The 140,493-nt window shown below is 41.1% G+C and overlaps 13 protein-coding genes across 19 annotated transcripts in view; 7 read left to right on the top strand and 6 right to left on the bottom strand.

Moving 5' to 3' along the window:
* Positions 1 to 11,839: 11,839 nt before the first annotated feature.
* On the top strand, positions 11,840 to 20,229 carry LOC139286962 (circadian-associated transcriptional repressor). Its single transcript, XM_070907914.1, has 6 exons — positions 11,840 to 11,984; positions 14,288 to 14,747; positions 15,111 to 15,186; positions 15,846 to 15,924; positions 17,653 to 17,779; positions 18,611 to 20,229. Exons 2-6 carry the CDS (start codon positions 14,328 to 14,330, stop codon positions 19,001 to 19,003), a joined length of 1,095 nt encoding a protein of 364 aa, XP_070764015.1. The 5' UTR covers positions 11,840 to 11,984; positions 14,288 to 14,327; the 3' UTR covers positions 19,004 to 20,229.
* Positions 20,230 to 28,075: 7,846 nt separating this feature from the next.
* On the bottom strand, positions 28,076 to 42,573 carry dapk2b (death-associated protein kinase 2b). Of its 2 annotated transcripts, XM_070906864.1 has the most exons (12): positions 42,475 to 42,573; positions 41,720 to 41,865; positions 35,317 to 35,538; positions 34,447 to 34,585; positions 33,301 to 33,430; positions 33,148 to 33,196; positions 33,029 to 33,055; positions 32,775 to 32,927; positions 32,239 to 32,284; positions 29,566 to 29,655; positions 29,379 to 29,459; positions 28,076 to 29,040 (listed from the first exon to the last, which is right to left on the bottom strand). In XM_070906864.1, the coding sequence occupies exons 2-12, from the start codon at positions 41,794 to 41,796 to the stop codon at positions 28,963 to 28,965; spliced, it is 1,092 nt and encodes a 363-aa protein (XP_070762965.1). In that variant the 5' UTR covers positions 41,797 to 41,865; positions 42,475 to 42,573; the 3' UTR covers positions 28,076 to 28,962. The 2 variants fall into 2 exon arrangements, with proteins under 2 accessions (XP_070762965.1, XP_070762964.1); XM_070906863.1 differs by lacking the exons at positions 28,076 to 29,040; positions 29,379 to 29,459; positions 29,566 to 29,655 and adding an exon at positions 30,859 to 31,495.
* Positions 42,574 to 45,352: 2,779 nt separating this feature from the next.
* On the bottom strand, positions 45,353 to 57,993 carry tbc1d2b (TBC1 domain family, member 2B). The gene is made up of 13 exons (XM_070907432.1): positions 57,652 to 57,993; positions 56,740 to 56,890; positions 54,692 to 54,866; positions 52,507 to 52,664; positions 51,941 to 52,194; positions 49,734 to 50,159; positions 49,491 to 49,601; positions 49,084 to 49,280; positions 47,926 to 48,420; positions 47,715 to 47,832; positions 47,255 to 47,440; positions 46,182 to 46,303; positions 45,353 to 45,548 (listed from the first exon to the last, which is right to left on the bottom strand). Exons 1-13 carry the CDS (start codon positions 57,991 to 57,993, stop codon positions 45,353 to 45,355), a joined length of 2,931 nt encoding a protein of 976 aa, XP_070763533.1.
* A 3,113-nt stretch (positions 57,994 to 61,106) lies between these two features.
* Positions 61,107 to 64,685, top strand: LOC139287138 (SH2 domain-containing protein 7-like). Its single transcript, XM_070908127.1, has 8 exons — positions 61,107 to 61,161; positions 61,254 to 61,396; positions 61,820 to 61,986; positions 62,527 to 62,616; positions 63,188 to 63,353; positions 63,434 to 63,589; positions 63,693 to 64,361; positions 64,466 to 64,685. Exons 1-8 carry the CDS (start codon positions 61,107 to 61,109, stop codon positions 64,511 to 64,513), a joined length of 1,494 nt encoding a protein of 497 aa, XP_070764228.1. The 3' UTR covers positions 64,514 to 64,685.
* Positions 64,686 to 68,089: 3,404 nt separating this feature from the next.
* On the bottom strand, positions 68,090 to 74,755 carry cib2 (calcium and integrin binding family member 2). 2 transcript variants are annotated; one of them, XM_070907536.1, is made up of 6 exons: positions 74,699 to 74,755; positions 73,154 to 73,188; positions 70,430 to 70,541; positions 69,013 to 69,160; positions 68,709 to 68,904; positions 68,090 to 68,219 (listed from the first exon to the last, which is right to left on the bottom strand). In XM_070907536.1, the coding sequence occupies exons 1-6, from the start codon at positions 74,747 to 74,749 to the stop codon at positions 68,198 to 68,200; spliced, it is 564 nt and encodes a 187-aa protein (XP_070763637.1). In that variant the 5' UTR covers positions 74,750 to 74,755; the 3' UTR covers positions 68,090 to 68,197. The 2 variants fall into 2 exon arrangements, with proteins under 2 accessions (XP_070763637.1, XP_070763638.1); XM_070907537.1 differs by lacking the exons at positions 70,430 to 70,541; positions 73,154 to 73,188 and having other exon boundaries at positions 74,699 to 74,749.
* A 1,506-nt stretch (positions 74,756 to 76,261) lies between these two features.
* lrrc61 (leucine rich repeat containing 61) lies at positions 76,262 to 79,545 on the top strand. Its single transcript, XM_070907535.1, has 9 exons — positions 76,262 to 76,366; positions 77,384 to 77,479; positions 77,561 to 77,707; positions 77,836 to 77,896; positions 78,100 to 78,185; positions 78,272 to 78,337; positions 78,436 to 78,504; positions 78,722 to 78,847; positions 78,984 to 79,545. The coding sequence occupies exons 1-9, from the start codon at positions 76,339 to 76,341 to the stop codon at positions 79,088 to 79,090; spliced, it is 786 nt and encodes a 261-aa protein (XP_070763636.1). The 5' UTR covers positions 76,262 to 76,338; the 3' UTR covers positions 79,091 to 79,545.
* Positions 79,546 to 80,640: 1,095 nt separating this feature from the next.
* idh3a (isocitrate dehydrogenase (NAD(+)) 3 catalytic subunit alpha) lies at positions 80,641 to 85,534 on the top strand. 2 transcript variants are annotated; one of them, XM_070907327.1, is made up of 12 exons: positions 80,701 to 80,727; positions 81,113 to 81,178; positions 81,854 to 81,916; positions 82,041 to 82,124; positions 82,330 to 82,444; positions 82,617 to 82,804; positions 83,091 to 83,224; positions 83,318 to 83,420; positions 83,561 to 83,625; positions 84,491 to 84,575; positions 84,726 to 84,878; positions 84,970 to 85,534. In XM_070907327.1, the coding sequence occupies exons 1-12, from the start codon at positions 80,701 to 80,703 to the stop codon at positions 85,051 to 85,053; spliced, it is 1,167 nt and encodes a 388-aa protein (XP_070763428.1). In that variant the 3' UTR covers positions 85,054 to 85,534. The 2 variants fall into 2 exon arrangements, with proteins under 2 accessions (XP_070763429.1, XP_070763428.1); XM_070907328.1 differs by lacking the exon at positions 81,113 to 81,178 and having other exon boundaries at positions 80,641 to 80,727.
* A 499-nt stretch (positions 85,535 to 86,033) lies between these two features.
* On the bottom strand, positions 86,034 to 90,621 carry acsbg1 (acyl-CoA synthetase bubblegum family member 1). Its single transcript, XM_070907492.1, has 14 exons — positions 90,575 to 90,621; positions 89,802 to 89,857; positions 89,422 to 89,690; positions 89,215 to 89,303; positions 88,895 to 89,015; positions 88,734 to 88,814; positions 88,494 to 88,643; positions 88,177 to 88,353; positions 87,757 to 87,938; positions 87,376 to 87,609; positions 87,036 to 87,253; positions 86,745 to 86,884; positions 86,237 to 86,483; positions 86,034 to 86,107 (listed from the first exon to the last, which is right to left on the bottom strand). The coding sequence occupies exons 1-14, from the start codon at positions 90,619 to 90,621 to the stop codon at positions 86,034 to 86,036; spliced, it is 2,085 nt and encodes a 694-aa protein (XP_070763593.1).
* A 2,054-nt stretch (positions 90,622 to 92,675) lies between these two features.
* On the top strand, positions 92,676 to 95,381 carry dnaja (DnaJ heat shock protein family (Hsp40) member A). 4 transcript variants are annotated; one of them, XM_070906652.1, is made up of 7 exons: positions 92,676 to 92,809; positions 93,364 to 93,538; positions 93,654 to 93,758; positions 93,852 to 94,079; positions 94,174 to 94,404; positions 94,513 to 94,613; positions 94,723 to 95,381. In XM_070906652.1, the coding sequence occupies exons 1-7, from the start codon at positions 92,678 to 92,680 to the stop codon at positions 94,936 to 94,938; spliced, it is 1,188 nt and encodes a 395-aa protein (XP_070762753.1). In that variant the 5' UTR covers positions 92,676 to 92,677; the 3' UTR covers positions 94,939 to 95,381. The 4 variants fall into 4 exon arrangements, with proteins under 4 accessions (XP_070762753.1, XP_070762752.1, XP_070762754.1 ...); XM_070906651.1 differs by having other exon boundaries at positions 93,316 to 93,538; XM_070906653.1 differs by lacking the exon at positions 94,174 to 94,404.
* An 18-nt stretch (positions 95,382 to 95,399) lies between these two features.
* On the bottom strand, positions 95,400 to 96,964 carry rps27l (ribosomal protein S27 like). The gene is made up of 4 exons (XM_070906650.1): positions 96,884 to 96,964; positions 96,098 to 96,206; positions 95,755 to 95,865; positions 95,400 to 95,626 (listed from the first exon to the last, which is right to left on the bottom strand). The coding sequence occupies exons 1-4, from the start codon at positions 96,887 to 96,889 to the stop codon at positions 95,598 to 95,600; spliced, it is 255 nt and encodes an 84-aa protein (XP_070762751.1). The 5' UTR covers positions 96,890 to 96,964; the 3' UTR covers positions 95,400 to 95,597.
* Positions 96,965 to 97,733: 769 nt separating this feature from the next.
* Positions 97,734 to 100,342, top strand: LOC139286167 (ras-related protein Rab-8B-like). The gene is made up of 8 exons (XM_070906876.1): positions 97,734 to 97,857; positions 98,436 to 98,496; positions 98,584 to 98,644; positions 98,745 to 98,822; positions 98,979 to 99,068; positions 99,184 to 99,249; positions 99,329 to 99,379; positions 100,250 to 100,342. Exons 1-8 carry the CDS (start codon positions 97,734 to 97,736, stop codon positions 100,340 to 100,342), a joined length of 624 nt encoding a protein of 207 aa, XP_070762977.1.
* A 1,327-nt stretch (positions 100,343 to 101,669) lies between these two features.
* Positions 101,670 to 120,170, bottom strand: trpm1b (transient receptor potential cation channel, subfamily M, member 1b). Its single transcript, XM_070907004.1, has 27 exons — positions 120,099 to 120,170; positions 113,218 to 113,294; positions 112,253 to 112,448; positions 111,900 to 112,113; positions 111,464 to 111,588; positions 111,201 to 111,372; positions 110,688 to 110,862; positions 110,461 to 110,584; positions 108,762 to 108,834; positions 108,568 to 108,668; positions 107,638 to 107,814; positions 107,416 to 107,550; positions 107,248 to 107,298; positions 107,003 to 107,143; positions 106,878 to 106,907; positions 106,490 to 106,782; positions 106,053 to 106,281; positions 105,763 to 105,894; positions 105,537 to 105,668; positions 105,304 to 105,432; positions 104,951 to 105,202; positions 104,642 to 104,816; positions 103,950 to 103,970; positions 103,712 to 103,856; positions 103,409 to 103,614; positions 103,151 to 103,283; positions 101,670 to 103,053 (listed from the first exon to the last, which is right to left on the bottom strand). Exons 1-27 carry the CDS (start codon positions 120,168 to 120,170, stop codon positions 101,670 to 101,672), a joined length of 5,094 nt encoding a protein of 1,697 aa, XP_070763105.1.
* An 18,520-nt stretch (positions 120,171 to 138,690) lies between these two features.
* klf13 (Kruppel like factor 13) overlaps positions 138,691 to 140,493 on the top strand; it is a 13,804-nt gene continuing 12,001 nt past the window's right edge. Inside the window, exon 1 of the mRNA XM_070907733.1 lies at positions 138,691 to 139,383. Coding sequence (XP_070763834.1) covers positions 138,906 to 139,383 — 478 coding nt within the window. The 5' untranslated portion in view covers positions 138,691 to 138,905. The remainder of the gene's footprint in view (positions 139,384 to 140,493) is intronic.

The following is a 140,493-nucleotide window of genomic DNA, read 5'->3' as shown; positions in this document are numbered from 1 at the left end:
TGAGATAAGTCACAGCAGAAGGAGGAAGTGTCAGTCAGAGCTCCTGTTTTCATAAGAGAAGAAAAGAAAAGCTCCACCGAGGCCAAGGACAATGAGAGGTCACTGTGAGTTAAGCACCAGCAAGTGCACAGTCACATTACTTCAAGTGTTTCCGTATCAGGTGCAAGCGAGGAGTTGTTACATTTTCCTGCATTCCCCTTTGAGGCGTTGAAGCTCTTTGCTCCTAAATTGGTTGTAAACCTCCATTTTGACATAAATGTGCAAATGAGGTGCCTTTAAAATGAGATTACGCCATTTCAGGTTCAGTTATTAGTCTTTGTTAAGTGGAAACAGGGGGGTTTTTTGAATCCAGATTTCCATTCAGAAATACACACTAATCCAGTAATTGGTTGCTCTTAAAAACATTTGGGACACAAATACCAAACACACTAACGCACGTGGCTCCACACATTCATTTACTTGCACGTTCACACACAAATGTACAGAAACCCATTGACCTACTGAAAGCTCATCCCCCGCTCTCTGTTTCTCTTTGCTAAGAAATACCAGCTCCTCGGCTCCTCGGCTCAGCCATCTGTGACACCCTGAACCTACTGACCTCATGGAAAAGCAGACCATAAATTAGCCTAAAACATTTGGCCGAAACCTGTTTTCCTAAGGATCAGTTGTCACACTCAATGTGCTGATCTATGTTTTGTGGCTATTTCCCCTTCGTTCACAACCTTTTGGTACGTCCCATTACGTAAAATCTTAATGTTAGTTTCCATTACATCATATACCCTCCTTACATGATTATATGGTTTCCTCTGCCTGCTCCTAATATTTTTGAACATTATTTAAATATGCGTCATGCTGTTGTTGCTGCTTTGCTTCCTGTATTGTATTAATATATATATATGGCTATTTCATGGTCTTGCTATTTACAAAGGGGAAATACAATCACGATTGCAGACCCAGATATTTATCTCAGAAGAAGTCGAGAAGCTGTATCTGGAAAAAAAACCCTAACCCACAGTCTCACTACATGGTCACGTTTTATTGACGAAATGAAAATACCACGGAGAGGATGGGCTTAACTCGGGGTGTACTCCAGCCAACAGTATGAAATCACCAGAAGAAGTAGATTCACATGTACAAATCACATACAAGAAAAATGTAGTGCTTTATGGGAACAGAAAACATGTCATTCAAAAGTCCTGGGGCATACAGCAAAGGAAGATTTAGTGCTGAATAAATGGTTGTAATGTTGAGTGTCCTTGACTCACTTAGTTTGTGGTTATACATAATTAGCTGTGTGACCATTAAACTGTTTAACCAGGATCCCGCTGAGCTGAGCTCCAACCAGTGCTGCGTGAATTCAGACCTCCTTGGAAAGTTAATGGGCCATGGGGGAGGTTTGAGCTAAAATTAGGTAACAGAGTTTCATCCTGACTATGAGATTTGTCAAAGTCCACAGAACCCCCCTCCTCCACCCCCGCTGTCACCACTACTCTTTAGGCTGTTGGCAGATTCATTTGCGCTTGACCTAGTTAATGTCTCTGGAGAGATGGAGGAGTAAACACACACAACTGCTCCTCTCCAGAAAACCTGGAATTTTCCACACTTTCCACACCCAGTTCACAGACCAGGCCAGTGTCCACAGAGGAGAACTGGGAGAACATTTTTGGCTACTACAGGGGAAAATCACCAGCCTTTACAGCTTGATAACACTTTGACATTATAACCAGGCCAGACCTTATGGTGAAGTCACCACCTTTATCTAACTAAAAGCCTAGCTTCAAAATATTCTGTAAGGTGTTGTTTCAGTGATTTGTTTTTGATTTAGTCAAATCTTACATGTTTGTCTTAAGTGGTCTCCTGTACAATATTTACTGTGTGTACATATTCTGTTTAATCTGTTATGTATAAGATTAAGATTACTCATCAGAGATGACAGAGAGATGTTTCTCTCTTTGGTCCTGCCTTTAATGCACATGGGAACATGTAGGCTAAAATAAATGGGTTGTAAGCCAGTCAACATTGGAACAAGGAGGGCACACCCAAACACAAATACACCACAACTTGTGTTGTTTGAGTTGGCAAATTATTTTTCAGTTCACAATGGCCAATGTAATAAGGCGCAAAACACCAACAAAATAATTTGATCTCTGAAATAAGCATTAGCACCCTCTTGGTTTCCATTTATCTCAAATATTATTTATGTTTCTTTTGTTTTAGTACCTTCCTTTATCTTCTTTATAACTACAGTAAGTGTCCTGTTAGCATGTGACTGGTGTAGGCAGGTGTGTTATTGAATGTAATATCTAACATCTGCTCAAATATTTACATTATAATTAAAACCAGTGTGACAGGATTATGGTGAGCCCCATGATTAAGTAAAGACTATTTAGTTGTTCCATCCATTCATCATTCCATGCTTCCATTTGATGTGCAGATGGAGTCATGGGAGACTGATGTTTTGATGTTCTTATTTTAGAAATGAATCAGAAGATTGAATTTGGTGTAATTAGTTTGGATCTCCCTCCACACGATTGAAAATCGAAAAAAAAACAGAGACCATCTTACAATGAGATCACACCAGCCGCGACGCCCGCCAATATGTTGATGTTCTGACCCATGAGTACTGTAGTAGTCATTACTACATTATTACATGAGTTGTGATGCTATCGCGTTGACAACATCTGTCCACAGACATATAAACACCTGGCAAAGTACTCAAAGTACTTCTGTGGTAGTTCCCGCCACAGTAGGCGTCTCCAGGACCACATTTTGCCATGATGACAAACACTCTCACTGGTAATAAAGTTAAAGAGCACAGCAGACACTTTGACATCTCATGACAGGAAACGCACAGATAATAATTAATACAATGAATCACGGCTGCATTCCATTAAGGTGTGGCTGTTCCAGGGTCCTTTTGTTGTGCATGCTGTCATGGCTTACTATGACACTTAATGGAGCCTGTTATTATGCTGTAGCAGGAAATGTCACATTAGGAAAATCACGGTGTTACTTTAATATTAACGATCGCTCCGTCCTAGTGTGTCCCAATAAGTCGTGACAGTGTGAAAGTGAGGCAGCATGAACAATACAAGACACTAATACATTACACCTGTGCTTTTCATACTGTCAAAATGTCTTCTGTGAAAAATCCAGGGTCCTGAGCTGTGTCTAAAATCACTCCCTCATTCACTACTCCACATACAGTATAACAGACAGTAGCTCATTGTATAATGATTGATACATGCCATGGACACTACTTCGTTTGTTCCATTGTGGTCATTTTTGAGGGCACTATATAATAAAGTATAGCACAAATTTGGATTTTGGACACTTGAATAAAATAATGGGCAGTAAATATAATGCTCTATATTATAAATTTGGTGTAATTTCAGACTTCAGTCCTGGTGCTGTACATATACTGGCTCACTGTCATGGCTTACAGGGACAGTTGAATGGAACAGCGCCACCATTAATGATATCAGTTACACCTTTACCTGCTGTGAGAGGTCAAAAGGTCTAGGCTGCGTCTAAAACTGTACACTTCCATTATTTACCACTCACTGGACAATTCTATGTAGAAGACTATGTAGTGTGTCAGACTGCAAAATAAAAACATTTTTAAAAACACAGACACGTTGCACTGTAGGATTATCTGAGCCCAGTCTATGGGGTTTAATAATTCTGTCTATCAGACAACTAAGTGGACTTCAGCATTTAGTGAATAGAAATGACTTTGGACACATCCCTAATGTATACTCACACCATGAAGGCATTATGAGAAAACACCTAATTTGCAATACAATGAAACATTCAAATTAATATTAATGTGTTTGCCTGAAGACCTGTAGTTGTATGAAATGTCAGCAATAAATTAAAGGGAGCTGCTCCAGTGTGCGGCAGCTCCTCGCATTGCAATCAATGTTTTGTATAGCCTATCCCACTGAGGTTTATTGCATGACTCATGACAAGTTTAGTCTCTTAAAACACCTAATATCTCAGGTCACAAGACCATTATGACATAAATATGGGGTCACAGGCCTGAAAACGTAATCTAATCAGAAGAAATTGCTGTCTGAATCATCCCGCCCTTTCTTTTTCTTGACTGTGACTGCTTCCTGAAGCACTCACTGTATTGACAGAAAGAAAAAAAAACCTGTGGCACACTGTAGCTCAACGTCATATTCATTCTCTTCATCAGTGTCATGGTGTCTTTATTTAGCAACACAAGTTATAAAGTTTGCTTGTACATAATGTACCCAAAAATGCCAATTGCAAGAAAGGCTGTGAATCATGCTGGATTTTTCAAACACATGTGAAACACTTAGAGGCCATAGTCATCTAGGATATAGTCATCATGCTGAAGATCACATGGAGGAAGGATGTGGCTGTTTGCACATGTGTGTACTTGTGGGCAAGATGGGATGACATGAGAAAGAGATGGGGGGGGGGGGGGGTTGGCAAAAAGGCTGAGGTGACTGACTGGAAGATAACTGAAGGAATTAGGAAAGGGAGTGTAAAAATGTGAGAAAGGGCAGTGAGGGGGCAGGAACAGGATTAGTGCTCTGTATGTAGAGTGATGGAAGGTATGTGTGTGTGTGTGTATGAGAGAGAGAGAGAAAGTTGGGGGCAGGGGAAGTGAGAGAGAGAGAGTGTCACGTGTATGCCAGAAAAAGCACAGAGTTGCACCGGGGCGATCTCTGGACACAGCAGCAGCAAGTCAGACCCTCGGTCCCTCAGGTCCTTCATGCTCCTTGTACTTTCTGTAGCAGCCACACTGACACCTGTCCTCCCCCTTGCCTTATCTAACCCCCCCCACACACACACACACACACCCCACCAGGCTTTTCTCTCGCTCTTCAGCTCTCTCATGAGAATCCCCCACCTCACGCAAACCACTAACTCAAATCAGAACCATTTTGTTGCAATAATTCAGTCTTATTCCCATTCCACCGGTGAACATTTTCCCATGAAGGTAGAGGATTGTTGAATGTCTTCATCTCTGTGTGCATGCTCTTATGCAGGCTTGACTGTAAATGTATGTTGTTGACATTTGAAAGGCATTACATGTGCAGTCCCTCATTTCAGCTCATGCATAGGAGCAGGTCCAGTTGGTGTCCTATGGCTAAGTATAGGGTGCAATCATCACTTAAAGTGCCATCTTGGTTTTTCTGTTTCAAAGGATGTGATGGAGGAGAAGCTAACTCCTCTCTGTGGCCCCTGTTGAATCTCAGCACCGCTCTTCAGCAGAAGACTGGAGAGATGCCAGGTACTTTTTTCCCTTTAAAAAGGTTGGGATGACATCCAAACAAAAGAGCTGTAGTCCTAATGTGGGCCTCACAACGTTATGCAAGTGTATGACTGCAGCAGCAGCAGCAGCAGCATAATAAGAGATAAAAAAAAAAAAAAAACATGAAGCCCACGTTGAAGCTTTTCTGTTCCTATTGGTAAGGAAAGCAGAAACCTCACACCTGGGGCAGGGCCAAGGACACGTGTTAGCCACAAACAACCCCCGCTATTAAAGATCTGTTCTGGATGGAAATTTCTGAGGATTGACTCTTTAACCGCACTGTAAAGTAACTCTGAATGGGTGACTAATGCATGTGTGCTACAGCAGCGAGGTGAAACTGCACTCTGACATTCTGCCTCCTGGATGAGGGCACCGTGCTCCCCGTCAGCTCACACAGCAACCCTGACAAACATCATCAGTGACGTTCAACATAACTCTGAACACTATTGGCTCCGCTAGTGATGGAGCTGTACTGGTGATGTACAGATGTACAGGTGAAAATGTCATGATCAGATGCTCCAATACATTTTTATTCTGCAAAATTACCTGTTGGAAGTGGAATATACTTTATTCATGCACATATTTTGAATATACACACACTGTGTTTTTATGTTTGAGTCGTGTACCCTATTTTTGATTTGTGATGCCTCTAACTGTTTTTGCATTTATTGTGCTATGTCTCCTGTAATGTTTTTATCTTTTTGTAAAGAGCCTTGGAAGCTAGGTTTTGAAAGGTGCTAGACTTACTTTACTTACACGCCTTCCTGTTTAATAAGATAATGCTTATGCGTCATTTCAAATGTAATAAAAGTCTTTTTTTGGCTGTACAACACACAACAAGCTGATTTTAACACATTCTTCAATTTGCCTTGTTTTAGAGCTGCCATGACATTTGCAAACATTTGCTTCTCAAATGTGAGAATTTGCTGCTTTTCCTTGTCTTCATAATGTAGAAAATGGATTTTGGGGGGATTTGGACTATTAATTGGACAAAACAAGACATTTAATGACTTCACCTTGGACTCATGATGGCCACATTTTCTACTACTACTAGCAAGTCCAGAGCTTGTTTACATTGCACAACTCCTGTGTGTCTGTGTGAGTGTTTGTCATGCTTATTGCTAAAAACTGATGAGTTTCTCTTAAACAGAAGACCAGGACCCAAGGGATGACAAAAAATAAAAAATCAACATTTTGAATATTTAAAAAAATCAGCCTAGCTTCTTTTTTCACTTATTTTCAGAACTATTGTGCTAAAACTGCCTGAAAATGGAAAATTACACAACCGAGCACAAGCAGGCATTGCATCAAGTGACGTAAGATAGACAGAATGAATTACACTTTTCATGATAAGACATACAAAAGATAACTCAGATGACCCTGTGCGTGTGAGGTTTACAGTAGTCCTAATATAATGGCTTTTATCATTTAAACATCTCTTCAGACCTCTGGAAGTACACGCCTGGGATGCTGTAAGAGCAGGCCTGTGATGAAGTTTCAGGTCAAAACTCTGCTCTGAACGCGCTATGATCATCAGCTCCTCTCCAAGTGAGGTTGGACGGTTGCCTACTAAGAAATCATCAGCCCATATCGCATCACTTCTAGATAGGATCTCACACTAAAACGCCCACATAATGATCCCATAAAAGTGCTAGCAGAGGGAGCGTGGGTAGTTCTACATTGGACATAGATTTGGCGGCTAGCCTGTTGTCAGCAATCTCCACAGCTCTCCACAGGGAGTTTCAAGTAAAGACTTGATCAACCTCTCAAGAAGTGTCTGTATCATGTCTGCATGTAATGACTACCCAATTATCTTCTTATTTCACACCACATGATCACAACTCTCATAACACTAAGTGTGAGCGGAGCAGTCCATGCTTGTGTGAGGTTCACTTTTTTTTGGACTCCTGCATGTGTGTTTTTTTTTAATCTCAGAAATCCCCTTATGTAACCCTAACCTTCACATTAAGATTGTATTACACTGCTACTAGCTCAAAATGTTACATCATCTGAAATCAATATGAACTCATTTGCAGACGGCAAAGATAAGCTGCAATAACAATGAATCACAAGAGAGTGCAGTCTATCTTAAAAGGCCTGTTTGAAGTGGAAACCAATACTGAAAAGCCAGTTTCTGCGAAATGTGTATTGGCACAAAGTCTAGCCTAGTGAAGGAATTATTCAATGTGCTGCGAAGGCAATGCTTGTGGTGAGCTCACAGTACTCTGCATCATGCGTAGCCCTCCTCATCTGTGCGTGGAGAGCGCAGGCTGGAGCACTTACATAACCCAGTTAAAATATACCCCAGTCACATGTAACGTTCAGCCCTGCAGATAGATATCCCACTGTCGCTTGAGCTGCTCTGGCAGCCGTTCAGACATTAGAGAGAGTATAAACTCTCTCACACACACACACAGCCACAAAGGATTTGACAGTGATTCGCTGCCAGACATTCTCAACTGCCTGCATGTGAACTGTGTGTGGAAAATGGTCAGGGAGCTTTCTCTCTGAGTGAAGCGCATGTGACTGAGTGGAGTTGGACCGGGGAGAAGCCACAAAGGGAGAGGGAGGGTACATGACGGGGTGCCGGAAGTCCAACCCTTTAAAGTCACAAAAATGCAGCCAGTATCACTTCTCCTCTGACTACATAACCTCTAACACCAACTCTAAATGCTATTGGCTGAGCCTTGCCACACACAACACACACATACACACACACTGCTGCAGCGTGCCCACACTACGTGCAGTCACATTTCTGGTGTGTGGGTGGGGTTAACTCCGCGGAACGAGCATTTACTGTAACAGGATGACATATCTGGAGGAGTGAGCTGCACCAGTGAGAAGTGGAAGGCACGTTTTCTAACCAAGATTAACAAGAGTTACAGAGTCCAGACTCGGTGAAGCTTTGCCCTAAATTATGCAAGAAACACTTGTTTAGATTGTAAGATTTGAATCCATGATGATTCCAGGTTTTCTGTGGAGATCATTATGAAACATTTGGAGTGTCTTGTGTGCTGAAAACGTTGAGGCTGAGATCCAAGCTACAAAGTTTCAACTAGATTGATGAGTGCAATAAGGTTTAAATCCTTTGCAGAGGCAGACATGCTCAATTTATTTCAAAAGACGAGAGGTGACTAGAAGCAGCTGGTCCAAGGCCTTAAACTTTAAAGGAAAATTATATTACAAACCTATAAATCACTGCAAGGACTGAAATTTCTGTACCAACATCAATTGCGTCCAGCCAGCGCATGTGTCCTTCAGGTCTGATCCACGCTGTCATGGCTCGCATGTTTGTGTTTACGTTTACGTTCCCCCCAGCAGCTTTACGTGTCGTTAGCACAGTTATGAACATTCCAGTCGGTCCTCTCGTCCCTCCGAGCTCAAACCAAACCTTGTGTCTGGGTCTGTGGTGAGCAGTTATAATGTGAACAATGCTGTGGAAAGCCTGCTGATTGGTGTCCCAAATTTAGAGACAAGCTGCACGGTGTAAAGCCTGCACACACAGACACACACGTCACTATAGGTCCAGATTTGGGTACAGCACAGCATATGGCCCAAAGCCAGGGTACACCGAGCTGAGTCATATACGCAGCTCATTGCAGGGGACAGCTGCTAGTAAGACAAGACACACACAAACATGTTCACCCTGCCAGCAGCACCCAAACACTCTCATATATACACCCGTATCCACTTGCAGCATACTTGCAGGTAAGGACACGTTCTCTCACTTTACAGCATGCATGTGAAACGAGGGTCAACTGAGGCTATCAGCGAGCGCTCCACACTCCAGTGAATGTTTTCAATAGCTTGCTGTTGCATTAGACACGTCACCCTGTCTGAAAATGAGAAACAGATTTTGCAATGTTTCACACTGTAAATTGTTCACACATGCATGAAACCCTCAACAGGCTACACTCCAAACGTTCTCAGTCCATAGGGTGAGGTATATCTCACACACACACACACTGCTAAAAGTTAGTCTTAGGGCAGATGTTCAGTGTATGCCCCGTAATAAAGTGGGCGTGAGGCCTTGATTTGGCTTTTTTTTTTTTTTTTTATGAATGAGAGCGGGAGACATCCAGTCTCTGTGGGATACAGAATCAGCCAGCCTCTCTGACAAATTGAAAATCACAGTGCCAGTTTGTGTTGTGTGACTCATCTCGGATCCTGACAGGAGAATGTGCAGATGAAAGAGTTCCCTTTGTGAGGAGATTGCAAAATTGCTGCTGTTGTTCTTGATGTGGATGACAAATTGCAGCGCAACTGAATGGAGCCGGATTATTGTTAATACATAAAAGTTCCCGGAGATTTACTGAGACATTCAGGACAATCTGCGACAAAACACTCTCGACAAAAGACGTTTGAGTAGCTGTGCTAATCTGTGACTTATATAAATACAGACACTGTTTTCTCTTTACCATTTATACTGTGTCTGTACAGTCTGAAGTGCTCCATGCATGTGTGTGGAATATCTCTTTGATCCCCCCCCAAAAAAAATGTAGATGTCTGTTTCCTGTGCTTTGAAGTGGATGTGATGTGCTCTCCACAGTGACATGGAAGCCTTGAAGACAAAAAAAGGAAATGAGAGTTTGCTGGGAATCTGTAGGAAGCTCTCGGTCGTCACAAAGTCTGGGGTTGCCGGAGGATCTGGGCCTGGGGAGGAGAAACGACAGGAGACTGTTTATGGGATGTTTAAAAGATTGCGGCGGCTTACAGGACAATTAAAATTCAACATGAGTGGCTCGCCTGTGCCAGTCACCTCGACCGGCTTTATGGGTGCTCTGGTGTCTGTGGAGTGCATTCTTCACAGCAGGATGTGATTAAAGGCACAACAGCAAAGAGTAAACCCACCGTCAGGACCCCAGGCTGCTGCTGCTGCTGGTGGTGGTGGTGGTGCTGGTGCCCTTGTCCTGCCTGCTCCTCACTTTGACAGCAGCACATAAAACAAAAGTAGCCACATATGATCACTCCTCTATGATCACTTGGCCACAAAATGCTCTTAGAGTCTAATTACCATGATACAGGCCCATTATAGAAAGCACAGAAAACAGTTCAAGAAGTCCTTCTGCATTTTATGTCAGACAGATTTGCGCCCAGTTGTTAGAGCAGTCTGGGCAGCAACTCTGACTCTGTAAACATCTCACATTGCTTCTTCGCATGTGACCTGTTCACTCTGCAGATAGAAGGGAAAATTTGGTTTGTCCTCACTGTCAATTGAGGGAGAGGAGGAGAGGAGGCTGTTTTTTTTTTTAGTGGGTGTCTCCCAAACGCACGTGATCACGTTTGCAGCGAGAGGGTTCGTGACTCACTGGCTCCAGGCTCAGGATCCTCGTCTGGCCTCTGACAGAGTGCTCCCTAATCCCACCCCTCTCTCTCCCAGGCAGTCATACAGAGGTCCTGTGAGTCATGCCTTTAACCGTCAGCGTGTCCGAAACAAACAAACAAACAAACAAAAAAAGGTGCAGATTGAACACACTCTGCATGTTCAGTTACAGACAGTTTTGCTTGTAAAATGATTGTTAGGGTTTAAAGGCTGGAGCTTTTAAATGAAATCATGACTCATTAATTTATCACTCACAATTTGGAGACTTCTCATGACTCATATACATGCAAATTGAGAGGTACAATACAAGTGGAAAGTGGGTACATTTGCTCATACAATTTGGAGATACTTACACTTTACTTGAGTATTTCCATTGTATGCTTCTTCATACTTCAGCTCCCCTACATTTCAGAGGGAAATATTGTACTAAAGTTACTTTTTACATTCAAAACATATGATCAGTTTTTACACATTTTGTTGTTTGTTGGGTATTATTTGTGTGGTATTAATCCTTTTACTTAACCTCCTAAGACCCAAGTTCTATCTTAATTTCTCTTTGCTATCTTGGCTTATTGGGACCTGATAAGTATAAAAACTAAGCATCATCTGTTGACATGATGTAGTTCCACATACGGGGACAATTTTTGAATTTCCATATAAGCAGAATTAAGTATTATGGTATAACCCAAAATGTGATGTCCACGCATGTGGATGCCAGGTCTTAGGAGGTTAATACATGACCTAAGTACTTATTACACCACTTATTCTAAATTTAGGAGAGTGACTGTCTAGACCCGATCGCCAGACAATCCGCGGGTTCAAATATAGTCTGCTGAAGTGTCCTTGAGCAAACTCTTACATGAACTGTCGAGAGTTGTTGCTTAAATCTGCTGACGGCGCCTTTACCGGGCTGCTGGGCTCACTGACATGCCACAAGTCAGGCATCATCGCCCGGGTGATATAATGAGGAAGAATGCCTGTAGAATGACCAAAACCAGCCCTGGATTGACTTCTTCGCCCCAGCTGCTGAACTGAAACCGATCCGCGTGTCCACGTGTTTGTGTCATCTCCATGTCATTTGCATATGTAAACCGAGCTCGCCTATCGCTCCGCGGCTGCACGGACGGAGGAAGCCGATTTGTCAGTCGCAGGCGTTTGAGGAGCAAATGGGAGAGCCGGTCCCCGCTAATCCCGCCCCGCCAGACACGTTGCCTTGGGAGAAGCAACACGGGCCGATCGCTGGCTGCACGGTCTCCCTACTCACACACACGCCGCACGTCCAGCACGCATCAGCTGCTCTCTGCCCGACGCTCCTGCTGGATTTACCGCCGAACAACTGGAGAGTTTAACCAGCCGCTCCATCCTGGGAAGGTACGTTACCCTCCTCGCTGATCCACATCTCATCTTTATCATGAGAAATAAGATAATGTCTGTGTGTGTGTGTGTGTGTGTGTGTGTGTGTGTGGAGGTGAAGGTGGCTTTATTTATAAAAAAAAAATCATCCAGAGGAATTTGACGCAGACGTGATGATTATGGCAAATAAGGAAACAGTTATTTGTGTTGAAGGATTCATGTGACAGATAAAGACGTGACAGTGATAATCAGCGCGTTTGGGGTTTTATATAATCTCACGGTGCATGCTGCCAAATTTACTATGACTGATGAGGAAGTCTATTGTGTCTGTTACCCAACTGAATTCAAACCTGCTTTCAGGCGGATAGATCGGATCACCCACTTTGTGATTTTTATTATTTTCTTTATTATTATGTCTGATCTCCGGACGAGGGACTTTATTCTCATATAACTCATGTTTATCACATTTCTTTTGTGTGTGTATGTGTGGGGTGGTGGGCATCTCTATTCATGTGCCCCACCTACACAGGTAGATGGAGACATGGAGATCAAGAAGGCTATCTGAGTGTGTTTTATCAGAGAAATGTGTGTAACTAGAAGCTGTTATCAGCACTACAGGCAGCAGCAATTTGAATTTCTGCCTGAAAGACTGAAAGACTGCAGGCCTGTGTGGTGCATTCAAAGGCCCGGGAGTGTGGAATGTTATTTTATGACAGAATTAAATCAAAATAATGCCACTCACTTTGTACCATATATGATATATAAGATATAAGATATATGTGATATGTAATATGCCACAAAGTTGAACAACTTTGCACTTTGAGTTCTATTAGATAAAATGTTCTTTCCTTTAGATTTATTTATACATATACTACAATTAGAATGATGATTGGAAATAGGTTTTAATTTAATTTACAGTACAGTATGTATAGATATATTGTAGGGAGTTTACATTTAGTTTTACACATTTGACCTCTCTGTGTTTATGCTTGTGTGGATAGAATATTAAAACAGTAGAAGGTAAATATTAGTTTCATCTCATTTTTGATGCCGAACATCTTGAATTTGATACTGTATAATTCCAAGCTGTCAATATTTGGATATAAATTGCACTCAGCCTTTTATTAAAGCTGTTCCCCCTGTTGTGTGGTTGCCCGGCCACTGCGCAAACATTTTCGCTGCACATCGTTTTGTTTTCAGTAAAACTGGTCAACTGCGGTCTTTGCTACCCTGGAGCCATATTATAACCTGCAATATATATATATATATATATATATATATATATATTTTTTTTTTTTTTGGGGGGGGGGTTCTTCCATGTTTGTGCACGTAAAAGCAGTAAACCTCTGCTCCACCCTCCCCTGTAACAATAAGATCAGAAGGTGGTCATCCTGAGACAAAGGACGAGGGAGCAATTAACTCTCCGACCCTCAAATTTCACAGGAGACAAGAGACATGCCAGGCGTCAACCAGTCAAAACTCCCAAAATAAGCCTCTCACTTCCTTCATCTACTAACCACTGAGGAAACAATGTTAGAGAGATGTAAAGATCCCTGGAGCAGTTAAGCATCCGGGAAGAGCAATTGGTCAGAGGAGTTTTTATTCACGAGGAATTCTTTGTGTTGTGAACAAACAGTGCCGGTCTCTCATTTTGTCCCTACAAATAATACTTGTGTTGCTGGGACTGGGTCTGCAGTGTGAGGCACTGGCCGTCATGGTGGCAGACCCCTGCCCCCTTTTGAATAAACAAGCCAACAATGTTTATGAATGATTGCGGTGGTAGCAGCTGGCAGGCCGGCTGATGGAGCCTGAATGGGGGAAACTTACTCAAAGCTGGCGATTGTAAAATGTCGAAATTAGTTCTTGAGTGACGTCATGACGTGGAGATTTATAATGGCAATAATTGTGAGAGACAAAAGTCCCAGACCGCTTGAGGGCCTCAAAGGATCATTGTAGACACTGGGATGTTTGGTGTTTGCTTTTGATGGTGGCTAGCCTGTGTTTACTGGCTCAGGTGTTGCATCTGCAAAACAAACAGGTCATTGTGGTCTCAACAACTGTGGTCTCACTGCCACCATCTGCTCAGAGCGCTCTCCTGTGTCTCTGCCTTTATTCATGCCTGCTTGGTTGGAGGTGCAGGGTGTTTTTTTATCCAGACTAACCTACAGTGTTTGTCCAAGGACATTTCAATATGGTATTTTGGCTGCTGTTGCATATATTTAAGCTGTTATATGGCTCAGTTTCTCATCGTCATCACTGTGCTGCCTGCTGCTTCTTTCTCTTTTGTTGAATTATAGTAACCATGACTTTCTGTCTGCCAGGTCAGTGATGGTCAGTGCTAGTTAGAGCCTGCAGCCGAGGATGTCTGCTACAGATTCGGACAACTCCATTGACTGGCTGGCGAGTGACAATGAGGACAATGAGAGCGAACAGGAGTCTGACTGTACCAGAAAGCACAGCCAGACAGAGGGTCCTGCGTCCCCCATCACCCCGCCACACCTGGGCCCTTCTGACAGCAGCTGCCGCCGGAGCAGCGAGGTGAAGGAGGGCGTCAGTAACTGGAGCGAGGTCAGGGAGGCCTCCGGTCGGGGATCTCCCCCCGGCTGCACGGAGACATGGGACAGCGCCATTGGACTGTGTAGAACACAACAAGGAGAAAAAACGAATGGCAAAAACACTCAGCAAGCACTGAAGAGACCTCACACCTCCACAGAGGAGAAGTGCAAGGAACGGCAGCTCTTTTCCAGTGTGTCAGAGAAAAACCGAATATTCAGCAGTAAGGTGAGTCCCTATGTGACTGATGTCTGTTACCCACAGGAGGTGGTTGACAATGTCAGCAAAACTAGAGCGTGCCTTATCACCTGGATCGGCTCCCCTGCTGGTTTCACAGAGTGCCTAATGCATGACGTTTCCTAGTAAAGATGACTCTCCCCTATAACTCTATAAGCAGAATTAGTCACAAGTCAAACTCAGTCAAGCAACACAACAGTAAGGGGAGTTAAGGGGTTATCTAAATCAAGCAACTTTTATATTAACAATGAACGGCAGTTTGTGGAAACCAGTTTGATATCAGCTTTCCAAAAAGGTTTTTAAACACATCTTGACAGCGATAACACCTACAAACAAATCTATTTTCCCTTTCAGTGCATGGAGCTACAATGCTACATTCATCCACTGTCATCTATCTTGAATGGCCTTCGTTCAGGGAGATACAGAGAACGTAAGTCGGCCATTTAATGTCTTTTCTGTGTTTGTGTCTTGAGTCTTTCTTGTGTCTCTGAGAAAAAACAGACTGGATAGACAGCGTGCCACTCTTTATGGAATATGTGTCCCTGAGATTTGAGAGCGAGATGTCTGAAACATGTATTGTTGTAGGACTATCAAGTAACCACAAGTATTTCCTGTGTGTGTGTGTGTCTTTTGTAATGGAGCTCATTTGGGGTAAAGGTTCACATATCAACTCGCCGTTTTAAACTGTCCCTTTAAGAGTGAAAAAAAAACCCCACATTTAAATGTTATTTTTTACCAGTTGAGAAAAAGCGATGTCACACTTCAGACTTCCTTGTAAATTAGCTGCTTGGCAGAGGCGAGTGAGAACATACTGTAGCACAGTTTCCAGTAAAGCAGCTGCTGTTTGTGAGTCGTCTGATAGGCATTATAGGGGTCTCTGGAAGGCAGCGCCATGTTCAGACAGGCTCTGAAAACTGCTTAATTTGTTGTCAAACCCAAACCTTGTGTGACCCGACACTTCCTGGCCACAGAGAGGCAAAAAGTCTGTTCCCTCACACACACATTTCACACAACCCATATGCTGCACAGACTCAGCCCTGCTGTCAACACAGTTCCTGTGGCTCACGGTACAACTTTCTTCTTTTCCAGGACTCAGCAGTTTCCAGGAGAGTGTGGCCATGGACAGGATTCAGAGGATCATGGGTGTCCTGCAGAACCCCTGCATGGGGTAAGTGTCCTCAGCGTGACCCACATACTGTTTCATGCGAAACAATCAGCTCTATCGCCTTGTAATATTCAGATTATCTTCTGTGTGTGTTTTTGTGGCTTGAGACGTGTGTGTGTGTGTGTGTGTGTGCTTTGTCCAGTCTGTGTTGTGTCTGTGCAAATATTTACTGAAATAGAAAATCTCTGTTGCGTCAGAGCTTCTTCCAGTCATCAGATCAGCATCACAACTACAATACATTCAACCACAACATACGTTTACAATAGCTGGAAATGGTGTTGGCTGTCTGTGGGTCAAAGTGGTCTCCAACATGTCTGTGACACATGGCTCACAGCAGGTTGCCCTGCGAGGAGCTGCTACCCCCACACATTCAGGATAGATTTACTGCAGGGATGACTGGCTCTCACTATAGCTGGGCATCTTGTTAAAAATGTATCAGGCTCCACTGTGAGAGCAGCACACTTGTGTCTGCTTGATTAGCTCTCCACTGGCCAGGCAGTATAATGAAGTGTGGTATCACCCCTTTAAAGGAGAAAGTCCTAGTCCTTGTAATACAATCATTAAATGTTTCTATGGTTTACATTTGTTTTATCATCATATAGCAAATGGCTATTTATAATTTTCTGATATACATTTATTTGACAATATATCTCTCTCTGAATTTATTCATCCAGTCTATAAAATGAGTAGTTAAAAGTGCCCATCACAATGTGAGATCTTCAAATTGCTTGGTCAAAAACCTAATGGAATTTAATTTACAATGATATGAAAGCAGATCACATTTGAGAAGCTGGAACCAGAAATGATCAATATCAAAATTGCTGTCAAGCTATTCTCCGTTGACTGAGCACTTCATGTACCATTTTCTTCTGAATTTAAAGCAGCATACTGGTACCTGGTACTGGTATGTGAAGCAAAGCCTCTCTTGTCTTTGCATCAAGGTAAACTGGTATTAAACAAAGTGCTGCTGAGTTTGGCACAGACTAATTGGAGCCCTCACCCGCCAGCTGCTGCCTTCATACGGGAGACAAAGAGTGGGTGTGGCAGCCTCCCTGCAGACAGCTAAACTAAACCCCTCCCTCCCTCCGTCGCTCCCTCCATCGCTCCCTCCCTCCGTCGCTCCCTGTGCCTGCTCTGTGTTGCCAGCTGGCAGCCCCTGCAGCAACACAATGGTAGATAGGATCAAAGTGACTTTTTTAGCAGTCACTGTTGCGGATAATCTTTCACATGAATTTAACATGCTCTGAATGGAGTATAGCAGGAAGGTCCTGATCATATGACACGGGCTAATCCCTACCTACCATCTGGTTTTGACGGGTGGGAGTTAATGGGACGCTGCCCACCTCCAACGAGAACTGCGTCACCGCGACTAGTTTATGTTCACAATGACGCTGTTGGAGACCGTTGTGGCTTTGGTGTTTATATTTAGAGGCGAGCAGAACTGTTATACATCGGGGCCACGTGTGAGCTCAAAACATGTGAGAAATGTATTTAAGTCAATTTTCCCCCCACACATGGAGCACAGGCTTTGCTGAGCGAGTGTAAGTGTTCACTCGCTGTTCACGATTGCATATTTCCTGTGTGAGCATGATAAAGAGATAAGATTTCAGAGAAGAGGTTGGCAAGATTTTTGGTAGATTACTCACATTCATGCATGATGGCTGGAGTAAATATGTCTCTCTCTCTCCCTCTGTTTCTTTCTCTCCACCTCTCCTTCTTTCCCTTTTCCAGGGAAAAATATATTAATATCATTCTCAAAATGGAGGAAATGCTGAAGAGCTGGTTCCCTAATGTAAAACTCCAAGACCAACACGCTGTCACCCGGACAGAGGAAGCCGTTCCTACCAAGAAACCGAAGGTAAAGTTGTAAAAAGAAAAGCTGAACTGTTGTGTAAGAACTCTTCAGTTAGACAAGACCTGCTGCCAAGAACATATGGTGACGACGCAGTGAAAGAGGGACCAAAATATCTATTATTATTTAATCACAGGTCTGGGACAGGGAAGGGAGGATTAAAGGCTATTTTTGCTGAGGTATTACTGCAGTCTCAGGTTCGCTAAGAACAATGACAGAGGAGAAAAGGTAATTTTGGAGGAGTGTCTATAAGGGATAAGAAAGGTCAGAGTACTCTGGAACATTCCTTTGCATTTAATTGGTGAGAATTTATTTCTGCTAATCCTGACACACCCTCCCATAAACAGGAATAAGCTGTTTAAGAAGCTGTTTTGCACTTCATAACTTGTCATACTGTTAGTTAAAGCTGCTATAATCAATATTTTCATTATAACAATAGATTAAATTAATATTGATAATGTGAAACTGGTCGCTCATGGTGACAAATCCACAGAGAAGTATCACCCAATTCTGTTGTTCTTAGCTCTACAGGGCATTTTAGGTCGTTTCAGCTCATTGTTTTGGTTCTACGGTCCGCAAATTAATGGTTTTGGCTCTCATCAGTCTTGTTTTCAATGATAAAGCTCTGGTTAACCGAGTGTGCACTACCTGCCTAGCACCAAACAGCAGACTGATTAACTTAGTAACTAGCTAATGAACATAGTGGAACAGTCAGATACTACCACTAGGGGGCGTGAAATTTGGAAATATTCAAACCCTTCTCATAGTGGCTTTAAACGAGTAACAAGTTACTACTAAATAAATGAAATTAAACTGTGTTTCCTTCTTTCCCAACAGCTATCTCCAATGACCACCACTGCAGCCGTGAGCCCCGTCACCATCAGTGATCTCCCAGCCGGCACCAAAGCCCTGAGAGTCACCGACCTCACTCCTCCTGGAGCCTACTCCGCCAGTAACCTGAAGTGGCTCCATACGTCACCCATCTGCTCCCCCACAGCAGAGCAGGCCCAGGCTGGCCCCAGGCACCTGCTGTGTCCTAGAGACAGAGACCTAACGCAGGACAACGCTGTGTCCTCCAGCACAGACAGCCACACTAAGACAGACTCGGTGCCCAGAGGCCCTCCGCCGGGCAAAATCAACGCGCCCTGTCTAGAGAGGCTCCTTAAGTCGACAGAAAGCATCATCACCCGCAAGGGGACGGGGGGTTTGATGGACAGCAGCTGGTCCTAGTCCACAGAGAGGACTCCATGTCCAGCTGTAAGCGCCGCACAGCCCAGCCTAGCCTTGCCCACCCTGCCGGGAGCCAGTCAGCTCGCTTAGCCCATTCCAGCCTTCAGGGGAGACGGGAGCCTTCAAAAGGGACGTCACAGATTCCTCTTTAATGTGGAAGGAGTGTCGACGAACATGTGGTACTCTCTGTATGGGAATGTGCCCTCTCTGACATGAGACAAGTGTCTGCTTTAGTTCCCTTTTGTTGACTTTGTTTTATGTTTGCACTCTTGAATAGCGTGTGTGAGAGTGAGAAGGATAGATATTTCACATGCCGAGATCACCGGAGCGAGTGATTTCACAACTCAATTGTTCCCACTGGCTTATAGATGCAATAATACAGTTTGAGTATCTGTGAAACCGCCATTATGCCTGAAAGGGAAAGAACTGCAGGAGTAGTTTGTGCTGGAAGGGAGTATTGTCAGATATCCAGACATGTCAGTGGTCTACATATTGTTGTGCTGAAAATGTGGGTGAAATGTGATGTTACCCCCCGCCCCCCCCATGACTCCACTCTTAAGTTTATTGATGTGACTGTTACTCATTTGTATACTTTATAAATAAGTCTTTTGGTACAACTGTTCTACCTCAGTGGGCACCACATCACAGTTAGTGAGTAGGAATGTGAACGCTACGCTCAAACGTCTGGACACCTCACCAGATCTGCAGTGAGCCAAACGGCCTCTGACAGCGAGGCCCGCAGTACGAATCGTTCTGCTTGTACAAACAGAGGATGCTCTCTCCTTGGGGATGCTCTCGTGGCCTGACTGGTGCCATTGTAAAGAATGTCAACTGCAGCTTTTCCTTTTTTGAGTCTCCCAGTAGAAGGCAAACAGTGCCTGTAACATCAAGCTGTGCCTGTAAGCCGGTTTGATAAAGAGAGAGAACCGTTCAGAATACCTGCTCCTCTGTGGGATGTACAAATCAGGAATTCTCACTCTCCTGCCATTTTCCTGTATCGAGTAAATTATTCAGATCTTGCCAACTACTTTCTGTGGTGGAGTAGAACAATTCTTTTATTTTGCCACAGAACTGGACAGTATGTTAGACCAGCAGAGAGGGACATGGTATTTCTCTGTGTAGATCTTACAGAAAGGTTGTCGATTTACCCTGAAAAGTGGCCTTTATAGTGTGAAATTTTATACTTTCAAAATAAATGTGGTTATATTTGTTTGATGCAAAATGGCTACTGATTGTTTTATTGTGTTTTCTTTTAATACAGACTGGTAGAAGTTACCTTAAATGCAGAGAATCAGCAATTGTCTGAGTTTTTTATGCTTTAAAATTACCCCAAAATAAGCTTTAATGTTAGATTTGACACTGAAGTTGTTGATTATATTATATATCTCTTTTTTCTAATGTTCTTCAGCTCTCCCTTTATGTTGAGTAAAATATTCAGTACCACTTTGCAGTAACACAAAAAGTTTTAAAGGGTAACACACAGCAGAAAGGAATCTGTGAAATAGCCCTTTGTGAGTCTCAACCGAGCTCAATTAAGCATCAAGATCCCCAAAGAAAGGTTGCTATCTGATTTATATCACAGTCAGACCAATTATAGGGTGAGTCGTCCGGGAACACTCAAAGGGAGCTCACTTCCTGAAGGAATAATAAGATTTATTGTTTGTAAGGCAGGATGTAATTTTCAGTACCTCAGTTCTGCTGTACAGATGAAGTGAAATCTCTGCTTTCATAGAAGTGCAGTGAAATGTACCAGCTCAGTATCACTTCACATTTCTCAGAAAGCGTCGCTGGCGTGGGGAGGGAAGGTGTTGTGTTTTTTTCCATATATACACTGATCTGTTTTCACATGTCAGTAGACAAGCCAGACAGCAGAGTTAAAACTATGTGAGCTGCCTGTACAACACAGACAATGACATCTCATGGAATGATAATGATAGAGGTAATGATAGATATATGAGCATTGATTTCAGTATTAAAACTGCATTGGCAGTAGTCACTATTTCTGCCAACGAGCACTCAAAAACGACTGGTGTCACCAAATGTAAAACTGAACACTGCCATCTATAGGTGAAAAAGTAAACATCATGAGTTCATCATTGTTGCTCTGCAAACAGAATCTCTATAGGTTTATCCTTCATGGAAAAAATGACATTACACATAAGCACTGTGGTTAACACAGCGTATCATGAGAGAAGTTTTCCTTATTCTCATTTGGAAAATACACATTCATGAAAACTGCAATTTAATGCTGCTTTGGAGTCACTATTATTTGTTAAAGGCAACCTTGTTGAATTTGAACGTTTTCATGAAACCACTTTGATACCCCAACTCTGGATTCAGTTTCAGCCAGCTTATGCCAGACCCATTTTATCCTCTTCTGTCAGTTTCAGTAAGAACACAGTGTATTCACCGAGAGTAAAAACAGAAGTTTGTGGGAGCACTGTGGCCTGGAAAACAATCTGTCAGGAAGTTAAGGAGATTAAAAATGGTAGAGGTCCACCATTTGTCTTTCTCTGAATTACACAGTATAGTCACATGTCTCTTTTTCCAGATTAAAGGGGGTGATTGGCAGGAGGTAGAGGGGTCGATTACCCAGACTGCATTGTTTCAGCGTTGCCGCCCCAGATTCCATCTCCCAGGGCGAGGCTAATGGTCTGGACTCACGTGCACAGACAACCCGACAGCACCCATGTCCAAAGACAGCTGGCACAGATCTGCCTCGCACTCGCCCCGAAAAGGGGAAGTTGTTATGAATGTAAGGAAGAGCTGCGTCAACAAAAAGGCACCTTTCTCATAGCGCTCTTTTAGGGAGTTGGAGCAAATCACATTGTGCAGTTATAAGGCTGCCAACATGTGATGTGCTGGGAAATTGCATGGAGAAAAGAATGGCAAGCAATACAAATGTAATAAAAAAAGGAGATTAAGATACATTATTTGGGGTGCATTACAAAAGAAAAATGTGAGGCCGTGAAGGACAACAAGGCCATGCTCTGAAAATATGAAAAATAATGTTTTTTGGATACCTCTTGTGTGTTTTTATAAAAATGAATTGTGAAAGGTATCCAAATAAATAATGTCCTGCATTACTATCAGTTTGTGGATCTAAAGAAGGCAAAGAAGGTGCACAGAAGAAACAGCACATGCCAGAATACATACGTGATGATGAATCTGATGTTCATTTGCTCAATTATGTGTTCAGCTGTATAAGTGGTACCAGAATTACCTGACAACATTAAAGACCAATATTACCATGGACAAGAGATCATATTGCTTTCCATTTTAAAGGTTCACAGAGGTTGTGCTTTACAAAATTGATTGATGTCCGGGGCTATGTGTGGGCAAAACTACAAAGACTAATCATTACTGGAGGAGCAGAGATGGGAGCCTTTTGTTGGAAGCATTCAAAGGCGAGTGGGAGAGAAAGAAAAAAAAAGGGAGGAGGGAGGAGGACAGGTCCATGGTTCCAGTTGCAAAAAGCCGGAAGGAATAATAAATAGGGCTTCATTCTCTCCAGCTACCCTTTCATTGTAAATTGGCCTTGATTTGAGCTCCAGCTGAGAGTGAAATGACAAGGCGATGTGGTGTTGAATCAGAGCCAAGGTGGCTGTGCTTCACTCTGCTGCAGTTATTTATATGTACTGAAAGAGGCAGATGTGCTGCCACCTGCCAACAGCAAACTACCCAATAAGTTAATGAATGATAAAAGAAATACTGTAGAAATAGCATGAAGTCAGAAAAAAAACTCTTCATGTTATAAGAAGGTCTAATCATATCACTACCTGTAGTGAATAAAGGGCAGATAATTGCAGCATCTCCGCTGCAAACTTAAAACAAATCTTCAAGATGTGAAATTAAAATTACCAACTATGTCCTTCTGTAATGCAACAGTTAGACGCAGTTTGTGTTAATGCTCACCACAGCTGTAGTCTTTAATCCTGCGATTTTAAAAGGCAGTCACGACTACAGTCATCACAATATTACATAATTATACGCTGTGACCAAAACTGATTGGCCATCACAAAATTGTAACCTGCTAGCATGTCAGACCCAGACAGGGATTCATTACCCTGTCATTAACTCCCAAGTCTCACATGTCAGATGCTCAAGTGAGCATCGAGGCCTCAACCTTAATGGTCACTCGATATTTTTGGACATAAAATCAAGGCCAATTGATTCACTTGGAAAATCAAAGCCGTTACATTTGCTCCTTTGCTGAGGAGTCCTTCAAAGTAAAAAAAGAAAAGAAAGAAAAATACTGCTTTCCTTGATAACTTACAGGTTGTTCGAGCAGCGGGAGTTGTGAGGAAGAACAATGTGTTTCAGAACATTCTGCAACTTCACACGAGGCTGCCACACATTTGAATCTGAACCCCGCAAAGCAAGGCATAGACTCATTATGTTATTATAAACTGTACCGCTGATTCATTCACACCCTACAGAGATAATGGTCTCATCTGTCAGAGGACTGAGCACCTTTAATTAAGAGACCCGTGAACCCAAAATATCCCCTGCTCAATTATCAGAAGAGCAGGTTATACAAATGATGAAACAGCCACCGCAATCCAGAGCTGCTTCTCACTGGTCGATCAAAACTCTGAGCGTTTTGCATAAACACAAGTTGAGGTCGGGTCAGTCGTTATCTCAGTTTTGGTTCATCACAGGAACAAGGAAACATTTATTGGACATCGTACAAAACAAATGTATTTCTATAGCTTATTAATTATCATTTAGAGTTTAATTCCACAGTATATTGATGTGGATAAACCAATGCTGTATATCTTCCTGATACTGCAGAGGGAATATTCTGGTCTCCGGAGCCAAACGACCACCGAGTGCATTGATCACTGATACAGACGGCTGTGGCCTCTGCAATTCAATGTAGTGCAATTGATTCTGCAGTCTCCAATAGGTTATCGTCAGCTCTTTTAAGTGGAAGAGCAATATTAAAAGAGCACCGTTGGCATTCTGCGTGGGTTTCTCCTGCAGCATTGATTTTGATGATTTCTTCAGATACCAGGTTTTTGATATTTCAAACAGCAAAAGCCAAATGGTGAATGGTGCTTGCACAGGAAAGTGACATGAATGACATGTGAAAGGTTTAAACGTAAAGGCTAAATCATAGCTTATCAGCTGTTGAGGAGACAATTTTAAATGGGTGACAAATGCTTCACAGAGCAAAAATGATGAGGGTCTTTCTTGAGATAATAAACAGATATTACACATTTAATCCAAGTGATTAAATGTATTCAACTTTATGTTGACTTTCAAAATAAATGATTAAACTCAGAGCACTTGCTCACTGTGTTCTCACAATGTGGTCAGCTGTCACTTATCTAACATCTTGCACAAGCTCCATTTTTCACAGGTTCATTTGTATGCAGTTTTTCAAGATGTGGACCGTGAGTGCCTCAGAGACCAATTATGTGAGTGAGGCATCATCAGGCCCTCACAACGAAACCATTCACATATTGCAAGCTAATTACCTGTACTTACTCTTGTAGCAGAGGAGCACAACTGATTCTTGTGGGCTTTTGATCTCCCTGGAAGACACAAACTATGTTGTAAAAACCACAAACAGGGAGCATTTAAGCACAGTGCATTTGGGAATTCTCGCATCCCTTCAGGTGTACATATATACTCCATAAAGACCTTAATGTCTTATACCACCTTCAACGCCTTCAACAACCACTTCAAACAATCAGCCGATTCTTTCCTGACAAGAATAGGCCTGTAAAAATGTTTCTGATCTAGGATAGTCATTGTGAACTATGTATGAAAATGGATCATGCAGTACACCCCTATTCATATTAATTAAGAATAATAAAATATTTCAAAATATAGGCCTGAGGTTATAACTGTCTGCCACATAAATCGGTGGCCCATTTTGAAGCTTTGTCAGATTTGCAGTTGCTCTTATAGCTGCAAAAGGTAACTCTGATGAAAAGGTCAACCAGTCAAATGACAGGCTTTGCCTTAAAGTCATCCTCAGTATCCTAATGAGCAACACCCATAAAATCCCTTGGGTCTAATCACTCAGGTACTCTACTGGGAAGCAGATTGCTAAGGATGAGATCACCAACAAAGACATGCCACTCAGTGACATATCAAGAACACAGAGCCTAAATATGGCCACCCTTCATTAAGTCTCATTTCCAAGAATAGGGGGCAGACTGTGCTCTTGTAGGTATGAATAATGGAAGCAGCCTCCTAGAGCTCATTTCCAGGGAGCGATCATCATGCTCAAGTATGGCCTAATGATCACACAGATAAAGTGAGAGGCTGGCATTCATGATTAATGCCCTCAGGTCTGTCTCCAGAGTTACACAGCCTCCGCTGTCAGGTCTTCTGGCGGCTCTGTTCACTGAGCACACGGCACCAGATGCTCACAGAAAATAAGATGCACTATGAATCACTGGACTCAGAGGATGTGTTGTTGGCATTTGCCACAGTTAGCTGCGAAATCACACATTTAACTCTGAATACAATAACTTCACAAAACCAACAGGCAATTCATATAATGTTCTTGTGGCATACGGTTGATTGTTGATTGTCCAATCAGAACAAAATGTGTTATTAAAGAGTTCAAGTTGCGGATTGAATCTATATTCTAAGGAGAAATTCATACTTACAACTAATATTTTATTTTTCAGATGGGTAAACAAGACATGTATATATATATATATATATATATATATATATATATATATTATAAGGCATATGAAGGCATACAATTTATCACTTGCTATGCTGATATTAGTGTCATTTTTGTTTGTTTCTTTTGTCTGCATGCTTTGTTAATGATATTTATTTGTATTTTGTTAATGTTATCTTTGTAAGCCTTGATCATGACCAAGACAAACTTGTTGAATGATCATTATGTACTTTTTGCTTACCTTTACTTTAGATTATTTAGCATTATTTTCTACAAATCATTAATTTTACTTCTACTACTGATCCTACTGCACGTGCTTTTGTTATGACCACTAGGTGGCACCATTGTGAAATAAAAAGAAAATACCAGTGGAAAGATAAATCTCTGACCAAAGTTGAATTCTTCAACAATAAGGTCTCTTGCCAGTGCAATGATTTCAACGTCTCAACAGGGTGGGAAGAAACATATTAGAATTAACTTTCAGCAGAGGCACAACTCTGCCATAAAATAATTAATGTTTACGTATTTTAAAAGTCAACATAAGGATTATGAGTGTGCTTGCATTAGGCTGCCTTTTAGCGTCAAATGCCTAAGATATGATTCTAAGAGTCACAAGAGTCATAGTGCCTCACACCTCAGAGTCAAGACCCATTTCAAAGACATCTATATCTCTTTGATGAAGTGGTTTTGTGTTACAGCACACAATTTCTGACAGCACGCCTTATTTGTCTGCGTGAACGGCCCATCCATCAGATCATCCCGCCGTAACTCCGCTGGAATCCCATGATCCCATAACCCTGTCGCTGGTCGACCACAGAATTGATCCCAACATACCAGCTGTAACTCTGTTACGTGAGATGCTTCAGACCTAACTGTAACGGCTGACTGGAGGGCATTTCACTCTCTAGCAATGACAAAGCTACAAAGGACTCCGCTCATATGTCAGTGAGACATGGCTGAAATATTTACAGTCACCAGCCTGGAGATAGACTCCATCAGGCTGGATACATATGAGTGACCCGAGCGTGCTCCAAATGTTTTCTCTTATCTCATCTTATGCCAGTAACTCACAGGTTGTCATTAATTAGAAACATACTGCTGATGAATTGAAGAGTCACTGTATGTGCTCTAATAAGGGCTTGTGATGTGTAAAGTCAACAGTGTGATGCTATATACACAGCTATGTATAAAGCTCAGCTCAGCGGCAAGTTTAACACTGTTTTACTTCAGTTGTAAAGGCTGAAGGAAACAAAACGTTCTAGTATTTATTGAAAGAAGTTTAATTTCATTATATAGAAGAGGGGAACTAGCTCAAAAGACTTTCCCAATATAGCATAGTACTGTGGATAGCGTGTATTACATGTATCCTGCTGTCTGTGTGTATTTATCTAAAGGTAAAGATGAAATCACAAAAAAATTCAAAGTTAACTGACTCCACACAAAGGTCAGTTTACCCATCATGAGGAGGAGTACTACTCAGGCTGTGAAAACAGTTGTCTGTTGCTCCGGAGGAGATTTGTTATTTCCACTTATTTTGATGTCTTTAGATTGTTTATACCCCCTGTCTCTTTATTGTGTATTCCATTTTGTCAATTAAGTGAAAAGTAAAAAAAGAAAGTCTGAAAAATTATGTAAACAGGGTTGTCTCTGATTTTCAACAGAAAGCCTGATTTGATATGCAATACTGTGTATAAAGTTGCTTGTGTTCTTATGCTGAACATTAAGCAATTCTTTAATGGGATACAGAAGAACAAACAGGCTTACAGATTTCAGACTGACCCACTTGTTGATTATGACGCCTTTCTTACCATCTGTGTGGAACTGGCCTACATTGTGTCACTGCCAAAAATGTATTTAGTTCAGGTCAAATTATCCCCCCAATCTCTTTCAGCCCAACTGTGCTCAAACAACATCGCTGTTGTGAGACTAAATAATTGACCAGTGGCTGGATGAAAAAATCAGTAGAAGTGCGCATCCCAATTAGTGCTTGTTGATGTTCGGAGAATTAATAATGTGCTTATTGTCAAGGGCTTTTATAGCCTTATTTTGGTTTGACAGTGACATTAGCTTGAGGCATCACATTGTTAAAAAGCCCAGTTGTATAGACATTTAGCACATCCCACAAGACAACCATGAATGTGTCTTTGGATCTGGATGCTGATCCACTTTTCAAAGTCCTAGACCAACATATGGTCACAATCACACCTTTGCATTGAGGTCACAGTTAAAGAGGCCATTTTATAACATGACTGCCCGAAAACAAAATGGAAAGAGTTTAATGGCGTCGAATCATGGGATGTTCTAATGTTTATATTGTCATTGAGTAATTGATTTTTGACTTTATAGAAACTCCCAAAGAAAACAATCATGTTCATGAATTTATTAAACAAAATTTCAATTTACAGTACATACAAGTGAAACGAAACAGTGCATTTAAAACAGTGAATGCTCCTTTTAATGAGCTAAGATGCAAGCAGAACTGAAATTAAGACATTTGGCTGACATTTATATATATTTACACCATAAATACATTAATATATATCAGGTTCTAACAATTGCTTTAAAAACTTTGAAACTGTGAAATTTCTTTATCTTTATGTATGCATACGATGAAATGCAATTATTGTCCCATTGGACATCAGTAATTCAAAATATCCTATGTTAAATAAGGTAAACAGACAGCTCTGTATGGCGTGCAGGTTTCAGGTAAGTTATTCTGATTTTAAAGGAAGAGGCTGATGGTAACCTGCATGTTTGTATGTTGAGCAGAACAACATGTATAACATTTGGATATGAAAATCTGCTAAGATCTCGTCATCCTGCAGTGCTAAATCTGTTTATCTGTCAATGCTTTGGACAGTCTTGTAAATCTCCACCTGCAGCCTGCACAATAAAAAGAAAAGAATGGAACTCTCTTTCAACACTCGGATGTTAAACAACAGCTGGGAGACTTTTAAGACTGCAGTTATATGAGGAAGCTGCCTACATTCTTGTTTGTGTGTGTGTATGTGTGTGTGTGTTGTGTATATCTCAGTTCCTGCCAACAATAATCCAGTTATATCTTCTTATGCCAGAAAACGGTAGCTCGAATTCAGAAATGGTCTGCTGGTTTTTGTGTTTTTTGTTTGAAGACAAACAAAGTTGCCTTGACTAATGAAAATGCTGCATTTACAGCAGCCACTCAAACAGATACTGTAGCTGATCCTTTATGACAAGCAACAGCTGCAAAGCATGCGTCAAAGAGGTGCAAAGTCACTGTTTTGCAACAGTAACATCGTTGACCGACACTTGGTGCTGGTTGTTGCTCTCAGGAAGTGCTGCTTCTCTTTCTGGTCCTCGGTCTCCTCTTCAGGATTTCTTCTTCTTGGTCACTTTCACAATCCCTCTGAAATATTCAAAATGTTTGAGTTAAGAAACAGCTGTGAAATAGTTTGTGTGGAGGCAGGTGATGACGTTTTGAGGGTCCAGGGTCAAGAATTACTAGCTGCACCCCAAAATACCAGCTTAAACACTGTGACCTAAAGTGGGCTTTAGAGGTGCTGGTAGGCAGGTTTTGTTACCTTCTGCCATAGCTTCATATTTACTGTAAAGATGTGAGATTTGTATCAATCTTCTCAACTAACTCTCTGCAAGGAAAAGCAAATGTGCAAAATTCCCAGAATATCGAACTGTAGCTTTAAGTCCAGGCTGAGCCATTGCTGTTAGCCTTACAACACTTCTTACCCCGTCCTGCTCAGGCAGCTTGTGGCCTTTCTTCATGATCCGCGTTAAGTGGTTGCACAGAGCCACAATCCTGAATGAGAGCTGATGAGCAGATACAAGCAAAGAGAATGAGTCCCAAAATCAATCAAGAGCAACATTTTTCCTAAAACCCAGATTGCTGTAAGGAAACCATCTAACTGTACTTTACCTTCCACCTGCGTCTGGCATACTGTCTCCTAAAGTTCTCCAAGTTGACCACCGACAACCTCTTCACCATGGCCTGTCTGGGATTCAGAGGCTGCAGAGACACAATGAGGGATGAAATAACAGAGGACATGTCTTTCATGCTAAAGTCAAATGTTCAAAAACATTATGCTAAAGTACTGGTCTAATACTATAATCTGAGGTACAACAGGGAATATGATGAAATCTCATCACAAATCACAAGAATTTGTAAATGGGAAACATAATAAATGATGAACCTTTATTTCAGTGTTTAGACATCAGTGAAAAATGTCAGTGTGCACGTCAAAGGTGTGTATATCTGCTGAGATGCTAAAACCACTGATAAAGAGGTGACACATTTTTAAACACATGATCTTATCATAGATGTTGTTTTTCCTGTCGGCTCATAGAACATCTCCAAGAAAGAAATACAAAAGGTTATTTTCAAAATAAATAAATAAATTCAACCTTTGGTAAAAGTGCATATTTGAATCTGAATGAAATATAATCATTTATCATTACACATGTAACTTTTCAAATGGATAACCACTGTAGAACAAAACATTAATATACAGTCTAAAAAATAGAGTGGAATGAAAAAATCAATCAATCAAAAGACGTGAACTTCTTATACATTCCATTGAAAAGAATTGCTCCTGTGTCTTCTTCTGGCCACAACACAGTAAAAACATTCATAATCAATATTTATCTTCATCATTACTTGTCAAAATAAAAAGCTACCAAACCCTTAATCAAACAAGAGCAGTGCATAAATAAATCTAGTTTAATCTCCTGTTAATATCACTTTATAGAATGTCAGACGCTGCCCCCGTTAAACCACAACTTGCCATTTGGCTTTTGTTCGGCTTAGACAACCAAGATGCAATGTGTTAAACAGGAAGCTTGAGGTGCTGGTAGGCAGATTTTCTTTTACATTTGCATAGGGTCAGGCTAACTATTTCCCTTGTTTGCAGTCTTTGTGCTAAGCTAAGCTAACTGACTCCTGCCTGTGGCTCCATATTTAGCATACAGAAATAAAAGTGGTATCCATCTTCTCAGCTCTCAGCAAGAATAGAATAAGCGCATTTCTCCAAATTATTATTCCTACTATTACTTTGACTGAAAAGTTCACACAAGAAAAGAACAATGGAAATAAAGAAAAGGTAAAGACTACACAGCTATACATTCAAAGGTGTGTGTTGAATTCAAACAGCCTCATATTCAAAAACATGTTAAGCTTTTTAAGGTCAATAAAAAAGTATCTTCATTCGTGCATGTTAGCCAGACTCTGTGAGTGGCTGTCTGGCCTCAGGGCACAGTTCACTCCTGCAGGACTGATGCAGCAGCTCCTTCAGCGCCTGCTTCACGTCCGTATTCACACTGCCGCTGTGGATGCTGCCATTGGCTCCTTCCGGATGCAGAGAGCTCATCACCTCCTGCAACCACTGCAGCTCAGAGTTCAGCTCCTGCCTCAGAGCGTCCAGCTGACTCTGCCTCTGGCTGTACTTCCCACTGATGCTCTCCAGACTGGCGTCTATAGCCTTCACGTCCTCCTGCAGCAGCCTCCTCGTGGCCTCCACTTTACGGAACTCGTAGCGGACCTGAGACAGATGCTTCCTCGCGGTCTCGCTCTCCTCCTTGTACCAGGCCTCCTTGTCATTGTAGATGGAGATCAGCGCTTCTATATCACCCTGCAGAGCGTGATGGGCTCCTGCCACCTCTGACAGCCCCGTCTCCATCAGACTGACGTCCTCCACCACATGGGCAAAACGCTCAAAGTTGGCATATGTGTTGTTCTGGGGCACGCTGGAGTGGGACTGGATGGTGTACTCCTTTAGACGCTTCGTCTTCAGCTGCTCCGCTTTCTTCTCAGCCTCAGGGGCAGCGCTATCCTCGTCCATGTGGTCCCAGGACTTCAGACAGAAGGATGGAGGGGGGGACACTGAGTGAGAGGCTGTCTCATTGTTGCATCTTGAAAACACACATGGTGGTGAATGTTCCAGCAGACGTGGCACTGTAGGATTAGTGTGTGACCCTACAGCGAAAGCCATGGCAAGTAAGAGCGCCCAAAGAAACAGCGGACATTCCTGTTGAGTGTGTTACGTTTCCTGGCTTCATGCTTGTATCCAAACGGGACGAAGACTCCACAGCAAAACACCATTTGCATGCACCTCAGCAGCTAATGTTGGAGTAGGCTTCTTCAACATTACAGGTTGTTAAATGTCCATGCCATTAAAAGCACAATTAGTGAGATCTCGCTTCAGTTCGATCAATTGAATTTCAGACTGCAAAACACAGCTGTGCAAGATGTGTGGAGATATGTATGTTGATAGGTGAAGGGTGAGAAATATATCCCCAGAAGGGGGGTGTGGTGCAGTGATGTAAAACAATATACAGTCACTGTGATGAAATATGTTTTCAACGAGCCAGAACATATACAAAAAGTTAGTGGGTGTGAACTTTTTGCACCTGAAGTCAAACATTTTTCTGGCTCACTTGAAGATGGATTTTTCCTCTCTTATAAGAAACAAACCAGTTACAAGTACGATACCTTTGACATTAACTGTTAAATGTTGCTTCACACGTGGCAGGAGGTGAGGTGCTGATTATTGAGAATACAAAAACATGCTATGACACGCATAAATCAAGTGCATACCTTAATCCAGTGATGGTTGAGGGCGTCTTGTATGGTCATCCGTTTTCTAAACGAATGAGAGAAGGAAAATGCAGCTGCGTAAATACACCCGAACAACTCCATCACACACAGAGCGTGGTGAGCAGTCACGCTTTAGGATGTGAATCTCTCAGGAATACGTTCAGACCGGGACAAACTTTCACAGGAATATTCAGTTTCCTGGAGGTGCATTAAAATGGAAAACACATGTTAAGCAACAAGAACAAGATCACATGGTACAAAGAAAGACAAGTGTTACACAGTGCTTTGTGATAATTAGTGTCTAGTATAAATAATGTTTATTTAGCTTATTTTATTTAGTGTATTACACTGTGTACCGAAAACAAATGTGCCTAAATCCCTGCTCTAGATTTCTGTGGACTGGCTGGCCATTCTTTCTCATTTTGGATCAGGTCTGCACATTTAATGCGCTTAGGATTTATTGCTCTAATGCTGGGCTTTGTATTGAAAGTGTCAGACTTGACCTTTGGCCCTCAGCTGTTTGTCAGTTCTTTTACCTCGTGTCCTTCTCCAGGAGCTGTTGGATGAAGCTCTTGGCCAGCTCGCTTGTATTGCTGAAGAGCTCTTCGTCAAAATCGTAGTTCATCGCCGAGATGTTTCCCAGCGTTTCCTGCTTCGTGTCACCGAGGAAAGGTGACGCGCCGCTCAAACTGAAACAACAGCACAAACATTCACACACTCACTTAGACCTTGTTAATCTCTTTAGGTACATTAAGATTCCCGCTCATAATCACGAATCATCCCAACTTACAGTATATATGTGATGACTCCGATGCTCCTGTGAAAAACAGCACAAGGTTAATCCAATGTTATGCACTGCAGCATGTTGTATGGAAGGCAGCAGAGTCAGAGGTAATTAAAGGCTCTTACCACATGTCTGCCTCCAATCCCAGTGGCTCATAGTTGACTATCTCTGGAGCTGAAAATAGACAGCACACACTCCTGCATCACAAACAGGCCAAACACCAAGCCTCCTCTTGAAACGTCCAACACTGCAAACATATCTCATATAAAAACACTTACCAACAAATTCAGGGGTTCCAAAAATGTTTTTGAAATCTGCCCCAGCCTCTATTTTGTGTGCCAGTCCAAAGTCTATGAGTTTGATGCGGGGGAGAGGAACATTCCTGTCCAGCAGCATTATATTTTCAGGCTAAAGTGCAAAAAGAACAAAACAGAGAGGCACTTTTGTCAGGTGATTTCCACTAATACCAAGATTGGGCAATACATAAACAACACTGAGTAAACAAGTTACCTGGTTAAAGCCGTCTTTTTCGTGAGCATTAAAGAAAAAACATTGCAACGGTTACAGTCAGACTTGTTAGTGTGAAATATTAAAGGAAAAGTTCAACACCTTGGAAATTTTGCTTATTCACTTTCTTGGCAAGAGTTAGATGAGAAGGTTGATACCACTACGCTAAATATGAAGCTCCTGCTTGCAGGTGGCTAATTAGTAGCTTAGCACAAAGACTGAAAACAGGAAACAGCTAGCCTAGCTCTGTCCAAATGTAACACTCATTTAACAACATTTTTGTACAGATTAAAAGTGTTCATTCACAAGTTTTAGTCGCGCTGCTCTTTTCCTTTAAAGCTATTAAGTTACATTAGTTCAGACTTTACTGTGTTGCTCTGGATTCCTGTAAATCAATATAAAGGTCACAAGCGAGTAACATCCAGTCAGCACAGATAGACAGTCACATTTTCCTTGACTGACTATTAACTTTCTGATTTCACAGAAAATGTTAAGCACAAATGAGTGCACAGATCTGTCATTCATGTGAACTGAAGGCCTCAGGCAGGTTTGAATGGAGCCCTTCACTGAGTCTTCTTTTTCCTTAATTCCTTAAGAGTGCAGCTGCAGAAAAACAGGACAGTGACTATCAGAGAGCAGCGTGGGGGGGCACTGCTCTCTGAAAGTGAAGTGATAACCTTGTGGTGTCTGTATCTGAGAGTCTGGATCTCAGCCACTGAAAACAGGAAGGATGTGTGATTCAGAATAGCGAGACACGAACATTAGACACCTGTTATATATATATATATATGACGTTAAGGCCTGCTCGACCTCACATGCACGTACAGTTCAGTAGCTGTGGAGGTAAAGAATTTCATCTTCATCAAGAGGCGAATATAGATTTACAGGTCAGGACACACAGATGGAGCATGTTGTACCTTCAGATCAAAATGCGTGATCCTCTTGGAGTGGAGGTACTGGACTCCATCTAGGATCTGTTTGATAAACTGAGTAGCCTCCTCTTCACTGAGAGACTCCTTCTGAGCCAAGAAATCGAACAGCTCTCCTCCAGACACCCTGTAACACACACACACACACACACACATACTCAGAGACTCATCCTGTGGGCTCAGATAATCTGGACTCTCTAGGGCTCTCTTGAATGTTATCTAAAGTGAGTTGTCAGGATTTGGATGCACTGGTTCAGGATGCCTTAGATATGTTTGTTTGTGGCAACAATTTGGTTCTGCTTTGAGACAGCCTGCCCTACTTATGAATCACTGTACAGCAGTTCTCAACCTTTTCATAATACAAGTCTTGAAACGTTGCTGGCAGACGTTCTTTTACATTCATACAAAGAAAACATAATAGACTGAATGACACACAGTGTGTAACCCTGCATCTAACAGGAACTGTTCTGTCAGTCGGTTCACCCCTGCTTTGATTGGACTGAGCTTTCATTTAGTCCTAATTGTCCCCTCCATGTTCCCAAGCACTCGCTGCTGGACCCGGACAGGGTCCTCTGAGGCCCCTTTTCAACACATGCCTTATTGACTCTGTGAGAGATGTTTTCAGCAAACACAGGTTCAACAAACAATCTATGTACACAGAAACAAACTCACAGATCAGAACATGGACACTAAAAAAAAAAAAGGACTGCACTGACATTATGGCTTGAAATGCAAAAAGAGACTCTGTGGAGATGTTTGGATGCTTTAAAGGTGTAACACTGGTGTAATTTGGCAAGCATGAACAAACTCTATTTATATATTCAACTGTGCAGATATTATTAAATTAAAGTGACTCACAGTTCAAGGATAAGCACCACATCTGTGCGGTTCTCGTATACATCATGTAGCGATACAATGTTGGCGTGCTGGAGCTGCTGCAGGATGTCCACTTCCCTCTCGATCTCCTCTCTTCTCACACCACGTCTGCTGGCCCGACTCTGGCGCTTCTTGATGAACTTGGCTGCATACTCAGTGCCTGTACTCTTCTCTATACAGCGTTTGACAATTGCAAACTGCCCACTGCAGACACAAAAGAAGAAAAAAAGACCCTGACATTACTTAATATTACTGTCTCTTTAATGTGACAAATGATTAAAGTCTTATCACAATGACAGATTTTATCATTATTTGTGTTAAGTTTTGTCGTCTCTCTCATGAGGTGAGTGTACTTTAATTTTTCAAGATAAGAGAACAATTCTTAATGAAATTCTTAACAATTAACAACAGGATGTAGCTACGGGTGAAGACAGGCGTCAAGGAGGAAGGCGAGTGTCAAAACCAGCTGAAATATTGAGGTATAGTCCATCACTTCCTGCTTCCCGGCCAGACAGAGAACAATCAGACAGGCCGGCAGTGTGGACAGAGCTGCTGTCCTCCCACTCCAGCAGCCTTCCTGCCAAATTTCTAGCCATCCTCTAGAGATCAGAGAGCAAAAAAATCCCCAAAACTCTGAATATTTCACAACAGAGGTGTGGGCTTAGAGTGGATCTCAGTGGATTATTGTTTCACTTTTCACTGTGGTCTTGTATTGCATTCTACAGCCTGTGGACATGTGGTTATGGCATCTAGTTTAAGAGTTTAAATCCTGACCCAATATGGGCATTACATCTTAAACAATAGGGGTGACTCCAACAGTAAACTTTTTCCTTTATTGTCACTCCTCCCTAACATATCTAGGAGTGATTTCACTCATAATTGACCCACTGACAGACTGGATGAGAAGTGCGAAAACATTCTCCAGCACTGTCTCCCAGTTAAATATATGTGGTGAGTCTCCATGGCTTTATTATCAGACCAGCACTTGTAATCTCAAACCTGACTAAGCCTGCTGCCTTACACGCTTCCTGCTGCTGTGGGATGACCTGCCCACTCCATGCAGTCTGAAAACAAGCCTCTCTGTCACTGATCCCTCTGTAAGACATGAGGGCGAGGGTGGTGGCAGAGCTGGCAAAGACTTTCTGAGTGGGGAAGATGACCTTTATCTTTGACAAGACAGAAGATGAAGACAGAAGTATGCATAAAGGATAGAGACTAGGATGATTAGTTAAGTCTGTGGACCCAGGAATTGATTTTATACCTCTGCAAAGTTCTTGAATGCAACATAAACGCGTTGTATTTTTAGACATTGTGAAAGAAGACACAGAGACAGGAAACAGATAATAACTGGCAGGCATTTCATATGTTTTGGATGTAACTGTCCACACAGAGATTCCAGGGTGGCTGTGAGAGGCTGTCCAGCCCGTGTCCACTATCATCACGGTGTCTAGTGGGCTAAGAATAGCCCGGCCCACAGGCTCAATCTCCACCTGCCACCTCTCTGCTGCTCCATGGGGAGAGGTAAACAGCCTGCTGAGCCGGAGGAGTGGAAAGGAGGAGTGCTGGTGCTGGGAGGAGCTGCTGGATAAAAGCTGTCCAAAAACATATGGATACACACTGTGCTCCTGCCACACTCATTTCACACAGCAGTTTTACACTTGTACTTTCAAAGAGAGCTTAGCGAGAGAGATAGGTCATCACAGCTCCAGCTCATCACAAAACAAACTAATGGGCTAAATACAATAGTAATCACCTATGTGATTTAAAGCAACCCTACAGACTCTTTAACATTTCCTTGACTGCTGGTGTGGGACTGTTGAGCCAGTTTGCTCTTTTTGAGGCACACCCTGTCCCTGTGTTTGCAGAGTTCTACAATCACATCTGGCTGCAGTTCCACTGAAGACATTTAGACTTCTTTCAAAACGCAAAAACAACAGTTACTGAGGTGTATTATCACCACTCAAGTCCAGACACTGGAGGGAAAAAATGTTTGGCACAACCAGTATTATGCTGTCAAGTACAGGAACACTGCAAACTATGGCCTCAGATATGTAAATCAACATTTAGGCTAGATTATAAGCTTCCCAAACACACATATATAGTAGTATTAGTTGCAGGGCACCTGTATTGGATTGCATTAGATTGTACAGGTGTTTCTATTAAAAAGGAACATTTTTGAACAATTGATTTTATGCCTCAGAGCGCTACTCAACCACAAAGCTCCAGGAAGTTATTATTAAGTTAATTTACTTCACATCAGGGCAACAAAACAGACAAGATCAGATTTCAATGTGAGCATGTCCCAACCGAGAATGCAGAAGAGGAGGGAGGGGGGTATATGTCGTAACAATGGTCTTCAAAGAGTGACACATACATGCCGCACAAGAAAAATAAAAACAGGGCAGGTGGGACAGACGCAGAGAAGCAACGTGGAATCTCAAATGCTCCCTCTATCTGTTCTATTCACAGGACATTTCCACCCCTGAGACATCCCTGAAAGGCTGACCCTGTTAGAGATGACTACGATAATGTGTGAGCTCAAAAGGAGGGTATAAGTCACTCAATGAATTCCACTTGCAAAAACAGACATAAAGTACCCTGAGGGGGGGGACTGTCATACGACAGCAGCAGCAACAGTGTCCTTTATTTGCTTGCTAAGCAAGACTGAACAGAATAACCCCTTGTGGCGATTGTTGTAGTGAGAAAGTGCACAACACAAATGTCAGTGCAAGGGCTTTTTAACTTTAGTGTTGTTAGGAAGTGTGGAGAAACAGCGGAGAGAGCAGTGATGCTGGGAGTGGTATTCCACAACGGGCCAGGCGTGCCGGCTGTCTTAGCTGTAAGCCGGCCAGTGGGGCTGAAAGTACCATCTCTCCGCAGAGTTTCCACTTCCAACAGCTGAAGGTCATTATCCACAGCTAAGGTTGGAGGAATGCTCGGACAAGTGGCGCCGGCCCAATATTTAAACACATTTCTCAACCTAACAACCTCTGGGGCGGCGTGACAAAGACAGCCAGATTCATAATTGACCAAGCCCTGTCCCTCACCACCCCTATCATCTGTATAATGTGAAGGAGAAGCAGCTCAACCCTCTCAAATCCGACTGATCCCTGCAGGAAATATAATTTATGTTGTATCTAGAGTAACAAATGCTTGAAAGCCCAAACACGCAATTTGTCAGCCATTTGATCTGCTATTATTATGGAATATCTCAACGTTTATGCCCATGAAGTTTTCAGGATATTCTAGATTCCCACTTGTTTTGAAGTGGTCCAACGTCAACCTCTGTCAAACGGGAACTCCTGGAATGTACAAGAGGTCAGTATGGAGTTCCCTCAGGCTGCACAGAATAAACACATTTTTCACCCACTCCACAGCAGGAATGTCTGTCCCTCAGAGCTGACTACACGCATTCTTGCCCTGCTCCTTGTACACGTATGGCTACTGCCCGTGCTATAGATACATCATGTACAGTAAATCCCTTTGGAGAGATTCTAGCACTTAACTGCGTTCATCAGCAGCACCTGTCTGCCTCGCGACTGTCAGCTCTTTTCACTTCAACACATCCAGTCTGTGAAGGCTGCGGACTTAAGTGTGCGTCGCCGCCCTCCCTGCAGTCTCTCCAAAGACAGCAAACTTCTGCAAACTGAAAACGTTTCTCTAATTCATTTCCTTCTGCACAAGTGTGCCGAGTATTTCTAGTAATGACAAATATCGCAGTGCCCAGAGACAAATTGGGAAACACTTTGCTTATCAGGTGTGGTGTGATGTGACCTTTTCAGTGTTCCTGCATTCAGTTGGAACTAGACATTTAATTTAATAACTGCCATGCTAACAGCTCTGTGAGGCTGTACTTAGGAACAGTGGTACCTTCAGCTAAATGCTAACTTTAGCGTCCTAACGTGCTCACAATGACAATGCTAACATGCCGATGTTTAGCAGGTATAATGTTTGCCATGTTCACCATCTTAGTTTAGCGTGTGAGCATGCAAACATTTGCTAATTAACACTAAACACAAAGTACAGTTAAGGCTGATGGGAATGTTGTTATTTTTGAAGGTACTTGGTTGTAAATTACAAATAAATAATAATAATAAATCATTTGATGGTGGAGATAGATTAAAAATGAAGAGATCACCGAAATTATTATAATTCATCCTCTGGGGATCATGAATGTCTGTACAAAATGTCATTGCAGTCCATCCAATATTTGTTGAGACTCTCGAGTCATGCTGCTAGCGAGGCTAAAAACAATGCAGACCCACAACTTTCTACACAAGCTATGGATGATTCATATCCACGATGATGTAAGTGCCGTATTTACAGATGGAAGTTTACAGGAAGTTTTGTTTTTGTTGAGGCATGTAAAGACAATGGCACTTCCTTTCCAACAGTGCATCCTGTGAAGTTTTGTCATTGCTTAAGGATGACTAACAAAGATGATGTTTTTTCTTTCACTAAGTGTTTCATGGCCACCGCAGAATCAGCATCTTGTAAAGACAGTAAAGGTATAAAGGTTCTTGGGTCATGTTGTGACCAAACATGGACAAGAATGAGTCTGTTGTTGACATGTAGAATCCACCATCTGCACAGAAGTCCTTCCTTTCTCTGCCTTGCCGTGACGGTCACTTGTGAAACAGCTCACCACAGTCTCACCAGTCTCGTGGGAGGGCAGCTGTGGCCTCACACTGTGACACTTCCCACTGTATGTCATCATCAGTGTCATCACTCAGAGGGTAAGACAGGTACAGTTGTCAGTAAATGCCTCACATCTCATGCCAAGGGTTGTTTTACAGATAGGTTTACCAAAAACTCTCCACCAACAGTGGAAAGAAACACTGAGTACAACCGCGTGGGACCCTGTGACATTAAAGTCTGTCAATAGGGGGACAGTATGATGAATTGACTTTCCTTTAGTGAATGGCTCAACAGTTCCATAGAGCACAGAACATCTTAAATACTTCACACAGATCAGTTGTTGGCCCCCTCTCATCAAATTTCCCCACCCTCTCGAGAGGACGATTGAGTAACAGAGGGCTGAACCCATGAGGCTCTCACAAACTGTGGGCGGGGAGGGCTGCATCCTCCAAAACTCGCCACAGAGGTGTCCCAACAAGACAGAAGAATTACACGCAAAAAATCAAGCTGTTGAATTGGTGATAAAATTCTCAGACACCTTGTGTGACTGAAAGCGCCTTTCATGTTTTCAGTTGCAGACATCTGCAGCTTTTAACCACAACAGCTTAATGTTTCTCATGATAGTGGTGCTGACAACATATGAAGGTCAACTCACTCTTCAAGCAACGTGTTTTCAGCTCAACCGCAGCTCAGTGATATTGTCAGTCTTTAAACAATGCATTTCCTTTCAATTACCAGTATCACTCTCCAAGAGGACACTCTGTAGACACTTAAGACTTTTTATAAAAATGCGTATAACTTGTAACTAATGGCTTTATTAATGTTAGGAAATCATTCACTAATACTTCATACATAAGTTGAAAGCCACTGTGGTGAGACATTAATAATGGTTCTTTTTCCCAGAAAGTGAAATTAATTAATAAGTTGTTCTTATTAATGGCATAAAATTGCTCTATAAAGAATTAGTGCATGATTTATTAACCATTAATACATTAGCTACAACTTATAAATGGTGCCTTATTTGAAAATGGCAACAGTAATCGTTCAAGTGAATTGTCTGTTTAAATATATGAATGCTGGACACAAAAGCCTTCCCACAGGCGTATAAATGCAGCTGGAACACACGTTTCAACAGCAGGCCTTGGTTTGTCCTGTCAGGGTGTGTCAAAGAAGCTGCTGAACGAGTGAATGACCAGCAAATACTGGGACACAGTGTATATTTTGACTAGTAGTGAAAGGTTAGAGGTCAGACCCTTTCCTTTCACACCCTCTCTATCTGTTAGCAAGTGGTGCACATGCCCAAGCTGTCCTTCCGCGCATAATGGATTTGTAGCTTCCTCAATCCATATTGCACCATGCCAACTTCCTTTACTTTATTTCCCCATGTGGCACGGTTTCCTTGATTAACACTCCTCCTCAACACTCAACTTCTCAACACATTGATGATCCACCACCCAGAGTCGAATCAAACGTCAAACAGAGCTTGTTTTCTTAGAGTGCGTTTACTTTTGAAACCTTATCTCTTGCTGTAAGCTTCAACCTCCTTAAACACAGCGACACTCCCCATTTCAAGCTTAAACAGGCCAGCTGTTTGCATACCTACGTATACACGAGGACCAGTGCGTCAAGGGGCATGTTGGGGAGAGCTGAATCACACTCTGACTCACACAAAGACTCATGTATCTTCTATGAGCTGCAATTAAACATCTTGTACTGCTTAATTAAGAAGTTTTGAAAAAATACTCACCTTCCTAGTTCTTCTCCAATTTCATAGAAATCAGCCACATTCTGTTGCTTGAATACCGCCATTCCAGGTGTCTTCATTGATGTAGTTTATCTCCTTGTTATGCACCACCAAAGCCCGTCTTCTTCCCTTTCTCCACAAGTTCAACCCTGCTGATACAAAGACGTGTACCTGTTGATTTCTGACTGGAGCAATGAAAATGTTTAATGCATGTTTCAGCTTGCTGTAAAGCATTCCATCTCACCTTTGTACCTACTTTCACCGGCCTGTTGAGGAAGCCTAAACACTATAACTTCACCAGCAAATGGAATAAATAAGTACACTTAGTCCGTCTTTCTCTTGTTTAAATACAGGTTATTGGCTTTCAAATTTAATAAGTACAACTCCTACAACTGTGCCAAGCTGGGCAGTATAACAGTGTTTAGTTTGTGTGATTATAACAGGATTACAAATGAAAAGAAAAGAGCATTTTGGGTAATTAGGTCAGGTTATCTGTGAAATGCGTTCCTGTTGTGAAACATTTTGTCTGGTAAAAAAAAAAATAGGCTGACATTGGCAGCAACATATGCTTTGTAACCATTATGAATTAGAATTAAAAAAAAGGATAGTAATTAATTGTACACTATAAAAGTGAACATTTATGTACATACATGAAATGTGAAGACAGAATGCTGTTCACAAACTGAAATACCACAAACCTATCTGGTAAGTTTCATGTCACTCTTGAAGTGGCTCCACAAACTGACAACACGTCTTACCTTCTGTCAAACGCAGAGCTGGTGATAAACTTGCATCAGTTCCTACAGCTGGTCTGGTCTCCTCATGGCTGCAGATACAAAACTGCTCCTTTAGCGTCTCTGTTGTTTTCTGTAACTTCTGGCAGCACCATCAGGCTTTTGTGTCTGCAGAAGTCCCTCCCCCTGATGGCTCTATTATGAAACTGCAGCGTGAAAGAGGCAGGCTATCAATAAAGATGACCGGCATGTCTGCTGTCTATTCTGAACAAGGAATTTAAGGAATTGAGGATTACTACAGCCAGCTGTTTATTTTCTGCTTCTGCTTCTTATAAAACACCTGCAGACGAGACAGAACACACTCAGTCAGCCATTGTTTATTGAATGTGTCTTTTAACTGGTATTACAAAAACATACAGTGGCGTGTACTTAATTCTGTAACATAAAAGCTTTGCACTTTTCATCATTAACTAATACAGATTATCGTAGAGATTTACATACAAAAAGTGAAGTGCCCAATAATATTCTGAAGTCATCTTGTCACTTCACTTGTGCAATACATTGCTGGGAAAAGCAAAAGAAAGAGAAAAAGACAGAAAGAAACTCAGAAAGAAAGAAAGAAAGAAAGGAAAGATGATAACATTAAATGTAGCTTATTCTATGTGAAAATGTAACTGACAGAAAACGTAAAAAATGTACGCAAACTAGCCCCAGAACAGATGTTGTGTATTGAAATACGAGCAAACACTGAAACCTACTGTATGAGCCCTTTGACAAAATGAGTGGACCAAAGAAACTTTTTTTTTACCTTAAACCAATAATTGAAAATTTGGAGAGACCTGCTCTCATGATGAAAAGCTAATTACATTTCTACTTCCACGGGTCTTTTTTTCATTCACATTTCCATCATCACAACAACCACAATTCAGGTTGTCCAACAAAAATAGTTAGGATGCCACGGCTGACACTCCTGCAGCAGAGAAAAGGTAGTCTATTCTGTAAACAGCTCAAAGTAAAGAAAATTAAAAGTTATGACAAACTGTAAACAATATATAAGCACACAAGAGAAGGGGCTCAGTGAGAAAAACTCTCCTGTAGATTCCCACTTAAACAACAGTTTTACACTTATTCACCAAAACTAAACTGGGTTTCTTTGTGTGTGGAATATCAATATATTTATACTGGTCCATTAAACTTTAGAAACTGTAAAACAGGTGCAATAGAGAATGTGGTCACAATGAGTAAAAAGAGTAAACCGTCATCTGTAAGTACCTGGATGTGGAAGATAGAAAGACGTCGCTACGCACGTCTAGCAACCTCCTGAAATACTTCCCTCATAGATCACAAATAATATTTCCATTTTCGCTCAACAATCATGCCGACAGACTGACTTCACAGCCATTTAATCCAAAGCTGAAATACAGTATAATAAACTTTTAAAATCACGCTGCATGGAGGGTACCTCTGAACTTGTGTAAACACTGGGCAGATAAATGTTACACTGCCACACTGAGGACAACGAATGCAAATACATCAGCATTTTCAGACGGAGCTCAGAAAAGTAATCCCAGCATTATCCACATACTGTATATCTGGCAAACACAGGTTTTGGTCGGGGGTAACTGAAACACCCAACCATCCCAACTACTGTTTGGGAAAAAAATCAAAATTACTAAAATAAAACAAAACATTACACTTAAGAGCAGTGCTCCCAGGCAGGGCTATTTCTAGGCTAATATCTTAATACACAGACTTCGGGAATAGTTATGATAAAATCAGTCAGATAATGAGGGCATTTGTTGGGATCCACTGACATGTTTTGAAGTCAACGCCAATTTCAAATAGTCTCCTTACCAATGGCCTTGTTTTTAGTTTAAGTACAAATGTAGGTGCAAAACAGTTTGAGCTTCTCAAACAGGTCTTTGGAAAAATGTAAGTGGTACTTAAGTATAGAGATAATTACAACAAGAGTAATACTCGTAGAAGAAGATTTGCCAAATATGGACAGATAAACTGGAATGACCAATAAAAAGACAACACTGGCTGGTATGATGGCTCAGTTGGAGTCTCTAATTATTTGATCTGAATCCTGAGATTTAAAAAGAAATACGAGCATAGTCTTCCTCCAAATGTTCCACATGCTGTTCATGCAAGCGGTAATACATGGGAAGATTTTGTTTTTGATCGTGGGTTTGGTGGTAAATCATTTGTATTCATTTTGAACCACAAACACCCCTAAAGGCTGGAATGATATGTACAATTTTGGAATGAAGTAATGATCAGAAGGCTCTCAGACTCAAAGTTTAAGTTTCAGCAGAGTTTGAATTTCAGCATAAGTGATTCAAGTGCATCACGAGACACAGGGATCAAACACAAAAGATGTGCTGTTGAGTGGCAATGTGGAAAATACATATATAAAAAAAGATTTAGATAAACAATTTAAAGACATTTCTGAAGGGAACTGGGGGCAGAGAAAGCAAAATCAAACAATCGGAATCCGGATATAAAAGTAAAATACAATCATTCCTTCAAAAGGCATAAAATCGCCAACTATTAAAAGATCACAGCCATGTGTTTAAAAATACTGATTTGGACTGCAAGAGTGTAGCTTGGCATTGAAGGCTGAAGGGTCGTGGACAATGCGTGCTGTTTTGGCTGTCACATAAAAACACAAGCATACAACAAATAAGACGTTTACAAAAAGAAAATGGCAGGAATACTGATAGAAAGCCCATTCGGCCTGTAATGTGTTGTCTTTTCATGCGATTTCACTGAAAATATATAGCAATGGTCCGCCTCTGGAGACCAACTCCCTTTTTTCAACTTCTACACGTCACTGGTGTGAGGAGATGATCTCTTTGTCTTCATACTTAAGCCACAAGGCCAGGAAACAAGCTTAAGGTCAGTTATCCTCCTCGTCATCGCTGACGAAGCTCCGTCTATCCTGACTCGTCTCCCTCTCCCTGAGGAAGGTCTGTCTGATGGCCTCCAGCTCTGTCAGCTCAAGACGGACTTTCTCCAGGTGGAAGGAGCGGCGGTTCTGGATTTGCCGCATGGGGAACGGGTTCATGTCCCCAAAAGCGATGTTCATCAGCTTCCTGGATAAAAAGAAGCGGAAAAGGACACAGTTCTTATAGTAAGATTAAGATTAAGATAGACTTTATTTATCCCAAAGCGGGGAAATTTACAAGTCACAGCAGCAAAGACAGAAAGGTGCAGAAACACACAGCAGACAAGCACTGTGTCAATAAAAGCCAGAAGTATTTTTTTTTTAAACAATATACATATATATATATACACATATAATATACATATTAAATACAGATATAAAAAATATGGGGAACAAAATAAATATATACCCTATAGTATCAGTCTGGAATGGCTTTCTATTGTTCTGCATGCTTCTTGCTGTGCAGATGTACTGAATTTGACTTCCTGTTGTCCCTGTTGTGTATATTTGTTTGAAGTTACTATGTGTATTCTTTATGAATGCCTTCCAGAGTCATTGATCAGTGAATGAACTGGCCTACTGATATATGAATGGTCATTACTGATCAGCTTTAATGCTTTAATGTCTACAGATGCAAAACGCATAGTATGTTTGTTTGTTTGTTTGTTTGTATACAGCAGTCACACAGACACCATCAGCTATTCCAAGGTTAATTATTGCTCACAAATGTCACGCTTCAACACTTCACAGCAAATACGAAAACAAGTTGCAGTTACTGTACCTGGAATCCAGGATTGTGCGCGTGAAGTATCTAAGATATTTGAAGATGGTCGTGGAATCCTGCAACTTCAAAAACTCTTCCTCTTTGTGTTTGAAGAGAGCGAGGGCGAAGCGAAATATGATCTGCGGAGGAAAATGATCAAAGCCGTGAAATCTGCCCTGTGACTTTCCCTTTGTGACCATTTACCATAACACATCATCCTGAAGGCCGACTGGAGGCAGTATTTATATTACTTTTAGAGGAATGTGTGAAAAATTTCCTCTGAAAACACAGTTCAGTATAACCCCTACTATCTTGTTATGAGCCAAAAGTTACAGAGTTAAAAGCTGATGCCACCAGCCACAGAACTAGAGAACTAAACTAATTGTATGTGAAAGTAGTCGCTCATAGTTCTGTTGTGTCCACAGCTTGTTTCCACTGCCCCCAAGTGGCTAAAAATCAGTTATTGCAGGTTTAATGCTGCATTTTGTTTTTGGTAACTTGGGAGACAGAGCTAAAAATATAGTGCTGATATATTATCACTTAACAGTAGTTTTGGCTAACATGTTGGCTATTACACATCCAGCAGACACGTAGCCACATTAGCATTCATTTGGAGTCATCTTTGTGTCCAACTGGCAAATGTAAGTCCAATACTAACACTACTTTTTGGTTGTGTTTTGGTCTCCTGAAAAAAATCTCTTAGGTCTTTAGCTTGCTGGGTGTTTGACTTTCTTCAATAGACTTTGTATGTCTGCCATTTGGTGCTGTGCAGGTAGCATATGATGACTTTATCAGAGATTTTTTTTCTGAAAACAGCTGCCCACTGCTGCTGGAAATGAGTTTTATGAAAATGTCATGTGGGTTAGGCTGGAGACACAGTGGGTTCATGTGTCAAACCAAAAAACTAGCGCTTGTGGGGGCTTGTCAACAGAAAACTAATCAAACATACATTTGCAGAGGAAGGCAAATTAAACTCAGCCACTGAATGGCTACATTACAGTTTTCAAAAGGTCTCCTTATCTCATTTTCTAGTCTCTGCGAGCATGTCCAGACGTCATTCTGTGTGAGATTAGAGGATCACCGCCTCTTACCTTTGGACCTTCGTACAGGAAGGCATCCCAGATCTTGAATAGGATGTCGCTCACCACACTGTCCACAAACACAACCAGGAACCAGTTGAAAGTGATGAGGGAGAAGTCCACCTTGTACTGCTCAAAGTGGGCATGAAGCCGAGGTAGCTTCTCACTCATCAGGTCCTTGAACACACGCTGGTCAACCTGCACCGACACAACCAACGTATATTTATATTATATTATTATATTGCTAACAGAGATCTTTCGTTTTTACAGCAGGAGAGAATGTGGGATCAAATCCAGGAGAGAAAAAGAAAGCAAATAGTGCTGATTACTGTGCTGCATTCCTTCTATGATCAGTCATGAGCAGCAGCCTCAGTCACATGAAACACCACAGAAACCTGTAAGCTCTGGTAAGGAACCAGTATCTTGTCGCTGTGTCTTCCAGTGCTGGAATATAACCTTTGAGCTTGTTTACCTGTGAGCCAAGAAGAGTCTTGGTGTAATAGTCTCTTGGCATGAAGACCTCCACAATGGCTATAAGGCTCCAGAAGGCATCCTCTTGGTCCAGATAGAGCAAGGCAATAGCTGCCAGCCTGAAAAAAACCACACGCAATGAAAATGAATGGTTACCAGGCATAAAAAGGAGTGAAAAGGGAAAAGGAGAGAAACCAGAATCCCTCCTGTACCTGTTTAGTCCCTGGCAGTAGCCGATATCTGGATTCCTCCAGGAGAAAGCCACCAGGACGTTCCTGAGTTTCTGGATGCCGCCTGCACTCGGGGAGGAATAGTGCTTGTTGTTGGGCAAAGTACGCAGTAAGTCCAGCTCGATCTGCTTCGAGGCCGGGTTGGGCTTCTCCCGGGCCACATTTAGTAAGGTCTCATAATAGTCGGGCGCCAATTGGTCCCGAAACTTCTTGACATGGAAGGAGACACACCAGCGCCACACCTTGGACCGGTGCTCATGGGGCACACCGCTGCGAATCAGGGCTTTGAGCTCAGGGGCGCGCACCAAGTCTCTGTTCATGGTGCTGGCCAGATAGTTCTCCCACTTCACCCCGACGGACACCTCCTGATCTGTCATGGATAGGGACTTCAGCTCCAGAGCTCTCACCTTCGCGACCAGCTTCTCCTCCTCTTCCTCCTCCTCAGGGACCGTCTTGAAGCCAAACACGTCATACTCACTAAATTAAATCAATCAAGGAAGAGAGAAAATTGAGAAAAAATTATCAATCAGCGACGTTCAAATCATTCCAAAAGTTATTAACATTTTTCGGGGTTCCAACATTTGCTCAGACTGCCTGCAGTTCTACGTGACTTTGATTGACTGAATTTCTAACGACACATTTCAGTGAGCCCCAAAGGACAGGCCTGAGCTTGCAGAAGTCAGAGCAACAGCAACCGAAATACAAATTAGCATAGCTAGTTTTTCCAGTCAAGACAAATCGAGAGCAGTTGTTAATCAAAGTAAAATAGGTCTGGTAACTACGTTGCATTTGGGTCTATTAAGGCTGTTGAGGCAACACCAGTATCTCTTTCTCTCCTGCAATGGATTTTCCCTCAATTTCTTGTAGAATTTTGTTAAAAAAAGGCATCGTCTATAAAGAACTACAGGCCTACGATACTACTGATACTGACACTTCTATTTAACTACACTGTAGCTGTGGTTGAAACTTCTCATTGGTACAGGATGTGATATTGTCTATATTTGGCTATTTAACATTGCTAAACTGGTATAAATGTTAAAAAGATGAGTAATTGTTTAAAGTTGCTTTTACAAGATACTTTTCAATATGAGCAAAACTTAAAAACATCTATTCATAAAGGCTTTTTGACATAGTCCATACCTGACAGTATTTGGTTTAAAGATGGGGTGTTCTTGCTGGTCAGGGCTCTCTGCCTGCAGTGCGTCCTCTAATAATCTGGAAATGACTTCGCGGGCTGGGCTCTGCTCTGAAGACGAACACACCGGGGTTTTCACTTCTTGAAGCAGCACCAGATACTTACTCTCCACCTGACACAACTTGGCCTCCAGGGCCGTATACTGCAGCAAAGATAACAGAGAAACATAAACATTATCAGCAGAACTGACAACAGCTAGATCATAGTTTGTTATTCATTGTTCCTACTTGGCATTTTTAGGTTTAGGGGGCACCAGCTAAGGTCAATACTGGACTTCCCCTCAAAGCTACTCAGACTTCCTGTTTCTATTAACAGAGTAATGCACCATTAACCGACAAACACAAGATAGTACCTTTGCTTCTAAAGCCTTTTCTCTACTCTCTGAATTTCTGCGTAATACTGTCAGCTCCAGGATCTCTTTGTTCAGGAACTTGTTCTGGGATTTGTAGCCTTGAAGACTGTCCTGAAATTACAGAAACATGTTTTCAGTTAATCAGAGTACGAATTCAATCAGAAGAAACGCTTCCAGTTTTCACATGTGCAGCTTTATCATCTCCATCAACTACATATGTGGTTTAAGTGTTTCCCTCTGCACCTTGAGGATGTCCAGCTCCTGATCTTTGTTGTGGGGTGGTGAGCCGGCATCATTTGGATTGCCGCTCTGCTCGGAGCTCTGCTGTGATAGCTTGATGATGACTTCATCCTTGGCCTGGATGGTCTCCATCAGCATCCCCAGCTGGTCGTTCATCTCCCCCACCTTTATTTTCAGGCCCTTCAGCTCTTGTTGCAGACTGTCCTTCTCCAAGGCGAGACGCTCCATGTGGCCACACAGGGACTGGATCTGTCCCTCTCTTTCCTGAAGCAGGTTCTCCAGCTGGGCGATCTCCTCCTGGGTTACTGCTGAACCCGGAGTCTGGTCTGAAGCCGCAGCAGATGGATCTGAGGCTGCGTCTGGAAGGCGCACCGGCTGCCTATCACACTGGGAGGTTCTCAGAGTCTGCTGCAGAAGTCTCACCAGCTCCTGGTTCAGAAAAGAGGAAGTTTTGGTCAACACATGGTCTTTCAGGTTCAGTATCATGCCTTAAAATGTAGTCGCCGGGTTCACAGAAAACAGTGACATACATTTCATAATTTCTTACACCTAACACCGCTGGGTGCAGAAGCATAACAAGCTTAGAGTAAAGTAAATAATGAAGTGTAAGATTCTTTTTATGTTAAGTTGTATAATATGATTTTATTTTCTATAACTAATAACAATAGTCTCGTTTTAGAATACACTTTTATCATTTTATTAGTTATTTTACATCAAATCCAACTATAAAACTACTTACACAAGGAAATAAATCTCAAATTTTATGACAATATTATATATGTTGTATGTTATATTTGCCCTTCTAACAAACACCTCTGACTGAGTACACTAGTCAGGGTTTCCCTCAGTGTTTTACAGCAGAGTTGGGCGACCTAACATCGTAACAATTTTTTATGAAATGTTCACATTTTAAAATTATACTTCATAGAAAAAAACATCATCAGGCAACATTTCACACTGCAAAAACCATTGTATTTAGTGTGTTTAGGCCGTTCTGTAGAAACTACACTGCATGCATCAGGATCTGGGCGGCTTCCCCCCTTGGCTAAATCATTTCCTGGTAGAAACTTTGCCAGTTCACACTGTTTGAGAGAGGCCACAGTCATATTGACCTAAGCAGCAACGTGTAACACAACCACCACTGTGCCCAGATAACCAATTTCATGTGATTACAGAGCATGAAATTCAATAACAAACGTTTACCGTTCTATCTTGCATTGAGAAAATGTGCAAATACGTGGCTCACCCATTTGCACTGATGTGGGACATGTGCACTCACACAAACACACCCACATGCACATAATACACAGATGCAGACACGGTAACTATGCCATACAATCAAACATACTGTTTTCATTGGCAACTATTTTCTAAGAAAAGGTAGATCATGCTGAACACTGTCCACAATAAAAAAATATCTTCCTTTGAAATTTGGATAAACTTTAACCCTTTAATATATATATGTGATAATGTGACTTACAAATTCAGTCTAGGCCAAACATTACCTGGAGGACATAAATCAATAATATTAACAATACAATGTCAGCTTCAGTCCACTTGACTAGAACAGTGCCAGGAATGACAGAATATTTCCAACAACAATTACAGCCAGCTGACTCAGTTACTCAGAGTTACTCAGTTTGAGCTGGAAGTAAGCCACTTGACAGGGGAAGCACACACACATACATTATACATCCATCAGACCAATCGGCTGGTCTCAAAACACTAAAACAAGAACAGAGAGAACGGCACAGCTGTGATTGTTGTTAGGAGAACTGCTGTTTCCTTGTTTCTTACTTAAGCATGACTAATCATTGGCTGTCTTCCTGTATTAGTGAGAGCGTCAGAATTACACCAAACCGCTCAGGCAGACGCCACAACCTCAGGCTTGTGCTGAATTAACTAAAATGACATGATAGTAAAAGCACTCCACTCAGCTTGACATTTCCCCTAATGTGGATAATTCACACATTATGAAGGCAATCCTGGTGAAAACCATCAAGTCTTTGCTACATTTACTTTGAGACATTACACTTACTGTAAACAAGACCACTGGTAAGATGACTAACAGACTGGATGGACAGGAGAGCTTTACATCACCAAACAGGGAAAAAATGATCTCTCTGGAAACAACTCTCCCCCAGAATGTTTTCATGTGATCCATATAGGTGCTATCACATTGGGTGAAATACTGAGTGAGATAACTGTACCTTCTGACTGGCCAGCTCTTCTCTGAGTTTGGTCTGTTCCTGCTGCATGCGGTTTAGCTCCTCTTGTTGGCTCTGGAGGCGAAGCTGCAGCTCCAAAGGTTTGCTGCCGTTATACTCCACTGGGGAGCTCTCGGCGCTGCGCATCTCAGTGTTGCGCCCAAACCCCCCAGAGCGCATCATGTCTCGAAGCAAGGGCCTTTTAGGCCGGGATGAGTTGCGCACAAAGTCGAACGTAAACGCTGATCCAAAGGAATCTGAGAGAGAAGAAAATTGCATTACTCTTTGCGGTTTTCATTTTCATTGGCTTGTGATCCCCACCTACAGTTTTAGATTGTACGTGTAGGTAACAGACATGAGCAAAACAATAAGTGATAAAAGTGAATCGGGGGCTGGAGCAGGCCGAAACGGTTTGGAAAAAAAGCATTCTTTGTCCATTTGTCATAGTATTGAGCAAATGAGTTCAGCAATTATAGACAAACAAAACAGTCTTCTCTGCAGAATGTAAGCTGAGTATGAGTATTAAACCCTGGCCAGAGGGGGAATAAGGCAGCAGGGAGTGGACGTACGTCTGTGTGTGTCTGGATGGTGTTTCTGTTCAGGGAAGTCCTTGGGTGGAGCATCCACCAGCTCCCACTCCTCCGCGCTGCTGCTGCTGCCGCCGGTGTAAAACACACTGCGTCTGCTCTCACCTCCTCTGCCCGGCCGCAGATAAGACATGGAGTTCCTGACAGAACAGAAACCAGACAAGAGGGTGAGGAAGACCAAGACTGTGGCGCTTCAGTGTTATGCTGGACATTAAGTGACTGCTACTATATAAGAGCTTTTCAAATCAACAGAGATCAAGGACAAACTGCAGGGAAGCCTGATGCTCTGCTACTTTGTAAATAACATTAGCACAAACAGCCTTTGTTGAGGTTTTTCCCCAACAGGCCATGGGCAACAGAACAACAGCAGTATAAAGGTAAAAAGCAATACACAATATAGCTCTACAATATAACAGGTTACCTTCGATGGGAGAGCATAATTTAAAAAATAAAGTGTCTACGTAAAATAATAATAAGTAATAATATAAATTGAAGGTAAGAAATTATCAGGGCATTCTTGAATCTAAAATTAGCAGGCTCATGTCTAACCATAAGCCTGTACAGACTCGTGCTTTTTATACTCACTGCAAACACATGACTTTTTGTGTGCAGCAGAACGACGTTTCCCCTCGCCTGCACTGGAGGTGTTTCAGTCACGTCTTTCAGTCGTTCACCAAACGTCCATCAGACAGAACAGGCACGCTTAAATCTTAATCAGTGAATCCGTCTACAGCAGCCCCATGAAGGATTCACTCACGCTTCATGAGCATAACTGCGAACCAAAGCATCTTTTCACATCACATTTCTGGTGTGAAGATTCTTGAGCTTCAGCTTCTTCTGCTTCTGATCATGAGTTATAACTGCAGTAACCAACTTACAGATTTACACGGCACAAAACAGCTAGTTACAGATAAGATGTTCTACCGGCCCCTATTTCAGTTAGTATGAATCATTTTGCAATTGTTTGGAGCGAAAAACATCAGCAAACAATGTCGTGGCAATCAGAAAACCTGATGCGGTTTAGAGTCGTGAGATGATGGCAATGAAATACCTGAACACAATATCGGTCTTAATCTTTCGTTCCCAAGAATTCTTTAATGCTTGCAAGCAGGAGTCACAGCATACGTACATAGGAGAGACTGCCAGACAAACTGTTACACCACATATATATATATATATATATATATATATATATATATATATATATATATATATATATACATATACATATATATATATATATATATATATATATATATATATATATATACACTACATCACAAACAAGTCACGAGCTTCACTGCCTCCTGTCATCACCGCACTATCTCGCTTATCAAAGGGGGCAAAAGGCTCTGCTTTGTTGGCTCTATAGTTTGTGATACCTTAAACACACAGTACTCGTCTTTAACACATATCTACACAGACAATACACATGATTACTCTCCCCCCAAATCCAGACTTTACCCCGTCATGAAGTTGTCTTACAGGGTCATGCTATACACACACACACACACACGCGAAAAGTGTAGTACTTTTCCAGTCTTTTCCCTTACATGGTTATACATACGTTTCTCAACGATCACTCTTCTATACATTTCCTCTTACAGTACATGAACATTTTAACACCTCAATTTCCATAACAACAACTAGTTGCTGTGTGTGTTTTTTAACTGGATACACCCGTTGCATTTTAAAATATGAGAAGCTAAATCATCATAAAAAAGGGTAAAACAGACTGCTATGGAGACATGCCGACATGCAGCATCGCAGCTCAAATGCTCAAAGATTCCTATGCACCTTTATAAGTGAACTCTCTTTCCATCTCGAACACAAAGCAAATTCCAAAACATGTCAAATTTTTTAGCATTTCAGTACGTTGCTTCATTTGAATACATGCGTTGTACGGCCCAGAAGAGGAACTGCTGCATACTATGCAACGAGTGAAATATGGATGTTACCATTTCCTCTGCGTCAGTCAACCTGAGGAAGAACTGACGAGGTATTTTCTTTCCTCAATTCTGCTCTAATGGGGCACAAAGCAGACTAACTAGTTGTGCCTGTTTAGCAGGGACTCAAAACAAAGACTTGGAAAGATGCCGTTTCTTTTTAAAAACCGTGGGTATGATATCATCCTACTAGGCTGCAGAAAGCTTTCGTTCAGCCTCACCTGAGTTCTGTACCAATGGTTCTGAGAGAGAAGTTGAGGGAGTTTGTGGAAGCAGCCGAAGGCCCTCTGGCTGACTGGATGCCCACCATTCCCCCGCCATCTGTCTCTGTCTCCATGGCAAAGTCGCTGCGGACCTTCTCCATGCTGTCACTTAGCTTCTCAAAGACACTCGCATCTGAAATAAAACACATTAGAATAACACAATAATAATAATAATAATATCGCATTGCTCATATCACCACTATTGTTTCACAGCTATATGAACTGTTTGTTGAGGAAATGAGATTGTAATGACCCTGAATGGATTGCAGAGTAAAGTGAAGCAATATTTTGAGTTACCCAGAATGCTATTTACAGCATGGCTGCATGTCTGTGGCTTCATGAGCAGCTCTCTGACCATCAGAAAATACAGAATGTAGCATTTCTGAGCCCAACAGGCTAAATATAATTTGTATTTTCAGCTTTGTATGAAATTAGCTGGGAAAGTGTGGGAACGTTGCATAAAGGGCTGAAACAGCTCCACAATTATGTAGTCACATCCAAGAAGGAAGTGACCACAATGTTGTTGTTACACTGCAATTCAGGGATGACAATGATCAGACTCCTTTTGCTCCAATAAAACCTTTGAACTCTTTGAACCTCTCTGTGCCAGCTTTAATTAACAAATTAGTTGATGGCAGAATAACAGCTGAGTGTGCTGTATCTAAACCTTTCTAGTCAGTAGCTATTACATGATAAGTCTAGCACCTTGGTTGCAAAGTTAAGCTTAGCCATGTTAATTGTTCACTGGCCATGCAAAAACATTTACTGTCCTCTTCACAGCCAGAGGGATCATTCCAGTTAAAGGAGACATTACTGAAAGCCTGGCTGATTTCACAGGTCTTTCCTGCACCCACACATTTCATCACAGCTCACTGACAAAAGGGCAAGGACTTCTGAGACAGAAATAACGCATGATATAACATTTTCAACCACTTTTCAATTATTTTAATTTGCTTTTAGGAACAGCTACTCTTCTGCCATCACTATGCGTGTATAGTTAGGTGCACAGTGATGCAGCAAGATAAACACACTCCCACTAAAGGTTGCAGACAGCGGATTGTGAAACCGTGTGCCTCATTACAGAAACTTATGAAGTCTGAAAACTTATCTCAGTTTAGGATGACATTTAGGATTTGTGACAGCCCCTCGGCCTCATCACAAAAACATGTTTCCTAACTGTACTCACTGCTTACAAACCCTCCAGAACTCTCAGATCATCAGATACTGAACTCCTCTTATCTTAGGATAGGAATTTAGCGATTACAAAGCCGTCCTAAAAGAAGAATTTCTTGAGTCAGGAACCCTAAGTTAGCCCGAAATTCAAAATAACTGCCCAAAATGGCAGCACCACCGTTGTTATGGCAATGACAATGAAGATCAACGAAGAACAACATGAACACCGAAATAATATGATTGAAAGACAATAATAATAAACATACACATACACACAACAAGAGCATTTGGTAACAGGAAAACATTAGTCACGTGTATATGATGGCAGGAAAACAAAGAGACCTTCAGCATTTCACTCAGCTAGAACAGTCAAAATAAGTTGAAGAATTAGTGTCACATAATTGTAAGCAACCTTTTAGAGGATATATAAATATATATATCCTGTACTTTATATTGTATTTATTCTGTCGAGTTACTGTGGCAGATGCTTGTGAGAACACTTGAAAACTGCAAGAGAGGTACACACAACAAGATTTATGTTTCTTGGAGTGCATTAAAATAAAACACACCCCCAGATAAAGTAGACTTTCTTTCTCACCCTTTGTTGATTTCTCATTTAATCATTGCTTGACACAGCCCTGCCCACATGCTCCTTCTGTAGGAAACTTGGGAACCTGGCAACAAAATAACTCCACTTGTGTTTGTAGCACTTGTGCCAACATTAATCCGTCAGATACAGGTGTTTACTTTCAGCTGGTGCCTGGATATGATGGAACAGAGCAGTGAAAATGAGTGTCTGCACTGTACATGTATGTGTGTGTGTGCCTGCCTACCATTGTCTTTGCCTACAAGGCCGGTGGGAGGGTAGGCCAGGGTCGGGGAACTCCAGCTGTCTCTCTGGCCGGAGCCTCGTGTGTTGCTGTACTCCCAACGTTTCTGCTGTAACTGCTGGAGCCAATAATGCATCACCTGCCTGCTGGGGGCCTGGAAACACAAACGCACACACACAAACAAGGTTGCTCCCAAGAGATCAAAGGTTAAAAGACCCAGACATCAACATTACTTGAATGACACCTTGGCTAAGAAAAAAAACAACAGCTGTGGAATTAAATAAAACATATAAAACAGTCCAAGAGCGCTTTAAGTAGCAGGTTACTGTCATGTGAATGAGCACAGACGCTGGTTTCAGTCTCAGTTCCAGCCTCGGGCCGCGCAAGCTGTTTGGTTTTAACTATTCCCACCATCTGCTGAAATCGATGCAGACTCGGGCGGTCAGAAAGGCTGAGTGAAACCACAGGCACCTGTCTTGGCACTGAACCCGTCACAGTCACATGGCAGCAAAGAAGACCAAGAGAGCACCATCACATGAGATGCTGTGACCCTTCGCAAAGCAGAGTATGTCATGAGGGCAGATGAGCAAATCAGAGTCTAAAATTATCTCTGCATGTAAACAGTGGACTGACTGAGTGTTTGAGGCAATCAGCTGAATAATGTGCTGAGTAAGTGCTTGTCTGGCAAACACGATCCACGTGGATAGCCAATTTAATTATTTTTTTCAGCCAGCTTTTCTTAGAAAGTTGTCAAATCACAGCCCCTGTCAGCAGAAATGTTTGACAACGAGCAAAGCTGAGCATAAATCTGTCAAGTGAGAATGGGTGTGTCTGCCTGTCCACAATGAGAAAGGAAGTGACAAATGACAGCAAAGGGTCGCAAAGCAGAGCCACACATGCCGAAAAGTTTCTTACCTTCAGGAGAAACTCCTTCCCGTCCGTGCGGATCTCAAACTGACCCTCTTCCCCCTCCGCGTCGTAGCTGAAGCACGCATCGCCTATTTCGATGTGCCCGAGTGGCAAGGCATCTTGGGGAGTCTTGAAGTAATACAAGTAACATTTCCTCGGATCATACACGAACCATCTCGGCTTGTACCCCCTCAGTGGCCCCTTGCCGGACAGTTTGTTCAAGTAGCCGCACAGCTTGCAGGCCTGCTCCTTCGCGCCCTCGACCTCGGCCACATCCACAGACCTGAAGGCCACACTGCGGGGAGCTGTGCAGGAGTTTGCTTCGCCGCCATCCTCCTCTTCGTGCATCTTTCCTCGAAGTTTCTTCTTCGTGCGGCGCAGCGGATGCCCACTCCTGTTTCCATCCGCATGACTGCCTCCCTCTTGGTGAGGGCAGCATGGGAGATGTAGTTTGTGTCAACGGTGACGTGGTGGACGACGTGTGTGTGTGTGTGTGTGTGTGTGTGTGTGTGTGTGTGTGTGTGTGTGAGGCAGCAGCATCGCTGGGTGGCGGTGTTTGACCAGATGTGCAACTTCAGATACTCCAGCCGGATTCTTCTGTTCTGATGACACTGCACACCGCTCTGTGTATATCCTGTGTATGCACTTTGCCTCCAAGATCCTCCTAAAGAGCAACTTGCAGGCTGGAGACCGCGTAGAAAAATGATGCACAGTGTCCAGAGCAGGTCCACATGGCACCTTCAGTACGCACCCAGGAACCCAGTGGAGGAAGTATTCTGATCATTTACTTCAAAAAACAGTAGCAGCGCCACTCTCGAAAAATACTTGCATTAAAAAGTAAAAGTACTTGTTAGGCATTGTGACATTTGATTAGTATTACTGATGCATTATCATGTAATTTTAACTTTAATGTTGTAGCTGGTGATGTGAAGCAAATTTTAACTGCTTGATACAATTTTGAGAAGTTTAATCTATGACAGTTTTTCACATTTTATAAACAGATCACATGTTTTGTGTGTAAAATCGTAATCTGATAAGTAAATAGGACCGTAACTTTAGCTGTGAAATGAAAGTTGTGGAGTAAAAACAACAACATTTGACTCCAAAATGTAGTGGAGTAGAGGTATAAAGTGGAGCAATTCAAGTAAAGTACCTCAGTACCTTCTGTAAATGTACTTAGTTACATTCCACCACTGTCAACTGTTTTTTTGCTGGAATAATACACCTTAATCTCTTTGTGTCAGTTAGGTTGCGGTAACTTGATAAACAATGTTTAGGTGAATGCACCATGTGACCACAATATAAAACTAAAATAATATAGACTAAAACTGGACTCAACACAGAGCCACGAGATGAGATGAAAATACAGGACCTGCTTTACTTACTTTTGTATTATAGTGGTGCAAATTGCAATTAATCAAATTACCAAAAGCAACTAACTTGTAGTGAACCTGAACCTTTGTGTGGTTTATAATCCATCATATCTCCAATTTTCTCCAATATATCCAAAAGAAAAAACACATCCAAATTATGACGTAGGGAAAAAGAAGAAATACTGACATACAAGATCAGCACCTGAAACATTTCATTACAGTATGTACAGTACATGAGAAAATGAAATGAGTTACTGCTCTTTATGCTGTTTGTAGGAGCTACAGTATATTGCTTAATAAATCAATCTAGTCCACAGCTGTTTTATCACATATTGACATTCACTTAACTATATGTTATTCACAATGTGACTCATACAATAAAACTGAGGTCTATAACAGAACAGAGATTAGCCTGTTCCTGCTGGGCTCAGAGTTCATTCTGGAGCTGCAGAGAAGAACAAGATGTTCAAGATACTTCAGGTTGATTGATGGTTGGATACCTGAACATGCTACAACATGATGCATGTGGGTCATGGAAAGTAAACAGTAGATGACTGGTCTTATGCTTGGAAATACACTTTTTTCTCCATTTAAACTGTTCTTAAAATGATATTGGAGGGTTTTTTAAATCATTGGAATACAGTAAAACCACCAAGTTACATGATTATTTTGGTCAGATTGAACTTTGGCTTACTTTTGGGAGAATTCCGTTGTTTGTGAGGATGCTTGTCTCACCCTCAGGTTTAAAGGAAAGAGTAAGCAGAAGTGGTGTGATTTTTGTTATAATGACATTTTACAGGCGTCAACTGACTTGTGACCTTTTAGAGACCCACATCCCCCTCATAGGTTTTTCTGAAGAAGACTGAAATAAGATCTTAAAGGGCCTTTTTGTCTGTTAACCGTCAGATAACTTTGCTTCCTTTTATACATCCGTTTACCTCACAGCTGCTGTAGATAAAATACACTTCTATGTTGTTCATGCACTGTTCAATGGTTCATCGTCGAATGGATTCTTTACAAACACGGAACCAGTGATAACATTTGACCCCAAACCTCTCCACACCCCCAGAGGAGCACGCAATGACTCACAAAGACATTTAAAACAGACAGATAGCACTGTTGAGATGATGTTGAAATTCTTGCTCATGCTACTGTAGCAATACTTAGTCATACATGGAACATTAGAGTGCAGTTATTGGTTAAATGATGGCAGGGGAGATGGATAATACGCCTATAATTTCTATTATATATAGAGAATTGGAGGGGAAATAGACTTTGTAGACATTCAGATCCACACTGATCACACTTTCAAAGACAGGTTTGATCAGCTGCGTTTAGGGAACGTCAGCAGGATGTCCTCAAAGTTGGATCAAATTTGGGCCAATGTTAACATTGGGGCTGCTGATGCTGAAATCCAGTCTCGTCCCGCTCAGTATGACACAGACTCTTTCTGGTCATTGTCTCTCCCCCATAGGGAGTTCCTACTGCTCACCACTGAGCAGAAACCAAAGGAGATGATTCATGACGACTGTCTCAGCCACAGGGGGAGGGAATGAGTTAGCCATTGTTTGTGACAACCTTCAAAACAAGGCTGGGAAATATCTCATCTCATTAGAGTTTTGTTTATGCCCTCTAAAATCTCTGCATACAAAGCGAATCTTCCCAAATATTTCCACTTGTTTCACACATTTGGATCCGCCTTATCAGCCATGATCCGGATTTATTGCAAACCCAACTGCTGACGCAACTTATCTCCCATTACTACAGTAATCATACAGTCTGTGGGTAAAACATCTCCTCTTGCAAACCAACGCTCTCATGTTCAAACCACAGTTTCTGTACAGCCTACTTTCCATTTCTCTTCAGGAAGCTCTTGCTCTGTTCAGCAGCCCCTCAGCCGTCTCTGTCATGCAAATGAGCTGTATGAACTCTGCCGTGCTGTTGCCGAGCACCATTGCTTTCCAAGCCGGTGGAAAAACGTGTAATTGTAAATGTCATCTGTCTATATCTAGTGTGTTGGGTCGTACTCCCTCAGAACACCTTTGCTTGGAGGTTACAGACTGTTCAGAAGTTGAGAGACGTATTTCAATGTTTGCTGAAATGACACCAGGTTCATATCACACAGCGTTAATCTCAAGGAAAGGTATGTACTCCATCTCAACTAATAAATAGCTATCTGAGCTTTACATTAAACTGAGAATAAAGTGTCATTGTCTAATTTTGATTATTTTCTAGGGATTGAAAGGAATTGCTGCGTACTGCACAGACAACAGAAACCCAGATTTGAGAGGATCTGCCACTTTTCAGGGTCAAGGACAAAGGATCAGAGACATACGAAATCACCCTCCCTCGGGACCTGCCTGACATTTTGCTTCAAGGTAAGTGCTGCTACTAGATCCTCACCTCGCTCACCAGAACTGGTCCTTCACTGCTTTAACATATTAACCATATATCTCCATGCAAAGTAACAGTTTGCCTAACATCAGTGTGACATTACAGCAGAGGAAGTCAATGTAAATAAAAGTCTTGCTGGATGAAAAGGGAAAATGTTAAATTAAATATTGAATATTGTGATTTTAACAGTAAAGAAATATTATACAGTATATGTTAAAACATGAAGTACACACGTGAATGATCAGGTTTTTCCTGCAGCACCAGTAGTAAACTTTTACAATGAGAACACTGAGCTACTTTTAGCCTCTGGCTGACGCCTGGAAAATAAGCAAATTAGATTATTAAAATACAGCCTCGCTGCATACGTTGCTTGTTGTCTTCATCAGCTGTCTGTGTGGCTTGATTAGGACCGGGCGAGGATGGAGCAAAGGGAACCGCCGGTGGATTCTGGTGCTGAAGGGACTGAAGGGAGACTCAGAGAACTGGCTTCAAAGTGGTTCATAGAGACTCAAGTGCCACTCATCGTCCACAACGGCTTCTTCCCCACTTGGTTTCTGGGCTTTATCTCAAGAAAGTAAGTATCCATTGCATCATATGGACAAAATATTTTTTTTCTGTCCTGTTTTTATGTAGAAGTTCCAAATAGAGAGTCGTGACAAATGACCTGCTGCATTTTTAATATAGAGAAGGTGTTTTTTTATTTGTCAGGCACATAAATGTATATGCTTTATTACTTAAGCTCTACTATTTGAAGTGAGAATGTATTAAAGTATAAGTCAGAGTGTATATCAGGTGCAGTGATATTTTAGTAGAGCAGAAATTTAGGACAGGTCTGAAAGTAAGTAGTTTTTCTGGCACCAAAATATACCTTTGTAATGTCTGGAAGATTTCAGATTCAAATGAGCACACCTACATAAAGAGCACAAGGGACAGTTTCGTCAGAACCTGTGTATTGGTAAATGACATGTGACCAAATGGATTTTCCTTTGATACAGTGTAATTTCCCAGATGAATTACGTGATCCGCCTGTCTGTTCCTGTAAACTCAGGCCAAATGGGCTTTTGGGAAACATCAAAAAAGTTTAAATTTTAAATACTCTGTGGTTTTTCTACAGGGATGCTGAAGAAATACTTAGAGAAAAGGAGTTGGGCTGCTTCCTGATCCGTCTCAGTGATAAGGCCATTGGATACATACTGTCTTATAAGTGAGTATTGGTTTTCTATGAACACTGATGATGTTTTTTCAGTGAGCTTATTTGGAAATAAATATAATATCCTCTCTGTCTTTAATGCTTGCTTATAATATTCTTGTGTTATTGCATATATAACTTCACAAATCAATACTGCTTCAACAAGATTTAAAGTACAGCATAGGCATTATCAGTATTGTAAAAACATGTGTGGATTTTGTGCCAAATCCGCTGTAGTTATACTTCTGGGACTGCTTCTAAGACATTAGTTAGCAGATTACTTTATCAGCGGATATCCAAGCTCCAAAAGTCACAAATGGGAAGTTGTTCATTAATTTAACACAGACAGAAACTGTTTTCAGCTTGTCTGAACCACAAATCATATTTCATATGTCATTTTAGCCAAACTCCCATTCAAATTGTTGTCACTTTTCAGCCAAAGGAGCCCATGTTGTTTTGTATTTTTTAAATTGAATTAACTATCTGATTTATGGACTAAAAACTAGACTCGTAATAACATGGGACCAACGAGAATGTGTCTTGAAGAGTCAAAGCTTTAACAAACTTTCTTTTTTTCCTGTTGCAGAGGCAAGGATCGGTGTCGGCATTTTGTGATAAACCAAAGCGAATCAGGGCAGTTTGTAGTCTCTGGAGACACTGAAGGACATGACACGGTCTCTGATCTCATAGAATACTACAAGACGAGCCCCATTCAGCCGTTTGAAGAGTATCTGACATCCTCGTGTTTTGAGGTGAGACAAAACTCCTTATTCACTTTCTTTAAGTAACATTGATCAAGAATGAAGGTCTAACTGGTGTTTCGTTCTTGCAGGCGCTGAATGAAGAGCTGTATGATGTCATCCAGGTTAGCCCTAAAGAACAGCCTGTGGCCGCAGTCAGAACTGTGAAGAACACGCAAAAACAGCAAAGAAACCTGGCCTCAGAGCAGCCACCTACATGGCCACCAAAGAGCAACAGGACACTAGAGGCGAGTACAGTCAATTATTCTAACTAATATGTTACACTGAAAGTGTTACTGTATCGAACATCTCCAAGCTGATTTTAAGAACCTTGCTTGTTTTGTAAAACAGGAAGTACCACCTTTGCCTCGGAGGAGCTGGCTCCTTGAAAGTGGTCCCCTGAACGGCCAGGACGGGGTTTTATATGCTCAGCTCAGGAAGCAATCACCCAGGGAAATACCACGATTCCAACACATCTGTCGGGACGATAACCCGGGAAGAGCTGAGAGATCCACAACTCAGGCCCACAACATAAGCAGATGTAGTCCTCAGTCTGGACCGGACTCTATTTACTCTGAGCTGGACCTGGAGTACAGCAAGAGCAGGTCTCTACCGCTTCTGCACAACAGCTCTGACGGAGAGCAGTCTTACAGGCTGAGTGCACCCCCCCACACGCCACCGAGACTTACCCCCAAGCCTGTCAGACAGGCCACTCGCTATAGCCCACCGCCAGAGAAGACAGACTCGAGCAGCAGCCACCACCCGGAATACATGAGTGACAGTGCTGTCTATCACCTGGCTGGCAGGCCTGGTAGCCCACACACTACATCGTCTGAGGTGAGAACATCATCAGAGCGGCAGAGTGATTCGGTGTACGCTGAGGTCACCAATGAAGCCCTCGTCGACCGCTTCCCTCATGACGACACATACGAGCTGATTCCCGGCCTCGAGGACAAACCTAAACCCAACCATCTGGAGGACATCAAACCCAAAAACAACCACTCATCCTGGGGGTTAAAGGTCAGTAATGTAGTCCAAATCAATTTAATTACTTCATTCTCCAAAAGTTGTATTTAGTTTTCATCCTATTTATTTAATGATGAACTTCCTTAAACCTCCTGCAGAATGATAAATGGAAATGGCTGTTCCCTGAGAACAAGAGGAAATGGTGAAGAGGTTACCAGCTTCTGATGAAAACCTTCACTAATTTTACTCAGACACTACAGCGGTCCTGCCTGATATACACTCTGTGAAAGCTTCTCTTGTATGTATTCAATATGGGCGTACATGTTCATAGCTACTCAAATGATTTTCTGTATTTTTGACGATGCATTTACATTTTCTTTGCCACATGTAAACTAATGAGCTAAATAAAACACAAATTGTACGCTGAAATTTTACAAAACAAATTTACTACTCCATAAATGAGAGATTCAAAGAAAAACTCAATGTATGTGTCAAATTCTCAAATGTATATATATTTATATAAATTCAACTTCAGAGGAAATGGGTGTACTGTGTTTACTACTGATCTCTAAATGTATTTTGACTGCAGGCTGCTACCATCAATGCTGCACTTCATACACAGGAAATTTTATTTGCATACAGATTTCAACGTCTGTATATGACAGAAATGGGGAAGAGGGTCAAAGATGTTTGAATGTAATTTATTATCTTCTATCATCTGCTGCTCTTTTATTTTCTAATTATAGTTTTACTGGTAGTCACTTAAACGACAGTATAATGAATACTTCAAAGGCCTTTCTGTGTACTTTCTGAATGCTTTCCGTGCTCATGGTTATCTTTATAAGCACTTAAATATAGGAATAGCTGCAGTAAATGTTATGTAGAACTTGTAGAGATAAGGTGTTTCCCCTGCAAGTGATGCAAATCAGCATATATCAACCCACTAACATCAAAACATTCAACTTGGAAGATCAATAATATTTTGACATTTCTGTCATTTTCTGTTTCACAGCTTAGATCCAGATGATAAAGAGTCACTGAAAAACAGAAGGAAATGTGTGTTACTTCTTTTAACAGATAAACAAGATGTCATAAGCGCCTGATTGTGTATCACTGGGTTTCTGCACCTGAAAATAACACAAAACGTACAAAAAATCCTTTCACTTATTGGTAACACTTTACTTTAACTCCTTATTTAGCAGGCAGAATATAAAATGATATTGTGTTTATTAATGTATTGGTCAACAATTATGAATTATCCACAGCTAAGTTTATTAATGATTGATAACAGTGTACAAACAAATTGTACTGTGTGTTATAAAACATTAATTTTTCGTACACATGAACAAATCATTCACAGGTGAGTTTTAAACTTTTTAGAAATGTGTTCAAAACTTATGAAGTCGGGTGAAAGCTTGAGGGTTTATTCTCAAAGCTTCTTCTGGAGCTTTCAGCCGTATCTCATGGCCCTCATCAGCAGATTGAGTTTGCTCATTTATCATGGAGAATTAAGACACATATCTGTTTATACACCAGTTATGGAGGCTTCACAGGAGAAGTTGTTGACAAATACATTACACAATGGTTTCTCTGTCTGTGCTTACAACTGTCATAGTGTGTAATAAACCATTTTTTTCATTGTTTATATACTGCTTATAAATGCTAGATAGGGTTAAAATAAAGTATCACCATGTTGCTTATAAATATATATAAAATATAATTTCTATATTATATTCTAAAATATAATAAATATGTAGGAAATATTGATGCAGTACACAGCAGCACCAACTTCCACAATAATCTGTTGACTGTCGTCAGGCTGTGAAAGCTTAAGGCACCATCTTAAATCAGATCAAATTAAAACAGACAAGGTCCCATGGAGGGAAATCAGCATGAGTTTCACACACTGTTTTGTCGCTTTCAGCCTCCGAAACAGTTGCTTACAGTAATGCCTACTTTACAGCCCCAGTATCACATTGCACCAGAAGTGTCTCTGCAGGAATCTTAATTAACAGATGTTCTCTGTGAGACCAGTAATTAATGAAGCCACACAATCAGCACTGAATTGCCCTGAATGTTTGATATGGCCCTCATAAAGCAAACTGGAGATAGTGGGATGAAAAATTAACAGGCGGCTCTGATGACTGCACACTGTTTAAACAGTGTACATACGAACAACCATACCATCCTCCAACGTGGCTCGATTTTGTACACTCATATTATGCTATTATAATCTGCATATGCATATTTGTTTTTTTCTTGTCTGCTGTCACACACAAGATCCAGCCTGAACAAAAAAGAACCAAAGAAACTGTTTCCTCACAGCACACTGTCTGTGCTGGGTTGCTTGTTATGTTGCTTTAGCCTGCAGATAGTAGCCCAATTTCTACTTTGTAACTGTTCTGTATTTGTCAGACTCAGCACCAAGTAACCAGGTCATATTTATTCATTTTGAAGCCATTGCACTTTGGCAAAGATGACTCAGATGTGACTCTTAGCAGATGCACGGCCTGAACGTCTTAGAGACTGATAACAAAATGTTATGCATGTATGGTTTCCCAACATCCACTCGCATAGTATGACTCACCAGTAGGCCTACAACCTCAGCTGAAAACATGAACCGTACCCTTCATATGTACCTGATGCAAATCTGTGTCCAACATCCCAGACACCAGGACCTGTTAATCATCGACCAACATGACCAAGGCCATTTCCTCCAGCTCTCCCGTTGAGATTAACTGTATGTGGGCAGGATGTAATCATGCTTGTGAGTGCTGAGGCAGCTCAACTCCTAATGATCACATCCGGCTTAACAAGTTATTACAGCTCATAAGGTGGGCTATGCAGAGAGGCACACTCCTGATCTTTACTGTGCACACACTCCTTGATCATCATGGGCGGGTGGGTTGAGTTGAACTGGTTATACGAATGGGATATTATTGAACTCATTAAAGTTGCAGGTCAGGCCGGAGACTTGAAATGATTTGTTTCTGGTTAACAAACAGTGAGAGCTCCTGTATTTAAGGATTATTTCATTTTTTTTTCAGTGACAACAAGAAACCTCTCAAATGCATCCACACAAAGTAATTCACTCAGAACACACAGACAAAAAAAGCATTTATTCAAAGTAAGACAAATACCTGAAGTCACATAAAATACTGCAACGTGTGTATCCAAAACATGGCTGTGTGTAATATCTCATGATAATGGCTGAGGCAGAAGATGATAGCTACCAAAATGAGTTGAGATGACAGAGCCCTTCATTTAACTGGAGAACAGTACGATATGATTGTCATCATGTTCCAGTTCCACAAGCGAAAAAAACGCAACCTAAAATGACTAAAAGCAATACACCGCATGTACAAATATTGCATAGCTCATATAAAATATCTGTATGCCCTTAATGTCAATGCTGTGCTTTCATTCACTTCAAGCTTCGTCCTTGTCCTTATAAATACTAAATATCTAGCATGTCATTGTAGGAAGACTTCACCGAGGGTATCTCATGTGCAATATAGGTAGATAAGCATTTTATGCATTCTTGAATGTGCTCAATAAGCAGCAATCCAGAGTCTGGCTCATTTTGGACTTGTTTCATTGACCATTCATAGTCTTTTCTCCCAACAAGAGACCAATCAAGGTCAAGCCCTTTTAGAGGTGGTAAAAGGAAAATAGCAGTGAAGAAATTCAGGGTCCAGGGAATTCAGCTTTATCCAGGGATTTGCTCTGTAACTAAGCAGACTTCACTGAGGCCAGAGAAGACTGATGTATGATTTTTTTTGACGGTGGGAGTGGGAGACAGGCACTGTGCTGTGGCCAGGACGGGGTGCAGGTAGAGTCCTGTGGTTCACCACGCGGCCGAGCTTGGAAACTTGCAACGGAACCCTCTCTCAGATTCGGATATGGAAGGTGCTGGAGCGACAAAGAGAGACGATATGAGGGATCGGCTTTGAAACAGCAGTAGTCATCGTACATGTAAACATACTGACTAACTGCATGTGTGAGTATAAACTCTCAAGAATCATGAATAGATGTGTTCATATTTCAGTGGGGACAGACAGTGGTGGGGACATTTGCATATAAATTAGTGGCTCAGGATTAAAGCTGCTATTAGGCTGACAGTTGAAGATGATTACCAGCCACCTGGGTAATGAAATCTGTAAGTAACCAGGGAAGCACAGCTCACAGTGCTGCAGCATGAAAGGTGATGTATGCATTGTCTGATTTTAGATAGATAGAGATACAGTACATTGATAATTTATTTATCCCTGGGGGGAAATGTGATGTCACAGCGCAGGGTACACAAGCGAACCACACAGTTTATACAATGTATTGGCAACTGCTTTTATATAAACATCATATTAAAACATTATTTATCTGAAGTGAGGTGCATTTAATTACCTTAAAAAGTCAGGAGCCCTAGATATCATATTTTCAAAGTCAGCAAAGGAGAGTTTGTTGTCTCCATCTAAATCCGCCTCCTCGATGGCTTTCTCACACACCAGCACCACCTCCTCAGGAGTCAACTCCTCCTTCGTCAGCTTATTCAGAGTCTTTTCCAGGTCCTCTTTGCACAGGTAATTATCCACATTGAAATCTGTGGGGAACAGGGATTTATAGCAAACACTCACACACACATTTTCATTTTATCGAGTTATGGGAAATTTGAAAAATGATAATGGGTGTTGATGAAATGTATCATTACCGTATATTTTGAAGGCATATATGGCCTTGAGTTCCCTAGGAGCCATTTCACTGAGGACTGAGAACATGTCCACAAATTCATTGAAGCTGAGGTTCCCCATCCCGTCCTCTGAGAAAGACTCTACGATCCTGCTGCGGAAGGGGTTTTCCTATAGATGAGGGGGATAACAGCATTTACAAACATCAATGCAAATGTTGGTACACATTAATGCAAAATGTGACTGATATCTACCATGTGATTTGGATAAGAAAAACAAGTATTCAAAAAATACCCTGGAGGAACTATAGATTTCATGACCTTTTGCTTTCACATGCTGTTGTCAGTTTCACATGTGAGCTGCAGAGGTACAAACTGGTGGGTGTATTCTGCTGATCGTTCAACTGAGAAAGGCTGACTCCCTCTCTTTGCTGCTGTGGTGAAGCCAATATTTTCTTCTCCGTTGCTCAACCATACGTTGCTACTGGGGATTTAATATCCCAGGTAATCAGCTGATTTGGCACAACTTGAAATAAATTCGAACTGAGGGGGAGGCCATCAAAGGAGACTTGCAATCTCACTAATTGTCTACCTGTAAGCAATATAAGTACAGCTGTTGATGGTTAGCATGTTTGAGCTCAGTACAAGCTCAGCAAAAGAAGCTGCAGTCAGCAATCAGCCATCTAAAGCAGTGCAATTTTAACTGCATATCCGAATACATGTCAGCACAGCCTGAATCAGTCCAGTCGACTCAACACAGCTCATTAAAACTGAGTAGGAAATGTATTTATGAAGCTGTAGAGGACTTTGGGTGAGTGGGTGTTATCTGGGCCTCATCAATCCTGCCTGTGGTGGTCTCCATCTTCCTCCTGCCATCCTCACAGGCCCTGCAATCATGTGACAGTTTACCAGGCGAGGGCCAGTTATTCCCAGAGGAAGGACACACAATATATGAGTCTCTGTGTTAAACCTTCGGTGGATAAGGACTCCAAATACGGAGTTGTGTGGTCCTCGTGTCTGGTGTGTCAGAGAAAAGATGAGGTAAACGCGGCTGTGATGTTACGCAGCAAACAATTTCAAACATTTTCTGGACGTTCTTTTCAAATGGCAGGTGCTTAAAAATAGGAGGGAATGCATCAGTCTGGATAGAGAGGCTGAGCGTTTCATGGCACATTAACTTTCATAAGCTCACAGAATGTGGCGTCACACAATCAGATCAGTGATGATGACGGTTAAAAATCAATTCCGTCCTGAGTGTGTATTGATTAGGTGTCTGCCTGCATGAGCAGCGGGTGCCACGTTTGTTTTAGAGTGTCCTTATAGCAAAATCCAAAATAAGAAAACACAACTCTGGTACACGCTGCAGTTGAATTGAGTTTACAAGTTAGTAACACAGGACTTACATCATATTGGAGGTACTGTAAAGACGGATTGGTTTTACCTTTAACTCTGGCATGTTGACTATTAAGGCTAAAGGCAGTTTACAGTCAGGATCATTGGTGTAGTCCATTGGTACAAGATGTGGAGCCAACTCATGGTATCTGCCGTGCAACCTAGAATAGAAAATAAAAACACTTTTTGAACCATTGCACTTTATTCAGAAACAATATACTGAATACTACCAAAAAAACAAACATCCTTACAGAACATGCATTGTGCTATTGATTTATGAATAGTACAGATAGAGTGTAACAATTATGGAATGGACATAAATAAAAACATGACCCCAAATTAATGAAAGATGGGGGACGAAAACATGGAATTAAAAATGCTGAACTTTTGTAACTGGCTGGGATGGTTTTATTGGTGATTATTATCACCAATAATGCGATTATTCCTCTTTTTAAGCTTTCTCTCTTTCTCTCTCCTGTCCTTCTCTTATCTTGCACTGTGAAAACCTTGAATTTTATGTCATTCATTATCGAGAATAATACCAATAAACTGCACGGAGGCTGTATGAATGATAAACACATGATGTCGGGGAAAGTCGGTGCTTATCTACGGCCCCCTGTTCACTCTGTCCTTTCACTAATCCTGTCATGGCGTACCTGCGTTGCCAGAGCAGAGCCATTTATCAGCAGGGACACTGGTTTTAGAGGACACACTCATTACAATTAAATTAGATAAACCTGTCAAAATGATGGAGTTTCATTGGTACACTGCAGCAAATGAACGGGTAAACCGGCAGTTCTAATGTACCATGACCCTTGAAAGTGTTTGGATCGTGCAGCTTCTCCAAATTTGATGATGTCAGTGGGCCTACTGCCAAAACTACTGCACATTTGAAGACTCAAAAACACTGAAATGTTATAATCTTGTGTTAATGCTAAGATATGACGCAAGGCTGAAAGGATTCAAATCAGTGACCTTATGACCATCAGTGATCCGTTCTTTTGATTCTCTGCGCTGTAACCGCTGCAGCTGGGGACAGAAACAAGAAGTGTTTTATGAAGGTCATAAAGTGTAGGACCCAATTACGCCCTCTGCTGATTGTCAATTTTGTGTCCTATCCACTGATGACCTTGGAATTAAAGTTAATTCAATATCACTGAGGAGGTACGTGCACAGTATTTAACACGTGAAAAGGGGGAGAAAAATTACAAATGCTTTGCTTTGCAGAATAATTGGGGGGGGAAAACACCCTTGTTACACTTAACCTGTCTTCAGCATACTGTGACCACTTCAGTGAAATGTTGGGGTGGGTATTGCTTTGGTTTTAAAATAAGGCAACAAACAAGCATCTGTTGAATTTTAATCTTTCATGAATTCATTATAGTTTGTCATTTTAGATGCAATGTTTAAATGCAGCACAGGACACACATGCCTGCGATGTCTTATAATAATTTCAAGAGCAGCCTTTACTGCACATACATTGTATGGGCAAATCGACCCAAAGTTCCTGCGTGCATACAATCACACAACTGTTATCCTTATCTAATCTGGATAGCAGCTTCCTTGAGTATCGGCGTTTAATTACTTTAAGTGGCTGTTTATCTTCCAACATCTAGAACTACTGATAAAAGATACTGAAACGTGATCATCATTGGTCAATTTCATTAAAATGAAAAGTGAGCGATTTGTTTAATTCATGCCCGTCATGAAGGGGCTGAGTGACAGGAAGACAGAAATGAGTCACGCTACCCAATGAGTCATGATACTTTGTGCAATCACTGAGAGTAGATTGATATTTATTTCATTTTTTATGTGTTGAGGCCGCACATGTCGAAAGAGGTAGAAACGCGACACTTCATTGGGTGGCACTGAAAACAACACCACAGACACAAGGTCAACATGACTTTCAAAGGTCTAGGTAACATACTGATACTGCTGCGGGACAAACCTTCAAGATCTTCACCGACAGAAACCTGAAAATCTTATCACACGTACCAGCAGTCGCCATGAGCAATGAACATACTGATCCTTTCATAGATGTTATTAAATGTGTCTGGATTGGCTGTTATGCTGCAGCCTGTTTGTATTTACTGGGATGTTTAGTTGATGTGGAGATATAAGGAGGTAATAAATAGGTTGGATGAGAGGAGCCACTAACAGATAAATGGTAATATACTAATTCTATATTTAAAAAATGGCTGTGTTCCTTTAGCTTTGGACTCTTAGCTTCACAAGGTTTGTATTATCTGATACTTCATAAAGTAAACCTATTAACATTAACAGACACCAATAAAAACATTATTTAGGTTTTCTGACTGATACTGACACAACACAAAACATTGCATGTGCACAGATTAAAATAAAAAATAATATATATTATATATTATGGTGCCTTATATGCCAACATGCATTATTTCCTCTATACAGTTGTGACAGCACATACACCACCTAAAATGACAAACTTGTGCTCAATAATGGATCACAACATTTGATTGATTTCCATTTCAAATTCAATGTCGTAAATCATTCTAATCAATGACAATCTGCAAACCTGTGCTCCTAATCAACCAACACACACGTGTTATACTCCAAGTAACTGTTCCAAGTAATAATGTACTGAACATTCAATGAAAACACATTCAATAGTTTTATAGGGCTCATGTTATCTTAAGGCTGTAAGTAAGATGACATTAAGTACAAAGTACAACAAGTATTTTTTTTATCTTCCCCTTTTTGAACAGTGTCCAAATATTACACATCATAAAACTCTTACCGCAGAATTTCTTTGCGGGTGAAAAACGTACAATCCTGCAATGAGAGAAAAACAACATGTCAAAACACAAATATGACAAATACTGAAGTTTGATAAAGGACTGTAGTGTATCACAGATTGTTTAAGGTAGAAGAAACATTTGCATCTCCTATAAAAGGCCTAAAAACACGCTCAATGACACATCTGTGAGTCATACAAAATAACACAAGGTTTCTCTGAAGTCATGTGAACAACCCTCCCTATGAACGCTTGTCGAGGTGTCTGGTGTCTCTTAAACGATGATGTGGGTGTTGTCACCTGCCACTTGCAGTAGGAACGATGAGGCAAAGGGAACACGATCTGCTGTTGTCTAACATGGATGTGTTGGCACACACATTATCCAACAGCCCTACTGGGGGTATTTCATTAACATTTTCCCTTGTATCTATTCTGTCTGAGCTGTGCTCCTGAGCGTGAGAAGCAGAGCGCTGCCAGCTGAGCTCTACAGAAGATGTGATTAACAAAAAAAAATACAGCTTTCCTGGGAGCCCTCTTCACAAGACAAAACAGACATTACATTACATAAGTAAAGCCTGCACATAGACAAGGTAGGTAGACAAGTGGCTCAGTAAGTTGAATTGGGTGTTATATCTTAACTATTTGATCCCAAGAGGGAAATAGGCAAACAGAAAGCAACAGTATTCTAATAAGGGTTTTCAAAGAGTAGCCGCAGTAACCAGAGAGGCTCTTGAGAACTAAACTGTCTCCTGAGAGTAGAGTTTCACAGCATATCACACTGGCTTGGCATCAATTATTAAGTCCACGCCTAATCACATGATAAACCTGTGCACATGAAGATGTGTTTCTTCACAGGAAAACCTGGATTATTGTTACAGGGAACAAAAGGTCAGATCTTCTCAGATGGAGGCATGATGAACACAAGATCCTCCAGTTTGCAATGAAATCAAAACCTTCTACTACTCTCACATATCAAGACGATGTAAATATTTAAACAGTGGAGTCATAACTGACCACACTTCAGGAGGAAATTGATTATTGCCTATCATTAATTGATGGGGACCAGGACCAGCTGCTTGCATTAGATTGAGGTCAAGTGGTATTAATGATCAAGACAGAAAATAAGCACTTGCTTTTCTCTCTACCTCACACAATGTTCAGTACGTTTGGCATTTACCCATTAAATCCAAGACACATGGAGTTTCACTGTCAGGAGTGACCGGGTCGATATCAGGAAAAACAAAGATACATAGTGATGTATGATAATAATAGTCATGGAATATTAATAAAAGGTCATTGAAAATGCATGAATTACAATGATGTATAAGCATCGTTCTTTACGCCCTTTACTCCACTTTATCCTTCCTTTCACAAACATGTATACTCTTAATATTTTTTATGAACTGAACTAAACTTAAGATTTGTACTGTAGATCATCATTTACATACAGAGGGAATCTGAATTATTACAGGACGTTATTTTATGCTTTAACATGATTTTTCTTGGACATCTATCCCCAACATGCTGGACACGGTCATGCAAGCTTACCTGGTAGGCATCAAGTTGCTCGTCGGTAAATATTGTTTGCTTATTCCCCATTTTAATCAAATCCTTTGTTGCGTGAACACATTCACAGCACTGAACGTCCGAAGCCTTTTCTCAATGAAAGGCATTTAGGGGGTCCTCGGAGACAAAGTCTCCACACAGGACGGGTCGACGACGTTGCAAACTCTTAAAAAAGGTTGTTGTTGTTGTTGTTGTTGTTGTCCTCACAGCAGATGTCCGCCATGCCTGCAAAAGAGGATGCATAAAAAAACACGAAAACGGTAGCAGGGAAAGTAGACCAGTGTCCAGTTGTGTCGGAGCCAGTGGAAGTTGTCTGCGGAGTCCAAGACCTGCAAACTGATCTGCTTCTCTGTAAGCACCCAGCTGCTGTCCACCGGAGACACACCAATAGGAACTCAGGTAAATAAATAAATAAATAAATAAATACATGTGAACTACAACTAGCGGTTAATGAAAATGCTTCCTTGACTAGATTGTGGGGCTGCTTAATGTTGATAAAACTCATATTCACCCCCTCTGACATCATATGCAATTTAATGCTCCAGCTTCTTTGTGTGTGCCAGTTGTAGCCTATATTATTTTGGGTGAAGAAAAGAGGGGTGTGATGTGCAGTAGTGATCCTTTATTATTATTGTTATTGTTGTTGCATTAACTGTTTAAATTTAAAATGAAGTTAAGATTTATGTAAATGTATGTGCACCATTTGTACTGTTGGGTCATTTAATCTATAATGCATCATATTTTATAAACTGATCACACGTTTTGTTTGTAAACTTTTAATTGAATTAAGAATGGTAACTTTATTATTAATATTATTCATATTTCCACCTGAAATGTAGTGAAGCACAAGTATAACGTACAATATTTCCTTCTGAAATGTAGTGGAAACATACAGTAGCATCAAATGTAAATACTAAAAGTGCAACTTTGTACTGACGCACAGTAAATAAACGTGGTTACTTCCCATCACTGGTAATGTGTACAAGCACTAACACAACCATAAAAACATGCATGATTATGGCACCCAGACACTTTCCTTGAATCCATTTTCCATATTTGTCTTTTCAAAACAAATTAACTTCTATTTCAGTAGCATATTTGTGTGGGATATTTCACCCCTGATTGGATTAGACTTTGCATGCTCATTTATGTATTATCCTTTTGATTTAATTACTACTTAGTTTTTTGTTTAGTTTTTTTTACAATTATTCGGAGTTAACTACCACAGATCCAATATTAAACCCCATAGAGGAATAATTTCCATCATTGCTGTTACAAGAACAAAACTTTTAATTGACAGAGAACCTGTTGCAGGAAAGCAACAACTAACAACCACTGGAACCATTTTTGCAGCCACGTCTTCATCTTCCAGCGCCCTCTAACACTGTGCTGCCTCTGTCTAGGCTTTGTGCTGTGCTGGACTGCAGAGACTGAAGTCCGTCTCATCCACCTGCGTGCTATTGCAGCACAGCAGTATAGTGAGCGTGTCCTGCCCGCACCCCAGGACAGATGCCAATTTCACATTTCCCCAAGTAATCACAGCCTTGCCTTTCCACGACACTGGTTAAAATCGTCGCTTTTTATTGCGATAGGTGGCTTTCTAAGTCGCAAAGTTGCCCACGATGGACTCTAAGCGAGATAAAGACCAAGGTAAGTTGTGATGGATAGCTTGTTGCTACGTCGCTACGCTAGCCACTAGCGGCTTATGCTAGCTAGCTGTGGCTTTAAGCTAAGCTGTAGCTAACAACGTATCGTCCGTTACACAACATCTTACGTATGCCATCATCAGAGGAAAAAAAGACCATTACTTATTACCATTTCATTAAACAACCCACCCACTTTCATCTGGTTGAATCATCCTCATGAAATTACGCAGCCGCTGCCTCACTACGCCCAGAGCTAAAATACAGGTAGCTACCAACATTAGCTAAAAACATTTAGGCTACTGGTGGCTGACTGTCAAGCTAAGCTAAACACCATCACCTTTATTTCTGCAGGTGTGAACATGTGAAAGATATGTGTTTGGTGGCCCTACTTATCCCACCCACGACCATTTCCCCCATTTTGCAGTGGCGTTGTTATACTGCCCCCCGGTCCGTATATAATTTACATATAAAGTAAATGATGTAAAATGTAACAGGATGAAATGGAAAAAATAGAGCCCAACATCATTATTTCTGGTTAACCCGATGAGTCTTTTCTTTGAGTGACGCTGTTCTCCGCAGGGAATCAGTGTTTCATTTGTGCAGGCTCGTGAAAGAGTATTCATGTGTAGTTAGAGAGTTAGGGGCTGATTCTGCCTTAGGAAATTAAATCAAATATAACTTACTCCGTTGTTATTCATGCATGCAGCTGGCGCGATAATACCATCACAGGCTAAACACAGGACAGCACGTCCGCCTGTTTGTGACCCTTTCCTCTGGAGCCGGCAGAGGAACAGCCCAGTGTGCTGCCAGATATGAAATTCATGGTGTGCTCGAATTGGTATTTTCTATTTAGGGATGATCGCATGGGTTATTTGATTGTTCCAGCCTAAAATGAACAGACATAATGCTTGCAGCATTGCTCTTTTGCAGCGCTGACTCACAAATAAGGAGTCTGTGATTGTGTTGCATATGTAAGAGTAGAAATTGTTATGCTGCAGTCTTATTTCTCTGATTCTTTCAGATGCAGACTATGAGAAGATAACTGCTGTGCTGCTCAAGTCACGTACAGGAGAATTTGATTTGGAGTCAATACTGTTTCTCAAATTGAGAGGTCTTGGTAAGGTTTAATTAATATACCACTATTTAAACCTTCAAAAATGGCATTATTGTTTCTAATAATTTATTTTATGTCTTACAGGAACACATGATCTTGGATGCATTGGGGAGTGTATGAATTTGGAGAGACTGGACCTCTCTGGAAATAACATCACAAATATAGCACCTCTCGCATCTCTTCGGCTTCTTTCTGTACTCAATTTGTCTGCCAACAGGATTTCCAGTTTAGGTATGATTTCAGGAGCAACGTATTCTTTATTTCTGTGCTGTATATTCATATTCACTTATCAAGGAAGTCTCAATCATGAATAGAATTCGATTTTTGTGAATGTAATGTTATTGCTTTTGTAATTTCAGAGCCCCTGCGCAGTTGTGACAATTTACAGAACTTAAACGTGGCTGGTAATATCATATCCAGGTATCACTATATAACCATTGACCAAGTGCTTACCCTAGATGAATAAGAATGGGAATATGTCACTAATTATAATGTTGAATACATTGCATACAAAATAATAAATGTCAAAATAAAATGTTTCGCTACTCGTGATCATATTTTTGAGAGCAATATTCTGAATTTGTTGTGTAAAATCATCTCTTATCTGTCTTGTTTTTCAACAGCATTGAGAACTTACACTGCCTTCAGTCTTTGCGAAAGCTAGAAAATATACGTTTCAAAGACAACACCTACAATTACACTAATCCAGGTAATTTTTATTATTTATATTTCTTTGAAAACAATCCAGTGGATGGAAACTCTTGATAAGTGAACTCACAACTTTCTCTATGTCAGTGTGCAGGAACGCAGCATATAGAACCATAGTTCTTGAGATGTTCCCCAACATCAAGGTGCTGGATGGTAAGATTTCTTTTCTTTCCATTTGGTCTTTTGCATAGCATTAATCACTAGACTGTTAAATGTGTCCCTGTATTTTAAAAAGAAAATTTATATTGTAGGTGAAAGAGTGGTCGGACGTGGGAGTGACTTGTATCAATTATGCAAAGACATTGATGATACCATCAAAGGTACATTTGTTAAATTGTGTGTTATTGTATTATGACTGGTAACTCCTCATTACACTCCATTTGTCAGATTAAGTTCAGTTGTTGGAGTATTTATCTTACATACACAATCCTCCATTAGGATCACTGACATGTCTGTGATGTCCTGGTGTGCTTGAATAAATGTTTTCTTTATTCAAGTAAAATATTCCTAATGTGTTTTTCTTACTTTAATGTTTAGCTGGTTTATACAAGAATGGACAGCTTGTTGAACATCCTGATTGCAAACCTTGGGTCGAGGATAGTTACTGGGAGATAAAGAGATCAAACAATGCCATTATTGAAGAAGCCTACAAACAGTTTAACGGTAAGAGGTTCTCTGCAGGGCCATATATACATAAAAAAATGTGTTGCATGTGATCTAACCTGTTGTCAACTGAACTATGTTGTGTATACAGTGTGGTATCCTATATAATCCTTCTCCTACATTTCTTTTTCTCCAGATGTTCTTCATGAATGCAGACTCCTCAACAACAGAGCCACTCATGTAATTTCGCAAACTGAAAGATCTATGAGCCTGAAGAGGCAGCCAAAGCAGTACGCCATCTGAGTTTGGCTGTTTTGAACACGTTTGTGTGCAACATTTAGCAACTTTTTATTGTATGATAAACCATGACTAATGTACTGTAGGATTTTCAAATTACTAAGCTTTATCCAAATGCTTGATAAGTATCATTGTGGGACACACATGCTCTGTGTTGCAAGTGTGAGGCATTTGTTGAAATTGCATTGCATCCTATGCATTGGGTAACTGACGATACATGTAAGTGGTTTGAAAACCTTTATCCATGCTGACACCCCTCAGTTTGGTTCAAAGATGTCTTTACTTGCACAGTGTGCATTTTGTACCATGTTGTAGCCTGCATTTATGCTGAGAGCTATGCTGCTTAAGAATTTCTATAGGTTTAAGTAATTATGAGCTTTTTCCATTTTGCATTGCTGGATAATTGTGGGAGTTACTGTGTCCCATGCTTTCTTTGTAAGTTGAACTTTTGCAAAAAGTGATTGAATGATTGTTTCAGCTGTTTCTACTTGTTTTATACCATAAAGTTTATTATGTGTACTATGAACTTGTGGAAAATGCTATGCTTATAAAGGTGTACTTTGATGTTTGATTTTTACTCCTATGTACAAAGTCTAATTTGGGACAACTGATATATACTATTACAGTGTTTGCACATCCAGAGGCAAAGAACGTGTATTAATGACGTGGCTTCAGGGAAAGAAATAAGCAACCTGTAGAAGTCCTACATGGTGGAATTTGTACACTCTCAGAAGCAGTGCACTGGCGCCACTTGCTGGTGGTAACCGTCCAGGAAAACTATCTGAATCCGCTTTATTGGCCAAGTATGTGCACACATACAAGGTATTAGACTCCAGTTTTAAGTTGCTCTCAGTGTTGCACACAGTTCCAAGACCAATTTACAGGAAGGTAGAAATAGACATATAGCAAAGACAAGGACAAAGCTGCACAAAGATGCACAGATGAATATATATTTAAAGAAAAACATCAATGACCAACAACATTGTGCATATACAAGTTAAGTATTTCTATAAATTGTAAACAAATACAAATAGTGCAAAGAAATAAATATTGAATAGGTAGTGTAATCGATTACTTTATATTCATGAAGAGATTGGTTATGTACAGTATATGCATGTATACATGTCTATATACAGCGTGCAGGATTTATGTTTGATAATGGATGATGTACATGTGAGGCACCCCATGTACCAGGCCATCCATACTACCGACAAACAATATATCGTTAGCCCGTTTATGGTAACACATATCCTTTTTTCTCTGAGAAGCTCGCATTTACATTGTGTGGTATTACTCGAGACTAAATATAAAGTCACTCCCCTAAATCTCAGTGTTAATCCCGGAAGACGGTGAGAGCAAAGGGAGCCCAACCTTTAACGTTGCAATGTAAAATTGGTCAATATTATAGAATACATTAAAAGAGTGCATACTTGAATGTTACTACTACAAAATAATAAAAACTCTCAAGAATCGTTACGTTATCTAATGTGTGAATGTATTTAATAAGGGTTTATTTCAGGAAATAAAATCGTCCAGAACGGAAATCCGCTTTGTACTGTGGTTAGCTTGACAAGTGCTGCTGCTGCTGCTGCTGCATCGACCTTGGCTGGTTTAGGATGGCAGGGAAGGCTTGGAGGTCAGCGGTATGTACGGGAAAAATATGTAAATCGTTCTTATGAATTGCATCAAACACAGGGCAGTGTGTTTCACTTCATCGGCCGATGTTAAGTTGTTAGACTGTCGTTGACACAGTCAAAGACTGCAGGCATACCCGAGACAGTACCTACCCAGATAACTAGCTAGCCGCTAACGCATAGGCTACTTGCTTGTAGTTACTATAGCAACCTGACTCTTGGGCTAGCTTGCTAGCATGTGACGGAAAGAGTAGTTGGCTAGCTAGCTACCTGTTTTCCTTTATCGTGCATTGTTGTAAAAGTTAGTTTACAGCGTCTTGCTCAATTTAACTCTTTCTATTAAAGTTAGTTACATTATGGCAACAAATGTCTAAGAAATATCCCTCATCTACAGATTCTTAATCTACTAAAAAAGTGGGGTTTATCGCTCAATGGCAACGATAAAATCAAGGCACAGGAAGTAAGTTAAGCATACCTTTTAAAACGCTGACTCTCCTCCTGCAGTGCGTTAGGAGTCAGAGCGCCTTTGCTATTGTGTGCAATTTCTGCAACTGAGCTAACCTATGTACCGTAAGGTATCAGACGTGCTTCAAATCTAAAGGAGACCTCTTGCCTCGCTTTTCCTGTTGGTCATACATTACAACATTCAATTTGCCATCTAAGCTAGTTCTTATTTGCCCATGCCCTTGTTGCAGGCCTTTTTGGGGTAGTGTTTGGGCCCTTGCCCCCCGCCCATACACTACACTCTCTGGGTGATGATGTTTATCATCAGCCAAGGCTAATTCATTTGTTTATAGTCTACAACTGAACATGCCAACAGAAAATTGCCTTTTCAACACAGCTAACATGCTTTTTAACAAGGACTGACAACTCCTGCTGTGAACTGCAGTCTCGTCTTCCAGAGTGTCCTTTGCAGATTGCTCTAAAAACATGCTTATCTATCTATCTATCTATCTATCTATCTATCTATCTATCTATCTATCTATCTGGTTTTCATGTTCTGGTTTACTAAAGTGTAAAGTACAAGGATTGGTAACAGTAATTAAGTTATCTGACTGTATTTATGCTGTCGAAGTGAAACAGCTTGTATTAGGGTAAAGTGTTTGATTTGTGCCTGGGCCTTTTTGATTGCCAGGTGTCATGGGTGGTTGGAGCTTTGAAGAAAGACACTCTACAGCCCAGGACGTTCATCCGTGGGGTATGTATCTTTCCTCTAGAGCTACAGTAACATTTTCTTGAAGATTTTGATGTAACTTTTTGCTTGTCACTGCTTGTTATCTCTGAAGTGCATAAGTACATAAGAACTTTGTTCTGCCTTACAGATTCAAACTGTCACTTTAATCCCTGGGGATGGAATTGGTCCAGAGATCTCCACTGCTGTTATGAAGATCTTTGAAGCAGCTAAAGTTAGTTGTGGAGGAGCAGAAAAATAACATCATTGTTCACCAGGAACATGAACCAGAAAAATTGTTTTTGACATTGCAACACACATTTCTATTACTCCAGCATTGACACTCAACAAATAAAATCAGAAACCCAATTAAAGTTTTTAAAAAACTGCTTAATGTAAACTAATGTAGTGATTTTTCTGTACATACACTTTTGATCTAGGCACCTATTCAGTGGGAAGAAAGAAATGTTACAGCCATCCAAGGACCTGGTGGCAAATGGATGATCCCTCCTGATGCCAAAGAATCAATGGACAGGAACAAAATTGGCCTAAAAGGTAACCTGCTTAATACGCTTAAAATACTAATGGGATTAATTGGCAGTAAATTATCGCTGATGGTGACACGCTCATACATAGTTTTTCAAGGGACTAGTAACTAATCTCTCTATCCCAGTAGCTTAGTAACTAGTAACTAGTAAATCACTTTGAATTACTTAACAATCCACAGGTCCTTTGAAGACGCCAATAGCTGCTGGCCATCCCTCTATGAACCTGCTGCTGAGGAAAACCTTTGACCTCTATGCCAATGTACGCCCCTGTGTGTCCATTGAGGGCTACAAGACCCCCTACACTGATGTGAACCTGGTCACCATCAGGGAGAACACTGAGGGAGAATACAGTGGGATTGAACATGTGGTAAGACCCTTTAACAACACATTATTTTCCTAGTTGTTACTAATTATTGTTTACAGTTTTATTCTTTTGACCTTTTAGATTATTTCCTCACTGAGTCAACATATAGGCCTATTTCGTTTCCTTTAGATCAAAACATTGTATCTCATTGTCTTTTTTGCTTCCCCAGCATAGACACCTTTTGATATTTAGGAATATAATTGTTCACATTTTGTTTTTGAAATCACTCAAACACTATTTATAGTTTCCAGATTTTACCTGAATCTTTCTTGGATTTGTATATTTTCAGATTGTTGATGGAGTTGTACAGAGTATTAAGCTCATTACAGAGCAAGCCAGCCAACGCATCGCAGAGTATGCTTTTGAATATGCCAGAAATAATCAGAGGGCCAGTGTTACTGCCGTTCATAAGGCCAATATTATGTAAGTTGTATTCAGTACAATTTACTAAGTAAGTCATTTTAAAGCTGTTTTCTAAAATTAAATGGTTGTCCTCTGTTGACATTTTTTTTGCAGGCGCATGTCAGATGGGCTTTTCCTACGAAAATGTAGAGAGGCTGCTGAAAAGCACAAAGATGTCAAATTCACTGAGATGTACTTGGATACTGTGTGCCTCAACGTAAGTCCCAATAGCTTTTGTTATGAATTTGTTTAGTGTGTGTGAATGTTTTAGTTGGATAAGAAGCAATATTTTGTCAGACATTTTACATATTTAACGTTCCTGATTAGTAGTGGCATTGTTTATACCTGTTTTTACAGATGGTACAGGATCCCACACAGTTTGATGTATTAGTGATGCCAAATTTGTATGGAGACATCTTGAGGTAAGATAAATGGCATGTTCTCTGTAATTTCTGTGCATCATTAAATTGCACCAAATAGCAACATATTGTCGTGGTTGATTTTCTTCTCCTTGTTCAGCCTTCAATTACTTTAAATAAATAACCACTTTCAGGTTCGTAGAAACCAAACTGTGAGATACAGAAGAACGAAACTCTCTCCTTCATTTAGTACAAAGTAGTTTATTCTTCAGATTGCAGAAAGCACAGTTCAAATCTGGATTACAGGGGTCTAGGTTCAGAATGCAGGACAACAACCATTTTTCCGGCATCATCTTTTAAACCTCACAGTCCCCTTCCATTCTACGCTGTCCCTGAGGGGACACGGTGCTCGTGATTTATCAATCAAACGCAAAACTCTCTGATTGGTATGATGTTAGAGACATAAAAACATGCATCATTACAATTGTTTACTAAAAACAGTAACTCTGTATTCTCAGTGCTTCATATTTTCTTTGATGACAATATAACACTTCTAGTTTATAAACTGATTATGTTCTGAAGACAAAATTCATTCAACAATATTTACTTTGCCAGAAAACCAAAGCAACCCTAATCCAAAGTGTGTTAAAACCAGGAGAATAGTGCTGACTGGGTGGATTCAACCAGGCAGAATATTAACAGAAAATACTTTTGTGTAACAATGAAAAAAAACTTAATTCAGAATATTTGGGTTAACCTTAACTGTAATAATCAGTGATACTGAAAATGTTATGGCAAATTTGTGGCCCTGATGTCTGTCTGCATCAGTTCAAAATGATGTGCCTATGTACATGAAATCGAATTAGCGAGGTCAAGGTGTATGCACAAGAATAAATCTAAAGGTAACTGTATGTGTTTACCATCACAGTGATCTTTGTGCTGGACTGATTGGAGGTCTTGGAGTGACCCCTAGTGGAAACATTGGCGCCAATGGTGTTGCCATATTTGAGTCGGTATGTTCTTTTTATTCCCATTTGTCAGACTCACAGACTTTTCCTCACAGGTTTCACAAGTACTCCCATGATCATAGTTTCACAGTAGAAATTAGATTTTTATAGAAATGTCAACCATGATGATGGATTGTGATTAACTTCTCCTGTCAGGTTCATGGAACTGCCCCAGATATAGCAGGAAAAGACATGGCCAACCCCACCGCCTTGCTGCTCAGTGCGGTCATGATGCTGCGGCATATGGGCCTGCACGGCCACGCCAAGAAGATTGAAACTGCCTGCTTTGACACCATTCGAGACAGACAGGTAATCTACTTTTCAAGAAATTAAAACATGCAGTTTTGGTGGTAATATCTTCCCATTCTGATTCATAATGCTTTTGTTATCTGTCTTCAAGGTTCTTACCAAAGACCTGGGAGGAAACTCAAAGTGCTCCGAATTTACTGAAGCAATATGTGAAAGAGTGCGGAATATGGGCTGAAAGGATGCTAAAGGGGCTGTGTTAATTGTTAGGGTTTAGATCTCTTTAATTCATCATGCCATGTTGTATCTGCACATTTTAAACCAAAATAGGTATATTTAAAAGAAAACTCAGGAGTTTGAGATCCTGAATGTTTTATTATTTCTCTCAGCACACTTCAAAGCACTGTCTTAAAACTCTTGACCAGTTACAGTTACTGTATATGTGATATATGCATTTTATTCCTAAACTGTTTAATCTGTGGTGGATGTTGTCTATTTATTGGCTGAATTTGGCCTCTTGTCTAATGTATTGTGTTTGTGGATACATTTCACATTTATGCAGTTAAAGAAAATACTGATTGGGGCTTTAATGATTTAAGCATAATTAAGCTTCAGCAACCTGAAACTTGCACATGTTTTGCACTAAGTCTTTTTTTTCATGTCATGCTGTTTCTTGCTGCAAATATCACGAAAGTATAAAATAAGTATTACAATGACATCAGAAAGACTTTTCATTCATTCATTATTCAGTGTTATGCAAATCTGCTATTATAATGACCTCTGATGAGATTCCTGGTGAAAGTTATGTCCGTGTTTTTGTGAGTTTTTATCTGAATCTGTATAAACCATATACAGAGTAACACCTAATATTTACACAAAATATGGGTAATGCAAGTAACTGGTATGATTTTAAAGCAGTAAAATATAGCAGAGAAATATAAATTAGAAACACCTATTTCAGATGCATCAAAATGGTGTGACTTTGTAAAATTCTCAGTGTTGTAATAGCAAGTATTATTCACTATTTAAACTTTTATCTTGGTTTGCTCTTAAATATTATTTAAAAATTAAATATGGTTCCTCTATTATTTAGACATTCTGTACACAAGACACAGATATAATTAAATTCCATGCATGTCCACAAGAATGATGAGATACACAAGTGACACGTGATTTCCAAACTAACAGTTACAATGTAATTTCTCTAGGAACACGACCCTATTCATAGAAGCTCTCTATGACCTTGTGGTACATCTCCAACACGACGGGGCGACGAAGCTTCATTGTGGGACCTGGAGCGAGAAAACAATATAATGAGCAACAGTTCACTGCAGTCTCCACATGGCATGGCTTTCAATACAAAATGCATAATCTATTTAGTATATAACATTGTCTACTGATGGATGTTCTGCTAGATTTACCCAGCTCTCCTCCAGAAACAGAAAAGTCCTTCCTGAGAATAGTCCACTTTTGTATGCGCTGGGCATTAGAGGTGGCTGCAGAGTTGACTCTGTTGATTCCCTCTTGAATTGCCCGGTACACTTCTTTGTCTTTTCCCCCAATGATGTCAGACACCTCGGTTGCTTGGCTGCCTAGCTGTTGGCAAAACACCACAGCTTCCGTACTCAGCTCCTCCGTTGGCTCCATGGTTTCTGTATTGTTACAGCACTGGAACACAGGATTAAATTATAAATATATAGTAATGTATATATTTCCACATAAAACACGGATAATTCTGAAAGTCAAATTCTAATTTGTGAAACCAGTTCTTTTAATTTCTTCACCTAATTCATACTTCCTGTTTTGTTACAAATCTCTACAGGGAGCTTGACAAGAATAACACTAAATGAAAACTAGATAATAAATACCATCAGTTATATAACAGCATGCCATTTTCCATTATCTGAATAAAAACTAATGGCAGATTACCTTTAGGGTCAAAAGCATCGACAAGAATTTCCTCTTGTCGCCTATGAGCATGGCATTGCTGATGATTGGTAGCTCCCTCTTCACTGCTTCCTCTATGGGAACAGGGGGAACGTTCTCCCCTCCAGCAGTGATGATCAGCTCTGAATGGAGAGAGAGGGCACCCTGACATAACGGCTGTTGATGACTCTTAACAAGGATAGTAGAGCTGTATCAGTGCAGAACATCATGCGCTCTGGTGACCTAACACAAGCAATTTACTTACAATAGCCTTATTTGCTCAGATAGCTTTACCTTTAATTCTCCCAGTGATGTACAAGAAACCTTCTTCGTCGATCTTCCCTAGGTCTCCAGAATGCAGCCATCCATCTTCATCCAAAGCCTCTCTTGTTTTGTCTTCCACATTGAGGAAACCCATGAAAATGTTTCGTCCCCAAAAGCAAATTTCACCTGTCCCCTCGGAGTCTATGTTGGCCATTTTGTATCGACAGCCAGGCACCACTTTGCCGCAGCTTCGTCAGAGAAAAGAATTCTTTCTGTTATTTCTGTTTTCCGTTATGTTCATGAAATTAAAAGTCAAAGCACTTAAGCATAACACATTTACACACAATTGTTATGATCCTTGGATTTTTACCTTGGTAGTTTGTAAGCTTTGGGACCTGACATAAAGTGAGGTCCTGTGCTCTCACTCATGCCATACGCCTCATACAGCCAGATATTCAGGCCCAGGAAAAACTGCACCGTTTCATTACCGATCGGTGCCGCTCCAGAGAAGAACTTCTGACAGCAAGACAGGCCCAGCTCAGCCCGAAGCTTCTGCAGCACGAAGCTGTCAGCCAGGGAAAAAAGGAAAGATTTCTCATCATCCCTGAAAAAACAAAAAGTGAAATATCAATATAATTAAATCATCTCTCTTTGAAAAATGCATTCATGTATGTTTTGTGGGGTTTCTTTATTTTATTTAAATCCCCAATTTTTTTCACATTGCACAAGTATTCACAAAATTCAAGCTTACTTTTGCGTACACTTTTGATTGGCTTCCAGACAGACTGACATTGCCCATGTCACCAGTTTCTTTTTCACATATCCACACTCACTGATTCCCTGTTTTATCTTCTCCATCATCTTCTCCCATACCCGCGGGACACCCATGTGGGACGTAGGACAAACTTCCCGCAGTGTTGTTATCAGGCTTCCCTGCAGCGAATTAAGTACATAAAGAGTTTAAAAACACATATATTAAATCTGTCAGTATTTTTAATCAATGCATTTTTAGGAGGTACGGAAAAGCAATTGTGACAAAAACTCTTAGCTGTAACCACAATAGAGCCTTACCTCATTGCTTTTACCTTTAATTGAATAAAAATGTGATAACAAATGTCAAACCTTTAAGATATGCTATTAACATATGCGTGAGATATGCATTTTTATTTACCTTTAAGGCATCTGGCTGTGCAAAGTACACCAGCTCACCCCACTGGATGCCTGTCCAGAGATCATAGATCTGAGCGGCGATGTGGCTGAGAGGCAGGTAGCTCACTAGTGACTCTTGTTTAGTGTCGGCCGGCTGCATGTCCCCGGCCCTGCTGGCATGATTGGCAGTCCATGTGATCTGAATAGTCATCATATATTTAGACAGAAGCCTTGTTTGCGTTTTTCTGCTTTTGCATAATGTGACAAGAAGAACACATGCAGCATGTAGTTATAATAGCATCTGATTGATGGATCAACAATTATCACACGAAAGCTTACATTGTCATGGCTGAGCATGACTCCCTTTGGCTTGCCTGTGGTGCCAGAGGTGTAGATCAGGACGCAGCATTGGTTGGCTCTCTGGCTGCTGATGATGTCGTCTAGTTCTCCCTCAGAAACTTCCAGACCCAGCTCCATGAACTCCTCCCACTGTCCCAAAACAGCAACATACAGCATCACAGCCTGAGCTCGACAGTCTCTGTGACCCGTATGGTTTCATGTGGTGTCAGGAGGACTTACCGAGTAAAGATTGGAGATCTTCTGCTGGGGGTGTCCACTGTACTGCACTATGGCTTTCAGATGGGGCAGTCTGTCACGTATCTATAATATCAAGCGTGAGAAATTTATCACAGCATGTTTTGCATGTGGGTGAAGACCTTAATGTATGTAAGTAACAGTACCTGCAGGATTTTATCCAACTGCTTTTGGTTTTCCACCACGATAATGTTGGCTTTGGAGTCACTAGCCACGTACTGGCAAGCCTCTGGGGAATTTGTGGCATAAATTCCTGTCATTATCCCCCTTTAGGAAGAATACATGTCATCATAGACATAGGAGAAAGAAATAAGTTAGTGAATGTGTCTTTGCAGCAGGAGCTTGATGAGACAATGATAACAGCACAATAACAATTACACAGTGTATACGGATACAGGCTGATTCAGGTCAGTGCTTAGTGTAATGCAAGTCTGGTTGTTGTTGCTGCAGGATGTGTCTTTCTCACCCTGCCATGACGGCACCGACTGCAGAGAAGAACCATTCTGCTGAATTGAATCCCAGTATTGCCACTCCATGGAATCGCTCTAAACCAAGCTGCACACATAAACAAAACAGTTTTCTCTTTTCGTTTTTAACAAATCTGACCATTATTGTCAAACATTGTCAGTTAGTATGCACTATAGATAATAAGTTATCTTTTTGTATAACATACCTTTATAAAGCTCTTGGCTGCTCTCCGGCAGAACTGATAATACTCAAAGAAAGTCATCTTTTCCCATTTGTTGTTCTTCTTGCTGGCGAGTGCGTACATGTTTCCATATTTTTCAACTGAGGCTTTGAACATTTGATGAACTGTGACAGGTTCCTCTGCACACCCCTCTTCTATTCTCAGTCTTACTGAGCCTTCAGCATCAGTGGTCCAAAGAGAATGAGCTAGAGCAAGAAGTGCACCAGCAAACTCCTCTTCTATGTTTTTCTTTCCTGAGATGTGAGAGAAAGCGAATCTGAAAAACAAACCTAGTCTCTCCCACACAGGAATGAAAGCCATGTCTGTTATCCTACCAGTATTAGACCCATGTGCTCATAACTCACCTACAGAGGCATGTTCTTCGCTATCTGTCTGCTCGTGTGCCATAGACTCCTGAACACTGAAACACACAGAGGAAACATGGGCTCCAAACAACTCGTATACACTCCACCTCACTTTGTGGCAAAGGATTGGACTGCTGTTTTCATTCCATCACATGGGTCTAATTTGCTGCATTGTTTACCCAACACAATGTCCGGCTTTTGGCACAGCTAAAGCCCCATAGCTTTGCTTGACAGAGTATATTCAATGAAAGCTGAAAGACTGTTCACTCTCACTTATCAAAACTGTTATTTTGATATATATTTTGTTTGATTTAACCAAAAAATTCGGATGTAGCCTAAAGGTTGCAAACCTTCTATGTCACAAAATACTCTCTACTCTATAAATGAGACTACATTGACCTTTAGCTTCCATTCCTTATCTATGTTCGTGGTGCTATTATAATAGTAGCAGAGGGCCATTTTAATACAAAGTGGACAGGAACATTCATTCAGCAACTTGGGCAAATGTGAAGAATACAGACTAACAAAAGTAGTGATCAGGGACAAAATCTGGTACAAGCGTGTCATCACTCTTCTAATTTTGTATTGTATTGAACTTGCATGCTAATAGGGGGATCTGGTTCAATCAGCCTTAACTAAAAACTATTATAACATATCCCACAGCTACACTGAATTGTTAGCTTCTTCTTAAGAGTATTCTTATTAGAGGAGAGTATAGCATCTTCTCATCCTCTTGATTAAAGAAACAAAAAAGTTAATTCCAGGTTGCTTACCTGTTCTGAAGTTGATCATCTCCCTTCTCTTCATTAGGGAATTCCATACTGTTAGTTGGTAAATCTTCTGCTAGTGTGGCTCTGGGTTTGCTCAAAGGAGACACCTTTCAAAATCTGACTGCTGTGAAGCAGAAAATCTGTTCTTGTTGGACCAGTACACCCTTTAATATTTCCACATGTAGGCCTATGTTTCAGGAACTAGTAAACTAAAAAGACGTGCAGTTCCAAAAGCCTCATGAAGCCGTTAATGGTTGCGAAACAAATCAGAAAGTCCACATGTGCAGTGAATTGGACCGTTCGCTCAAGACCACGTCCTGAATTTAAATCAGCTCTAGTCTTTTCAAATGTAAAACAGTGTGATTATTATCTTCCCTTAAATCACACACAGAAAGGTAAAACCCCAATCATATCAATACTACACTTTAAACTTTGACCATGGTGGTGATATGAGTAGGATAGAAATTATAACAGCCTAATATTTGAGTTTAGTATTTCAAATTGGCTTTGTGTGTGGCTCAGTTAATTCAAAAAGTTGAATAGAGCTTTAATACTTCATTTAATCATTTTGAAGTGGACCCTGTGGTCTTTAGCTAGTCAAGACAACATCTGCAGCTCTTAATTCAGTATCTAAATCAACATCAATTAGACAAATGCTTTACATTTTGCACTCATACAATCATCATTGCAATCATTACTGTGCAATATTTCTGTCTGTTATGTAAGGTACAGGTCCCCAAGAGTCCTCTGCAAAAGCAGGAATACTTTACTTTAATACTATAGCCCAGAAATCAATGGTTATTTTGATAAATTACCCTATTCTTCCACTGAGTTATTTCCAGTTTGCTCCCATACTTTAATAGATATAGCAGAGCCAGGCCAAAGCATACATTCTAACTGTTATTTATTTTTCTGAAGTGGTAAATATTTATCAAAAATGATATCAACTTCGAGGTACTTGTACTTAACACTAGTATTTCTATTGTATGCCACTTTAAACTTCTTCTTCACTACATTTCATTGGGAAATATTGTACTTTTTACTCCACTACATTTGATAGCTTCAGTTACTAGTTATTTTGCAGATTCACATTATTAATGCAAAATACAATCAACAAATAAATTCAGATGTATTATTATAGATGAAGCTTCCCAGCACTATATAATAGTTAGAATTAGCCCCACCTTTACCAGCTGCAACATTAAAGTGGTGCTTACACATTTCTGCATCAATAATACAATTTGTTTTCTTCTGAAATGGGTCATTCTGTATAATGAGTGTTTTATACTTTCAGTACATCTAGCTGTTTATGTACTTCTACTCAAGCACATTTTTGAATGACATTGTATTTGTGCACTGTTACATTTGTACTGAGTGACTTCTTCCACCATTGCTTGACCCACTGCACTTTTATCAACGATATACCAAACCATGGTAATGTAGACTTTAGAAGATTTAGGTCAAATTATATAACAAGCTGATCTGGCAAACCTTCAGCCCCCCTCCCTCTTGCCTTTTTTTCCTCTCCAGTCTTTTCTAGACTCCGTAGTCCCTGCCCCCCTCTTCTCACAGGAGCTCTCCAGAAAGTTCTGCGCTGTCGAGCGACTATAAGCACCAGCCATCTTCCTGCAGCAGTCAGCGGCAACTTACTCGGGAAAGAGCTAGCACAGTCACATTAACAACACCTGACAAGTAAGTATATTGTAACGTTACTATCATTTGAACGAATATTTAGCTATACAGCTCATAATTGCTAGCGGTTTCATTCAAACTTGACGTAATATAAGCTAGTGTATGGTTTACAGGAATTGTCAGTTACCCACATGTGCTGTCTGTGGTAACGTTTCCTGACGTCATCTGTTTGAGACAAACGTTACTGCATTTTAAACGTGGGTTAACGTTTTATAACGTCTTTTGAGCTAGCGGTCGTTCTTGCTAATGTGAATTTAAGTTATTAGGTAATATTAGCTAGCGTTAACGTTTGACGATGTTTGACATGTGACTACTTCGCTAACGATCGCATTGGATCCTTGGACAAAATAGTGTCAGTTTTATGAAATATTCTAGCTAATGTTCTTCTGGCTTGTTTTGTTTTAGGTTGTCACCATGGTTCACGAAACCGCCTACTACGATCTCTTGGGCGTCAGGCCCAACGCCTCAGCGGAGGAAATCAAAAAATCCTATCGAAAACTCGCATTGAAATACCACCCTGACAAGAACCCCAATGAAGGAGAGAAGGTGAGTTACATATAGCGTTAGAGACCTTTATGGTGTCCCCGCAGCCGTGTATGGACTGTTGGAAGTGCCCTTTCTAATTTTAAACTGCACGCCTGGTTGAATTGACAGTGGGAACTTTCTAGAATGATCTAGTCGCAGCTCCTGTTTAGGTACAGGAAGATTAGCCCTCCTGACCCTGGGTTGAAATCATGGATGTATGATAATATCTTATCATAATAATATCTTATCATACATTCATGGTTGAAATGCTTCAATGTCAGGAAGTTGTGAAATTAATGTTTAAAATAAAATGAATGAAGTGGTTGTTTACTGTCCTTGTAGACAACATCTTAACACTGAAGGGCTCATTAGGCTGATGAATGTAGAAAGAACTGGGTTTGACACATTACTGATGTCAGTTATCTGCACATTCGGAGGCATTATCATAAAACATGCTCAAGACATCAGGACATTCTGGAAACATGAAACTAATCAGCCATTACCACTTACTAGAGAGAAGAGTGGAGGGAGTCATTTCAAACGTGACTTCATGTTTTTTGTTTTTATTTCCACAGTTCAAGCTTATATCTCAAGCATATGAGGTGCTGTCAGATCCAGGGAAGAGAGACTTGTATGACCAAGGAGGAGAACAAGCCATCAAAGAGGGAGGCATGAGTGGAGGAACTTCCCCAATGGACATGTTCAACATGTTCTTTGGAGGTGGGGGAAGGATGCAGAGAGAGAGAAGAGGTAAGATATATTTTATTACAGTTTTATAAGTAATCTAGCAACAGGGCATTTGTAAGTTTATATATTCAAATACCTATAACTTGTATAACTTTTTAACATGCTTTTTTTCCTGTAGGGAAGAATGTCGTCCACCAGCTTGGTGTTACACTGGAGGAGATGTACAATGGCAGCACCAGGAAGCTTGGACTTCAGAAGAATGTCATTTGTGAAAAATGTGACGGTAGGTAGTGTCGTATTGTTTGTTTTTTAATCCCATATACAATAAATAATTGTTCAAAAGTTCAGTAAAATGACAGTATACTGTTTATTACAGGTTATGGTGGGAAGAAAGGTGCCATGGAGAAGTGCTCAAATTGCAAAGGAAAAGGAGTACAAATCAAGGTGCAACAGATTGGGCCAGGCATGATTCAGCAGATCCAAAGCATGTGTGCAGACTGCCAGGGACAGGGCGAGAAAATTAACTCAAAGGACCGCTGCAAGAACTGCAATGGACACAAAGTAGAACGCAAGAAGAAAATTCTTGAAGTTAACGTCGACAAAGGTACGTGTTTTTCCCATCTGAGATACTACTACTAGTTAGCAGTCTAAATTTGTTTTGCAACACAAACTAAACTGAAGATAAATGTGTTTCGCAGGCATGAAAGATGGTCAGAAAATCACATTCAGTGGAGAAGGCGACCAGGAACCGGGACTGGAGCCTGGGGATGTAATCACTGTGCTGGATCAGAAGGAGCACCCCGTTTTCCAGAGACAAGAAGATAATTTGATAATGAAGATGAACATCAAACTTGTTGAGGCCCTGTGTGGTTTCCGGAAGACTGTTCAGACATTAGACAACAGGATCCTCATCATCAGCTCACAGCCAGGTAATTGACTGAGATCAACTGGCCTCCAGCACTGGCTTATCTGGTTTTTAGGTTGACAATATTTGTAATTCAAATTTCATGAACATCTGCCTTTTTTTTAATCAACAGGTGAAGTAATCAAGCACGATGACATCAAATGTGTTCAGAATGAGGGCATGCCACTTTACAGGGATCCTTTTGAAAGGGGACAGCTCATCATTCAGTTCCACGTAAGACACTGAGCGCAAAACATTTCACCAGTTTGACACAATTTGGGATTTAAATCTCTCTGTCAGATTCTTTGTTGCAGTGAAAAGCTAATTGTAATTCATCCCACAGGTGGAATTCCCAGAAAAAGACTGGCTCCCAGAGCATCTCATGTTCCAGTTGGAAAGACTGCTTCCTCCCAGGGAGGACGTGATGATGACTGATGACATGGAGGAGGTGGTGCTCTGTGAGGTGGATGAGCGGACAAAAGAGAAGAACTACAGTAGGGAAGCTTACGAGGAAGACGAGGAGGGTCCCAGAGGTGGAGTGCAATGTCAGACGCAGTAATCATAGTCTATGGTATAAACATGTTGTTGGGTGTGTGTGTTTTTTTGTTTTGGATTTTCTTTTTACTTTTTTTGTGACGGACGTACCTTTGAAAAAAGTCCTGTTTTTCACAAAGTAATACACTGCAAATTAGTAACATTATGTTTAAAACTGTTTCCAATGCCATTGTTTGTGCAACTCTCCTGGGACACAGATGTGCAAGTGGAGTACTCATTTCACATTTTATTTGTGCTTCCCAAGTTATCAAAACTGTATTTTGGTGTTACTGTCTTATATGTTCTGTATTTAAGATCCATGTCTTTTATATGTGTAAGTTTCCTAAGAAATCTATGGCACAAATCATTTCTTTTCATTCAAAAAGGACTACTTGTATGCTTTCTGTGAAGGTAATTTCAGTCATGACAAACATTTTTGATTATTTCTCAATAAAAATCTCAGAATGAGTCAACTTTTGTAATAGCTTTATTTATTTACTTTGTGAAATTTTACATATCTTCCATTATTAAAAATGTTGCTAGTTTATAAATTTGTCATAAAAGTTGGACATCTATACAGTGACAGAACATGTCATTAATGAATGCACAACTACATCGTAATCAAAGGAAAATACTGGATTTTTCAACAGCATGGCTTAATTACATTAAGTGTGCAATCCCATTTTAATGTTGCTTCCTCCTGAAAGAGCAACCTGTAAAGAAAAAATGAAAATGAGTTAGACTTTGGGATATGTACAGCTTAAAAGCTTTGCTTTATACTCTTGACTTTAACAGAGTATATAGCACTAGCAGTAATTAAAGTTTTTTGTGGATGTTTTACCCTCTGTCAGTCTGGCCTTTCCTCCCCTTGACTGGCACAACACAGTTGAGCATCCCACACAGAGTACCACTGTCTGTGCATGGCTGAACACGGTGGTGATCTTGTAGCAGCCTGCAAAGACACAGTGTTAAGACTGCAAAAAATAGGCCCAACACATATACTGTCATAAATGCACTAAGTGAAATTTAAATGAATGTCATGTATGTAATGTGATGTAAAGGATGGCTAAATCACAACAAAAAACATGCCAGGAGTAAATCAGTCAATTTGTGATCAAACAAATGGCCTTAAAACACTGCCTCAAGCCTACGCAGCAGGACCTAAATCTACTGCATTGGTATACCTGGACATTTCACGTCCATAAAGTAAGAGTTAGGACTCTGAACAAGTCTTTTCTTTTTATGTTGTCTTCTCTCATGGTCAACAGAAGGGTGGAGGAGGTCTTTGGCCAGCTAGAACGAATAAAAAACACAAATCAGTTGTGACATTTCATTTAACAGACAGTTTTAAGTAATTAGACCTGAGCCAGGTTCAGTAATATAAGTTTGGATGCGTAATATATCAAGGTAATTACGGTACATTATCTATCTGATCCCACAATTACTTAATAAATGCTTCAATGATTATAACGTTACTCTTGTGATTAACAAGGTAGTTGGTCATTTGTTGTGTTTTTCAATCTACAACACAAATAAGTCAAATTGCTAACGTTTTAGCATGAACGATGGAACAACACTGTACCGTAAGTACACACACTTCAGTTTTACATAAAAGAAATGTTAGTTAAATTGACTAGTAAGAAACCGTAAAGACGGGCCTTGTGTAAAAAAAACAAACATTAGAATACAGATACCGACTGTTTCGTGGCCGGAAAGTACTCCGCTAGAGTTTATATAGCATTCACGTTTGTTACAGTCGCGTTTCAGCAAGTAGTCGCTACCCGTGCCAGACAGGGCTATGTTAGCTAACTTTCACTCCATGTGCTGGCGCTGCTTCATGTCAACAACACAACTAAAGAGGTTTCAGACCGCGAACACAACTACTGCACCGTGTGAAACTCGACAATAGGAAGCACTGACAGCTGATAACACTTTATATCAACTATTATTAACAAAACATTGTAACTTACAGGCATTTTCACCGTGCTAGGCTCGCCTTCCTGTGCATACGTGGGTTGGTTGTACAGAAACAAGCTGTATAACAGCAGGAACTGGACCGGGGAGGGCACATCACAGAATATTGTCAACAGGATATCTTAAAAACTTGAGCTCGGCCTTCAGTGGAACTTTGTAAAAAAGTTAGGTCTTAAGCCAAGGGAATAGAGATAGTATTGGTGTGGATCCAATTGCAATATTTAAAAAAAAAAAAAGATTTATCAAAAGAAAGATAGGGGTATTGTGGATTTTTGCCATTTTCTCATGAACTACTTAAATTAACCTGCATGCGTCATTTTTAGCTTATTGATGTGTTTGTTATATTTGTAATATTTTATTTTCAGTATATTTTTTATAAATAAAATTTTTTATAATATCAGAATAATACACATTTTGTAAAGCCTTCCTCTGAGCTCTCATGTTTTTGGGGGTTTGAGCTTTGCCAAACAAATTTTTTGACACAGAAGAGCATGAAATGGGTGTAACTTACATGAGGGCATTTTAATGAAAAAGGAGGTTAAAAAGCGTAAAATCTTTGTTCATGCAGGCCTTTAGTTTTTCAAATCATTATCATTGGAGGTATAGACTACTACGAAACATTATGGTATGTTGCAGTCACCTCATGATAAAATGTATCAAAAAGCAGAACCTGCTTGACCCCTTTAAACTACATGGACCACAATGCAAAGCGGAAAGCGACGTCACCCATCTCGGCACCGGTCTGCTGCCAGTCTGCCACAGACAGTTGAGGATTTCCAGACGGGGGATCCCGGCTCCGCACGGCCTTATATTGTCGTTAAACGTTGGTGTTTATAGTGTGTATAAATGGCGAAAACGTACGATTATCTCTTCAAACTGTTGCTCATCGGAGACAGCGGAGTCGGCAAGACATGTCTGCTGTTCAGATTCAGCGAGGACTCCTTCAATACCACCTTCATATCCACAATAGGTGAGTACCCTGCAGCCGCCCCTAACGATAAATCTGACATTATGCATGCCCATATCAACTGAATATAAAGCCTTACTGCATTGCATTAGTGACGGTCAATATATAGTCGTATGAATACCTATAGGGTAGCAATTCTTTTATGATATTATACAGACCCTCAATGTTTAAAGGGGCAGCAACTGCATAAAAACAAGACAATGGGACTTCAAATTATAATGATCTCCTGTCCTTGATGGCTCATAGACACCAATAAGGTTAAATATAGAATGAGATCAAAACTATAGTCATAATTTTTTTTACCTCTGGAAACCTTGAAGCCTTTTTTGTCCCATTCAGAATTGCCATAATATTGTTATATCCTTGATAAAGCTCTACAGTACACTACGGCAGCTAGTTTTGCTGTGACATTGAATGATGTCCTCCCACAACTTGACAGGATTAACAGTCCATAAAAAGTTCTGCCTGGTTTGCGGGGGCATCTTAGCCATGTGAATTTGTTTTTATAATATCATGTAACTAATCAATGCAGCAAGTATCAGCCTCTATTGTTCTATCTGTGTTTGTTTATTCAAATGCAGGAATAGACTTCAAAATCAGAACAATAGAGCTGGATGGAAAGAGAGTCAAGCTTCAAATTTGGTGAGTGTAATTTGGGTAGGCTTTTTTTCTCTTCTTGTGTGACACGAATTTGACCATTTACCATTAAAGATAATTTGATGTTTCCAGGGACACTGCAGGACAGGAGAGGTTTCGCACCATCACTACAGCCTACTACAGAGGAGCAATGGTAAGTCTGCACCTCATCCTTCACTTCCTCCCTGTGGGTTTATCTTACATATCACAGGGTCTGAGATATTGTTGCTGAGGATGACTATTTTTCTTCACAGGGCATTATGTTGGTCTATGACATCTGCAATGAGAAGTCCTTTGAAAACATAAAAAACTGGATTAGAAATATTGAGGAGGTGAGCTTTGAATGGAAACTTATCAGTAATTTAACTCATATTTTTGTATAAAATGAATTTATATTTGGTAGAAATTGCTGTTTGATATTGTTACTATGTGCTGAGAGTAATACACGCACAACTTTGCAGAATGAGTCTTTCTCTACTTTCTCCCAGCATGCCTCGTCGGATGTGGAGAAGATGATCCTGGGTAACAAATGTGATATGACTGACAGGAGACAGGTGTCCAAAGACAGGGGTGAAAAAGTGAGTCTCTGCAGCCAGTCATTACTAAGCAGCAGTCTCAAACAAACTGAAATGCTGTGCACTTTTCCAATTTGCATTGAGTGACACTAACATTGTATTTTTTTATCTCACATAGCTGGCTATTGATTATGGAGTGAAGTTCTTGGAAACCAGTGCAAAGTCTAGCTTAATGGTAGAAGAGGTACGTTTTTTAACCCTGAAAGCACCACGTAACATGACTGATAAATATGTACATGTAACATTTTGTTTTGTCATCCTAGGCTTTTTATACCATGGGACGAGACATATTACATAATCTGAGCTCAAAGACAGTAAGTGGTTAAGAGATTCTTTTAATAGATGCCAATGCCGTAATTTCCACTAGGGATGTGGGGTGGCATGTCCCCTCAAAATGTGATTTTTGTCACCCCCACACTTTTGTAGTTTCAGTTGGATTTATTCACTGAAATAGTCTTCTTACTTTCCAGCCGCCATTTTTCATTTGAGAGAAGAGAGAAACTGATGAAAATGTTGATATGCTCATCTAGGTTGCTTTCAATTATTCCTGCACTCACAGCAATTAAGCTTTGCCAGCACTAGCGAGTGCTCGGCGGCCTTTCTTTGCCCTGTGTTTCACCTCTCAGGCTACAAAGAGGTTCCATCACTCCCCTCTGATAGGTGGATGTTTGTACCTGCAGCCTGATAGGAGGACTGCAAGCAAGATAAAGGGCTTGAAAAAAATCTCCCAACTCCTTGTTTTGAGAAAAAATAAATTATTTGAATATATGTTTTTGTTTATATCAATATTCTCCTAAAAGATATGCAAGAATTGAACAACCTTCAAACATAAGGCAGTAAATGACAGTGCCCTTTATTGTAAAGATGCATATACAATATTTATCATAAAGTATGAGCGCTTTATTAATGAAAACCAAATGTTTTAATTGACATTAGTGTATTAATAGTACTGCAATGGACATAACATTTATAATTTTACAAGCCTGATACCCAGTTTCATAATAATGTGTATTTGCTAGATTGGTGTGAATATAAATGCAGGAAATAGCCTCTTTTTTCACACACACACACACACACTTGTGAAATTAAACCTACGCCCTTGACAGTTGCTACATTTAATGTGAAGTCTCACTCATTTAATACTGTATTCATTACATTTTTCCACTCATATCTTTTCTCGCTAGACTGACAACAATGCCGGAGGATCAGGCAAACCAGTCAAGATCACAGAGAAAAAGTCGAAGAGAATAAAATTCTTCAAGTGCTCGCTCCTCTAGGCTGCTCATCTCCGGCGTTCACGGCTCTTGCGTGACTTTGCGTCCTCGCGGCAGCAGCAGCAGCAGTGGTCATATTCAGAGGGCCTTACTGCCAGCTGAAGCTCACAGATTCACGAGTGGTTGAGAGGCCATCCTGATCTGCTGACCAGAAGAGGATCATTGAGGAATGAGGCCCAATACTGTATATCCGCTCATGCAAAAGACTTGTGCATGATTGCCAGCATTGGTTTGTAGCTGGCCCTGCAGCGTCCTGTTGGCATTTATAATACCTCTGTTGGATCTCATGAGAATATCTTAGTTACACATAGTTGTCTTACAAATGGGAAAAAAAAGTAAACATTCAGATTCTTTCATAAAGTGTAGCATTGTTTTATACGCACTACCTACTGTCATATTTACTATGATGATGCTGTCAGATAGACATATCAAGTCTCAGCATTGATTGTATTTGTGTAAATTCATTTATATTGACAGGCCTATAGTCTCCTGTTGCACTGGCATCTTTTCTATTTGTTCATGTGCCTAGAAGGAGTCACAGAATTGTGACAGAAAAGTATATGTATAAATATAACGATTGTATTCTCTTATTATTGTTTATTCTTTATAATGAAACCTTTATTTAAACAGGTTTCTGTGTCAAAATGAAACTGTGAAAGGTTGTTTGTTTCTTGGGAGATGTACTTACTTACTACATATTGTTATGCGATTGTCAGTATTTGCATGAAAGTTGTAGGGATACCTCAGAGTGGATCATTATTAAGCACATTTTACAGTATCTGAAAAGAAAACATTTACAGACAGTATTTGAAAGTGTGAATCATATAAAGGAAGTTCGTGTTTTTTGCTGTTCACATATTGTATATGTCAGCACAACTAACTGTTGTGTATATACTTTATTTTCACCTTGAAATGTAGACATCCAACATGTGCCCTTTACACCTCCAACATCAAAACACAGTGACTTGGGAAAGCTGTTATTTGAATGATTAAAAGCTACTGTATGTTACACCCATGAAAAGTAAAGAAAGAAAGTGGATCTTTAAAAGAGAGATGTTACGTTGATTTTCACTACTCTGCACTGACAACTAACATGAACTGCATCTTCGAAAATGTTTCATAATGATTTTTCATTACTGTCATTCTATTTTTAGCATTATTGTGAAAACTGTTTCATGAACTGTTTCAGTGGTGATCTCCAGTCGATGGCAATTTCACAATCTCTGCCTCGTTGGCAGCATGCAGTTCTTCTTCCTCTTATTTTATTTTTCCTCACTCTGTTTTATTGTCCTCTGTCGCTGCTTTCATCGATCCCCTCTCTTTGTGGCTCTTATTTCTTTTCCTGTGCATCATCTTCTCTTTTCTCTGCCTCCATCTTCTTTCCCACATCCTCCCCTGCCACCCTGCAGGCTTCCACAAGGTCTCTCTCACTACTACAGGCTCGAGGCTCTTTGCTAACCATCAAGCCCTTTGCTTTCCTCTCGGTTTCATTCCAGCTCTGTGACCTGTGAGACGGCATGTACTTTTCATCAGCTACAGTCAGGTACTCTGTGGTGTCTGAGAGGTTTCTCTTGGCCTTCATCTTTGTTTGATCTTGCACAGGTTCTGTTGCTGGAAGAGCTCCCTTACTTTCTAAAGGAATATGATCAGTCTGATCCTCCTCCTCCTTTTTAAGCTCTGCAGGTGCAGTGCTAGTTTGAAACTGCTGTGCAAGCATTCTGACTGTTGACACTTTAGGCATGTGACCAATAGTGCTGGGGTGCACCTGGTACTCTAAGTTTGCTGGCCACTGATTCGGTGTTTTAGTGATCTGCTCTACCACTGATTTGTAGTCTGCAGTTTGCACATCATCACCTGCCTCGGCTGGGTTGTAGATGATGCTGCTCATAGCTCTGTCCCTTGTGACAGGGGGAGTCTGGATTTGGCTTTCAGTGGGGAGATATCTCAATGATTTCGTCCTCTTTGGGGAAGAGGAGGTTCTTTGCGGCAGTTGGGCCTTCTGTGTGGGTTCAGTTGCTTCCTCTGGTTCATCTGGCGGGCTGATAATGATGGTGCTCATAGCCCTCCTCTTTGTCAAAGGAGAGGTGGGTTGGTCTTCGACTGGATAGTATCTCAAGGATTTGGTCCTCTTTGGTGGGGAAGAAGGCTTTAGTCTATCCTTATCTGTTAGTCTATCTAGCAGCATTGTGCTGCCTTGTTTTATGTTGCTTATGGTCTCTTGACTTGATGCTGCAGAAGCAGGCTTTTGCTCACATGGAGATATGAGAATGTCCACACATGAACTTGGTGGTCGCGATCTCTCCAAACCACCAACCTCTAAGGTCTGACCTTCCTTTGTATTGAGAGTACAAATACTGGAGGCTTGTCGCAGACTCCGCTGTCTTTCTACACCAATTTTAATTGTCTCATCGGCGTCCTTCTGCTTCGCTGCAAACTCCTCCATGTCCATGTGGAAGCGGTAAAGACTGTAACCATCAGCACTATTAATACTGCCCTGGCGTAGTAGGGAGGAGGGGTCACACACAGAGGAGTTTCGTGAATAGGTTCTGGTCAGCTCCAATCTGTCCACCCCTGCAAGCTTTTCCAGGGCGACTGCCATTCGTCCGTGGATCTCCTCCAGCTGTGCCAGCCGCAGATCCACCGTCTGCAGGGAGGCCTTCATCGTGTTCTCCCTCTCGTTTACCTCCTCCAGACGCATGGACATATTCTCAACTCTGCAAAGAACACCAGAGAAACAAAGGTTTATGTAAATATAAACTGTAATCCACATGCTAAGAAATGTCTAAGCTACACCTGAAAAGGGGGGTTCACCTTTCTGAGGTAACCTTGATGCGTTCATCACTGGAGGACTGCTGCTCGTCCTCTTTCTCACGAAAATATTCCTCCACGCACTGCTCTTCAAACTCATACAGACTTTTCAGTTCCTCTGGATTCAGCCTAAGCTCTAGAAACAAATCATGACATTAAATCTAAGTTTAAAGGTTTCAAAGTAAATCGCGCATTTAGCCAGTGAAATGTCAATTTAGTTAAATTGCATGTATTGTTTTGGTATCATTAGAGGTGACTAACTGAGTCCACGGTCCTTCTCATCCAGCTCCCCCTCTTGTCTCTTTCTGGCACACCGCCGAAACAGCCTATTGAAGAGGATGTAGAGGTGGCTGAAGATGATGAGAGGTGGCGGCAGGATGGGCCGGTCATGAAACGTCATGATCAACTGATATCTCTGGAACTTCCACACCTGGTTGGAAATGGACTTGACCTCAAAGAAAGTGTTGCTGAGGAACAGGAAACCAAGGCCGGTGAGGGCACACTTTAATGGCAGATGTTTCTTGTAAAATAATAGAGCAGTTAGACATTGGAGCATAGACTTACTTGAACACTGCAATGAGCAAGTTGACCAGAAGAATATTTGCCACGAGAAGGTAACAAGCCATGATAGCGGGTGTGAGCCAGGCACCAGGGATACATGGAGGCAGTTTCTTCCCATCCTCGTCATATAAATGTTCACCACATGGAGCTGTAAAGGAAAAGAAGGTTATGGCTATAGAATTTATTCTGAGATCTTTAGCTAACCGATTTGAGTGGCATTCTTTACTTGAAAACTACTCACGGTTGATTTCCATTGCATAGACTTGGAGAAATTCCCAGAAAAGCGCAGTCACGCAGAAACATGGAGAAAGTGTTAAAATCGATAAACATTGGGTTTTTATATCATACTTCTGTCAAGGTCAAGGTGATGTCCATGCAAGAGTGGACTGGTGTCATTTCCAACGTTCCAGTAATCAATCATTGCTGTACTTTACATCTCAGGCCTCTTTTTTTACTTTATTTTTTGTGGTAAATCTAAAATTCGAAGACAGCTTTATTCAACAAAATTGAGAATGCAGAGCATTTATTTTAAAGACTGATGGAATCAAACAACAGCTTTTAACATCAACTGTATATTAACGTCCTGAGAAAAACTAATAACCCTGTTAATTTAGGCTGGTTTCAATTGCTGCTTGTTGTCTTCACCCTGACAGAAGAAATGCTGACAGAAACAAAAACTTGAAGGCAGATGATCGTGATTTAGGAGATGCGATAATAATACCTATTCTGCTCTTCCTCAATGGAAAATTATTGCCATGTATTGAAGTAAGAGCCTATTATAAATGTGCCAGCAGAGGGAGACAGAGTATTGAGGGGTTACAACGTAATGTATCACCACTAAACATCACATAATTAAAGACATAGAAATTAATATAACACTGATCATCTGCCCAGAATCAGGAAACAGAATCTTACTATGAATTCTAGTCTTACGGTCTATCGAGTCCGCAAAAACCTCTCCATAGATCATCCAGTAGGGCATGTAGAAAATGTTTCTGGCCAGGCGCCATGTTGGCTCCTCGTCAGGGTGAAGGATGGCTTGCCGAGCCACCCCGAAGCTCATGAGCACCACCAGCATGATCACCACAAAGTACATCATATCTATCATCTGAAAGACAAGACACAAATATAGATTTGAATTTGGTGTGAACTTCTGTTCATTCTATTTGAACACATGTTGTGCCTGTCAAATGATTTTCACATGATTTGTTAACCGCAGAATGAAACACTTAATGTTATTACCATCTTCCCTATCATCATGACATAGGGTCCCAGGTATTTGTTGACTCCAAAGATGTCCAATACGCGAATGTACCAGAAGATGATGTCGATACAGTAGATGACTCTGCCGTAGCCCATGTAAGGCTCATGCTGCAGCCGTAGCATTAGCCCAAGAAGGAAGGTGGTAATGGCAGCCAGGTCTGTGATGTTCCAGTACTCCTCCAGCCACACGCTTATCTTCTGTTTCAGCTTCCCCGGTTCTGACATCAGAATCTAGACACCCGGGTTTAGAGGTCATGCAGAGACCACGACATATCTTTTACACATCAAATGACTTGAATCGGATCAAACTGATCATATTTATTGGCTTGTACCTGTCTGACTTTTTCAGAGCCAAGTGTGAGGATGTATGCAATGACAGTCCACTCTTGTATAGATGGCCATCGCTCCATTTTCACCAGGATTATGTAGTTGTACAACATCAAATAGCCCAGATAGCAAATCTATTGGAAGAAGAAAATACCAAAATGTCAGCGCAGTTTAGTCACCACACTCTCAAGTTTAAAAAATGTACTCAATTCTTCTTTTTTACATGAGGGAAACTTACTGTGTTGAACCAGAATTTGGTGAACGGCGCGTCATAAAACTCAAAGAACCTTTTGCCAATGGGGATTTTGCGGACATTAGTGCTGCCCTCCTCTTCATCCCCCTTTCGGGAAGTTGCATCAGCATTAGGGTCCTACAACATAAGAGCAAACAGCATTTCAGCTGATCATGTTTCACTCTTGTCAAAAAAAGGCAAAATAAATGAATCAGACAAGTTCAGTGTGAACCTTGCTGGATTTTGTGTCATCATCCTTGTCTTTTCCCGCTTCTTGGCCTCCAGGTGCATGGTAGGATGCATCATCTCCAAGACGGAAATCCAACAGTAGAATCAGAGGAGGAAAGATGATTCCCAGAATAACCTAGGTGAGAATAAGATTAGTTTTTATAAGATACAGTGAGTTTGTTGTTTGTTTACACTGAGTAATTTTACAAATGTGATACTGTGCACAAGAGGCCTTATTATCGTGAAATATTCTTTATGTGCGTCTAAAGTTAAAAAACATTTTGTGATGTCAACCTTGAGGCCGGGATTTTTGCCGATCCTTAAGCAGCCCATCCACATGTCAGTGAGCAACATCTGGCTGCAGGTGTGGGCAATGAAGTCACGTTGCTTAGCAGCCACGGCCAGCTTCAGACAGGTGGAGTTACTCCAGTTAACCAGCTCATATGTCAAGAGTTTCATGGCCACCTGTTCGTCATGCTTGTAGGACTGGTCCAACAGTTCGTAAGCCAGCTGGCCAAATTCCCTATGAAAAGAAAGGGAACAATACCAATAATTGCTATATAGCAGTAGAGTTTGAGGTCACAGAGGAGCTAATAAAACAAAAACTTATGAACAGGAAACCAACATAAAGGTGCTGAAATTAGAGTGAAATGCGCTTGTGTGCTTTTATCTTGAAAATACCTTGTGACACTACAACTGAAACCTGTGCAAGAGATGTTATATGTACTGACTTGGAGTTGTTCTCCAGGTCTTGGGAGATGTCATCCACCAGTTCACTCTCAGAGCACTCATGGGCCATGGCTTTGTACAGTTTACAGGCAACCAGGGCTTTCGCCATGGCTTCTTCTCCACGCTGCCACAGGAACAGCGCCATCTTCTGGCGCTTCATCAGCACCGCCCACAGCATCAGCTCGTGGAAGGGAAACTTGAATCGACAGACCTCAGGGTCATCCACATCGATTTCCACCTCTTCCTCTTTCTTCTTTTTTGGCTTTTTCTTGCCTTTTGTCCTCGGTTCATCATCCTAACAAAATGGGGAAGAAAACATGATTATTCTGCTGTGTGGGTTGTGTTGTTTCAGCTACTTGACAATATTTTGTTGTGGAAAAGATACCTCACCTCCATTCCTAGAAGCTTCAGAGCCTTTGGCTGCAAGAAGAGAACAAAACATGATGATTAATATCAAACATTACTTAATATGATGAACAAGCCATTATCAATTATTTTTTTCCACCCATGCGTACCCTTTTAAGTCCATACAAATTATTGTAGAGGTTGCGGAAAGCCTTCCTGGTGTAATTGCTCCTGTAAGCTCCACCCATGAAGCACTCCAGCACCAGACCAATATCAATCAAAGTGATCTGATAATCTGGAGGAAGGTTTCCCTGCAAAGTAATATATGATATAGCAAGTGTCTCAAGATGATATATAATCTGAAAAATGTTAGACATTATGCAGACAAAACATTTAATGGGAAACATAATTTTACCTTTTTGACGTCTCTAACCACAGCATTCAGTGTATTGGCAGGGCCAAGTTTCTGAGAGAAGAGACGAGTGGAGAGGAGGAAGAAGGAGGTTAGTATCAACCTTTTTTTCATATTTGTCAGATCAGTATTTTGAGGGCTTCATTTGCTGCAGCGAGTCAGTGTGCCCACCGTGTTGTATAACTCCTCCAGTCTGGGAATGGTGAGGAAGTGGTGAATATTGACCCCATTCTCAAGGAGCAGTTTGACAAAGTCCACTCTGTCCAGCACCAGAGCATCCATCATAGCCTGCTCCAGAGAGTTCACCTGAGAGAAAGTAATACGTTATAAGACTTCAGCCTTCTCATATTTTAAACTGAAGTGAGTTGTTTTTGTCATAAACCCTTGTCTTACCCAACGAATCAGTTCTAACTTCCTGGGGTCAGTTTCCTCTGGAGGCTCAGGCTTTGCCTTCCCCTTCCCCTTCCCCTTCTTTGCCCGGGTTTTGTTGCGAGGAGCGCTGGCAGGACTCTTTTGCTTCTCTTGGACCGGGGCTACGGAGGTTGTAGTGTTGGCAATGGCACCGGCAGGCTTACCAAGCAGAAATAAGGTAAATAAATAAAGCTGCAGCTCCACTGTGCTTTAGCATCAACTTATCAGTCTCTTTTCTGCTATTAGTATTCCTGGATAGCATTAATTAGTTGAACTTCAAATTCATCTTCAAATTCATCTTTCTGTCTGTCTGCTTTATTTTGAGGACACAGTTGTTTAAAGATCCCCCACACACATGTTATAATAATAATTCATGTCTGATGTGACTTTCTACTCCGTTGCCTTCATTGAAATACCCAGAATCTTTTCAGAATCTTTCAAAAGTTTAAGTGCTGGACACAAAATGTCTCCTACTTCACTGAAAGGTCCATTCTTAGTGTATCTGTGATGGAGGTTTCGAGTTTCCACGTCACACTTACAAGTTGCATATTGAACTGTGATTGGCTTCCAAACGTGTTGTGATGTCACAAAATCATACTGATATGTACACTCCTTAAACTCAGATTAAAGGTGAGCATCGAGAAACTTCCCTTCAACAGATGAATGTGAAAACAGACTTGTAGTGTCAAACTCTTCACATACATCATTCTGCACAGTGAAGGTCCAACATCCAAGTGAAGTAACATTAAGCAAAACACATTTTTGAGTGAAGGTGACTTTAAACAACTCTTTTTCAAAAAAAAATGTTCTAATTTAAAAAACACGTTCTTCCACATCCTTTCAAACTTTGCAACTGTAATGCACTCATGTGGAATGATTAATTTACATTATTCAGATGTGAGCACCACTCACTGGTAAGTTGTGTCCGTAGACAAAGATGTGATTGCGAGCGATATCCACTCTGTTCCAGGCCAGAGCCAAACTGAGCTGGTCAGCTGCTGAAGCGTTCGTGCCTGAAGGGCAGAGAGAGAGAATATCTAGCATGTAGTACATTGCAAGAAAAATACTGCTGTGATGTAATAGTACACATACTGTTGAGGTAATACCTTTTAACAAGGCGGTAAGAATGGCCATTTCAATATCTTGTTGTCCCTCAGAACCCATTCGAAAAACTGTGATCTACATGTGAGAAAAAAACAAAAAAGACAAGAAATGATTGCAGATGTGAAGTCACACTGACTTGAATCGGTTATTAACAAACCACATAAATAAATGGATGAATGAATGAACGCGTGAATTCGTGCCAGGAATGTATTCCCACTTTCGCTGTAGCTGTAAACATGCGATTCTTTCAGCAGCACCCTGTGGCTGACCCTCCGAGCTCAAACAGCTAATTTACTTGTCAGACAGAGTGATAGTGCTTTCCTTGTCCAAGACTCGACTATATCAAATGAAATCACGCTGACGTGTCCATCACATGTGCAGCCATGATAAATGGGATTAGGTTGGCATGAATATGTGGCACGGCGCCAGAGATTTCAGAGCTGGTCTCGGGACGCGTTAATAATGAGCATCAGTGCGAAGACTCAAAACTTGTGTTGTTCTTTCAGACATGAGTTGTGTGAATGTTTTTTTACAAATAGGGGGACTTTTATAACAGTGAACTCCTAATTCGGTTAAATCTTGCATTCTGGTGTTACATCACAGCACATTTCTGCCCTCTAAATCAGTGTTTTTATTTGTCCAACCCAGCTGTTCACATGGGAAGCACTTAGGATGAAAGGATTATGTGGGGACCAGACAGTGACACCGATTCACCTGTAGGTTAGTTATGGCACTTTAGATAAAGAGCAGGCAATAGTGTGGCCTCTTAGTTGCGTATAAAGAGCTCAAACAACTTGGCGGCTCTGTCACATTGTCTGGGGCCACAGCGGCATGATCTTTGAAAAATAGCAGTTTAAGTTGCTTATCTGAGTGTGTTGGAGCATTAGGCAGTCTAATACATCGGGGATAGAGGATGCAGAGTCGCTGGTGAAGTGATAGCACTCTGGGGTCTGAAAAAAAAAAGCCCGGGGAGTGGAGAGAGAGAGAGGAACCTGGTTGAGGATTAGGGAGATGGATCCTCTCCTCCATCTGTGTGCTGCATGCTTACTGTGAATGGATGAAGTAAGAGCCTCTGCTAAGCAAGTGGTAGTGTGCGCTGATCTTTCCCACCCAAATGTATGGAGTCTGGAGATTATATGCGCTGGGTATTACAAACTACTAATCACATCACTTACGCCTACGGAAATCTGCTGGAGATGCACAAATGCTGCCGCGATTTATGTGCCAAGGTCTACCAAGCAAACACTTTGGAGACACACTCTCAACTCAGGGATTAATCTGCTGTCTGTGAAAACTCTCACCAGGGTGTGCGCTGCATCGTGGAGCCATGAGCTGTATTGTTTACATTGAAGTGAGCAGTTTAACACAGCAGAGCCACCACTTCACAGCTGTGTGCTTATACATGAGGGTTGATGATGACCTACAGTGAAGCTGCGAATGCCCCAGATTACATGACATACCACACACGACCACAACAAGAAGGAGGGATGACAAGCACGTTGTGTGGGGATTATGTTTATTCAATATGTTAATGGAAACACACAGATGAGTGGAATGGATGAATGACGATGGAGACCAGATGCTTCACAACTCAGAAATATTTATTGATTGACACAGGCATGTTATTTTCAAATACAAGATAATCGTGAAATATGTGGAGCTTGAAGATATTAACACCTCAGTTTTCACTCCTCTACTCACCAGTTCCCTTTTCTTCATGCACTCCATCACCATGAGCAGGATCTGTTGCGATTGACTTTTGCTATAATTGAAAGTCTTCTGAATGGTCACCAAAAGTTGCTCTCTGACGTCATCATTGACCAGGCTGGAAGAGGAGATATTTCAAGAAGGATATTTCAGCTTTTTTTTTTTTTTACTAGAGGAATAATATCCAAGTACAGCAAAGGAGACATCATCTAAAAGTTCACCCTCCATCCTCTGAGAACTTGTGTGCGAAGGAAATGATATCAGAAGCTCGGCCGCTGCCGTCACACACCACCACGGGGATGGGAGGCTCGTCTCTCAGACTCTCCAGGGCGATGGAGATCACGTTGGGACCCCCCTCCACTATCAGACACACTAGAGGGACCCCCTGACCCAAACCTGGAACACACAGCCACAAATAGTCAGTCCTCCCATCCATCCGTTTATCACTAGAGTGTCACCTTATGATAACATAACTTTAAGAATGAAATGTCGAAGCAGAACACGTTGATGTGTGAACAGACGAACCAGAGGAGGGAGGGAGTGAAGTCAGTGGTGACAGCTGAGCATCCCTTTGCTGTCCCTGCCTTATCCGAGCTCCAGGCATAGGATGACAAAGGGAAGCCCACAGGTCACAGAGGAGCTCTCCATCCACATGTCCAAGAAGACAACACACCATGGAGGATGGGGGTATGTGTGTGTGTGTTATGATGTCCGCGGAGCACTGTGGGACTTACGCGTGTTGATCTTCTGCAGGGAGATGTGCTTCTCCAGCAGCCGGCGGAGTTTGACCTCAGAGCCGTACTTCCCGCAGGTGCCATTGTCGGTCAGGATGAAGTGGGAGTGGCTGTTGTTGAGCACAGCCAACTTGCTCAGTGGGTTTGCCATCGTCTGATAGGGTCTGGTTACCTGGGAAAAAGAAGAAGAAATTAGTTTGAAATGTTTCAAGAAGACATATTGGTAAGAAAGGGAAACTAAATGCAGCTATAAATGTTCTCACATCCTTTCCGATTAGATCCTCTTTGTTTTCCAGGATCCCCCATGGAGCAATTCCTATTGCGCACACTTTCCCTCGTGACTTGGAGGAATGGTCCTTTAAGGCATCTCCGACATGACGGATCACCCCTAAGGTGTAAAGAGCAAAATATAGCAATGTGAATAATGACTCTTTCAGCGGCCTAATGGGGCCGCATAATGGGACACACTGTGGTTACAGCACGCAAAAATCCACACAGATGAGTGTGATGAATTTCCCCACAAAAGCTCTAATTACAGTGCTTAAACCTGTGACAATAGGTTGGTCAAATCTCCCCCAGGATATTGCAGAAAAGGTATTATGTAATGACAATTTAGAGCAAAGGTAATCTTCTAATGTCACAAACTGTTATTTGTTAAGTGAACATTAAAAGCATTATCCTGAACTGTCAGCGTCCTACCCGTGTTCACTCCACCCGTGAAGATCCAAGCTCCGGTGGTGACGGCAGCTTTGATCAGGCCTTTGCCAAACACTTGCTTGAGTTTGGGCTGCAGGTCGAAGTTTTGGAGACCTCCGTGTACCGAGATGAGCAAGGTGGGCAGCTCCAACTGCCAGTCCTTCACCATCAAATGCAGGAGGTTGTCAGGCTTGGTGTCATAGGTGACTCGAATGTACTAGACAGAAAAGAAGGAGGTATTGTGATTTATTTCTAATCAAACCACACAGTCATTTTGTCTTCTGTAAGTCCTACATGTTTCAAACAGAGAGTCAGATGTAAAAAATAAAAAATAAAAAAAATAAAACAAAGCTCACCATGGCCTTGTTGATGAATCCTCCACCCTGGAACTCGATTAGGCCAAAGGCGTCTGTTGGGTAGGTCCTGGTGTGCTTGATCACACTCCATTTGTCCTTTGGGGTGTCAATCTGCACCAGCTGGTTGGTTTCCTCTACTGAGTTGGCACCAGGAGGGATGGCCGCGTGCTGCGTCGTCACCTGACCACAGGCACATCTAGATAGATCATAGGACAAGCATCACTTGTGTGGTCTGGTCCCTGATTTCCAAACTTCAAAACTGTGTTGATTATTCACAGAAATCCCACAGCAGTGTACTATCCAGTGTTGTTGAGGGTGTCAACCATGACTAGAAGTGAACGAGCCAAGTCTGTTGTTTAGTCTGCTCTTGCAGGCTGCGTCTTTTCCTTGAAAACACACATCGCAACAGGCTCTTTCATGAGCGTGCCCATTTCTGGGAAATGCCTTGACGAACAAAGGGCCGCACTGCCTGGCTGCTCTCAGCCCGGGCTAGTTACCACGTCCTGCAGTACACTCTGAAACATCAGTTTTAATCCCCATAAATGTCTGATAACCTGTAGTCATAGCTGTCATGATTTAGTAAATTAATGAATAAGTAGAGATAAGTTATTTCTAATCTATTTAAAACATTACTGATATTCATATTTTAACACTGTAATGAGCTTCACATTCTATTAAAGGGTTTTGCTTTTAAGATAAACCTTTTTAAAGACTTACATAGCAGTATATGTTAGTTAGTGAAACATGGCAAAATGTGTCAGAAAAACTTGTTTTGATGAGTTTTGAAGTCAAGTTGCATCTCATAATAAACGACAAGTATAATTTTCCCCCGGGGATCAATAAAGTATTTCTGATTCTGATTCTGATTCTGATTCAATGACGTAACTGCTGTTGTAACCGAAGGCGATATGTTTACCACAAGTAATAAATAACCATTTAAAAGGTCATTGGAAGAGCATAATTACCTGGTCGGGTCCTTGGTGGGAAAAATGTGAATACATTCTCTTTTAAGAAAGTTCCTCTCAATCCAAGCTTTTTGTGCCTGTAAGGAGACAATTGAAGAGAAGGAAGCGTTAGCTCACATGGTGTCATACCACAGTCGCAGGGAGATCATCTGATCAGCCGATGAATTTAAGTTTCACTATCAAAATCCTCTTAGTAGTAATCCTGGCTAAAAGATGAAGACCATTTGCATCCTGCAAAGAAACCCAGCGAGAGAGGAGAAAATGTTTCAGGAGAGATTTTGAAATACAGTTTATATTGTGTGTCGACAGGAAAAAAAACATTGTATGGTTGAGCATGTTTTGTTGCTCTTGAGGTTATTAGAGCACAGTTGATGTTGACTAACAACTCTTCAAAATTAGACACCTTTCTTTGTCTGCTGGAGTTTGATAAGCAGCCAGTGAAAAGCACCACACAAAAGTACGATGCACACACACTGATTGCTGTCTGATGTTTCAAAGCAAAGTTTCTCTGAGGGCCTTTGTTGATGACGGCGGAGGCCCAATTAAAACTGAAGCACTGGAAGCAAATCTTTCCAAGAAAACCCTCAGAAGTTAAATGGAAAAAAATCAGTATAATATTTAACAGCGTTAAACAGCTTAAAACATACAAAAGAAATCTCTATTTACTTTACCTATGAGTCTGAAGTCATATGAGTATAAGTGAAAGACCAGAGATAAAGTCTAAGTCTTGTGAACAGTGATCACAAGTGCCATTAACACAGTACAGTTACTGTTCTCTCTCTCAGCCGGCGAGGCGGTGCAGCAGCAGGGCGGCTGCAAAACTCTATTTTTTTGGTTGATGTGATGCTCGCATAGTATCAGCAAACATGTTATTATTTGATCAGGTCTGTAAACACAGTATGAATATATATTTATGGCTTGTTAATATACCTGTTAATGACATTTTTTGCAGATACTATGTTTTTATTTTAGCTTATTACATATTTATTTTCTTATACTTACTGTTGTATCATACTTGAATTATGTTTTATTTTTTTGTCTAAATGAGTTGAACCGCAACAGTGCTGCTGCTCTTTATTCTTTGATACACACTTGTCATCCTTCCCTTCATGCATATAGAAATACAACTTTTTCTTTTCTGAACCCCCATATTGGTTGCGACTGCAATGACCTGATTTTTCCCACCAGTCTCATCTCATTTTGTCTTAATCCAAAACAGTCATCTGATAATGACTTGGTTGAGAACAGTACACACAGCAGATTTTACAAATACACAGTGTTCCTGTTTCAAACTATTTAGTTCATTTAGACCATGAACAGCGTCTGTAAATTACAAATACTTTTACCTAGGTTTTTCCAAAAGTATAACCACCTTGTTGTATTTTCTAAAGGTCTTAGGCATAGTGGAGTCAGTGGTTGTCTGTTTTTGTCTCAGCAGTTTTCCATCTCAGTCCTATCATGCATCATTAAGCTCCCAGAACTCACACTGTACTGCCTGTTCACATTCACCACATCTGAATTCACTTTCCAGGATCTATAATTGGTTCCACGTCTTTTGCCATTTCACTAATTCTGTCATAAAAGCGATGAAATTAAGTTTTAAATAAAGTTGCAGTTGCAGAATGTAGATACACTTACGCACACGTCTTGTGTCCGAGCTGCAGAGTCCTATCTGTAGTTGCTGCTGGAGGTTAAGCCAAGAGAGTAGAGAGGGAGTCTACAGTCTGCTGCTCCTCTGCCAGAGCTTTCTCCTGGTGCTGCACTCCCAGTCAAGTGCTCTCATTGAATCCCACAGGACATGAAACTTCTTCACTTTATGAGGGCCAGCTAATATGATGAGCATGTGAGCAGGGTCTTTGTTCGCCCAAGTCTCATGACTCCAGTTCAAGGTAATCCTTTTGGGAGTCCCATGACCCCTTCTCCATGCCCACAGGGTATTTTCATCCTTCGCTTGAACAAGGCACAATAAATCTACTTTGATAACAGGCCCCTAATCTCCCAATTTGTTGAAAACTCCTTTCTTTGTTTTCACTTCACAGTGTGGAAGATCTTAGCTTGTGTTGAGGAGCAGACGGGCTAACCTAAAAAGCACTGCAGTCTCGTTCGGAGGCTCCCCAACTTTTCATTTGAAAATTTTCACCCCCTCCAACTTTGATTTCAACCCAATTTGCATAATTGAGAGAATTGGATGCAGGCATTCTTTTGGAAGGCGCCTTGTTAAGACATGACTGGTCTCCAGTTGGGGGCAAGGTCAGTCAATGCTAATTGCAGTTAATCTCTTATTTCCACCCACCCTGTTTTTGTGGAGGAAAAGAAAACGCAGCAGACCAGCTATTCAATATTCTTTTAGTCTTGCTTTTTCATTTTGGTCATGTTAAGGGGATTTGCATTTTAAGACATCTGTGATTTTGTATAATAAATAACCTTCCAGCAGGCTAAAAAGGGTAGTTACTGTGTAAAAAAAAGCTTTAGCGTATTGGCTGCAGTCTGATATCCAACCGTTTAAACTGCAGGCTAAAACACATCATTTGGTTATCAATATGCTTCTGTCCAATCCGACCCATTTAGATAATAAAATGAATCCTGTTTATTGTACATGTTCGACTTGATGTAGCAATTCAATTAAAACTATTTCATGTTATTAAGGGCTTTCAGGCGCATGCTTTAAACAGCTAGAGGAGGGCATTAGGTTGAGCTCGAAGCTGAGATGGAGTTAACAAGCACAAAGTTGCAGGCATCCATTTAAAACCTTCCTCATGTGAAATGGTTTGATAAGCTCTCCTTTTATGGTTGAAGTGAGCAGTTTGAGCCCGACTGTAACTCATAGTGAAAAAGAAAAGGGAGGTTGGTGGTTGATGACTCAGAAAGACAGGGCGAGAGAAGCCTAACATCCACTAAACTTCCCCCTTTTGGTGCTGCAATGGTAAAAAAAAAAAAAAGAAGAAGAAAAAAAAACGCACGTGGGCCGCTGTTAATTATAGCCGAAGAAAACAAAGCACATTTCCAGAAGAGTCCGGTGAGTAGGCCTATGACGCAGTTATTTCAGCGTACTTAAACTCATTAACCACAGCAATTAAAACCAAAATCCAGTCAGCAACCAGCTGCCTCGTTAAGAGCTGCCTTTGAGCACTTAGCAACAAAAACCCTCAAAGAATTAGATACTGCAGGATCAGATTGTGTCACACCGAGCAAATTAACAAGACTTAAGACAAGCCTCGGAACAATAAACAACATTCATTCCAACATGCTGAATTTAGTGAGTTCAAAACAAACGGCAGTTGTGTGAGATGGAGAATCAGATTACCTGGATCACCGGAGAGGACACAGAAAAGGTATAAAAGACATTTATGACCTCTGTTTGTATTAGCAGTATTATGCTTTTCCTCCAAATCTTGCTTATTGCATGACACTATATCACAGTACATTGCTCTGGTTTTATATATCCTAAATATGTGCCTCAACCAGTTTCACAACGCATTAGTTACAGTACTTGTCTTAGTCAGGTTAGATATAGTCCACATACACTGTATGACTTACATCCATGCCTTTTTGCACTGGAATCACATGGTCCTGGTCTCCTGACCCACAGCTTACTGGGCAAATTTGTTCCAGTGCAGCTACGATTTACACGGACTATTCAGCTCCAACAGTCATAAGGAAAAAGGCGTAATGATGGCTGTGTTTCTGTACGTTGACATCTCACCTGGTCAGTTTTGAACACATACAGTTGTTTGCTTTCTGAAGTTGAGTAAAAACTATTATGTGTCAAAGGGACGTGTCATTTATTCTGAATATTGCAGTAACGATGGACTTCACACAACCAAAGCCTCATCAGCACAAGTGAGATGGATCAGAGAGGATTTGGGGGTCCTAATGGAATGTGATTTCACCAGGGTCGAAGATAAAAGCAACTAATTGCTCGGCTTTGGTATTGAATGGCGACGTGGTTAGAGCTTGATGCAATGTGACAGGAAGGAAAACCCACGTAGACTCCTTCACCGTCTAAAAAGAAATATTCCAGACTCATGGTCGATTCCCACGTGGACCGAATAAAAAGCTGCCTTTCACATATTTTCACTGGAGGGGAAAGATATTTGGACAAAGCGACACACTTGAGTTATAGGCTCTGGATAGGCAAATTTGCATTAACTGTGAAGCTAACTGTCTTCACTCAGGCCTGTTTGTAAATGCACTCATTGTCCTCTTGGGTTTGAAAATCCAGTTAGCCATCACATGAGTCCAACATGTCACTGATTATCCCCCGAGAGTCGAGGAAGTCATGAGACATGTTTTAAAGCTGCTGTTCTTCCGTGTTTTCCCCCCAAAGGAAAGTCTGACTGGCAAGGAAACCAAATGAAATTTTACATAAAATCAGAGAATCAGAATAAAGAAAGCGCCCATGTGAAAACTAACAACAGGTATGAAATCTTTTTTGGTAGTGGAAGGAAGCATTTCCCAGGATGGAAACAGGTAATAACCTAATAATTAAAAATCTCACAGATTTGCTGTTTTAAGCGGTTTGACAGTGGTTATAAGTAAATGTTTGCCTCGTATGCCATATTATATTAAAATACCACTGCAACACTGAATTAACAGATAGGATTTTGAGGTGTTTGATTTTGCAACATAAATAAAAAGCGTGTCAACTAACAGCCAATCAGCAGCAAATAAATCACCTTATTTTGACATGTAATTGGGATATGGGATGTAATAGCAGAATTAAATCTTCAAGGCAGTTTCTCTTTGACCACATCTTTAATAACATCCGTCTATTCATCATTTAGGAACAACAACACTGCTAAGTTTAAGTAATGAGAAACCCATTTAACTTGATTTTACTACAGAATGCTGCAGCATTTGAAGATGTTACTTGTTTAACTTTTATTTTTCACAAGCTTTGCGAGCTCAGAGCTTCACACCTCGAGGTCTGCCGTGGGCCAGCCCGTGACCCTGCAGCCCGAGACAGTTATGCTCAATCCTGACCTGAGCCTTAAAGCTTTTTGAGGATTCTTGGCCGTCACCTGACCTGAGCCTGATGCTTACATCACACGGTCATGTGATCTTGCGAACCCAGAGTGAAAATTGTAGGATTTGTTAATAATTGAATCATTCATTTGAATTGCTTTTGTTGCTTTTGCAGTTTTTATTGATTAAGCTCATTTGGTTTAAGGGTCCGAGCACGAAACTCATCTGTAATTATTCAAACTTATCAGGCTACAGATGCTGTTTCTTTCCTAACTATTGAGCAGTAAGCTACCAATTCTCAGTAAATGAGGTAAAAGGTCAGTAGAGGCTGGAGAACAGTGTAGATAGAGCAGCACAGATGGGCATGAATACTTCTAATAAGTTAATTTACAGCAACAAAGTAATATCATGTGAACATCTATAACTGAACGAGCTCTTTGTTGGAGGACCTCAGGCTCCCAGCAAACAACATTTCTAAGCAAGTGTCATCCACCCAGACTGTATTCAAAGAGATATTGCCTTTACTCTATTTCTGATGTACCATACTGTGGATGAAAAATAAATCCTTCTTTGTACGATGACCCACTGTAAATGATTAAGTATGCGCCTATCATTTAAATAAAGCAGTGATCAGAAAAAATAAAAAACAATGTTATCTCTCAGCAGTCTGGTCTGTGCAGCCAATAGAGTTTATATTTAGTAACATATCCGATCTCATTAAAAGTGCAGCGGTATTCGGCTGAGAGCCATGACATTGCTGATTGCTTTACAGAGTGAAATGTCATACAAACAGGCTGTAGAAGAATATTAATCTCACTGAATAATAAAGCCTGCTCTAATTTATAGAAACCCATCACACTAAATTATTTTAATGATGTCAGTGTCAGATACAATGTTATATGTATATAATATACATCAGGAAGTCACATAATGAACCATATTCCTCAGTATTTAAAACATGCATATTTACTGTAACATTTTGATGTTGATTATGGATGTAATCTACAGAGGATGAATTTAAAATTCTTTAATTGTTTTCACAGTTTATTTGGCTTTTAAAATTGTTTAGGTTTACTTATCCTTTATTTCAAACTATTTAAATAAGAACATTTTTTTTTGTTCTTTCTCTGTGCTTACATGAATCCACAAAAGCAACACAAACTGAGTTGGCTCGTAGTGTGTGTGTGTGTGTGTGTGTGTGTGTGTGTGTGTGTGTGCTCTAATCCCAGCATACACCGCTCGTTGGATTGGGAGCAGAAGCATGAGCATATATAAAAAATTGCATCTTGCTTTCAAGGACATGTTAGCAGGAATGTGTTAATCACATGAAAGCAGACTTTAGAAAGATATAAAAGTCCTTAATCTGTTGTGGCCGTGGTCGTCCATACTGGGCCATTATGAAGGATTAAACTGCAGCACTGGAGTGAGCGGCTCTTGAAGCCCGCTCAGCTTCAAACACCACTTAACAGTAAGTTTGCAGCGCTCGGAGTGCAGACCATGTGCACACCAGTATATATACGACCGGCAGTCCTGAATGGTGCATGTCAAAGTGGCTCTGACATGATTGGTCAGGAACTAATGTGGACTCTGCCTGGCTCATAGTTGCATGTGACATGCTGTGCAACACAAGTAATTCTCTGAACAGTCATATGGTTTGTGGATACCAAAAAAGATTTAAAAAAAAAGAATTAAAAAGCAACTCGGATAAAGTGCTGTTGTCATTCACTTTTTTTTTTTAGAGCAACACCAAACAATTACTTCCAAAATGAACACCACAAATATATTTCAAGAGAAACGTCAAAATATCGTGACACAATTGACACACAAGACAAATGAAAGCACTCCAGGTTGGAGCGAGCTCAGTATGGCGATACACAGTCAACCTGTTGAATGTGACAGAACTGGCTTCATCTTACCTTTTGCGAGCCAGATGTGGAGCGTTTGAGAGAGGACCGTTTAAAGGTGCTACTCGGGCCCTTGGTGTCCATGTTGAAGACTTAGAATTTAAGTCGAGCTGACTTAGACAGGGATCCTTAGAGACTGCCGACAGGTCAGGGTTCAGCAGCAACGTCAACATTAGAAACAGACAGAAACCCACAGCAGAGCCAAGGCATGACAGCAACCTCTGGATTCACACTTATTTAAAATATCACAGTTTCACATCATTAAAGGTTTCAATGCTTCTCTCTCCTCTCTGCAGCTTACTCCCGACTGACAAGACAGAGATCCCAGCCAGGGATATAAATCACTCGATGACACACTTGACACATAGACCCTTTTCCTCTGCCGGGCATCCCATAATCAGGCTTAATGCAGCCAGCTCTTACGAAGCCTCAGAGTCTAATGGATAGAGATTTAATAAATGGTTATTGAAGGTAAATCTACTTTGGCACACCACAACCCCCCCAAAAAAAGGCTTAGAGAGAGCATGCAAGCTGTGAGGCTAAAGTTATCCGGCAGAAAGCCAAAGGTTGTCCCACCAGATGAGGCTCAGTGTGTCTGACAGGGAAGACAGGAGTGTCCCAAACAGAAATATGTGCACATACACAGAGTGTGATGCAGAGGCAAAAGCCAGAATTAACACACAGTGAACACTAATTTCAATCTGCCAGACACCAGTTCTCTGGGAGAAACACACCAGGAATATTCTCGATGATTATTTGCACACCTTCTACCTATCATGTTGTTGTCCTGTGGCTATTACAGTTACCATTAGAATATAGCAGAATATAATACATGGTGGTTTTAATCTCTCATTTTCTTTTGATTGCAACATTTGTAGTTTTGTTCCACATACACTGTCTCACAATACAGATTTAGAGCAGATTGATGCTAAGTATTGTTAAGAGTTTGACCTGTTATATAATACCAACAAAAGTGATGGAAAATAAAACTATTAAGGCTTAATGCCACGTTGCATTTGGCCTACGCCAAATAAGAGCAAGTATTTTGCTTTTCATTAACAGTGCTTGGAATATGACAAAAAGCAACTATTAGCAGTAATGAATTTTATTACTTTAAAGCTGAATTCATCACTTCCAGACCAACTGAAACCTGTTATGCAATGTCATTATGACTCGTTACTTCTGCTGAATGTTCAGCTGAACAGAAAATGGGATGTTTAAGTGCCTCAACTTCTAAATATAAGCCTCTAAACTATGTGCTACCTCATAGCAGATCTCTTAAAGGATGCTGCATACATGAAAGGGACAAAGTCTATAGGTTTTAACGTATATTTCACCTTCGAAATCAAATGAGGAATATCTGAGCAACAGATGAAAAAAGATTCAAGTTTTAGTCCAGTTTAGACCCACTGATATCCAGCCACTCCCTCTACTGGATACTAAGTGGAATGGTTATAAGTGGAATGGTTATAAGGGGAGAGGGGATAAGTAATGTGTCTGACCTTGTCTAAATCACGCCAATACCAACATTTCCCAGAGCAATATTCAAAGGTTTCAATGCTTCAATGCTTTATCATGGGAACATTTGGTGAAAAATACTCAGCGGCAGGAAGCACGATAGTCTACAGCAGCCTTTTCAACAGATATTTGCTTCACAATGAAATAAGCTGATCAGACAAAACCCCTTGATTTCCCTTTCATTCCTATGATGATGTAAGATGTTTACACTGAGGTCCACATTTTCATCAAATGGATACTCTGTATGTCCTTTGCCTAATTTTATATTTCCCCAAAATTCAGCGTGACATATTTCATATCTTTATTAACTTTTGGATATCACCTAGAATTGAGAATAAAGTTCTGTGGATGTGAACAAAGTTTGGCTGCACAGCATGTGTGTTTAACGGCTGACCCACCAGTGGGACAGTGAGGTTTATGAGGATAAACTAAATCCTCCTGCGCTGAAATGGAAGCCCACAGAAACACAGAACCAAGTGTAAGTGCAGCAAAGAGATAACTATTCCACTAATCCACAGTGTGCAATCACCAAGTATCTACTGCGCTGTTGTCAACTTGACTATCGAGTTACAGCCTCACCTGTTCTGGTCTGTGAAGAAAGTTGGATGATTTCCGTTTGTCTTTATCTCAAACTTGGCGGAGAAAACAACTCTAAATCAATAAGTCCATGAATGAATTATTTTTTTCCCCCTACTCCATTCCAGCCACGTGTCTCGGTGTTGTCTGCCTCTAAGAATGGATAATGCGTAATTTCTCCTAGTAAGCAGACGCAAATGAGCTTTATCATCTGTTGTGGCTTTGCATGTGTCAGTGGAGGAGATTATTCGTCTCCAGAAGAAGACAGAGCGCTGAATGGAACAGAAGCAACTATATTGATATGAAAGTGTGGTGAGACCATAAAACATGACTGGGAAATGTGTCACTACATGTGCAAAGATCAGAAACAGATATACTGCTTGTAAAAATGTTAAAAGGTTAAAGACAAGGAGGTAGAACTGAACATTTGAATTAAGGTTGACATTAATGCTCAAATGCAATTAACATAATTTTAAATACATTTTTCAGATAAACATTTAGTTTCTTTGATTCAGACGTTCAAGACATCCAGACGCACAGAACTTACTCTTCTTTCATTTTATATTGAAGAGGGATAACACTCTTGTTGCTACAATACAACTTAAAGGTGTGTGTTAAAAATGGATTTTCAAGAATCAGCCATAAATGAATTCAATTGCACGTTTTTACTAGTTTTATTGTTTCTATCTGGGTTTTTTTCTGTGGTTTTATCAGTTTTACTGGTCTATTGGCTTTATTGTTGAACATATGAACATTGGCTTTAATACATGAATGATTGTAAGGAGACTGCTAAGTTATCTGTAATGCAGTGATACCTTTTCTTATCTTAATTCGAGGAGCCCCATTTGCTATTTAATTACATCATATTGCTGGTTTTATACGGCTGACATTGGCGGATCCGTTGCAGAGTTCACTGTTGACACACTTAGGCAACTTTTAACACAGAGAAGGAGATATTGGGACCCACAAAAAGCTACATGTTCTCTTTTCATGGGCCGCGGGTAATATTTAAAATAAATCCAACCTGACATGAATGCTTCATTGAACAGGCTGTTGCAGTCAGTAGTAAGAAAACAGATCTCTCTTGTGCCCAAATAATGCCTTATAACGTTAATTTTACATCAGCTCATCCAAATAATCAATAATTCATTCATTCATTAGTGTAAATTAATGTGACAGGTTTATTTAATAGGATTAGTCTAAATGCAGCAGTATTTCACCTTTCAGTACACAATGTACTACAAACCACTGAATATTTGAAACAAATGTCTGTGGGCGCAGGTGTCCCTTTTGGGCAGAGAATTCCCAACTTCAACCACAAGAGGGCGCTGTGACCTCTTGTATGGCCACGCACTTCATGCACGTCAGCGACCACGGGGTCACAGAGCGGTTGTATGAAACACTTTGTGTTTTAATTCTATCCGGTTGTCTCAGAGGTCATCTGTATGTCAGATCCATCAGTACAGCCAGAACCTCGAGCAGAAATCTGAATACTCGACACAAACAGAGAAAAGTGCTCTGGTTTCCTTTACTTCACATTTTAAGTAGAGACTCCTGCTTTGCATCAAGCTCAGTTTACCTTCAGTTGTTTTTTACCTGATCATTTGTAAATGCCTTGTGTGACTAATATCATCACTTAAGCCAGATGGGGTAAAGCCAACAGCTGGAGAGCAGGTTAGGGTGAAACGACTTCCACATGTTATACTCCTGCAAGGAGACACCGTTGAAGGAAGAGGACATGTTTCACTCTGTGCACTTCTGCTGTGCTGTTGTTGTTCCTGTGAAGTGGTTACAGGCACCACCCCTGGCAAGGAAATACAAACATTTAAATCTACACAACTCGAGTTCTGCAGAAACCTGCGGGTGAAAAACAAAAGGCAGTTTACGTCTTTTGTTTGTGCGAGTGCGCTGGATTTTATCAAGGTGATCTGCAGTGACCTACAGTAACAAAACAATAAATGTTGTGTGTTCTTTTTTTGACTCAGCCAGTGTTTCTCCTGGTTGCTAAGGAAAGAGACTACACCCTCACCTGAGACCTTGGTGCTTCAGGTGTGTTCAGTCCCTCAGTACTGCAGAGGAGGACAAACACACTCAGCTAATAACAACATGCACACAGTTGGACAAATGAATTTTTAAAAAAGCCACATAACACAAGGATGATGTCGTCAGACCAAAATCACTGCCTGAACTTAAGGGCAGGAAATGATCTTTAGTGGTTTGTTGTGAGTGGATCACGTTAGGACATGTTCCCTCTGCATGTCCATGGAACCACCTTGAGCTCCTCATATAATAACCACTTATTAGGCATGACAGTATAAATTTGATTTGTATGTCTTTAAACCCAACAAAAGGACATATTAAAGAGGAGTGGAGTCATGGATATCAATCAAAAACAGCTTAACTTTGAATCATAAGCTACTGATGTTATTACCATTTAGCTGTGGCTGCTGAGAAAAACACTGTACTGGTAGTGCACATATGAAATCAATGAAAACAGGGACTTGTTTTTATTTCTTTAGTTACACTGCCCATCCACATTCGTGCATGCTGAGGTCTTACAAAGAGAGTATCAGTATTTCCTCATTGAGACTCATTCTACAATACATACTATTTCAGTTCTGTCCATACAGTACATATCATAGTTACACTACACTCACACATCATAGCTGCATTCATTCAAACTGTACTTTTCATACATAACGCAGCTACATCCCTTCTTACTATCATCGTTCATTCTGTACATTTGTCTTTATACGTATCTATAGGCACCTTTGCTCTGGTTAGATGCCAAACTGTATTTTGTGTGCAGCGACCATAAAATCGAATTGTCTAAGCTGTAGTGAATGTGTATGACGACATGACAGCCCATACGAGTTTGCTGTATTTTCGCTATCAGATGGATCAGACATGGTCAAAATGGTCTAAGCTATCTAACCTTGCGGCTGAAGGTGTAAAGATAAAAGCTGATAGCTGATTCTGGGAATATCCAGGAGCCGGAAACTCTCGCTGAGCTCTTAACTCTTCTTAGGGTAAAAATGACATGGGTTCTTCTCGTCAAAATACAAATTTTGTTCTTCAGACCGGTTTTAATGAGCAGGTAGTGTTAGTGATATATGTCTAAATGACATGGGTGATATGATATGATATTTTCGAAGGTAAAGGAGGAAGCCCCCCCTGTGTGTCACGTCTCAGAGCTGCAGGGTGGAGTCTCAGTAGAGTCAGAGAGTCAAAGAAAGGATGTTTACGATGTCTGGGGCTCAAGAAGAGCCAGAATGTGTGAAATCTAAAATTGCATAAGCAGTGGTTTTGAGCCATACGTCTTCCTGAAGGTTACGACTTATGAGGATAACACTGATGCTAAGATTTGTTTCTCTGTTTATAGGAGCGGTCCCTCTGTACCCTGCTGTCAGCACAAAATGGACTTTAGGGAAGTAGACAGGAAGAAGGCGTGGCAGGCTATAGGTCTGCTTGTGGCTAACAGCTTCACTGGTGAACACTAGGGTAGGCTTGTGCACACGCAGCTGTCTGCTCCTGCTCGCGCACTGGCTCATTGCACACTACTAGAGCAAAACTGTTCCTGGAAACCCCATCCCCCGGGAGAAACGCATTCCATGAATCCCCTGCTTGGTGCAGCTAAACAGCCGGCCAGGGTACATATCTATATTCTGCCCCTCAGTTAGCACATGCTGGCGTAAGTCATTTCCAAGATTGACCTGGGGCCCACGCAAAGGTTAACAGGGAATCCATATGCTGCAGTGGGGCTGTAAAACAGCAGCTCTCTTGACCTGCAGGAAGTTCCTCCAACCGCTGACTCCATTTCACAATATGTCATACTGAACCGAACAGTGGCTGCTTCCTTTGATCAGAGGAGTTTCATAAACCTCCATGTTTGTGATTGCAGTGTCTGTGCAGTCAGGGTGGGGAGCGCATAAGCCTTTCCCAGGGAGCAGTGAAGCAGATCTTTCTCACTGGAGGAGGGGGTGTTGACTCCTGCGCTCAGCTGTGTAAACTTCCAGAATGAACTTATCATCCAACATCCAAACAACCAGATGTGGGATTCACTCAAAAGACCCCCCCCCTCCCCCCCAAACTTTTCCTGACCTTTTAAGGATCTGCCATGAATTTGATCAAAGGAAGAACTGAGGTGCCCTGCAGTAACACTCTGGAGAAGCTAGACAGACAAAAAGTGCTGATCAACACTTTCGCACCAGGAACAGAAGCCACATGATACAGACGTCTTTGTGTCAGACCACCACCGCAGTTTAATAGACGTAAATGAATGTCAGAATCGGATGTAAACAAGCAAAATCAATAGCCATTGCTGTGCTTGTTTGATTACCTCTGCAGCCAAAGAGCTGCTGTGAGCGGGATTACTGTGCATTACCAAAAACAGTCAATATTTTCAGTGCTTCATCGGAGCCACAAGCTGCTGTTAATGCATGCTAGCGCTGTTTAATCCAGAGATGTTTCTATGACTGGGTCATACATAAAACATAGTGTTATCTGGCGTGAGAAAGCCATGAGCTCTGACTCTTCTGTTCCAGTCTCAACGGACTGAAACTTCAAGATCTGAACATTTATATGCTAAATACTTCACCACAACACATGGACGTGGGTTATTGTGCTGAATCAGTGTAAAAGTACACAATTCATTATTATTCATCTGAACCAATTATTAAATGAAAATGAATAAAGCTGTTGTTGATGTGTGCACACCAAAAGCTCTACATAACCATTCATCACATGGCCACAAATTAATGTGGTTTAAGACTGTGGTTGAGCGCTCATAAGAAAAATAATTAAAAGTCTAAAGCTCCACTAATCATGCCGTACGTATTACAGCCCACAATACAAAAGAGTTGGATGAAATGAACATCTTCTTAGAGGCCTAAACATTTAGAATTTGTCCTGAGAGTGGCACAAGAGAAAGGTCAGGGGGTCAAAAAACTAATACATTAGGTTAAATCCTCTGGGGAGCATGAACATCCACTGATGTCATGTAAATCCTGACAGAACCAATTGAAATGCTATTTGACCATTCGTTGTCAAGATGTCTTGCTCTAAACTGAAGTGTTGGACCAATATCAACATCTCCCTAAGACATCGGCCACAGACGCACATGCAACTAGGAAAGTAAAAATCCTAAACTTGCACCTTATCTACACAAAACTTCATCTTTTTAAATATTGAGCTAGAATGTTGTTTTACAATCAAAATGAGAAAAACAACTGGTTGCATAGATGCTGAGACACAGCATTCAACAGTTGAAATTGGTCAACTGTTCACCTACCGAATGATTACAATGATATGACTGACAACTGGAACACTCCGGGTGATGTTGCGAGTCCTGCATGAAGTGTTTGAATACATCACACGCAATTTTAATAACTATTATCACCAAATATCATCATCTTTATGTGTCTGTGACAAGACAAAGCTCTACAGCTGCGACGTGGAAAATTGCGTTGTTAGCGTATGTGAGGTTCTCGTCTCCTCATTGATTGTCCAGGGTGTGTTACAGACCATGAGAGCCCAAGTCAAGCACCTGTCTAATCCTGCTGATCATAGCAGCATAGTCATTATCTATGGGCTCTTGCCTGTGACTGTAATTACTACTGCTTTGGATGATCTGAAACACAGATGGTGGTGGGAGACTAAGCAAACGGCAGTAAGGTAATCGGTTGGGGCTGCAGGAGCAGACAAATCTTTAAAGACCTGAGCTGACTGAGGCTAAACACTCGAATCATTCGATCTAGTCGGGACCCCGACAGTCTGTAGATATTTACTGTAGCTTCTTCACACTAGAGACGTCAGGAAAACGTCTTCAGCTGTGTTATAGATGTGAATGTGATGGACCTGAAATGAAATTCAAAGACTAGATATGCAGTTAACAAAATAAGGCCAGTGACTATTGAATCATTGAATCACATGAAGTCATGTTCTCTTGGTGTTCATTAACCTTTTCAGCCTCCCATAACTCTGCCATCATTCAAGCATATGCTGTGCAACCAGGCATCCTTCAAAGCCAAGGAAAATATCAGGATCCCAAAGTTATCCTGGGTTTTGAATATAAGAGCCATATTCTGCTGACTCCCATCTTGAGCTGCACAGGTGTCTCACCAAATAAGTTTCACCTGAGCCTTTTGGTCTGCGTGTTTCTGCTGAGGTTTCGTTGTCTGTTTCCTCACACCCACAGGAAGTAGGCTTTGGCTGACGTAACACAGAAACAACCTGCAGCGAAGCGTGTATCTTGATGATTCTGCATGAAGTGCATTAAACTTCATAAAAGGGATCATAAAACTGATTTATGATAGTCACGCGAAATCAGCACTTCCCTGTTTTTAAGTAGAGGGTCAAATGAAGCTGAAGACACAATCCTTTTAGCTCAGTCCATTCCTGACCTTGGAAACAGCAGATGACAAAACAGTCTTGACTCAAGGGCGATTTACTTTTGACCTTATCACATGGTCTTCATCAGTTTGAGTTTGTTTTTGTTTGCGAGGTCAAGAACGAACTGTCAAGCTCAACTTTCTAAGTCAACATGGGATAAAAATCATCATCAAAGTTTGAACATCTACATTTTAATGGCAATGGAGGACACTCATTCCACTGATGAAGACCGTGTGATACGGTCAAAAGCTCCAAAAAAACGTGGATCTTTTCTTCTTTACACTGAGCTTCTTCCAACACTATGACTTCAAGCGTCGACGTCATATTAGTCATTCCGCAGGATGTTTTATTTGGCATCTGGAATCACGTGCATGCGTCCAGGGGCGAACGCCACCACTCTTGCGCTTGTGGACGCAGGTGTGGAGGACCTATGCAGTCACCAGCATGGAAAGGATGAAATAAGAAAATGTCAGGTTTGACACAAGTGCCACCCGTATGACTGGATGAGACACAATCTCTGTCAGTATGTGAAGATTTACAGCACAGTACAGGCATTGCACAAGAACACGTTTCCTCCAGTGAGCTTATGGGGCTGCCTAAGTTGTTTTACTGTTGCTGACCTACATACAACACTGCCATGTCAGCCCTCAAAATCAGCCTGCCCCATAGATCCTCCAGACAGGAGACTCCCAGAGAACATAGCAACAGAAACTCTCCTCCCACCTCTCTCCCCTCCCTCCCTCTGGAGCTATGCAGGCCAGGCTCTGTAGCTCCAGCCTCACTTGGCTCCAGGATTGGGGGAAGGGACTGAGTTAACATATGGCTTATTGTGCATTGTACGCCATGCTTTCAGCTCATCATCAACACTGGCCTCTCCTCCTGGCGTCAAACAGAGCTGGAAAATTGCACTGTAGACTTTTGTGCAGTGTTTATCGTCACTGTTTGTTTTCCGAAAGACCTGACTCATATTCTGTTAAATAAGTCGCCCTTCGGTTTGACACCAAACTCCCCAAATGTGCACTGGCCGAGTAATTCTCATCAGGACTCCGCTCTCACCACCTTAATAACAAGGTGTGTAACACTTACAGGTGGTGATCAGCCGAACACCCGCAGACAGCTGCTGAGGAATGATGACTACCTGTTTCATAACCATGTTTGCTTTGGAGGAGAATGTGTGTTGCTGGCACAGTTTGTGGCTGCGTTGCGTGTCTAGCAAAGCGGTCCGCCACAGTTTGGTGACGCAAGGGGAGCTATTAATATCTCAGGAACGGGATGTTCTCGCTTCAGCATTGGGGTCATTCGAGGATAAACAACGTGCGTCCCCGGTGCCGTTATGGCGAGCGCGTACGGCACGACGTACGCCGAGAAGTTTTAAGGGAGACGCTGCAACTTCTCGCATTTCCCTCCACACACCACCACCCCTCGCACCGCGGCGCGTCCCCGCGGTCAGCCTGGTTCATGCACCGGGCGGAGGTTGTGCACCGCTACAGTCAGGGGAGTGTGGAGCCGCGCCCACTGGTGAACCCGGTGACTTTACAGCGCACTCTGGTCGAAGCGGCGAAAACAGCCATGTGATGTAACAGTACCTCAGTGGAAGTCGTATGTTTTGAAATTCAACCTCGCCATTTTCCCTTTGAACTCTCTCCGCACCACATGGAGTTTAAATGGGCAGTATATACGATCTAGTCTGCCCAAATTACAGGGCGATTCGATTGCATCTTAACCGTGCACAACTGTGCAAAGTGTGTTAATGCCATCAAAACCCGAAAATCGAGGCTACTAAAGTGAAAGAGAAAGATGGGGAAATGTCAGTTGTGGCCTCAAACACACAAGTGTGAAAGCATGAACTTTCAAAGGTGGAGTGAGGGCAAATCAGACAGAAAAAGTCATGGGCGCATGTGTTTATTCGTCACAAAGTGGCCTAATTGGTAGTTCCAGCCAGTACAGACAGACTCAGCAAAGTCCCAGGAGACCTAGAAGACCAAGCACTATTTTGAGGATCACAAATGAAGCTGCTTTTGATTCTATCTATATGTATGTGTATATATATATATATATATATATATATATATATATATATATATATATATATATTACATTGCTGAAGTAGTTTCCAGAATTTTGTAATGCAGAACAGTAAAAGAGGTCAGACTGTCTGTGTAGTTGAATATACAGTGGATTTGAATCTATACATCTGTGAACCACTTTATTAAGATACTCAGTGCCAAGGGCATGTTTTATAGAGCAATGAGTCAATCAACACAAACTGAATTGGCAAATATAATGGATTTGTGTTTCTGTATTCACAGGCTGCTTTTCTCTGTTTTATATTGATGTGCATTGAATGTATCATACATATCTCTGGGTTTTGAATAGTTGAACTGCTCAGATAAAACTAGCAATCTGAAGACATTAGCTTGGGCTATGGGATATTATAATGGACATTTGTCACTATTTTCTGACATTTTATTGACTAAACGATTAAATAAAAGAGAAAACAATCATCAGTTGCGGCCCTAATGTTTCACATTAAGTGAATATAGATATAACAATGTCTCAATGTATTTTCTGTGTATAGTTGCCGTGCTCTGTGCAGTCTTGGTGCAGGTTTATTCCTCGTGGTTGACATGTTGTATAAGTGCCTCTTTTGAATGGCCTTAGAAAAGAGACCCTCATCTCCACAGCATCAGCACGGCGAGTTAATGCAGCGCCTGCGGACTCACCACCCAGCTGAATGGTGTATTTCATAGTCAGGTCCCCTCACCAGTGGCTGCGAGGCACATCCCTCCCCAGCCACTGCACTGATCAATGCATTCTGAATAGGGCCACCACTGACCAGCAAATGGGTGCAAAAACAAAACTGTGTCCGCTTCACTTTGCTCTTTTGAGCTGTATTGTGTGCAGTGGACAAAGCCACTATGCTGTGATGTGAAGGAACAATGATGGCAGTACATAGTCATGGCTCAGCGTCAGCCTGGGGTCAAGTGAGTGACGTCGATTTCAGCTTGTGATTATGAACTCAACTCTACATGCACGACAGCCGTCACTTCCGCGTCATATTGGATAGAGCAGTTGTCTTGAGAAGGCGCTTCTTCTTTCGAATTATGCAACAGCCAATTCAACATGTTCTATCAATGAGGGTTGGGCAGCGCTCTGTTCTGTGGTGGTGTGCCGGGGAGGCAGCACCAAGGCGGGGGAGGCAGGCAGGATTAACATACTGGTGAAAAAGGCTGCCTCTGTTGTGCGGCTGAACATGGACAGCCTGGAGGCACAGGCAGAGGGAGGATGACGACCGAATTGAATTCCATCTTAAACAACACCTCCCACCCTTCTGTGAACTGATGCAGTGACACCCCCCTCTCAGTCTCCACCTCCTTCCTGCAAGGTGCCTCACAGAGCACCTTTGAGTGCTCTATTGTGCCATCAGACTTTACAGCGCTTCCTCATCTTCCTCCCAGTGTCAACTTCCTAGTTGTTGCTGAAGGAGGAGGGTTAATCAGCATGTTATCTGATCTGTTGATCACCTACCATCCGTGTAAATGTGACAATTTGTGATTTTTATGATGAGTTGTGTGCCAGACTATTTCTTGGCTGGGTGCAATGACTTCTTGGAGTCTTGTCATTGCCGTGAGGTTGCCAGGCAACCAACGGAGCATCCTGGAAATCAAGGTGCCCGGCTGAGAAATAGTCCCACAGGTAACCCCACATAAAATCACACCAGCTTTATTGTGCTTTTGTGGATTTTATCACCTAAGGGAGACAGTCTGGCTGTTTCCCCCAGTCTTTATGCTAAACTAAGCTAACTGGCTGCTGCCTGTAGCCTGATATTTACCGTGTAAACATGAGAATTGTATTGATCTCCTCATCTAACTCACAGCAAGAAAGGCAATACGTGTATTTCTCAAAACTAAAGAATAAAATGATCAGAAAACAGCCCTTTTTGGGTGGTAGGAATCAAACAAAAAATTCAAGTTCATGTCCATTAGGTCACATGGCGTATCTTTATTTACCTGGAAAATAACACAACTTTGCAACTAAATAATTTTTAAAAATCCTGACTGAATAAAACTTGATGATTTTTGAGAATAGCATGGAACAGGAACATGTGATCTGATTTCTAGATGTGCCAGGTAATTATTTGGCTTTCACTTTTGTCCTCAACAGAAAGTAGTCTTTTTATCAATCTCATGTTTGCACTGTGTGTGTCTAAGGGAAATGTTAAGACAGTAGAGTCTTAATGATAAGGACCCAATAACACGATAACAAGTATATCCTGCTTGACGACAGCCAGGTCACACTTTGTTACAATAACAGGTAGTTTGGACTTGTTTACTCAGCTACGCCTGACTGACTCATTTGACCTCATGTGATTACAGCATTCATACATGCTGAACTTGATCTGGTGTTCTTTTCCCTCTTCAGTCAAAGGAACAAGGAAAAATATTTCACCTGTGGCCTGTTGAAACAGCATGCACGAACCACACTGTTACAGAGAGGCTCTGAAGGTGGATGTTCGATGTAGTACTCGCTGTTGAGTTACATGAGCATGTTTACTCTTTAACCCCTGTACAACGTCTTTTGTCTGACTAATCCTCTTTTCTTTCTTCATACAGGTGAAATTGCAGCCTGTTTTGTCATCATTAGTCATGGGGCCCGACTGTTGATGTGTCACTAAGGATGAGTAAGATTTGTGGAACAACAACAAAAAAGAGAGACTCATAGTACTCATAAGTAACCACACTATTGCACCTTATATTCTCTATCAGTTCTTACCACTCAATAAGCTTTAATACATTTTAATCAGTGAATTGGTCTCTGACATACATGAAACCACAAGTTCTGTTCTCTTATAATTCAATAACAGATAAGACACATGACATTTCCCGAAAGACTGGAAGCTCAGCACTAAAACACCCTTAAGTGCTTTATTACTTCTTTTGTTCTGATAAGAGTTGGTTTATTTTTGTTTCAGGGAAGTTTGACAACTTGGAGTTCCCTTGCAACTTCAGCACTAGATTAAAGGAATGATCTGGGTTTATGAGTTAATGAGTTGCATTTTTAAGAAAAACAACATAAGGATGACTTCTTAGCCTTCAGATCTAATGACATTACCATCAGCCTCAGCTGTAATTTGTGGTTAGCGCTAATCAGCAAAAAACTAAAACTAAGCTAGCTAAACTAAGATGATGAACATGGTAAACATTATACTTTAAAGCTCCATTATGCAAGAACTGGTATTTTTTGGAACCCCTACAGTTTCGGAGTGCAATTCACTTTTACACCAGTGTCGTAAATAATGTTACAAATCGCGCCTTGACCAACTCCCGTCATGGACAGCTGTACACGTGCTTTTGTAGATAAGATGAAGAATTTGGATCCGGCAAAGACGATGTCAAAAGCCAAAGAACCATATCGACTGACAGGGTAGAGTGATTTTATGGGATTTTACATAAATATGACTGCATAATTTTATTTAATTGTTAATACACCCAACCTTCAAGCAAGTGCAACAGCACAAGACATAGCAAGCCAGCTAATATTACAAGCAGTGGTGGGTTGTGACCTTTCCACTAGGTGGGGCTACTAAATCTTGGGATGCTAGCCGCCATACTGTCACGTAAAAAAAACTATGCTGAGAGTCTCTATCGTGTTTTGGCGTTTACGGGCGTGCTGCTTCTGTCCTCTGTTGTCTGTATCGGAGTATGACACACACACACACACACACACACACACACACACACACAGATAATTTACAACCATGAAAAGCAGGCAGGCTAGCTAAAGCTTTGTTTATGCTCGCGCGAGCAGGCCGCCGTAGAGAAACCAAACTACTTGACGTGTTCAGTACTTCCTTCTTGCTACTTGGGCAGTGTTGCCAGGTTGGTTCAAAGACGTAATTGTTAGCCAGAAAATAATATCAGTATTGAAAAAATCTGCACCATGACAAATCAGGCTAAAGTTTTGTCAACCCACCCAAGCTAATTTTTACCGACATCAAACTATCCTGCAGCCACCTAAAAGAGCTGAAAGCACCCAATTTCTTGGTCCAGTTATTTTCTGGTGCCGCGTCAACCAATCAGGGGCCACCAGGGAAAGCCGAACATATTACACACTTACCGCGGAGATAAGTGCCCCTTTGGCTGTAGGCAGCACTTTTTTATTAGTCATCGCACGCTTCTGTTATAATGTATGATTTATGTGAGAGTAACAACTTCAATGTATACACTAACACACAACACAACAATAACATTAACGATTTTTCATTAAAATATGTATTTCACAATTGGAATTGCAGGAGGGGCGGCGCCCTTAATGGACCACACGCCACTGATTACAAGTCAATACACCATGTTGATTTAGCATTTAGCTCAAAGCACCTCTGTGCCAAAGTAAAGCCTCAAAGAGCTGCTAGCTTGGCTGTAGTCTTGTTGAAATATAGACTAAATGTTTTAGTCATACCTACTTAATAGTTCCACTTTTAGGGAAATGCACTTCTCGCTTTCTTGCCAAGTCTTTGAGCTAGCTTAGCTTAGCTCAAAGACTGGAAACGGGGGAAACAATTAGCCTGGCTGTGTCCAAAAGTAGCCTATACAAAATCCATCAACCAGCACCTCTAAAGATCCCTAATTAACATGTTATATCTCATTTGACCAAATGCCTGCAAAACTAAGCATGCTAGTATGCTAAAACACTGGAGTAAGAAACCTGTTAAACATTTGCATGTTAGCATTGTCATTGTGAGCATGTTAGCATGCTGATGTCAGCATTTCGCTCAAAGTACCAATGTGCTTAAATAAAGCCTCACAGAGCTGCTAGTATGTCTGTAGTCTTGTTAGAATATAGACTAAACTTTTTTTTACAGTTGCATTTGAATATGAAAGAAAGTCTAGCGCCAGGAGTATGTGTATTCATTAGTAACAACAACACACTGCTCCATGGTGTTAACGACAACTCAGTATTTTACCCAAATGTGGGGATCAGACTCAGGTCAAAAGCCAGAGGTCAACGCCCTCCACTGAAGAGAAAACCAACAATCTAAAATCCGCTTGTGGTGTTTCATGCTTTTATAGTTCTTTGTTTTTTTTCCCTCTGCCTTGAGAGTCTGGCCTTGACTCGACAGTACTGCCAGATTGTTATAATGGTCATGCTGTCCTGTGCTTAAAGAGGATCTCTCCCATTACTAACAGAAGTGGCCAATCAAACTACTGTTCTTGCCCGAGAACTTTACGTCAGTGCCAGACAGAGTGGTGTTTGGACTATGAGCACCGGGGGTTGGTGCTGGGATTTGGGAACGTACAAAAGGTCTCTTGAATCATCACATTGCTTGCTACAGCTACACTGTTTTCCTCTGAGGGAGATTTTTTTTTTTTTTTATAAACGATCACTTCTACAGCTGCATGTTACCTTTGGAGAGGTTCAGTTGTCTAAGCTGCAGCTGATTTCCTCACTGTCTCTTTTGGCCTTCTTGTGCTTGACACCCAGTGGGAGTTGATAAACACTTGCAGTTTCTACACAGCTCTGGGAAATAAGCCTGCGAAAGAGGAACTATGCCCTCTTGTCGTGCTCTCGTTAGAAAAGATCGCCAAAGCACCACATGAAACACAAGAACACCACGTTTTTGTGGTGAAAGAATATGTAAAATAATACAGCCAGATGGCCTTCTGAATGCCACATCGCCTTGCTCACGCTGAACACTGGGAACTTTCTAGTGTGGGCTTTTGTGCACAGTGCTGAAAGTGTGCATTCATTCTCACAGGAGAGCATCAGCTGCTGCAGGAAAGCAGGTCTAATCCTGCAACGTTATTCTTATGTTTAATACATCAGCTTAAATAGACTATTTTTGTTAATTGGGCTTGGAGCTGGATAAATAAGAGATGCAATGCAGCAGACACTGATCACAGACAACATTATGTGCAATCTAACATTTTGTAATGTTCCTAATCTGAGACAAATGCATCCTGAAAACAACTTCTGTTCTGTTCTGTTTTTTTCCCTTTAAACAGTGGGGTTAACTTGGGTGCTTGGGGTTAACAGGGACATTCAAGCGTGTCCTTGCTGCTAATCAATAGCATCAGCTGGTTTGTTTTCTGCCTGGACTTTGTAGCCAGTGACATGTTCTTTTCCACACCCCGGCTGGCTTCTGTGTTTGAAAATACAAAATCGAAAACTAATGAAAAGTTGAGTTTTTATGGATTTAAATCCAGGTGCCGGTAAATGTTTCCAGACAAGACCAGCTGTAAAACTAGCACCATGAAATACATGATTGTCTAATAATGACAAATCCCTCATATCACAGCTTTGACTCTTTCCTCCCCACAATGGTGTCACTTGTCTCTTGCTGGAGGATAAATTGAAGAAGACATAGCCTGTGGTGGCTGGCTGGATTTCAATTGGCAGAGACCACAGAGTTGCTCTGAGGAGTGTTTTGAGGTAAATTGCGAGTTCGCTGACAGGAAGCCGCCATCTTCTAAAAAGAAAATGTACAAGCTGTTGATGTTATATTGAGCAGATTATTTCACTTGAAAATGGGTCACAATCACAAAGTACATCAACTCCTGAATGCCATTTTTGAGTCGTCAGTGCAAATATGATGCAGCTTTTCTATTTCTGTCTTCAAATATGCATTTATACATTCAAAAAAGACTGCAATACAGTAAAAAATGATTTCATTAACAAGTTAGAACAAGTCATTATCACCAGTCATGTTTACACCACTATCCCTTCTTTGACTAGAATGTAATTAAAAGCCTTTGAGAGGCTGTGAAGAAGAACCATTTTGCCCGTGTGGAATCTCAGCAGGCTAAGCCAATAATTTGGCACTTTGAAGCGTTTGAGCTCTCTGCTGGTGCACCGTCTCGTTATTGGCCAGCGGCCCCGGAGCGTGCTGATCGCTCCAAGAAGGTGACACAGTAATATTCAAAGTATCAGGGACATCTTGTTGATGATGAACTGCAGCCCATTTTGCAGAATAGACAACTCACTTGCCTCAGAAAAGTTATTTCGTGACTTGATGATCACATGACCTCATGTGTGATCGTGTTATATGTAAAAGGGGAAGTTAATATGGGATCGTTATGTTTCTTCACTTATATTGATGGCAATAAATGATGGGTGATAAGTGAGTTGAGCACATTGTACAGTTTTAGTGTTTACTGTTCAAGTGCAAATTCAATCAGACAGGTATCACTACGCTGAAGTACCGCTTAATCCTGTTAAAAAGGTATATTGACCATTATATCAGTTAACAAAAAGTAGTACCAATTGCCTAAATATCAGAATCAGAATCAGAAATACTTTATTGATCCCTGGGGGGAAATTGTACAGTACCGGTGCTCCCATTCAAGAGTAAAGTAGCATAATTTAGAACTAAAAGTATGTACAAATATAAAAATAAGAAATAGAAAATAAAAAATATACACATTTACAGTATTTAAGTGAACAATGAGGTAAAAAAAAAAATATATGTATACAATAATGGAAATAATATATTCTTTTTCCAAATACATAACCGGCGCCGGCTTTTATTGAGATTCACCTCTGGTGGTGAGATTAAACAAACAATTTGCAGGCATAGATTTGGACCCTGGGAAATTATAACAGCCTTTTTTTCCCCCTGACGATTAGTCGACTAATCGGCAGAATAATTTTAAGTCGTTAGTTGCAACCCTAACCAATAGTATCCAATACAAATATTACAGATCACAGTGTACATGCATGCAGGCTTTGACAGGATGCTGCAGAATCGTCCACCCCGCCCCCTTTATTTTATTGCATGTATTTTTTTTTTCTCCTGAAGGTCCCTGCAGTACATTACTGTGTGACATACATCATCTGAATGCATGGAGGCAACCTGTGGTGAAAGTGAAGTAACTCGTGTTGTTCGGTGCATTTGGGGACACGCGGCACCCAATGAATGAGCGGCTACTGTGACGATGCTGCCGAGCGCTGCCGGCCGACACGCCCCCAGCATGGATACAACCAGCAGGAAGAGGCGCTCAGGAGACACACTCACTATGCTGGAGAGTGTTTGTAGCCGCGATGGGAGTTAACACATCCAAGTTTCAAGAGGTCCTGTTACCAGCGTCGTTGCACTAAACAAAGACACTGGGCTTCTGTTTTTTTTCTCTCTCTCTGAGGGGGCTTGTCTGCATTTTTATCCGAGGCGTTTCTCTCACAGGATGTTGATGATATTGGAAAGCCGGGTAAAATCATAAAGTCAGTTCTCTCTGATGAGAACGAACCTCCTCCTCCTCCTCCTCCTCCTCACCACCACACAAAGGGAACCACGGAACAAGTACTTTTGTTTTTTTCACACGCCATCATTTTATTTTTTGAATGTCATTAAGGAGCAGAGGGGGCTGTTTCAAAGACAAAATGGATCACTTTGCAGCAGAGTGCCTTGTTTCAATGTCCAGTCGTGCAATTGTCCACGCTCCTAAAGGGAATAGGGAGATTAAACCAGAAACCCCGTCCTCCTCCAGGAACGGAGAGGACATTAAAGAGCCTTTGGTGAAAGATAACTCCTCTCTTTTTGTGGTGGCGCGGATTCTGGCGGATTTTAACCAGCAGACTCCCAACAATGTTGCCGAGCAGGCAAAAATAAAGGATGAGAGCATGCCGAACCTCATAGATGATGGAAACTCTGCCACACCTACCACCATCTCCGATCCTTCGCTCAAACAAAGAGGCAAAAGATCGCGAGGTCGAACTGAGCAAGAATCACCTCAGAAAAAGCACAAATGCCACTATTCAGGTTGCGAAAAAGTTTATGGCAAATCATCCCACCTCAAAGCCCATCTAAGGACACATACAGGTCAGTTTCATTGGATGCAAATGTTTGTTGCTGTGAACATGACTTATTGTAGTTCCCTTCCCTGTGTGAGAACAATTAAAACTGCGAATACTGATAAAGAAGTGTGGCCTCTCCCACATTCAAGCCGATATTTGTACAGAGGAGGGGGGACAGACTGCTGTGTTAGATCGACTCAGACCTATAAATGTTCTCGGATCCACCCTAATTGGAGGTAATGGGCACGTACAGCACAGTAAGAGCCAGGTTTGGTGCATAGTTTAATAATTGCATTGTTCCTCTAAGTTGTGTGAACTTTGCGAAATGTCCTTTTAATTTCTGGGGAGGGAGGGAGTCGAAAACAGTGCCACTCCCACTCAAGTCTCCGAGCTTTGTCACTGCTCCCCCCCCCCCCCCCCCCCCCCCCCCCCCGTATGTGCAAACCGAAACTGCAGTACAAATGCAGAACAAAATGACACAGATCAGATTCATTCTGACGATAACAGTGAAGAAGACGACGAAAGAATGTAGATGTGCACATCACACAATGAGCAATAAAACGGACATGCAAAAGAAAAAAGTTTTCAAGATCAATCCAGTAAGTGTACCGTCACACTGCAGGGCGAAAGGCTAGCAGAAATGCGCTCCAGATCAGCAGCATGTCACGTTTGACTTTCCTGAAGGACCATACCTCCATGTGTGCTCTTTGCATTCCGCAGGATAGGCTACTGGGAAGGGGGAAAGATGTGGATCGAGTCAAATTGGGGGGTTGATAAGAGCTGTGCAGTCGCCTGTCTGCCCAAAGCCCTTTGTTGTGATGTGCCACACCCCCGCTAGACAGACTGCCAGCTGATCTGGCCAGCAACAGACTCAGCTAGCTGATCCTCGACTGAGGAGCCTCTCCTTCCCTCTGCTCTGTAGACTGCAGCTCACACACCCCCTCTTCCCACCGCTATCCTCTATTCTTCACACACACACACACACAACACACATCAGCCTGACAGCCCAGAAACAAAACAGATCTCTCTGGATCACATAAGAAAATGCCTTGCTTGAACTTGACCCATATTTGAGTCATATAGAAATTGAATTCTACAGAAATGTAGGAAAGCAAGACACAGCTCTACGCAGAAT

Source organism: Enoplosus armatus, chromosome 6, assembly GCF_043641665.1.
Source record: "Enoplosus armatus isolate fEnoArm2 chromosome 6, fEnoArm2.hap1, whole genome shotgun sequence".
NCBI lineage: Eukaryota > Metazoa > Chordata > Actinopteri > Centrarchiformes > Enoplosidae > Enoplosus > Enoplosus armatus.
The sequence above is the reverse complement of the archived record's forward strand: the minus strand, read 5'-3'. Positions and strand labels throughout refer to the sequence as shown.

Coding starts and splice junctions, on each gene's coding strand:
- LOC139286962 (XM_070907914.1), top strand. CDS start 14,328: ATGTCTGCTACAGATTCGGACAACTCCATTGACTGGCTGGCGAGTGAC. Junction 15,187..15,845: donor TTCAGGGAGATACAGAGAAC/GTAAGTCGGCCA, acceptor CTTCTTTTCCAG/GACTCAGCAGTTTCCAGGAG. Junction 17,780..18,610: donor TTCCTACCAAGAAACCGAAG/GTAAAGTTGTAA, acceptor CTTTCCCAACAG/CTATCTCCAATGACCACCAC.
- dapk2b (XM_070906863.1), bottom strand. CDS start 41,796: ATGAAGACACCTGGAATGGCGGTATTCAAGCAACAGAATGTGGCTGAT. Junction 32,928..33,028: donor GGAGTCATCACATATATACT/GTAAGTTGGGAT, acceptor CTGTTGTTTCAG/TTTGAGCGGCGCGTCACCTT. Junction 32,285..32,774: donor CTCCTGGAGAAGGACACGAG/GTAAAAGAACTG, acceptor TCATTCGTTTAG/AAAACGGATGACCATACAAG.
- tbc1d2b (XM_070907432.1), bottom strand. CDS start 57,993: ATGCACGAAGAGGAGGATGGCGGCGAAGCAAACTCCTGCACAGCTCCC. Junction 54,867..56,739: donor CCTTGTAGGCAAAGACAATG/GTAGGCAGGCAC, acceptor GTTTTATTTCAG/ATGCGAGTGTCTTTGAGAAG. Junction 52,665..54,691: donor ACCATTGGTACAGAACTCAG/GTGAGGCTGAAC, acceptor CTGTTCTGTCAG/GAACTCCATGTCTTATCTGC.
- LOC139287138 (XM_070908127.1), top strand. CDS start 61,107: ATGTTTGCTGAAATGACACCAGGTTCATATCACACAGCGTTAATCTCA. Junction 61,397..61,819: donor GCCTGACATTTTGCTTCAAG/GTAAGTGCTGCT, acceptor TGGCTTGATTAG/GACCGGGCGAGGATGGAGCA. Junction 62,617..63,187: donor GGATACATACTGTCTTATAA/GTGAGTATTGGT, acceptor TTCCTGTTGCAG/AGGCAAGGATCGGTGTCGGC.
- cib2 (XM_070907536.1), bottom strand. CDS start 74,749: ATGGGGAATAAGCAAACAATATTTACCGACGAGCAACTTGATGCCTAC. Junction 70,542..73,153: donor ACCCGCAAAGAAATTCTGCG/GTAAGAGTTTTA, acceptor TTTCTATTCTAG/GTTGCACGGCAGATACCATG. Junction 68,905..69,012: donor ATATGCCTTCAAAATATACG/GTAATGATACAT, acceptor TGTTCCCCACAG/ATTTCAATGTGGATAATTAC.
- lrrc61 (XM_070907535.1), top strand. CDS start 76,339: ATGGACTCTAAGCGAGATAAAGACCAAG. Junction 78,186..78,271: donor CTACAATTACACTAATCCAG/GTAATTTTTATT, acceptor TCTCTATGTCAG/TGTGCAGGAACGCAGCATAT. Junction 78,848..78,983: donor AGCCTACAAACAGTTTAACG/GTAAGAGGTTCT, acceptor CTTTTTCTCCAG/ATGTTCTTCATGAATGCAGA.
- idh3a (XM_070907327.1), top strand. CDS start 80,701: ATGGCAGGGAAGGCTTGGAGGTCAGCG. Junction 82,125..82,329: donor AGATCTTTGAAGCAGCTAAA/GTTAGTTGTGGA, acceptor CTTTTGATCTAG/GCACCTATTCAGTGGGAAGA. Junction 83,626..84,490: donor TTGTATGGAGACATCTTGAG/GTAAGATAAATG, acceptor TTACCATCACAG/TGATCTTTGTGCTGGACTGA.
- acsbg1 (XM_070907492.1), bottom strand. CDS start 90,621: ATGGAATTCCCTAATGAAGAGAAGGGAGATGATCAACTTCAGAACAG. Junction 87,610..87,756: donor AATCAAAAGTGTACGCAAAA/GTAAGCTTGAAT, acceptor TTGTTTTTTCAG/GGATGATGAGAAATCTTTCC. Junction 86,108..86,236: donor TGTTTCTGGAGGAGAGCTGG/GTAAATCTAGCA, acceptor TTCTCGCTCCAG/GTCCCACAATGAAGCTTCGT.
- dnaja (XM_070906651.1), top strand. CDS start 92,678: ATGGTTCACGAAACCGCCTACTACGATCTCTTGGGCGTCAGGCCCAAC. Junction 94,405..94,512: donor CATCATCAGCTCACAGCCAG/GTAATTGACTGA, acceptor TTTAATCAACAG/GTGAAGTAATCAAGCACGAT. Junction 94,614..94,722: donor AGCTCATCATTCAGTTCCAC/GTAAGACACTGA, acceptor TTCATCCCACAG/GTGGAATTCCCAGAAAAAGA.
- rps27l (XM_070906650.1), bottom strand. Junction 95,866..96,097: donor TATGGACGTGAAATGTCCAG/GTATACCAATGC, acceptor GTGTCTTTGCAG/GCTGCTACAAGATCACCACC. Junction 95,627..95,754: donor AAAGGCCAGACTGACAGAGG/GTAAAACATCCA, acceptor TTTTCTTTACAG/GTTGCTCTTTCAGGAGGAAG.
- LOC139286167 (XM_070906876.1), top strand. CDS start 97,734: ATGGCGAAAACGTACGATTATCTCTTCAAACTGTTGCTCATCGGAGAC. Junction 98,497..98,583: donor AGAGTCAAGCTTCAAATTTG/GTGAGTGTAATT, acceptor TGATGTTTCCAG/GGACACTGCAGGACAGGAGA. Junction 99,250..99,328: donor CTAGCTTAATGGTAGAAGAG/GTACGTTTTTTA, acceptor TTGTCATCCTAG/GCTTTTTATACCATGGGACG.
- trpm1b (XM_070907004.1), bottom strand. CDS start 120,170: ATGGACACCAAGGGCCCGAGTAGCACCTTTAAACGGTCCTCTCTCAAA. Junction 107,551..107,637: donor AGTTAGAACTGATTCGTTGG/GTAAGACAAGGG, acceptor ACTTTCTCTCAG/GTGAACTCTCTGGAGCAGGC. Junction 103,615..103,711: donor TTGCTCATTGCAGTGTTCAA/GTAAGTCTATGC, acceptor CCTGTTCCTCAG/CAACACTTTCTTTGAGGTCA.